Below are 144,179 nucleotides of genomic sequence, written 5' to 3' on the forward strand. Positions count from 1 at the left end.
GTGAGGAGCCACCGGCTGCTCCTCTCTCTCTCGGGGAATCCCTCGCGGATTTTCCATTAGAGCAGTCATGAGACGAGACTCTGCGGCATGCGTTTGACCAAGTGAGAGTAATCGATGGTCAAACGCTCCAGCCAAACGCCACCCCGTCCTTCCCCTACTTCATAATTATGAAGGATAGATTATACCGAGTGACGCAGGACACTCAAACTAAAGAGCAAGTCATGCAGCTTTTGATTCCGAAAAGCCGCCGGGAATTGGTATTCCAGGCGGCTCACTTTAATCCCATGGCTGGACACTTAGGGCAGGATAAAACACTAGCCCAAATAATGGCCTGGTCCTATTGGCCAGGGATTCACGGCGATGTCCATAGGTGGTGTACGGCGTGCCGCGAATGCCAGTTAGTAAATCCAGCGGCCATTCCAAAAGCGCCTTTGCGCCCTCTGCCGTTAATCGAGACCCCGTTCGAAAGAATTGGGATGGATCTCGTTGGGCCATTAGATCGGTCAGCATGAGGGTACCGCTTTATATTAGTTCTGGTGGACTATGCAACGCGATACCCAGAAGCAGTGCCTCTTCGCAATATCTCAGCATGCAGTATTGCAGAGGCGCTCTTCCGCGTTATCTCCCGAGTTGGAATCCCGAAAGAGATTCTGACTGACCAACGCACCGCATTTATGTCACGTACACTAAAGGAACTGTATAGGTTGTTGGGTATTAAGCCGATCCGCACCAGCGTTTATCACCCACAAACGGACGGTTTAGTTGAACGGTTCAATCGCACCCTCAAAAATATAATTAAAAAAATCGTAAGTGAGGACGCACGTAATTGGGATAAGTGGCTCAAACCCTTGTTGTTTTCAGTGCGAGAGGTCCCACAAGCCTCCACAGGGTTCTCCCCATTTGAATTGTTATACGGGCGTAAGCTGCGCGGCATTCTAGATGTGCTGCGGGAAAATTGGGAGGAGGGACTTTCACAAAGTAAAAATGAAATCCAATACGTTATTGACCTGCGCGCAAAACTCCACACACTCGCCCACCTAACCCAGGAGAATTTGCGGCAGGCCCAAGAACGACAAACCCGCCTGTACAACAAGGGTACGCGCCTCAGGGAGTTCGCACCGGGAGATAAAGTACTCGTACTGTTGCCAACATCAAACTCTAAATTAATCGCCAGGTGGCAAGGACCCTTTTAGGTCACACAGCGAGTCGGGGATGTCGACTATGAGGTGAGGCAAACGGACAGGGGTGGGGCGTTACAGGTATACCACCTCAATCTGTTAAAACGTTGGAGTGAGGAGGTCCCCGTGGTGCTGGTGTCGGTGGTTCCTGAGAAGGCGGAGCTGGGGCCGGAGGTTCAAAAGGGAAAATTGGCATCACCCACCGCTCCGGTCCCCTGTGGAGCCCACCTCTCACCGACCCAGCTCGCGGAGGTCGCCCGGTTGCAAACAGAATTTTCTGACGTGTTCTCACCCCTGCCCGGCCGCACCCACCTCATAGAACACCACATTGAGACGCCCTTACAGACTGCCCGAACACAAGAAAAAGGTGGTTCAGGAAGAACTTGAGACCATGCTCGAAATGGGCATTGTTGAGGAGTCCCACAGTGACTGGAGCAGTCCGGTGGTCTTGGTACCCAAGGCCGACGGGTCGGTCCGGTTCTGTGTAGACTATAGAAAAGTCAACGCGGTGTCTAAATTCGACGCGTACCCAATGCCTCGTATTGATGAGTTGCTCGATCGACTAGGCATGGCTTGCTTTTACTCGACACTGGATTTAACAAAGGGTTATTGGCAGATCCCCTTGACTCCATTATCCCGAGAAAAAACGGCCTTTTCCACACCGTTCGGCTTACACCAGTTTGTCACACTTCCTTTTGGGCTGTTTGGGGCGCCCACTACGTTTCAGCGGCTGATGGATAGGGTCCTTCGCCCCCACGCCACCTATGCGGCTGCCTATCTCGACGATATCATTATCTATAGTAATGACTGGCCGAGGCACCTCCAACATCTGAGGGCCGTCCTTAGGTCACTGAGGCGGGCGGGCCTCACAGCCAACCCGATGAAGTGTGCGACTGGGCTGGTGGAAGTACGGTATCTGGGCTTCCACTTGGGCAACGGGCAGGTGCGTCCCCAAATTAACAAGACAGTGGCAATTGCGGCCTGCCCGAGGCCCAAGACCAAAAAGGGGGTGAGACAGTTCCTGGGGCTGGCTGGCTATTATCGTAGGTTTATACCTAATTATTCGGACATCACCAGCCCGCTGACTGATCTCACTAAAAAAGGGGCACCAGATCCGGTCCAGTGGACGGAACAATGCCAGCAGGCTTTTTCTGAGGTAAAGGCTGCACTGTGTGGGGGGCCACTGTTACACTCCCCTGACTTTTCTCTCCCTTTTATATTGCAGACGGACACGTCAGACAGAGGGCTGGGGGCTGTTTTGTCCCAGGAGGTGGAGGGGGAGGATCGCCCAGTGCTGTATATAAGTCGAAAGCTGTCAGTGCGTGAGGGGCGCTACAGCACCATAGAGAAGGAGTGCCTGGCCATCAAGTGGGCGGTCCTTGCCTTCTGTTACTACCTGCTGGGACGCCCTTTCACCCTCTTTTCGGACCACGCGCCCCTCCAGTGGCTCCACCGCATGAAGGATGCCAACACGCTGATCACCCATTGGTATCTGGCACTCCAACCCTTTAACTTCAAGGTGGTCCACAGGCCGGGGGCGCAGATGGTCGTAGCGGACTTCCTCTCCCGTCAAGGGGGGGGGGAGTCAGCTGCGGGCCGGATGGCTGCCCGGCCTGAGTCGGGCGGTGGGGGTATGTGGCAGTGGGGGCGTGGTCAAGCATCGGTCTGTGACCGGAGGGCGGAGTCAGGGAAGGTAAGTGGCAGAATCCCTACCCCTGATGTGAATTAACCTGTGTTTGTGTGTCTTCCCAGGAGCCGCGCCCTATTTAAGGAAGAGAGCGAGAGCAGAGCGGGCTCTCTCCCGACCAGAACACGTGTGTGTGGCATGTGTGTATAAGTATATGGGTAAACGTGTAGAAGCTGAAAAGCTGACAATAAAAGAGTTATTGAGAACTCAGTACTGGCCTGCCGTGCTTCTGTGCCCCACCCACCTAGAACGCTTGCTACAGTATTAAATATACGTAAATTCCTCAAGTGTTACTTCAACAATGTAAGAGTAAATCCAACACGTCAGGTGTTTATTTAAGATTGTAGATATTGAATGAAGAGCGTGTTAAACTATTGCTGTAGGTATTAAGAGAACATTAATACCGGAGGTGTTAATTCAACACTGTGAGAGTAAACCCAACACTTCTAACACACAGCTGACCTGTATATGAATATACCGTCACCATCATCTAAAATGGGATGGATGATCATCTGAACAAGATCCAGTTTCGCAGACCAAGTGAATAGGACAGGAAACCAGACTGAACACCAGGCAGGATATTATAAACATCCAGATCATTTGTAGAGTGTTTATTTACAAATATTTCCAATGCCATTGATAAACAAGGCCAAAGAGAAATAGGCCTATAGCAGTTAGCCTGATCTCCTCCCTTAAAAATGGGACACACCACAGCTGCTTTCCATTTCCATGCTCGAGAGAATTCAGCTGTCTGGAGGGATGGGGTAAAAAGATCTGCAATGGGGGCTGCGATGATGGTGGCCGCGATCTTCAAAAAGAAAAGATCCAACAGGAGCTCATCCAACACCACACCCTCTGAAACAGCCTGTAGGGTGATGCTATATGAGGTGGCAAGAGGCGTGGTGGAGGAGTTCTGGTGAGAAGGTGCAGGTGAGGTGGTGAATGGGTCTATTAAGTTATTATTCAGGTATTGAGTAAACATGAATGCTGAAGGTGTTAATTCATCACTGTGAGAGTAAACCAAATACTTCTAATATCCATTGTATTGAGTAAACATTACTGCCTGATGTGTTAATTCTTCACTAAAGAGAGTAAATCCAGCACCAAGGATATTGATGTACTGCTGTAAGTATCAGGAACCATAAATTCCTAAGGTGTTAATTCATCACTGTGAGAGTAAACCCAACACTTCAGGTGTTTATATATTGGTATTGAGTAAACATTAATTCCTGAGGTGTTCAATCATTATTAAAAAGAGTAAATCCAACACCTAGTATGTTAGTTTATTGCTGTAAGTATTAGAAATCATTAATTCCTAAGGTGTTAATCCATCACTGTAAGAGTAAACCCAACACTTCAGGTGTTTATATACTGGCATTGAGTAAACGTTAATCCCTAAGATGTTAATTCATCACTGTGAGAGTAAACCCGTCAGGTGTTTTATATATTGGTACTGAGTAAAGCATTAATTTCTAAAGTGTTAATGTAAAGCTGTAACAGTAAAGCCAACACTTAGGGTGTTATTTTAGGTATTGAGTCAACATTAATCTGGTGTTCTTAAGGTGTTAATTCAACACTGTGAGAGTAAACCCAACACTTGGATGCTAATTTATTAATGTAAGTATTAGAAATAATTAATTCCTAAGGTGTTCATTCAACACTGTGAGAGAAAGCGCAACACTTCAGGGATTTATATATTGGTATTGAGTCAGCATTAATTCCAAAGGTATTCAATCATCATTAAAAAGAGTAAATCCAACACCTAGTATGTTAAATTATTGCTGTAAGTATTAGAAACCATGAATTCCTAAGCTGTTAATTCAACACTCTGAGAGTAAACCCAACACTTCAGATGTTTATATATATATTGGTATTGAGCCAACATTAATTCACAAGCTGTTAAATCATCATTAACAGAGTAAACCCAGCACTTCAGGTGTTTATATATAGGTACTGAGTAAACATGAATGCCTAAAGTGTTAATTCAACACTGTGAGAATAAACCTAACACTTCAGGTGTTTACATATTGGTATTGAGCAAACATTAATTCCTAAGGTGTTCAAACTTCATTAAAAAGAGGAACATCCAACACCCATTATGCTAATTTATTGCTGTAAGTATTAGAAACCATGAATTCCAAAGGTGTTAATTCAACACTCTGAGAGTAAACCCAACACTTCAGGTGTTTATATATTGTTAATGAGTAAACATTAATTCCTGAGGTGTTCAATCATTATTAAAAGGAGTAAATCCAACACCTAGAATGTTAGTTTATTGCTGTAAGTATTAGAAATCATTAATTCTTAAGGTGTTAATCCATCACTGTAAGAGTAATCCCAACACTCCAGGTGTTTATGTACAGGTACTGAGTCAACATTAATTCCGAAGGTGTTTAATCATGATTAAAAAGAGTAAATCCAACACCTAGTATGTTAATTTATCCCTGTATGTATTAGAAATCATTAATTCTTAAGGTGTTAATTCATCACTGTAAGAGTAAACCCAACACATCAGGTGTTTATATACTGCTATTGAGTAAATGTTAATTCCTAAGGTGTTAATTCATCACTGTGAGATGAAACCCAACACTTCAGGTGTTTATATATTGGTATTGAGTAAACCATTGATTCCTAAAGTGTTAATTTACCACTGCTAGAGTAAAACCAGTACTTCAGGTGTTTATATATAGGTATTGACTAAACATTATTACCTCAGGTGTTAATTCAACACTGTGTGAGTAAACCCAACACTTCAGGTGTTTATTTAGTTACAGAATGAGCATTAATCTGCTACTGATTCCATTTATCCATAAGGTGTTAATTTAATACTGTGAGAGTAAACCCAACACTTCAGGTGTTTATGTATTGGTTATGAGTAAATATTAATTGCTAAAGTGTTAATTTAAAACTGTAAAAATAAAGCCAATACTTAGGGTATTATTTTAGGTATTGAGTAAACATTAATTTGTAAGGTGTTATTTCAGCACTGTGTGAGTAAAGCCAACACTTCAGGTGTTTATTTATATGTAGATAATGAGTAACCTTTAATACCCCAGGTGTTTGTTTGAGTAACTGCAGTGGACATTAATACCTCAGGTGTTAACTCATCACTGTGAGAGTAAACCCAACACTTCAGGTGTTTATTTCTATGTAGGTGTTGAGTAATCATTCATACCTCAGGTGATTGTCTGAGTAACTGCAGTGGACATTAATACCTCAAGTGTTATTTCAGCACTGTATGAGTAAACACACCACTTCAGGTATTTATTTATATGCAGGTATTGAGTAAGCATTAATACCTCAGGTGTTTGTTTGAGTAAACGCAGTGGACATTAATACTTCAGGTATTGTTTCAGCACTGTGAGAGTAAACCCACCACTTCAGGTGTTTATTTATATGTAGGTATTGAGTAATCATTAATACAGCAGGTGTTTGTCTGAGTAACTGCAGTGGACATTAATACTTCAGGTATTGTTTCAGCTCTGTGAGAGTAAACCCAACACTTCAGGTGTTTATTTATATGTAGGTATTGAGTAATCATTAATACATCAGGTGTTTGTCTGAGTAACTGCAGTGGACATTAATAACTCAGGTGCTATTTCAGCACTGTGAGAGTAAACCCACCACTTCAGGTGTTAACTCATCACTGTGAGAGTAAACCCACCACTTCAGGTGTTTATTTCTATGTAGGTGTTGAGTAATCATTAATGCCTCAGGTGTTTGTCTGAGTAACCGCAGTGGACATTAATACCTCAGGTGTTATTTCAGCACTGTGAGAGTAAACCCACCACTTCAGGTGTTTATTTCTATGTAGGTATTGAGCAATCATTAATACCTCAGGTGTTTGTCTGAGTAACCGCAGTGGACATTCATACTTCAGGTGTTAACTCATCACTGTGAGAGTAAACCATACACTTCAGGTGTTTATTTCTATGTAGGCGTTGAGCAATCATTAATACCTCAGGTGTTTGTCTGAGTAACTGCAGTGGACATTCATACTTCAGGTGTTATTTCAGCACTGTGAGAGTAAACCCACCACTTCAGGTGTTAACTCATCACTGTGTGAGTAAACCCGCCACTTCAGGTGTTTATTTATATGTAGGTGTTGAGCAATCATTAATACCTCAGGTGTTTGTCTGAGTAACTGCAGTGGACATTAATACCTCAGGTGTTATTTCAGCACTGTGAGAGTAAACCCACCACTTCAGGTGTTTATTTCTACGTAGGTATTGAGCAATCATTAATACCTCAGGTGTTTGTCTGAGTAACTGCAGTGGACATTCATACTTCAGGTGTTAACTGATCACTGTGAGAGTAAACCCACCACTTCAGGTGTTTATTTCTATGTAGGTATTGAGCAATCATTAATACCTCAGGTGTTTGTCTGAGTAACTGCAGTGGACATTCATACTTCAGGTGTTAAGGCCCGGTCCCACTGGCCGATGGACACAAAACGTATGCAGAAAGGACACAGCGGACGACCAAATTTCGGGGGTGGCTCTATCCGTTTTCATCCGCTCCAGAAATGGACAAAATTGGCGAAAATTTGCGAAAACAGAAAGGAAAAGAACGGACGTGGGTAGTATATAGCGGGGATGTTAAACGCATGTTCATAGGAAGCCTAGCGGATGAAAGCGGATGGAAGTGGATGACAGCTCCGAAGGGGTTACCGGTGATAACTGAGAAGCGGACGCATAGCAGAAAGAGCGGATGCATAGCGGATGAAGGGGATGCATCACGTACGCCTAACGGAAACAAAGGGGATGTTGCGCGGATGTATATCAGATGCAGACCGTTCACTGCGTATGCGGGGGGTATGAATTGCGTCTGCTCCGCGGATATAAAGGGATGCAGCACGCACGCCGTCAGCATAAAGCGGAAAGACGTGCTGGCGCCTACATCGATACATCTCTACTACTAGATGATTTTCTCCCCCTTTTTATACAAAATATCGATTGTCCGCTAGGTGTCCTTCTACATACTCTAGACATACTCCAGACATCCTAAATATACGAGATACATCCCAGATATAAACGCTTTGTCCGTTTTGAATACTTTATATACGAGATACATACACTTACATCCTTTCTATTTCCGTGCTACTAATGATGAATAGACGTTTCATGTACCTTATCTTTCCTCCCTCTTTCCCTTTTCAGCTGCAGCGGATGTGAGTTGCGAGGATGCCCAGAGGATGCAGAGAGGATACAGCAGACGTTTAACTGATGATAACGGACATAGAACGTTTGTTGCTCGTATATGTTGCGGATTTACATCGTACACGGCGGAAAGTTCATCCGTTCTAAAAGTTTTGTGCAGCTCAAAACTTTTTGCGCGGATGAAATCACAGTGGACGGATGCTCGATGGATAGAGCGTATGAAGCACGTATGCAATGAGTACACAACGGATGCATAGCGTTTTCCAACGGATGGCAAAGATTTTTTTACGTTTTACATCCTCTTTGCATCCGTAAGTGCAGTGGGACCGGGCCTTTAACTCATCACTGTGAGAGTAAACCCACCACTTCAGGTGTTTATTTCTATGTAGGTATTGAGCAATCATTAATACCTCAGGTGTTTGTCTGAGTAACCACAGTGGACATTAACACCTCAGGTGTTAACTCATCACTGTGAGAGTAAACCCACCACTTCAGGTGTTTATTTCTATGTAGGTATTGAGCAATCATTAATACCTCAGGTGTTTGTCTGAGTAACCGCAGTGGACATTAACACCTCAGGTGTTAACTCATCACTGTGAGAGTAAACCTACCACTTCAGGTGTTTATTTATATGTAGGTACTGAGTAATCATTAATACCTCAGGTGTTTGTCTGAGTAACCGCAGTGGACATTAACACCTCAGGTGTTAACTCATCACTGTGAGAGTAAACCCACCACTTCAGGTGTTTATTTCTATGTAGGTAGTGAGTAATCATTAATACCTCAGGTGTTTGTCTGAGTAACTGCAGTGGACAGTAACACCTCAGGTGTTAACTCATCACGGTGAGAGTAAACCCACCACTTCAGGTGTTTATTTCTATGTAGGTATTGAGCAATCATTAATACCTCAGGTGTTTGTCTGAGTAACCGCAGTGGACATTCATACTTCAGGTGTTAACTCATCACTGTGAGAGTAAACCCAACACTTCAGGTGTTTATTTCTATGTAGGTACTGAGTAATCATTAATACCTCAGGTGTTTGTCTGAGTAACCGCAGTGGACATTAACACCTCAGGTGTTAACTCATCACTGTTAGAGTAAACCCACCACTTCAGGTGTTTATTTCTATGTAGGTATTGAGCAATCATTAATACCTCAGGTGTTTGTCTGAGTAACTGCAGTGGACATTCATACTTCAGGTGTTAACTCATCACTGTGAGAGTAAACCCACAACTTCAGGTGTTTATTTCTATGTAGGTATTGAGCAATCATTAATACCTCAGGTGTTTGTCTGAGTAACCGCAGTGGACATTCATACTTCAGGTGTTAACTCATCACTGTGAGACTAAACCCACCACTTCAGGTGTTTATTTCTATGTAGGTATTGAGCAATCATTAATACCTCAGGTGTTTGTCTGAGTAACCGCAGTGGACATTAACACCTCAGGTGTTAACTCATCACTGTGAGAGTAAACCCACCACTTCAGGTGTTTATTTCTATGTAGGTATTGAGCAATCATTAATACCTCAGGTGTTTGTCTGAGTAACCGCAGTGGACATTAACACCTCAGGTGTTAACTCATCACTGTGAGAGTAAACCTACCACTTCAGGTGTTTATTTATATGTAGGTACTGAGTAATCATTAATACCTCAGGTGTTTGTCTGAGTAACCGCAGTGGACATTAACACCTCAGGTGTTAACTCATCACTGTGAGAGTAAACCCACCACGTCAGGTGTTTATTTCTATGTAGGTACTGAGTAATCATTAATACCTCAGGTGTTTGTCTGAGTAACTGCAGTGGACAGTAACACCTCAGGTGTTAACTCATCACTGTGAGAGTAAACCCACCACTTCAGGTGTTTATTTCTATGTAGGTATTGAGCAATCATTAATACCTCAGGTGTTTGTCTGAGTAACCGCAGTGGACATTCATACTTCAGGTGTTATTTAAGCACTGTGAGAGTAAACCCACCACTTCAGGTGTTAACTCATCACTGTGTGAGTAAACCCGCCACTTCAGGTGTTTATTTATATGTAGGTGTTGAGCAATCATAAATACCTCAGGTGTTTGTCTGAGTAACTGCAGTGGACATTAATACCTCAGGTGTTATTTCAGCACTGTGAGAGTAAACCCACCACTTCAGGTGTTTATTTCTACGTACGTATTGAGCAATCATTAATACCTCAGGTGTTTGTCTGAGTAACCGCAGTGGACATTAACACCTCAGGTGTTAACTCATCACTGTGAGAGTAAACCCACCACTCCAGGTGTTTATTTCTATGTAGGTATTGAGCAATCATTAATACCTCAGGTGTTTGTCTGAGTAACCGCAGTGGACATTAACACCTCAGGTGTTAACTCATCACTGTGAGAGTAAACCCACCACTCCAGGTGTTTATTTCTATGTAGGTATTGAGCAATCATTAATACCTCAGGTGTTTGTCTGAGTAACCGCAGTGGACATTAACACCTCAGGTGTTAACTCATCACTGTGAGAGTAAACCCACCACTTCAGGTGTTTATTTCTATGTAGGTATTGAGCAATCATTAATACCTCAGGTGTTTGTCTGAGTAACCGCAGTGGACATTCATACTTCAGGTGTTATTTCAGCACTGTGAGAGTAAACCCACCACTTCAGGTGTTAACTCATCACTGTGAGAGTAAACCCACCACTTCAGGTGTTTATTTCTATGTAGGTATTGAGTAATCATTAATACATCAGGTGTTAATTCATCGCTGTGAGAGTAAACTTAGAATCGCCGGTCGGTCCTGAGGAAACCCGCTGCCGGTGTTCATTCACTGGGGGGCGGGCACGGGGGGAAAGTGCACGGGTTTTCTGTGCACGTTGCCATAGTTGCGCCATAATGAAATAAATAATCTCCGGACACGAGCGCGTCTGATGTGCACGGGTTAAAAACACAGATGCGCGCGCGCCACAGAGCCCGCCGTTTCCGTGCAGCTCTTTCATCCGAGCGCGCGCGTGTGTATGCATGTACTGTATATTTATGTGTGTGTGTGTGTGTGTGTGTGTGTGTGTGTATATATATACATACACGTGTGCTTATGCGCGCGCACTCGTGATCTCGTTTCTATTCTCCGGTGGTCGGTGTGTTGTTTTCTTCCTCTTTTTTTTTTTAAGGCTACACGTGTTTCTTTGGCGGCTCGAGCGCGGGGGATGAAGTGAGCAATCCGTGCGCGCGACCAGCAGTACTTTTCCCCCTTCCATATCCCGATTTATTTGTTTATTTATTTGTTTATTTATTTGTTTATTTGGACCAGTTAAGCGCGCAAATTCCCGGCACGCGCGTCGCGAAATCTCCGGTCGCACGCGCGTTCCGTCTCGAGGCGCAGTGAGTGGAGTGAGGGAGCGCGAGCGCGCGCGCGCGAGCAGCAACATCATCATCAGCAGCAGCAGCAGCAACAGCGCCTCGCGCGTTTTTTGTATTTCCTCCCTCCCCTCCCCTCCCCCTCCCCTCGCGCGACTCCTCATTTTTCAAATCTATCTATCTTTCTTTCTATCTATTTATTTATTTATTTCTCTCTAACGGTCGGTCGAGCGCGCGCGTCGTCCGTCAGAGAGCAGCAGCAGCAGCAAAGACACTTCTGCACTGAGGCGGGTTTGTTTGTGTCCCCAATCACCGACTCAACAACAACAACAACAGCGACTCTTCAGAAAGGTAAAACAAATATATCACCTGTCATATGGACTCGGCTTTGTTGTTTATTTTTGTCTGTATTTAACAGTTAAACACTTAAGAGCCGTTTTTTTCTGTCTTCATTAAACCGTGCACTCAGTATTCCTCAACGACTAAAATTTAAATAACAAACACACAAACAAATCAACAACACCGGTAAAATAACGACGTGTGTGTGTGCTACATGAGTCCTCCTGAGGCGCCTGAACCTGTTGAGCTCGATTGCTAACTCCTAAACTACTGAGGGGGGATTTAAAAACGAGTTTTAACAACAATACCTGGGATATATCAGCACATTTTTGTCGTAGAAACACTTTAAAAACATTAGCATAGACTGCTAATTAAACGGCGTCGTGTTCTGTGGTGGTTTGCTAACCTGAGGTGATTTTGGACCGGCTGAAGTCTGAGGTAATGACTGAGTGATGGGGTTTCAAAACACAGGTGGTAGTCAGTTAGACAGGTGTGTGTGTGAGACAGAGAGGTAGATTTGACCAAACTGCTCTAATCTGAACTCTGAAGGTGTTGGAGATGGTTGAAGTTCTAGGCCTGCCTTTACCAGGTGAGTGTCAGGGATTATTTCTAGAACATTCCTAGGTGTTGATTTACCTGAAAATTTGCTGTGTTTTCATTTCATAGTTGACGCGCACAGGGAAAAAACTAATGTTTGGAGGATTTAGAAGTTTGTTTCATCGTGTGTGTGTGTTTTATTTCATGTAAAACTTCTGAAATGGAAGAACTCCTTCATACTGACACTTGGGTGACGGAATTTTCCGGATCTGTTAGTCTATTTTCTGCTCCTGTGGGGAATTTTACACACACCTTTAAGACGTTTACGCACACCTGATTGATTTTACGCACACCTTTAGCACCTTTAAGACGTTTATAATATCAGCTGTGCGTTAACGTTGTACTGAAGTGTATCGTGGTATAAACTGACTCGACGACTCAGTCGCACATCGTTCCTTGTTCCTTTTTGTTTCTCGCAAAAACTTTTTCACATTTGTAGAAAAAAAAAAAGAGTAAAAAAATTTGCATCAGTGAATCCTTATAGGTATCTGTCCCAGATCCCTCCAGAACATTGTTTCTAATCAGCAGGAGACATTTTCGCCTGAACAGATGGAAAAAATAAATAAACAAATCCTCCCAAATATCCATTCTGAGCACATTTACAGGCCTGCATGATGATATATTATTTATTTAGTTAGTTCATTTTCTCTATAATGTGTCTTTATGACTCCATCTTGCATCGGTATTCCTAGAAGAACCGTCCCGGATCTCGGGCTCATGTGGCAGCCCGAGGAACTCAGTAGCACTCTTGAAGGTGTTTTAAAATGGAATTCATCCAAGACGGGCTTTATTGAAATCAGAGCGCCTGGCAATCGTAACTGTGTTAGTTTCCGCTAATGGGAGATCACCAGCTCGGCTCTGGTGTTCACATTCAGCGCCTGATGTACGTTTGGGGGATTTTATCACCGTGTACGATCTTTATACGAGCTAAAATATGCGCCGGTAGGCCCGGGAACAGGTGCCAAACAACACAACTAGGAGATCGATAAGGTGATGAAGCAGTTAGAGAGAGAGAGAGAGAGAGAGAGAGAAGGAAGACGTGGAAGATCTGGAGGTATATATACACACACACACACACACACACACACACGGAGAGAGATTATAATTAAGGATAAATGGGGGCAGGGAGACACAGGCGAACGCCTGGCGCAGGTAATTTGTTTTTATTGAATATATTTATCAACATTAAATGACTTTTATTTTGGGAAAATGAAAGGAACTTCAGCCCGGGCCTGTTTGTGTACATAAATCGCGTGATTCGACACAGCAGAGAGCAGCTGCCGAGCTCACGAGGGCATTTTGTGCGGCGCGCCGTCTCCTTGATGGATTGCGAACGCGGTGCTCTCATCTGGATTGATTATCAATACGCATCATTTGTTTTCTTTATTACACCTTTTCCCTCATTTACCAAGAAAGCCGAAGAATTTAATAAGATCCGTCACACACTTCTGCAGCTCTTTATTATATCGCCGCGCCTCGTGCAATCGTCGGCGTCAGAAAATCCTCCTTTATTAGCGTGTATCGTTCACACACACTCGTTTGGGTTGGACTGCACAGGAAGCACGTGGAGGAAGGACACTGTCGTGTGTGTGTGTGTGTGGGGTCTGTGCAGCGCTGCTCCTGTTCACACGTGTACGCTCGGAGGTGGAATGAATAATGGAGACGCGTTACTGGTGTAAATGTCGTCTGCTCCATGTCCATGTACAGTTTTCATCATACAGTAGTTACGTGATACGGTCCAGAGAGATGCTGTACGTTTCTGATAGACCGTTCCACATGAAGCACACACTCAGTAACCTATTTGTTCAGCACTAGAGAAATCCACACAGATTACTTTGGTTTGTAATGTTATATAACATAATAATATAACGCACAGATATGCGTCTGTTCAACTCAAACTTACTTTCATGGTTTGACATCGCGAGCAGTGCATCACGCTCCAAAATAAAGCCTCTTGTGTCAAATCATCGTAGATGACAACAGAAGAAGAAATTCTGATTGGCTCTGATGTTTTCTACACATCGGTATCCAGTGTCGTTTGAATTTTCTCCAATTTCCAGAAATAACTGTTCAACAACGGCGTGAGGTCTTTCCCGAGTTGAAACCCTCTCGCACGTTTCATCTTCGTGTGTGAACTATGTGTTGCTTTCGGTTGGAGTAGAAAAGCGAAAAATATTATTGTTGTTGTGATTTGTTTTTTTTTTTTTGAATGTAAAATTCTTACTTACGTTTTTTTTCTTTGACGAAGTGCCTTCAGCTGTGAAAGACTTAAACCTTCGTATCTAATTTCCGTGAAGTAAACTATAACGTGTTTATTACTCGATTAAATAAGCCTAGTGAATTTTTGTTTAATTCTGAAATGTTCTGCATATTTTGCAGAGAACATACAGCAGTAAAAACAATCAGTGCAAATAATAAAAATAGTGAGGTTTTTTTTAATCGCTAGATGAAGGAAGGACGCAAGGAACAGTACAGTACATCCTGAAAACATTTATTTATTTATTTATTTATTTATTTGGTGTTTTTGTTTGTTTTTCTGTTTTCTTTTATTTATTGCACTTTCTGAAGGGATATAAATGTCACAGGTCACGCTGTACCAGTCTGTCCTGGTATGTTTTTTATTAAATGTGCAGCTTCTTTTATGCGCAAGTGGACTCTTGTTGTTGTTGTTGTGGTAGTATGGGAAAGCCATACTAATATAACCATAAATAACCATAACTAATGGTTAGAGAGGCAGCTTTGAGACCAAAAGGTTGCTGGTTTGATTCCCTGGCCCAGCAGGACTGGCTGAAGTACCCTTGAGCAAGGCACTGAACCCCCACCTGCTCCGGCGAGTGTGGTGCCGTACCTTGTGTCTGATTAGCCAAAGAAAATCTGATGATGTGATTATTAGATTGGGCGAGAACCCAGCCATGATTATTATTATTATTATTATTATTATTATTATAATTATAATTATTATTATAATTTTTTTTTACATTTTCAGTAAGTTACTTACACACACACACACACACACACACACACATATATATATATATATATATATATATATATTTTTTTTTTAGTGCTATATAGAGCTTTCCATTCCACTCCAACTGAAAAGTTTTGCATGAAAGTCGGCCCGTTGGATCCCCGGGCCGTGGCTCTGTGTGTGTCAGCGTTGATGCCCTTTAGCGACCCTGTCAGTAGCTGTGTATGTCTCTATAAAAACAGCGAGAGCTTGTGGTTTTATCCCTCGCTGCGAAGCCCACAGTCACATCGGTGTTTCATGAGTGATGCCGGGGATTAAATCTGTATCGATCACACATGTGTGCCAACCTTTAGCAGCACCTCTGAAGTTTGTTTAATTGCAGCTGGAGATATCTATAAGAGCCATGGGAGATCACTCAATCTTCTGTGGACCAGCTGCTGACTCAGGACTGCGAAGTTTTAATTACGTTTCCTTAATTAAGACACAGAAAGAGGAGAGACGGGGAAGAAAAACACTCGTTGGAGTGAGTTCTGTTGGAGAGATTCAAACTTGAGGGGCGCCGCGCCGCCCTTTTTTTATATAAACTTTATCCTATATTTTTTTGTCAAGTCAATACAAAAGCACTATAGGTTTCCAAATTATTATTATTATTATTATTATTATTATTATTATTATTACTATTATTATTATTATCATCCCAGAAGAAAATTGTTAGTCAGGAAAGAAAGCAGGGGAGAGAGAGAGAGAGAGTGCTTTTTATTCAGACAAAAACATCATGAAAGCTGCTGAAAAATAAATGTCAGAAAGTGATAAAGTCTCCAGAAGATCAGTGGCTGCTTTGAAAAAAAAAGAAAGTACAGCTCATTTCCTTCTAAAAGTGCACAAATTATGGACGATCAAAAGCAAAATATCACCACAACAAATACTGACTTTGTTTGAACCCACTGATTACTGTTTACCATTCTTTATAGCATTCATTTTAATGTAGAAAAATAATTTAATTATTTCTAAAGGCTCTACAGAATCTCTTTTGTACTGTGCAAAAGTCTTGGCACTCTTTTTTTTTTTTTCATCCAAACTTTGTTATTGATTTCTATTTTATGACTTGTACATTATCGAGTCACAACATTACAAAAAACATTTTGGAGTGCCAAACATTTTTTGTTTTGTTTGTTTTTTCCCCCAGCACATTCCGTAAGAGAGCACTTTCCAGATTAAAGGCTGGTTCTGTAAGATGTTCAGCAAAACCTACAGCTCATTTCTGCATAAAACTGAACTCACTGGACCTGAGACGGATTTTTTTTTTTAAAGCAAAGCGTCGTCTCACACCAAATATTGACTGTGTTTATTCATTTATTATGACTTACTGATGTTGAAACATTTCATTGTAGTATTTTTTCAGCCATTTTTGCTCTACAGCATTTCTTTACATGTAATAAAGACTTTTGCACAGTACTGTAAATATGAAGCTGTTATTTAAAATGTCTCATTGCAATCCAGAAAGTGTTTGTTTTTAAAATATCTGTCAGAATTGATGATTGAAATGGAGTGGATTTGGCAGGCGAGCTTCACCTGACTGACTCTACACCGTTTCTGTTCTGTCAGCCCACAAGTTTAACCAAAATCCGCCGTCTATACTGTACCAGAGCGGGCTGCGATCCGTAATAAATATTACAGAAGGATAATGGTGTGTGTGTGTGTGTGTTTACTACAGTTTCATTGCCATGTTAATATTTGACTCGGACTGTCATATAAATAAAAAGAGTGATCCTTGTTTTTCTTAGAGCAGACACTTGTAAATACACTTTCTTCAAAAAGATGGACAGAATGAAAGTAGCCAGGTTTAGCAGTCGAACACGGACGGAGAGTCAGTGAAGCAGCCCGGAGTGGACAGTAATGTGAAGCTGATGGACAGAAAACGAGAAAATGCCTTAACAGCCTTCACAAAGCTCTACATGATACACACACACACACACACACACACACACACACACACACACACACACACACAGAGGAACTTAACTGACTGGATTCAAGTCATGCCTTATATACAGGATACAGCTCGACAGTGAACGGTGTTTCAGTTAATTAATAAGATCGTGATTATGACATAATAATAATAATAATAATAATAATAATAACGGATTTACTTTGGTGTTCTTTGAAGCTGTGGAGCTCGTTCATGTGTCATCAGCAGCTGAGGTAGAAAATCTAGTTTTGGGTGACATAAAGACCATAAAAGCCCCTGTGTGCCTGGGGCAGGTGTGTGTGTGTGTGTGTGTGTGAGAGAGAGAGAGGGAGAGGATCAGGTACGAGAGCAGATTAGACCGAGAGGAAATGTAGCATTGAGCAAATTCACTGAATTGTCTCCTTTAGTTTTTTTTTTTAATATTTCACCATATTTTGTTTTATTCTTGGATCAGTGTGACCAAACTCAACCTGTGTAGTAAATGAAAAGGGTTTGTCGCAGGTGAGCTAAAGTAAATTTGCCATTTTTCATGTTGGAGGGAAAAAAGTTATGAGATTTAAAAAAAATAATAATAATAATTTTGATCTGAACAGAAAAGCGCGGTTTAATATTATTCAGGGCCGAGTGTGTGGGTTTAGGTAACACGGCGAGTTCACTGATACTGAGAGCGGCTTCATATCTGTCCAGGTGGCATCTTTCTCTCTGTCAATATACATTCTCTCTTTCTTAATATTTTCTTTCTTTCATTCTTTCTCTCTCTTGTTCTTTCTCATTTAAGATTCTTTCATTATTTCACTTAATGTACTTTCTGTCTCTTTCTTAATTTTCTTTCTCTTTTAATATTCTTTCATTCTTTCTCATTTAATATTCTTTCTTAATTTTCTGTCTCTCAATATTCTTTCTTTCTCTTAATATACTTTCTTAATTTTCTTGCTTTCTTAATATTCTTTTGTTCTTTCTTGTTTAATATTCTTTCTTAACATTCTTTCTTTCTCTCTCTTAATATACTTTCTCGCTTTCATAATATTCTTTCTCTCTCAGTATACTTTCTTAATATTCTTTCTCTTTCTGAACATTCCTTTCTCTTAATATATTTTCTTTTTTCTTAATTCCCTCAGTATTCTTTCTTTCTTTCTCTTGTTCTTTCTTTTTCTCTCTTAATACTCTTTGTTCTTTCTCTTTTAATTTTTTTCTTTTCATTTTCTTTGTTTATTTTTACCTCCTGGTTAGCGTCAGTATGGAGTGGATCTTATTCTTGTGTATATATTTGAAGAGCTACGTGTCTGTAATGTAGGATGTCAAACAAAAGCCGTTTGCTTATTTAGGCTTATCTAATGAGTGAGTGCAATAAAATTGTCCTTTTTCGATAAATAATTCTTGTTTTATCACCATCATAGTTTTTCAAAACAATTTAAGATTGTTTTTTTTTGGGGGGGGATGTTTTTGTGTCCCGTTTTGTTCTGTTCTTCCGGTGTCTGTGTTTGTGACGAGCGAAGTTAAGAGTTAAGAAGGCAGCACTGTAAACACACTCCGTATAATTAGTTTTATGTATTTGTATTTGTTGAAACGAATCTATCGGTCGGAGCTCCCCGAAGACGAAACGTTCCGGGCACTCGGATTGTGGCTCGGATTATTCCGAATGCCAGACAGGTGGTGTGAAATTTCTCATAATGCCTTATAAACCTAAAATTGAAGGTTGTCTGGCTTTGCTGAAATTTATCCTATAACCCACCTGGTAATTATGATGTTGGCTATAAATCATTTCCCTGATTCAGAACCCTCAATAATGAAACCGCAAACAAATTCTGTTCACGGAACAAAGCCAAAAAACAGGGGGAGGGTAGGAAAAGCCACTGCAGCTGGATTTGTAATTTGTTTTTCGACAGGACAGTTAAACTCGGCCGAATGAGCAGTGTGTCAGTGTGAAGGATCAAGCTGTAGAACCACGTTCTCCTGCTCCAGAGCATGGATATGAACTGTGAGTCTACAGAGGCTACAAGCCACTGCTGCTCCCTCTGACATTCGGCTCCTGGGATTAACATCTGCTCAGTGAAGTGGCCACCATCCTCGTGTGAGTGAGTGGAAAAAGGGCTCTGCTGTGTGTTTAAATTGTCAGAGCACTGGATCATGCCAACCAGAAGCCTTTCCGAAGCGTTTCCGACAACGATCGGAAGACGTCTTTCCCTCAGAGTTGCTCAAAAACACCTCAGTATTTGGCAGAAAGTTGAAGAAAAGCTGTTGTTTTCACAAGAGGAACATGAGGAATGTTTTTCATCCAAAGTGAAGCACAACACTATTTATTTACCTGGACGGAAGACATTCTCGATTCGGGTTTGTGACAGGCATGTCTGCAAAAAAAAAAATCAATACCACCATGTAGTACTCATCCCTGAGTCCGACCAACATTCCTGACAGATTGTCTGATTGTCTCTGCTCTGTCTGTTTTAAAGGAAAAAAAAAAGATTCATTTTGTTGTCGTGTTTCTGACTCTCAGTTCGTGATTCTAAATTGATAGATGTCTGAATCGATGGATTTGTCCTCCTCAGAAAAGGAACACAGGATAGAGTGAGAGAGAGAGAGAGAGAGAGAGAGAGAGGGGACAACTGAACTTGAAATTGGAATGAATAGACCAGCAGGAACTGAAGGGCATGAAAGACACGGCGGCATTGTTTCAAAGCACACACCTCCATACGGTTACATTCTTTCTGTCAGATTGATCGTAGGTCACTCAGAGCGTCCTTGGGACAGGCGAGCTTTTAACGCTGCTCTGGATGACCTTGAACATGCAGCCAACCTGTAGCGTGACAACGTTAGCAAGACAGCTAAACTGAACAAAGAGCAATAAATAACGAATTGGCTCGTGTTATTTATTTTCTTAATTTTTTAATTACAGCAGATACAGACACAGCACAATTCTGTCAGAAGGACGCATCACATCATGTGTCCAAATTGCAGCACATCTGCTCAGCCGTGTTTGTCAAAGATACCATCATGCCCGTTTTGTCTTCCTTCTTAATAGGCATATCGGGTGAAAAGTCAATCCAAATTGCTCTCATTGACTTCAAAATTGAATGCAGAACAACAGACATTTTACAGAATTAAAATATGTTTATCCGTTCTTGAGATATTACAAATCAAAGATTGAAGAAACGGCTTAAGTTTTAGAAAATGGCCGTAATATTTTGCATGAGGATCACATGGTCCAAAATGGGCCTCGTTAACCAATGAGATCTAAAGTTTTTTTTTTTTTTCTGAATAACTTTTCTATTTTTCAAGATATTTACATGGAAATTGGCAGCACATACGGTAGATGGTTGTATACTGAAAACAAAGTTTGAAAAATTAGTAAAAAACTATTATGCAAATTAGTATTTAATTTATATTAATTATGCTAACTGGGTAAAAACATTAAATCAGTACACTCAATAATAAAAGATTTCTAATCCCCTCTTTGTGCTCTGTCGGCCTTTGTATTTCTCAAAAGTAGGGTCTACTCGTGTTGATATGAAAGAATATAAATGATCATTTCGATTAATATTCACAGCTTTCAAGATGAACCTTGAAAAAACTGCCTGATCCACATCCAATAAACAGTTCACATTAACTGAACTAAAATTCACACTCGCATTTCTGACTTCCAGTTTTTAAAATCTCATTCCGACCACTAAGATCTCAGTATTTTTCATCAGTACAACTCCAGTTATATTCTAAAATAGTTATGTATTTACAGGAATCAGTTTCTCATTTCATCTCATTATCTCTAGCCGCTTTATCCTTCTACAGGGTCGCAGGCAAGCTGGAGCCTATCCCAGCTGACTATGGGCGAAAGGCGGGGTACACCCTGGACAAGTCGCCAGGTCATCACAGGGCTGACACATAGACACAGACAACCATTCACACTCACATTCACACCTACGGTCAATTTAGAGTCACCAGTTAACAGTGATATGTTAGTGCATGTCTTTGGACTGTGGGGGAAACCGGAGCACCTGGAGGAAACCCACGCGGACACGGGGAGAACATGCAAACTCCACACAGAAAGACCCTCGCCGGCCCCGGGGCTCGAACCCAGGACCTTCTTGCTGTGAGGCGACAGCGCTAACCACTACACCACCGTGCCGCCCGGGAATCAGTTTGATTTGAAAAAATAAGTTGGTAAAGCTCTGAAAACTCACTCCAAAGTCTCCCATAAATCATAACATCAAAACTAGCAGAGGGAAAATTTTGCTGAATCCTTCATTAGAAACAGTGAGAGTGAGAGAATGTTGCTATCAAAGTGATCGGACTGATATTCATGAGTAATCCAGTGGGAAACCGATCAGAAGAGAGAAAGAGAGAGAGAGAGCCTGACCGCTTTCCCGTGACTCAAAAAGAAAAGCACCGGCAGTTTCCCGACGTCCCACAAGCAGAGTTTTTACTCTGTTGTACCGACTTCAACCTGCCGTTACTCCCAAAGCACTGAACAGAGCTTAACCAGATACATTTCTTTGGAAAGCAGAGATTATAAGCTTTTTAATGATAGAAAATATTCAAGAGTTAAGCAATGACAGGTTTGGAAACTTAGATGAGTGTCTGCATGGACAATTTTCACAGCACAGCCAGCAAGCGTCTGATACGCCTACTCTTAGCACCCGTTCAACAAAATGCATTATGGCTCTGTGTTATCCGTACTACAATAGCGAGCGCGCTCTCTCATATCGAGCGCTTGGTTTAATTTGTTCAGTCTCAATGGCAGCGGTTCCTTGCCTATTCCGGAGAGGCCCAGGAGCGTGTAGGAGTGAAAATTGCCCTTGCCTCAGGTGATAATGTGCTGCAAGCATTTCTGTTTGACATCAGCGCTCTATACGTAGTCAGTGTTGTTTCTCCGAGTCCCACGAGCTCGTCCTCTGACCCCCAGGGGGCGGTGCCATCGCAGGGTGCCGTCTCACTCCTCCATCTTCGCAGCGACTTTTCTCAGAGAGGTGAGAACCAGCTGTCTGTCACCATCTGCCTCTCTGGAGCCCAGCTGTGCACCACATCACACTCGGCTTCTTTTTTGGGAAGAAAATGAGACTGAGTTAAAAGAACACACGTGTACGATAAAACACGAGACTCCTTCCTTCCTTCCTTCCTTCCTTCCTTCCTTCCTTCCTTCCTTCTTCGTTTCACAAATGCTCCAAGAATGGGTTGTGATTGTTTGAAACAATGACAATAAAACCAAAAAAAAAACGCTCATTAAACCGGATCAGCACACACACACTCGGGAATCTTTCAGAAAGCCGTCTCATGTTATTCCTGTGAATGAAGTAATTTGAAGAATAATGTTGGTTTTAATCTCTCGCAACAGGCAGGAAATTGTGCCGTCAATCATCTCCTTGACTTGCGTCAAGGTCAGCAGTTTTTACAAAACAATCCAGAGGTATTCAGATATTCGACGCGGTGTATATTATCATACAGTATGTTAACCTTTTTTTTTTTTCCGTGGAAATGAGTGTTCGGTAAGTTTGCAAGCAAATTAAATCAGTAGGAATTTACCGCTTAAGGATTTGTGAACCGGAGCCGTAATTGAATTTGGTGCGGCGAAGAGCGAATCCGTTTAAAAGATTTCGCTAACTCTGTAAAGTGGATTACACGCCTCATCTCAGGACTCGCTCCAGTTTATTTGTGTAACAGCATACACAGATTTTGTGCAGACTTCGCATGTTCGAAGCACCCAAGCATGACCCGAGCGCGCTACAAACGTATACGCGACAAGCCCGAGCTTCTGCGCGTGGAGATTATAGAGACAGCGCGTGGCACGATGCTTACTCAACTGTGCTTACAGCACAGATCACGAGCATGCAGTCAAGCATCTCTGTTCCGCTCATAATTTTCCATAATGTAGGGGGAAAAAATAGTTTTAAGGACAAGTTCACATTATAAATCCAGTGCGCTTTTATGGAGAGCAATGCCCTGAAGGGGCCGGACGTGTCTCCTGGGTCTCTTTCACCTGGGAATGATGTTTTACACTCGCTTCCTCTCATTATGCTGCAAGCTTCGGCAGACTTACTTTATTTATTTATTTATTTATTTATTTACCTTCCCTGTCCTTAGATAGTGCACTACATTTGCTGCACTGCATTTTTTTTTCCTCTGCAGTTTAACTTTCTTTGCAAATGACCTTCCACGCTTCACATCTCCCCATTATGTTTGACTTCAGCACTCGAGTCCAACAAAGATAAATCGCCACCATTGTCCACGGATCAGAGAGAGATGCTGTCTGTTTGGCCACTTTAATAGGAACTTGTTATTTGGTCTTAAGATCTCTGTTCTTGGCTGCAGGACTGGAACCCGATGTGGTGTTCTGTTTTCTGTAGCATGCTGAGATGCTTTTCTGCTCACCACGGTTGTAAAGAGTGATTGTGAGTTGCTATAACCTTCTTGGCAAAAAAAAAAAAAAGAAATCTCAAACTTCTCTGGTCATTGAAATCAGCCATATTGTTACCGACATCACTAACATGAACGTATTACAGCATCACATGACTGTTGGCATCATCCCAGGTTTAAAACTGACTAGTTCTTTCCCAAGGCTAACTAGCTATTCAGGAAATCACAGTGTTCAATAATTAGTGGCAGTATATTCGCTAAATAGCTACCGAGTTATCAGCTGCATGGAATAGTGCTAAATTTAGCAATCTGGCTAGTGATATGGCTAAATCGCAAGCTAGCTTGTTAATTAGCCTCGATCACTTTAATCAGGGGAAGAAGTAGTTATTAAAATGTTGAAGATGGTAGAATTAGTTGTCACCTCTTTCTTTCTTTCGTTAGTTAGTTATCAAAAATTGATCTCGTCCGTGGTTGTTTCTTCTTCCATTTTGGTTTTTTGGAGTCTGCCCCCCCAAAAAAAAAAAAAAATTACATACACACCGACCACTTTAATAGGAACTTGTTTTTGATTCTCAGATCCCTGTTCTTGGCTGCAGGAGTGGAACCCGATGTGTTGTTCTGTTCTGCTGTTGCTTTTCCACATCACCATGGTTGTAAAGAGTGAATATGAGTTACTATATCCTTCCTGGCAAAAAAAAAAATCTGAAACCAATCTGTCCATTTTCTGATCTCGGACCTCTCTTATCATCAAGGCGTTTGTTTACTTTCCACCCACAGAACTGTCGCTCACTCACTCGACGATGTTTGTTTTTCACACCATTCTGTGTGAAACTCTAGAGACTGTTGTGTTTGAAAACCCCAGGAGGAGATCAGCAGTTTCTGAAATACTCAAATCAAAAATACTCATCTGGCTCAAACCAACACTCACGCCACAGTGAACGAAAGTCACACTTCACCGTGAGATCACATTTTAATCCATTTCTGATGTTTGAACATGGTGAACGTTAGTTAGCTGAAGCTGTTGATTTGTATCTGTGTGATTTCATGCATCAAGGGATCGGCTGATGGGAGAACCGCATCAAACCGTTTTACAGGTGGATGGGGGTTCCTAATAAAGTGGCCGGTGAGTGTCTGGATGTGTACAGATGCCATGCCAGTTATGACCAATATAACCACAAGTTCCCTGTTCCTGTTATCAATCCATCCAGAGCAAAGGCTTTGTGAACACTCGCTGTTCCCAACACAAGCTTTGACATCTCTGTTTAAGAATAACAAATAATTAAAAACAATATTTTTATATCGGTATAATTGAAACGTTCAGCAGTGAGTTGTGGCGTTGCGCCCGTATTGTGCCATTTACACCAATAATTACACCACCGCACGACTCTGACAGGAATTACTCTCACGTAAATGACAGGTTTACATTCACACACTCGGTCTAATACGTTATCGTTCCTATAGAAACAGCTCAATAACATAATCTAAGCCTTATTTTAAAAAATAAATAAATAAATAGGTGTGTGTGTTTAACTGTATTGAGAGGTTCTGAGTCAGCATGTTCCTGTTATTATTTAATAATTATTCACGGAGCCTGAGGCGGGTAATTGTTTTAGTATAAATACACAGGTGAATATTTCAAACTTCAAAATCTTCATGTAAATGTAATAACGTTGCGGCTCAGACTTGTCACTGATCTACTCCGAGTCGCATAAAATACTTTGTTTTGAAATCGATAAAATAAATCACAATCCCACCTTACCTTTGAATAGTTTTAGACCAAACTGAATTTCTCAACCATTCAGAATCAGAGCACATGATTTTCTTTAATCATCTGCATATTTATACTAGGGCTGTAACAATATGCGTATCGAAATCGAAATCGCGATACGCAGATCCACGATCCGTGTCGCGATACAAGAAGGCAGAATCGCGGTACACCCTTTCAAACTTCTCCTCAGCCCAAAAACAGAGGTGCTTCCAAACTTCAATTTATGAATACTTTACTTTTTATTTAAATTACATTTTAAACTTACTTAAATTACTTTTATTTTTTATATCTATTAGTAAGTCGTTTTTTCGCCCACCTGCGACAATCTTCTGCGAGTCACGCAACGTCCACACTCGCCACTGGCAGAGCATTCATTTCTTTTAAGCGGTCACCATTCTGGTTGCGACGCGGGGAGCGAATCTGTAAACAAGCAGCTCATTGGCTGGCTAGGTGTGCCACAAGCCAATCACAATCACTTGACCAGAAAGGCATGCAGTGTTGCCAGATTGGGCGGGTTTAGGTGCTTTTTGGCTGGTTTTGAACATATTTTGGGGTGGAAAACGTTAGCAATATCTGGCAACACTGAAGGCATGTCTGCTTGGGCGGAAGCCTTCTGCGGCAGTTACATTTTGACACGCGAGCAATGTTTCACCATAAAAATTCCGTAATTTCCATCTGTTTTCCGCGATCACAGAAAATCATTGGCCCTATGAGAGTGAGACAGTGAGAGAGCCACCCCCCCAAAAAAAATCTTAACGGATTTACACGATTTGGAAAAATGACTTTTTCAGAACCGAATAAACAGAGCTTCCGGCTCAACAGTATTATTTTGAGAAATAAAACAGTCTTTGGATATACATTTGTTCATTTTTGCATACATATTACTCATTCTCTGCAGTGGTCTGAATTATTTGTTATTAAATAGTTAATGTAAGTAAGTAAATGTTAATAAGTCAAATTTACTACTTTAAAAATACATTTAAAAAAAATCGTGGGTGTATCGAATCGTGGGTCAAAAATCGGGATACGAATCGAATCGTGAGTTGGGTGTATCGTTACAGCCCTAATTTATACTAATAACTACTTATTAACTGAGTACTTGGTCTTTACGGGAAAATATCAGACTGAGGTCTTGACAGTGCAGTGAGGTCCATGCAAAAAAACCTCAGTCTGATATTTTCCCGTAAAGACTGAGCATACGAGGTTAATAAGGAGTTTATTATCTGGCTTTTTTTAATTTCTAAGATTAAAATAGACGCTCATTATAACGAGGTGTGGTGATGCTTTCAGTCACGTCATGTTTGTAACGTAGTTGAGTCAGAATAAACGGCTAGCAGTTTCAGAACTGAAATTTCTGTTAGCAGTTAGCGGTTTCTGAACACTCTTCACTGCTCATTTCTTGAATAACTCGCTGACTTCTTTGTCTTTTGTCCATTTTTGATTTCCAATTCTTTTTTTTTTTTTTTTTTGCACCATTGAAAGCTGGTGTCTTGGAAAGAAGGTCCGTAATCTATTATATATTCTTCCACAGGCATTACGGGAAAATTCTTCCCACCGAGGAACCAATCAGAGTGCACAATTTTACCGGAAGTAGCTTGTGAGATATCATGACATTTTATAGCAGATGTAAACTAAACATTCTTTTTTTCCCTTTCTTTGAAGCTAATGATACTAAAAAAAAAAGGAAGGATGTTTTGAAAATAAATTCTCTGGCCTGAAAACTCGAGTGTCCTGTAAGAATGCATTTATGTATAAACAAGCACAATGTGTTTTGTTTATAAATTAAAAAATTGTAATTGCAAATCACTGTCAAACAACCTACTTTGTTTATTTCTGTATTTGATAATTTTATTATTACTGAGAAAAAGGGGAAGTTCAGTGTTCTTGGTCATACATATGAATGCGTTCGTGAGTTTACGCGTTTTGTTACTTCGTCTTCATGCCGTCACGTTTCATCCTCGTTAAAATAAACGCAGTGACGGTGCGTTACCACCATGATGAAAACGTTCATGACAGAGCGTCATTTGGCCCGCATCCTGCCGAAGAATTAGCGACTGTTTGAAAGTATCCTGTTTAGTTTATCAGAGCTAATTGCTGTGCCAAAACAAGTGCATTGCCAAGAGGGGTTTAATTCAGTAATTTTTTTTTTCCTCAGATTTTTCATGTGTGGCAAAATTCTCTGCACTCCACTGGAAGATGTTGGAAAACGTTTTCGCTCTAATTACAGGGTAACAAGTTAATGTGTCAGTCCTGTACAGGGTTACTGATGGTGTTTGTTTAATGGTGTTTACTTTTTTTGTGTGTGTGTAATGTGAATTACAAGTTCCAGCCAAATCTTATGTGAGATTCTTGTATGGGTGAACATACGGTTTGTGTGGATGTTGAAAGCTGCTGTCAACAAAAGGAAAATAATTTTTCGTGTGTAATTATCATTCTGTTTCATGGTCAAGGGTCTGAACGGTCTCCAGGTGGATATTTTTAACATGCGGTGATGTTGACGCTTGCGTTTTTTCCAACCATCACTAATTCTTGTTGAGAATGAGTTGGGCGTTAGGAATAGGTGAGCTATGTGGAGGATCTAGAAACCACAGCTAGGTATAGTTCTTCGTCTTCTCCTCCTCTTAGGGCTTAATTAGCATACCCACATCTTTTTTTCTCCCCACAAATTTTCTGCCTGACCTTGAAAATGATCCACCATGAATTTTTAAACACATTCACTAATTACCTTCTAGTCTTGCCTGACTTGGGCATGCATTAAGCATTAAAATACCAAATGTAAAAATATCCCCCACACACACAGGTATCCAGATAGAATGCTGGTGTGCCAGAGGCACCGTTTCGGCACGGTGTCTAGCATAATCAGAGTGAAGCTGTTCATTCTGAGTCGAGGATCGAGAGGGCGATGGCAACTCTGACCTGCTCTAATAGTGTCCACTTGTCTTTAATCTGCTCCCTCTCGTCCCCTCCTTCCCTCTCAGACACCCAGCGGTCTGTAATTACAGGAGGCACAGTGGACTTTTCAGCAAAGCAGCATCGCCCGTGTCTGGGTTAAAGAGAGACGGGGAGGGGGGGACCTCGTTCCCTGCACAGCTGGATGTGAACAGATTGTCAAATTGTCAGCCCTGTCATCGGTTAGTCTTTTCAAATGTCAGTTCCACAGAGGCGCGTCTCGTAAGCTCACAACCGCCTCTGGTTCTTTCTATCCGAGGTGCTGTAGTTCGCCGTTACTTTAGTCATGCCAGACGGAGACCGACAGGTAGGAAAGTACCTCACTCACACATCCAGGGTCATCTCCAGCCATGCCGGCTTTGATATCGAAGACAAAAGGACGGCAGTTACGCCAACAAGAATAAAAAAGGCATTAGTCATCAAGCATTTGCATCGGCGTGTTATTTCCAATCGGCGTGAGCGATACCCTGCAGTACGCCTCTCCAAGCATCATCCATTATCAGCGTGCATCCTCATTGCCCTTTTGTCTGCTCGCTAACGAAGAGCCTGCCTCGTTTATATCAGCCTCCAGTTGCCACAATAACACGCGCCCACTTCACTTCTCTTCTCTTCACTTCGCTTCACTCTTTCCACCTACTCTTCACTTTCCGTTGCTTATGCTAAATAGTTATTAATGCTGGACTCGGAGCAATGCATCAACATGAAGACCTGGCGAAACCTCTGCTCTAATTCAATTTTTTTTTTGGTATTTAATGGACACCTAAAAAAGATAACACTGCATGCACGGCTCGAACAACAGGCCCATTGTTCGACGCACATGATTTTTCTTGGAGGCTCGAGTCACTTGACGCAGCGCTATATTTCTAATTTAGACGTGAGTAATCACTGCTGGACTTGCCGAGCTAATCACAACCTACAAAACAAGGGAAACGGGAGCAGCTCAAATAAAGTGGCCAGCTAACTGAGCCCTCAATTACATGATACCAAAATAGATCTGAGCAGAATTGCATCTTTTTTTTTTAAGAGGATATCGCTGGATTTTATTTGGCTGTTTGAGGAGAACCTGCTCCTCTTGGGACAAACAGATCACGTATCTGAGCTATCACTACTTTGTTCTGCTCATCATTTGTCCGATAAATGGCTCACATGGCTGCTGCTATTGCTCCTGTTTTTTTTTTCTTTCTTTCTTTGTTTATGAACCAGAGTTAAAAATGTCCCATTCTGTCTAAAAGCTTTTTTCACTGCTAATTTAATTTAAGATGTATTTTTGAAGATCTAAACATGCCCCAGTGTGTTTATATCTTTCATGGCGTCATGGCATGCAACACAAGATGCTTTTTAGTTGTCTGATAAATAATGCAAGCGTATATCAGTTCACCCAACAGGCTAACTAGCATGTTCGTGTTTTTAATTGCTCGCTACGTTGCGAGTTTTGTAGCCTTTTAGGCATTAGGACAGTGTCTTGGGCTTTCCGGGAACAGGAAATAGAAACGAGATGCTATGACGCTACGTTTTTCTTTTTCTTATAACAATACTGACCTCTTGAGTATCTGCTGATATGGAAACCCATCTGAACCTTTTAACCTTCAACTTTTTTCACATAAACTCACTTGTATTGTAAATATAATAAATAGATAAAGTATGAGGTATAAGTATAATACAGTCAACCAATAGTGGTGAAAAGATACAGGAAATTGGATCGGTGTAACAAAAGGCAAAGATCGGAATTAAATTTGGAAGAGAGATATTTTTGGAAAACTTGTACATATGAAGACGTTTGAGGTTTTTTTTTCCAATATTTTTAATGTATTTATTTTATATACCTTTTTAATACTTTTTAAAAAATACTTAATACAGCTTATTGTAATATCAGTACAATAAGCTGGCTGAACCATTGAAGGGAGCAACATGCCAGAAAAACTTTAATATTTTGAGTATTAAAAAAGAACACTCATCTCTTCATATGTACACATTTTCCAAAAATACATCTCTTCCAGATTTAATTCCGATCTTTGCCATTTGTTTGACCGATCCAATTTCCAGTATGTTTTCACCAGTATTTTTGTTCATACCAACCCAAAAACGATACCAGGATCAGTGCCAGCTCTAAAGATGACTCATTAACCCATTTTTACTGTGTGTGTGTGTGTGTTTGTGTGAGGCTGCCCAAAAGTGGAACTCCTGATGAGTCCATGAGCAAAATATTTGCAAAACCACAAAAATTGCTGTGAAATAGAATAATATTACAGCACCATGAGTGACCCATCGAATTGATTCATGTTTTTCACTTCAATAAATCACTGCATTGTCTTATGCCATTATTGTGACATTGATAATGAGAGACACATCACAGTTAGGATACATATTCATGCCATGCTTCAGAAACAACACCACCATATTTATCATGGTGTGACTCTGCTGGGTGCCTGGGGGACAGCAGTGAACCAGCGCCTTCCCTTTACAGCACTACTGTAGAGTTACTGTCATCAGACATAAGAACTAATCGCTATCGATCCGAGTTAGGTTTAGATTATCTACAACAAAGGAAAGATGCTATAGAACGATACAATAATTGTTTACATGACCATGCAGAGTAAGAAATCGTTCAGGTTAAAAAAAAAAAAACAATGCAAAGATATGTCACCCGCTATGGGGAAAAAAAAATCTTTTTCGTCAATATTTTCCGTAAGATGTGTGTTGGTGCTGGATAAAAACCTAGCTATCATGCGTAAAAAAAGATACAAGTTTCATTGTGCAGTGGTGAAGTGTTTATGAGATACGTTGCCTTGTTGCCTTGCGGTTATGACCGGGTTCCTTGTGGTGGTAGCCGGATGTAGCTTGTACGTACAGCCATCGTATGGTCGCAAAAGCCATCAAAAATCATGCCTTATGTATGGAACTTCACTTTGTTATAATACGCAGATCAAAAATATACCATCATGTCTTATACACTTGGATTTATTATTGTTTGATAGTGTATTAATTGTAGAGTCTGTGCACAACCAAAATATGACATTAGAGTTCACTTTCACTCCACTGTTTGGCTTGTGAATGAATTTTGCACTTCTCCACACTCTGGATATGGATACTGGTACATAAATGCATGAACCAAACAGGAAGTGGAAGGATTTCATGTTGCATCTGTGGACGGAGCCTGTCGTAGCTGCTCTGTGTAGAGCTTTAGATTCGCATGTTGACTAGTGTGCTGTGTTGGAGTTGTGTTTTTTTTTTCCCCCTCTGACCAGCGGTGGTTTACTTTCCTCCAACCAGTAGGACCCAAACCCTCCACTCGACACTGATGAGTTTGATATTTTGGTATAATTGGCGAGCACTTTAGATCTCTGAATCCGGCTGCGTTGGAAGATTTGAATATTGTGCTCGAGTCAATAGCTGTTGGCTGGATGTTATTGCCAGGTATTGTGGCTGCTCTTAACACACACTTTGCTTCATCAACATTGTACGAGGAGCTTGATGAAACACAGGTGCGAAATGGGTCACGACGTAGAGACGTGCTTTCAAGAATCAAAAGACTATTCCTCATTTGTGTCTATCGAGTCCTTGAATTTGTAAAGAAAATGATTGCTTTTTTAAGAGTCGACTCACTACGTACATGGCCTTGGATACACTGTACACAGTACAACTCCGCTTTAAACAAGCGACATGAGTGTCTTTGATCAATTGTTTTTAAATCTGTACGTAATTTAATTTGTGCTAAATTTCCACAACTCTGAGAGCAGCCGTCTATCCTTCAGGATCGGTTTACACGACACCCCCTCATCCCCGCCTATAACCATGTTAGGTTCCAAACTAAAGTGGTCATTAGGCTTTCGCTCTTTTTTTTTCTTCTTCTTCTACTCCGCCGAGCGATGTCGGTTAGTAAAATGCTAATGCTTTTCGTCCATTTCTGTATTACTTTTCAGACGGACAGCAATGCATCAAAACATAAAGCATTTTGAGGCTCGTTAAGGGGGCATTACGCGGTGAGGGCTGACGGAGCAGCCGCGGCTGAATGGGAAAGCGATGCGGCGGATAAAGCCGCTCCAAGTCGGGGCTTTGTGGTAAAACAATGCGTTCGGTCCATCACAGCATCATTAGAGTCCGAAACAGGAGCATCCCAGCCCTGAGTGTGTGGTGTGTCTGGATGAGATGGTGTGTCCAATCACTCCCGTGGGGCAGGAGGGGCGTAAAAATGAGCGCAGGAGATTTTCACGACTTTATGGAACTTTTATCTCGAGCAATATCCAGCTTTAATAGTGCTACGTTTGGTTTATATTCCACCTCACTTTGATTTAAAAAGCAGATTCTGCTGAACGTAAATGAGTTTCAACTAAAGTCTGAAGACCATCCTGGGGGACGGGTTTCCATTCGGAAATCTACCTACACAGCTTTCTCTCATGATGATGATGATGATGATGATGATTGTGGTTATGAGCACATCCCTCATGTAAGACGACTTCTTTGTTTTCTGTTGTCGAAAGTCACAACCATCATTTCATGTCGCAAATCAGCCTGATGCTACCGGTGAGCCCCATGACAACAATATCATGTGATTCTGGAAGACATTTTGTACAATACTGTATGCATCACGATATATTGGTCTAAACATCTCCTAGCAGGAAATTAACCCTTTGATGCAAAACATATGCGCACCCCTTCTAATGCACAACATGGGTCAAAAATGACCCGCATTCATTTTCCAGGTTACTTCATGCTGACTGAGTTTTTCTTTGCTCTATCTTTTGAAATCAATTTATTTTATGATTGAATATTCCAAGTATTCTTTAAATATCTTGTTTTTAATTACCACAAATCATGAATTTAATTTTTTCTTTCCTACTTTATGAACAAAAATACTTTTTATATTACTACACATGGGTCATCCAAGTGTGATTTAAAATTAAATGTCTTAATACTATAATAATAATAATTTGTTTCAAGTAATTACTTTAGCAGTGAATGGGGCCAGTTATTTATTTATTAACTATGTAGTTAGCTAAGCCAACTACAATAAAATTAGCTAACTAAAGTAGAATATGTCAACAGCTCGGTAGCTAATAGTAATTACTTGTAACTTTCTGACAAGTAATCTACTCACTCTCAAGGGAACCTAAACATCATCAATTTTTTTCTAAGGTAATGTTAGAACAATTGAAAAACATTCCTTCCATGTATTAGATGGGCAAAGGGTGCTGTGCTGAGCTGTGAAATGTCTGACACAAGCACAATTCACAGTTCCCACCAAACGCTGGAGTAAATGCGTGCGGGTCGGTTCTGACCCATGTGTGTAAACTTGATGTAGAATTGCAAAAGCTGTGCTTGTTCATAACTTAAGAAAGGAAAAATAAAAATGATGATTTGTGCTTAACAAAACCAAGATATTTACTGCATATTTGGAAAAGTAAATGACAAAATGAATTTATTTCAAAAGTATATCATAGAAACACTCAGCCATACATGAAATAACCTGGAAAATGAATGCAGGTCGTTTTTGACCCATGTTGTTCATTAGAAGGGTAGTGATACAAAAAGGGTTTTTATTTAAAAAGTAAGAAAGGAAAAAATAAAATAAGGCTGTATGATGATCAAAAACAAGTTAATTGAGGAATACCTTGAATACTGAATGATGGAATTAATTTATTGCAAAGACATAGAAGATAAAAACTCAGCCGGGTCACTTTTGGCCCATGTTTTGCATCAAAGGGTTAAGAAAGAAAGCAGTCACAATGAAGATACTTTATTTAATGAAAAGTAAGGAAGAAATAAAATATTTAAAGTATCCCAGAAAAAAACATACTGTGATGGTAATTTATCGTGATATGGATGATATATCGCCACTAACTGCCACTTTTGATGGACTGTAGATCAGGTTTTGGGGCACGATGATGATCCTGAACTGTTTCAAACAAAATGGTACTAAACTGAACTTTTCCTTGCTGCCGAGGTGACACCTTATTATCTTTTGTACCTTTTTAATTACATTTTAGAGCAAAGCTTTAAAAATGCATGATACACACCTTTTTAGGTACAAGATGCATCACAGAAAGGTACAGCAGGATATCGTATCGGTAGCACAGAACAGAGAAGGTAGCTAAAGGACCAGGAGTCAATAACGTACTCGTGTGTGTGTGTGAGATGGCTGTATACGTTTATAATGTTATTCAGTTGGATGATGTGGTAGGCGGTAGGCATGTTAGATATGTTTTGAATTTAGATATTTATAGTATCGCAGAAAAAAAACATACTGTGTCAATTTATTATGATGTTAATAATATATGTGGCAGATCACAGAATCCAGGGACACGTGTCTGCCCGGGGGCATTTTTAGTTATTGACAGATTCAGAAAGTACAGTTTCTAAGCTTTCCAATGATGCCTTCCATGTGGAGATCTGACAATATTTGAAGAATGTGTGGCCTTTTGAAAGTGTATACTTCTTAAAACAGAAAAGGGAGAAAATCGCCCTCAAAGTTTTCCATCTCAGCTACTCTGGGTGTAGGGCGGGCACATAATGGTGCTCATTTGCATGACATTAAGGAAAGCCCTACCCCCTACGAGCTAGCACGATACTACTTTCATGTAAACAAAGATCACCACGTCAGTTTTCCTTCCATGCAAAGTATGCCCAACACAATTATGAAGTACAAAGATAAGTCCTAAAGTATACTTTAACGTTTTGTGGTTGAAAAATTACTCACACCGGAAGAAAGAAAGATAGCACGATGATGACACAACTAACACAACACTAGTTTCATGTAAAGCCTCGGTCACAACCGGCCGTACAGTACGCGCTCCTACAGCCGGTCTACACGCAAAAAACGCAAGAAACACACGGAGAGCGCGCATGAAACGCACGAGAGCGCGCGTGTGAAAAGCAAGAGAGCGCGCGTGTGATGCACTGATTTTCGAGCCGCAGACCGGCCGCAGAGGTTCTTTGTCATGTCAAACAAACTCTACGGGCGCTTACGTTTTTTTTCAGGTTGCAAGACAAACTTACGGCCAACGCGCGTCTTTCTCCGTGAACAAAAAAAACCCGCAGTGATTTGGGAAACGCCAAAAAATCGTACGTCCGGTTGTGACCTAGGCTTAACCAAACCACAACACTCTCCGTTACATGCAAAAATAACCACACAGCCTTAGATTAATAAACTTACCCCATCAGAAAGAGAAACGGCGCCTTGCACACACCAGTGCCTCCGATGGAATGTAATCCTAGAACGGTCCATGTATCATCCAATCATTCAAGTATTCCATTCAATCTGGAAAACGAGGTTGCGTTTTTTTTTTGCTAGAAATGGTGATCTCCGATGTAAATACCGAAGTGTCTGCTTCACGGTGTTTGCTCCTCTGCGCTCTGTTTAGCTTCCTCATTCCATAGTGAAATCACACATCTCTATGCAGGTTAAGTTGCCACGTGCTCAACTCGGATCATACAGCTGATTCGCGAAAAAAACAAAACAAATGACTTGAATCTTCATGTGAATGGCCCATATGGTAATTTACCCACACCCCCAGCAGGCTACTGTCCTGACAAAAACAAGACAATTTGCAACAAAAAATGTATGCTTTTCCAACAAAACAATCTATTATCTGAAATAGTGATTGCATTCTTCAAGATCTCAACTTGCACATGATGGAAAAAACCAAAAATCACAAATTTCGAAAAAAAATGCTTCTTTTGCGATTATCTCGGATTCGTTTCGGCCGACATGTGTCCCTGGATTCTGTGGTCTGCCACATTTTTGCTCATTCCTCTTGGCATATCCTTGCAAGCTCTGTCAGGTTGGATGGGGAGCATCGGTACACAGCCATTTTCAGCTCCTTCCACAGATGTTCAATTGGATTCAGGTCTGGGCTCTGGCTGGGCCACTCAAGGACATTCTCAGACTTTCTCCGAAGACACTCATTTGTTCTCTTGGCTGTGTGCTTCGGGTCGTTGTCATATTAGAGGGTAAACCTTCGCCCCAGTCTGAGGTCCAGAGCGCTCTGGAGCAGGTTTTCTTCAAGGATCTCGGTGTACTTAGCTGCATTCATCCTTCCCTCTATCAGTACTAGTTGCCCCATTCCAGCTGCTGAAAAACATCCCCACATCATGATGCTGCCACCGCCATGCTTCACTGTAGGGATGGCATTAGCCAGGTGATGAGCGGTGCCTGGTTTCCTCCAGACGTGACGCTTGGTATTCAGGCCAAAAAGTTAAATTTTGGTTTCATCAGACCAGAGAATCTTGTTTCTCATGGTTTGAGAGTCCTCTAGGTGCTTTTTGGCAAACTCCAAGCGGGCTGTCGTGCCTTTTACTAAGGAGTGGCTTCCGTCTGGCCACTCTACCATAAAGGCCTGATTTGTGGAGTGCTGCTTGGATGGTTGATCTTCTGAAAGGTTCTCCCATCCCGACAAGGATACGCTGGAGTTCTGTCAGAGTGACCCTCGGGTTCCTGCTCACCTCCCTGGCCAAGGCCCATCTTCCCTGATCGCTCAGTTTGGCCAGGCGGCCAGGTCTAGGAAGATTCTTGGTGGTTCCAAACTTTTTCCATTTATGAATGGTGACCACTGTGCTCTTTGGGACCTGTAAAGCTGCAGCAATTTTTCTGTACCCTTCTCCAGATCTATGCCTTGACACAATCCTGTTTCTGAGGTCTGCAGATAATTCCTTTGATCCCATGGCTTGGAGTTTGCTCTGATATGCACTGTCAACTGTGGGACAATACAGGGAGTGCAGAATTATTAGGCAAATGAGTATGTTGACCACATTACCCCCTCTATGCATGTTGGCCTACTCCAAGCTGCATAGGCTTGAAAGCCTCCTACCAATTAAGCATACCAGGTGATGTGCATCTCTGTAATGAAAAGGGGTGTGGTCTAATGACATCAACACCCTATATCAGGTGTGCAAAATTATTAGGCAAAATGGCAAAATGGGTCAGAAGAGGGATTTGACGGACTCAGAAAAGTCAAAAATAGTGACATATATTGCAAAGGGATGGAGCACTCTTAAAATTGCCCAGCTTTTGAAGCGTGACCATCGAACAATCAAGCGCTTCATTCAAAATAGTCAACAGGGTCGCAAGAAGCGCGTTGAAAAAAAAAGGCGCAAACTAACTGCCCGTGAACTGAGGAAAGTCAAGCGTGAAGCTGCCAAGATGCCACTCGCCACCAGTTTTGCCATATTTCAGAGCTGCAACATCACTGGAGTGTCAAAAAGCACAAGGTGTGCAATACTCAGGGACACGGCCAAGGTAACAAAGGCTGAAAAACGACCACCACTGAACAAGACACACAAGATGAAACGTCAAGACTGGGCCAAGAAGTATCACAAGACTGATTTTTCTAAGGTCTTATGGACAGATGAAATGAGAGTGAGTCTTGATGGGCCAGATGGATGGGCTCGTGGCTGGATCAGCAAAGGGCAGAGAGCTCCAGTCCGACTCAGACGCCAGCAAGGTGGAGGTGGGGTACTGGTATGGGCTGGTATCATCAAAGATGAGCTTGTGGGACCTTTTCGGGTTGAGGATGGCGTCAAGCTCAACTCCCAGTCCTATTGTCAGTTTTTGGAAGACACCTTCTTCAAGCAGTGGTACAGGAAGAAGTCAGCATCCTTCAAGAAAAACATGATTTTCATGCAGGACAATGCTCCATCACACGCATCCAAGTACTCCACAGCATGGCTGGCCAGAAAGGGTCTAAAGGAAGAAAGATTAATGACGTGGCCTCCTTGTTCACCTGATCTGAACCCCATAGAAAACCTGTGGTCCCTCATCAAATGTGAGATCTACAAGGAGGGGAAACAGTACACATCTCTGAACAGTGTCTGGGAGGCTGTGGTTGCTGCTGCACGCAATGTTGATCGCAAACAGATCAAAACACTGACCGAATCCATGGATGGCAGGCTTTTGAGTGTCCTTGTAAAGAAAGGCAGCTATATTAGTCACTGATTTGTTTTTTTTTTTTTTGAATGCCAGCATTGTATATTAGTGAATGTTGAGTTGTTATATTGGTTTCCCTGGTGAAAATAAATGAGTGAAATGGGTATATGTTTGTTTTTTGTTAAGTTGCCTAATAATTATGCACAGTTATAGTCACCTGCACACACGGATATCCTCCTAAGATAGCTAAAACTAAGAAAGCCCTACTCCAACTTCCAAAAATACTCAGCTTTGATATTTATGAGTCTTTTGGGTTCATCAAGAACATAGTTGTTTTTCAATAATAAAACTAATCCTCAAAAATACAACTTGCCTAATAATTCTGCACTCCCTGTATAGGCAGCTGTTGGCAATCCCCAATCACGTCCAATCAATTGAATTTACTGCAGGTGGACTCCAATTAAGTTGAAGCATCAAGCAGTATCAGCGGAAACAAAATGCACCTCGGCTCACTTTTTTGTGTGTGTGTGTGTGTGTGTGTGTGTGTCAAGTCAAGTCAAGTTTATTTGTATAGCGCTTTTAACAATAAACATTGTCGCAAAGCAGCTTTACAGAATGTGAACGACTTAAAACATGAGCTAATTTTATCCCTAATCTAGCCTGTGTGTGTGTGTTTGTGTAGTTTGATGTCTGTTTTTGTTTGAGTGTTTTTGTTCACTGGTGGTGGTGTAGCTCCGGATCCAGTTTTGGGCGTCGGTTCCCTCCAGGCCTTGGTTCGCCGTGGGTGATGCCTGTGCTCCTAGCTACGGACTGCAGTGAGCTCGTTGCTCATTTTAACATCGTGGTTGTCCAGCGCTCTGTGCTTTAGTGCTTGGCGTGGTGTTCAAAGCGATGTTGCTCGGTGGCGTTGCGGCGGCTGTGCAGGCAGTTTGGGACATACCAGCGCTCTGCATGGCGGTGCTTCTGTGCTCACTTTGTGGATCCATGGCGTGGTGTTCTGAGTGACGTTGCCCGGCGGCAGCACAGCGGCTGTGCTGGCGGTGTGGGACTTGTTTTCGTGCGCCTTTTGGTGGGACTGTGGCTGCTACACCATTGGAATGACATCCTGGCCTCTATTTAATGGACTTTTTTTAAAATAAATAAATAAATTTGTTTATTTATTTGTTCCCTATAATTGTAAAGCGACCTTGGGTTTTGAGAAAGGCACTATATAAATTGAACTTATTATTTTGGGTGTCATATCAAAGGGTGTGCACACTCGTGTACATATGATATTTTACATTTTGATTTTTAATAAATTAGCATGAATGGCTAAAAACCCGCTTTCACTTTGCCATTATGGGCTATTTTTTGGAGAATTTGGTGACAGAAAATGAACCCAGTCTATTGTAGAATAAATCTGTAACATAATAAAATGTGGAGAAGATGAAAGGGGTGTGCAGACTTTCCGGCTTGACTGTACTTGATATGTTTATGTCTGTATTGTGATATGGTATAGTGATACTTTTCCTTGCAGCCGAGGTGACACTGTTTTACCTTTTAAGGTACAAGATGCATCACAGAAAGGTACAACAAGATATCGTATCAGTAGCACAGAACAGAGAGAGTCGCAAAAGGACCAAGAGTCAATAACGTACTCGTGTGTGTGTGTGTGTGTGTGTGTGTGTGTGTGTGTGTGTGTGTGTGTGAGATGGATTTATACGTTTATAACATTATTCAGTTGGGTGATGTGGTAGGCGGTAGGCATGTTTAGATATGATCTGAATGGAATTTAATACAGATTCTTGAGCGCAACGTTCATGCACAATGTGTTAACTGGCTGTAGTAAGGGAGTCCAACCCCCAGTGTATCGAGCGTGTAGGTGCAGGACATGGGCTCAATGTCTGGAAAATGATGCACCCCGTTAACCTCGTGCTAAAGCGATCCATGGCTTCCTCTTGGCTTTGGTTTGCCCCGATGGTGTTTGGCGTTCGTCTCGACATCGATGGTCTGCTTAACTAATTGGTGTGTTTCCTTGATTGATCAGCATTAAATACAAAATTCCCTCACGACCTCCAGCAGTTTTTAAAGAACTCCGTGTAATCAGCCATCCCGTTTGAGACCATCGATTTCAGATCGCTTTTCCTTTGGACTTACGGTATTACTTGTGTGAGTGGATTCTAAGACTGTGTTTTCCTTGTTGACTGATGTTTAGGTTTTGAGAGAAACCCAGTGTGTGTGTGTGTGTGTGTTTTCTAAAGAGTTCTTTCAGGCCAGTGCTGCAGAGCTGTGCATAATTTTGTGTGTGTGTATGTGTGTGTGTGTGTGTGTGTGTGTTCCCCTTTACCCAACTGCCTGGAGGTGCCTTGGCTGAGCCTTTAAGCCTTTCCTTAGATGTATTTCTTCCATTTTTTTTTTATCATTCTTTAAGCCCTTAGGTGGGGTCATCATCACTAGCGCGAGCGTCAACTCTGTGTGCTTTGTAGTGACAGCATGCCTCTCATTTCCCCTCATCTCAACTTTTTCCAAGCCAATATGTCTCCTCTCCTTGACTTTGCTTCCAAAATGATCCAGCTACAGTGAGTAATGGTGGGCTTGTCCTCAAAGGAGAGATCTGAGCAGGCTTTTGTGGACAGCTCTGCGCCTCTGCTCAACCGCCTCCTCGCCAGATTAGATTAGATTCGAAGCTCAGGAGCACAATATTTTGTTTATTGGCAAGTATTGCCTCAAATCTGGCCAATATGGCTCCCGTTCCCATGCTTTCAGAGCCAACACATGTCCCTTGATTCAGTTTAAGAGCTTGTTTGTCAGCTGCTTCCTTTCACCAAGGGAACACCAGTCACCATTAGCGTCCCTCGTGTAAGCCCCGTGTTAAAGAGCACAGCGCGTTCGGGGAAGTCGTCATAAAAGCGAGACTCCGGCAAAATCTCACTCATCCACATGCTTTATAGCCTTTCATAAAACTGTCATCGCGCACCCTGCTGTCCTCTGTGGCCCCTTCTCTTTAATTTGCTGCAAACTTACAGCGTTTGTTTCGGAAGCATTCAACGAAGCCATCAAGGACACTCCACTAACCTCTCATGCGAGGACACTTTGATTAGGGCACTCAAAAAGATTTAAACCTTTACAATTTTTCATATATCCAGAAGTGCACGTTAGAGCTTTGATTTTTTTTATTTATTAAAATTTTTCCAGGAGCTCACAAAAGAGCAGTGAATTACAGAGAATCAAGGATAAACGATGAAGTCGCCTTTTCAATCGTTTCCTTCGCAACGTTCCGTCATGTTTCAGTTGAAATTGAGTTTGAATCGAAGCCCTGCGGTGAAATCAGTCATTTACAGGCCAAAATATCGATCAGCAAGATAAGATTGCCTACGTTTTATTAAAGAAAGGATAGTTCTTTTTTTTTAAGAGAGATTTTTCTTTCTTTTCTTTCTTTCTTTATTTATTCGGTCGTGCTGGGACACCAGTCACAAAACAATGTGCGATTTGCTCACTCTCTGCCTCAGGAATCTGTTATTGCTCTGCAGGATGGGAATTCGTTCCAGGAATCGATAAACCATCATGGGATTTGTTTGCTGCTGACCAGTTTAACGTGAAATTTAAGTGTGCAACACACCAGTTTTGATCGCTGTCATGTCGTCAAGCCTTGTAGGGCTTTTTAGCACTGATGGAAAAGTCCAGAACTCCTAGAGCTGTTTGTACTGACCTTTTAAAATGTCCCGAGTTTGCAGGGAGTTCTCTTTGCTAATCTGTTTGTTCTGGAAATAGACATTAGTAAAGTTTTACCCCCCCCCCCGAAAAAAAAAAAGACTCCTGTATTCAGGATATGAGTTGTTGTCATTTTAGTGCTTAAAAAAAACAAAACTGGAAGAATTAATTATTAGTAATCTGCATACAAAATCAAGCACATGAGATGATGTGGTTAATGTAGGAAAGCTGCGAAAGCAAAAGAAAGGATTCAGACCTCAAGTAGATTCGTTCATGTCAAATTAAAATTTTTAAAGAATTTTAAAGAACTCTGGATCAGAGTTTAACAGGTTAATTAAGAGGCTTTAATCCCAGAACCTTGTTTTGGATTTACTGTAATCACATTTTAGCAAATGAATATACTCAGATTTAGTGACATTCTCAATGGAATAATCAGTAAACCAAATACAATGAGATTCAACCTTGGATATATTCGCTTAAATCAAGCTTCAGATTTTCTTTTCCTAATAGAAAGTGTTGCGAATTTTACAAAATGATCTGGGAATGGTTGTCTGTGTCTATGTGTCCGCCCTGTGATGACCTGGCGACTTGTCCAGGGTGTACCCCGCCTTTCGCCCGTAGTCAGCTGGGATAGGCTCCAGCTTGCCTGCGACCCTGTAGAAGGATAAAGCGGCTAGAGATAATGAGATGAGATGAGATGAGATCTGGGAATTGGATATAAAAATTTAAAGCTCAATCAAATCAAAATGCAGGACGTCGAGAATTATGTTTTTACTATAAATACACAGGTGACTAAAATTGTGTGCTTTGATTGGCTGGTTGAGAAATCCAGGCTATTTAACAGTTATTCCACGAAATTGAGTCGTATGTGAGCCGATAGCTGACGAGACGCGTAGCACTGAGATTGAGTGGAGTAACTGTTGTATTTATCCACATTCACTGGATTTTGAAAAACAGAGCATTTTTTTTTTTTTGCAAATGCGATTAAAAAAAAATAATAATAAAATGTCCAAAATAATTTCTGCATAGAATGTAAACAAACTGGCAAAATGACAGGAGTAATTTGTGAAAAATGCGATGATGATGATTCTTGAAAAATAGAAAAAGGTAAGTTCTTACCATCAAATACTTTCATTCCATATTTTGTTGCTCTGTATTTTTTGGGGGGTTTTCTTCTTTTTCTTCTAAAAACTATATTTTAGCTATTTCTGTTTTGTTTCAATACTGAGCAATTTTTGTGGCTTTGTTTTCAAGTACTTTTTATTTCGTCCTCGGTTGGTTCAGCAACGCGCGCCGCCATTTTTGTTTTCTCTACTCACGGTATATGAGCTGATATCTTAGTAGCAGAGTAGCCAATCAGAGTGCACGATTGCTCATAACCAGTGAATGTGGATAGAATATTTATCGATGATCGTCTCGAGCGACTCTGCAACAATGGCGGCCGATCGCTTCGTCACTGTAAGTAAGGAAGAATTACAAATGATGATAGAAACGCTGTTCCTAAAATCACTAAAGATGGTGTGAAGTTTGGTCTAAAACTATTCAAAGGGAAGGTGGAGTTGGGATTTATTTTATCTGTTTCAAAACAAAGTATTTTCTGTGACTCGGCGGAAATAATGGACAAGTCTGCGCCGCGAAGTTATACGATGTTTTTTTTTTTAATAATCGTGTGTATTTATGCTCAGGCTCAGTGAATATCAGTGAATAATTGTTCATTAATAATCATGTATTTAGTTTGTTGTAACCTTTCAGAATATTACAGAATGCCATGCAGTGTTTATGGTCAGGACCGTCCAGCTGTGACAGTGACGATATTTTCTACATTTTATAGATTTGACATTTCACACTCAGGGTACCAGCCTGCGCCGTCATGCTGTTTCCTGTTTATCCAGGGCCAGAGATCTTTTTTTTTTCCCCTCACCAGGGTCACGGCCTGTACAAGCATATTTGTAACGAGACAGTGCGAAACATGACACGGCGTGATGAATAGATATGTAGATCGTGTCTCTGTGCCCTATTCAGACCTCAATCTAATTGGATGCCCTTGTAACAGAGGCTTTGTGCCATTACTCATGTATTTGCCACACCGACCGAGCGAGACTTCCAGATGGCACAAAGGATCTCGGTCCTGACAATGCGTCCTGCCACGCCAATTCCACACCACCGCCGAATCCATTTCGCGAAAGAGCCAAGTTTGACCGTGAACTCGTCTCAGATTGGATCTGTTCCCTTTTTGAATGCATCACACTCAAAGACGGGGGGAGCAAAGCGATTCCGCACGGAGGCTCGAGTGCATATCCGTCACAGGTTGTGTAGAAGTGCAAGAAATCAGTTGTTAAAAAGAACTACTTTTTTTCCCTCCCCTGTTCTAAAGATCCACGGCAGGATTTGCTCAGCGTAATGAATAAAAATGAAAAAGTAAGTTTGTCCTCTCCGTCAATAAATGTCTTCTAGAGAACACTAATAAGCCGGGGATGTGATGGAGCACCCGCAGTGGCGAGAAAAGTCAGATTGATTCATCAATCTGATGAGAATCTGACTGATAAAGCGCTCGGGTGATCAATAGAGGCGATTCAGAAATATCGAGTTCTCTAGTAGCACCTGTTCGTCTTATCGTTCTTCAGAACAAAGATCTCCTGAATATCATGAGCCGTATTACTTTTAAACATTCAGCAGATCTCATACACACTCACCGGACACTTTATTAGGCACACCCATCCACCTGCTATTTTATGCAGTTGTTTACAGGGCTTTCCTCAGGAAAAAAAAAAAACCCAGCGGTGCTACTGAAGCGGAGCTCAGCCCATAAGGCCCGGCCGCGAGGGGGGTCCCGGGGGCACACTCCCCCTGAAAAATTTTGTCATTAGATTCTTCAAATGGTGCCTTCTGCTGGCATCTGGGGCTGATTTAGGCACAATTCAACATTATTACATTTGCTGTTTTTTACCTTGTGAAATATCCAAGGGGCAAAATTTTAAAGGGTAAAATTAGATTTGAGATGAAAACACTGGAAACACTCAATTCAGAGAAATATTTTAATTTTATTCCACAAAAAAAAAAGCATAATATTGAACGATATAGCAGCTGAAATTAGAATGATAGCAACACGGCTGTCAGCTACAGACCTGCAACCCAACAGGCAAAAGTCACACACAAAAGCCTGCCGTATAATACCAGGAACAGAATCAAGGTCAAATCATGCAACAGCGCCATCTAGCGCCCAGTACCTACAACATGGTTTTATGTATGTTTGCGAATGGCAGTCAGTGCACGCAGCGAAACACTTTCACTTCTGGGTCGAGTACCAGGATAATCTAGACCTATAGATTACAATATCTTCCTATTTCTGTAGTTATTACTCATTTTCAGAGGGGAATAGGAGAGATTTCAATGCGGAAAGTACTCTACATTGTTCAACTTACAGTATTGATTGATTTTTTTTTTTTGATGTGCACGTGACAGCACGGCGCCAACTTCGCACAGCGTAGCAGAGCACCATGTATCTGCACTTTGGGGAAAGCCCTGCTCCAATCAGCCGATCCCTTGATGCATAACATCATGGAGATACAAATCAAGAGCTTCACTTAAAGGAGAACTGAAGTCATTTTTAAACTTGCTTTATTTCTTAATTAACGTGTTATTCAGTGACGTTTTCGGTTTTAGTAACCTTATATCGTGACTCGTATTGGCAACTAATTGCAATTAAATATTATACTTATCGGCCTATTCGGTTTTTAGCCGTGTTGAATTTATTTCGTTTGGTCCACGGCAGGCGTCGCTTATCCATGCGATCTTCACGAGACTTGTGCGAGACTTTGAAATGTGAAGAAGTGTCAGCCAGGTGTCAGTGCTGCCATTCTGAAAACTGTTTTCCAAACGAAATATTGCACAAAAACGAGTTTAAATGACGATTATTGCTTACTTTTTTCAAGCTTTCCTGATTGCTATCAAAACAAACAAAACTTCCGGCTTGATTACATCAGCATTCGAAAGAGGGCGCGCGCGGCTTTTGGCAATGTTGGCAGATGTTGGTGACTTTGATTTCCGCTGGACGTTTTACTTTCGTCCTACGATGTCTCGTACAGGTCTCAACGAATCTCGTTTACGGCCGTTGCTTTGACATATGGACTGATATATTACTGTACAGAGCATATTTCAAACACTCAGAACTTGCTATAGCAGTGACCAAACAGCGATCAAACATGCATTCCTATATTTAATAAAATTAGATAAATAGAATGTTGATAATAAAAAAAAAAAAAATGCCTTCAGTTCTCCTTTAATCAATGTTCACAATGTTGAAACATCAGAATGGGAAAAAGTGTGATCTCAGAGTGTGACTTTCTTTCTTTCGCTGTGGTATGGGTGTTGGTTTGAGTCAGATGGAGCATGAAGGTTTGAGTATTTCAGAAACTGCTGATCTCCTCCTGGGGTTTTCACACACAACAGTCTCTAGAGTTTACACAGAATAGTGTGAAAACCAAAAAAACAAACACTGAGTGAGTGAGCGACGGCTCTGTGGGTGGAAACAAACACCTTGTTGATAAAAGGTCAGAGATCAGAACATGGACAGATTGGTTCGAGTTTTTTTGCCAGGAAGGATATACGGTAGTAACTCGTATAATCACTCTTTACAACCGTGGTGAGCAGAAAAGCATCTCGGCAGAAAAGCAACAGCAAAAGAACACATTGGGTTCCACTCCTGCAGCCAAGAACAGGGATCTTAGAATCAAGAACAAGTTCCTTTTAAAGTGGCCGGTGTGTGTCATACTTTTTTTTTTAAGGAAGTTTAAATGTGCTAACCCAGTGTGGTATTGTCATACAGGTTGATTTCTATCTTCTGAAAAAAAGCATAAAGAGTAAATGAAGAAACTCCAGCATGTTATTGCTCTTTGAGGTGTCAGAAACCAAAAATGTTAAATTTAATTGGCTAAATATTTGGTGTATTGGTAATAAAGCCGCCCAAGAGGCTCTCTGGAAAATATCTGGGGGGAAAAAAAATCATTCTAATTAAGTTTAATGAAAACTCAGATTAGCGTTTTCTCATCATACATGGCGGTGTTTAATAATGATTCTCTTTGCACTTGTTTTTAAGTAAAATGTCGAGGGGGGGGACCCCTCAACTGGTCTACAAAGTGTTCCAAGCTTGTATGATTTAGAAATGTATAATCTATGAGTGGAAGTGGCCAAGTGAAGCAACATATGCCAAGTGTTGCTTTAATGATAACAGACATAGACTTTCTATTCCCGGAGGGAAAATCCTGAGAGCTGTGAGGTTGGCGAGCAGGTGGACTGTCTGACCCTCGGCAAGGCTTCAAAACCCTCCACATCACACACCAACATGACGAGGAGAAGGGAAGGGGGGGGGAAATCATGTTCCAGTAATGATGCAAGTGGCAAGTAAGAACTCTTCAAACCTGTAGCGAGAAAGTCCACAGCGTTGGGTGTTGATTTACACTTTACAGGTCAAAGCCAGACAGCCGGAAAAGAGTCCGTGCTGTGATTATTAAAAAAAAAGCATCTCGGAGATAAACATAAAATGGTAAACATCCTGTGTGTTTAGTCATGTGAATTCGTCTCGGCTTTATTGTCAACAGCTAATTAATTCGGAAGTAATTTAATAATTAAGGATTTGTCACTGCTCTTAATTCGCTTCGGTTTGTTTGAACAGCTTTAACAGTTTCGAATGAAAAGAAGTCATTGTGTCCTACCACGGTTTGAGTCTTGATAACGTTAATTTAATTTCCTAATCAAGCAATTGACCTCCAGAGGGTGTGCGTTAGTGTATAGCATGATGAGGAACACATTTGAGATAAATATTTATAAATATTACAAATGTTATAAAATATAATGTGCGATAATTAATTAATTTAGCATGAGTCATATAATCAGTTTGGTTGTCTCATCTCATTATCTCTAGCTGCTTTATCCTGTTCTACAGGGTCGCGGGCAAGCTGGAGCCTATCCCAGCTGACTACAAGTCGCCAGGTCATCACAGGGCTGCACATAGACACAGACAACCATTCACACTCACATTCACACCTACGGTCAATTTAGAGTCACCAGTTAACCTAACCTGCATGTCTTTGGACTGTGGGGGAAACCGGAGCACCCAGAGGAAACCCACATGGACACGGTGAGAACATGCAAACTCCGCACAGAAAGGCCCTCGCCAGCTGCTGGGCTCGAACCCGGACCTTCTTGCTGTGAGGCGACCGCACTAACCACTACACCACCGTGCCGCCCAGTTTGGTTGTAAAGCAACATAATGAACAAAGATAAACATAATGAGATTCCTCAGTAGCTTAAGTTCAGCGTATTTGTTGGTTTAAAACCTGGTGTGTTCATACAGAATTCAGAGGGGTGTTTGTGTGTTATATCGGACTGTACAGTGCACCTCAGCCAATCAGATTTTCAACCCAAAACCATTTGCTTTGGAAGAGAACATTCTTACACTCATAACTGTCGTTTTGGTACTGAAATAGAAATAGAAATCTTTTTTTTTTTTAAATTCTATCCACATTCACTGTATATGAGCAATCGTGTGCTCTGATTGGCGACTACTACTAAGCTATCAGCTCATATACAGTGAGTAGAAAAACAAAATGGCGGAGCGTGTTGCTGAACCAACTGAGGACGCAATAAAAACTCTATTCGAAAACAAAACCCCCAAAAATACCAAGAAAAAAAAGCAACAAAATATGGAATCCGGTATTTGATGGTGAGAGTGCCCCCCCCCAAGAATCATCGTGGAAATTATTTTGTTGGACGTTTTGTATAAAGTTTTATTTTTTTTAATTATTTATCGAATTTGCAAAAAAAATGCTCTGTTTCTCAAAATCCAGTGAATGTGGATAGAATAAAACAGTTATTCCACTCAATCTCGTCATACACGGATTATAGACAACTCGGTGCTACGTGCCTTATCGGCTATCAGCTCATGTACGACTCTATTTTGTGGAATAACTGTTAAATATCTACTAATTAAAATGAAGCATTTTTATTCCCGCATTCCAGATTTAAGAATCTGAGGTTAGTATCAGTGTTCACTTGTACATGTCTATGGATCTAACATGTAAAGAGAACTTGCTGTCTGCACCTTTAAGATCGGCAAAAACTAATGGGGCGTGTCACCACAAAATGAGTCCAGTGTCATAAAAGTTTATTCTGGAAGACAGTGATTTTGAAATGAGTGCGTCAAAACCCCCCAGCAGTTTGCTCAAAAACGTGTCCGTCACCAAAGAATTATACTGTAAAACTTCATATAAATATGACTTTATAGGTCAAATAAATGTGCTCATAATCCTTACAGCTGACTTTCACTAATTTCTCTGGATTGGCTGCACCAAATTTCATAAATGACTCTTTAGTCTCTGTTTCACAATTATTCATCAAAGTTGAAGTGAATATCGGTGAATAATAACCAAGACGAAGTGGAGGATAATTGTTTTCATTAGTGCTGTCAAGCGATTAAAATATTTAATCGCGATTAATGTCGCGACAGTCATAGTTAACTCGCGATTAATCGCAATTTAATCGCACATTTTTGTCACATAAAAGACCATTGTAATTCTCTTATCAGCATAAAAAAGTGAATGGGCTTGCTTTGTACCAATGTTTTTTTTTTTATTATTACAAAGCATAACACATCTTGTCACAGCAACTGCAAAGTAAAACCTAAGCCGAGCACCGGCGCGGGGCTAGCAAAAGAACCATGAGTGAAATGAGCTACTGTTTGAGTTAGTCTACAACTTTTAATCAGAGAGACAGGTTACACAGTGACGGTAGGCTTGACATGCTTGATTATAATATAAAGTACACTATTATATTAAGTTTAAGTTGTTCGTTGATAAATATTGCATTGAATCTGATCTTTACTGTTTCAGCTCACTTAACACATTTTGTACTTTTACACTTTCTGCCTGTTGATGCGTCGCGCTGTCCAATCAGAGGCGGCCAAATTTGCATATTACAGAAAGGATTTCTGGGATAGCATTGAGTTTACAGTTCAGAGGGATCTGGCTTCTTTAGACGCTGTCTTCTTAAAACTGAATAAATATTTAAAAAGAGCCAAATGAGCCAGTCTTTTGAACGGCTCTTTTCAAAGAACGGATCACAAAGGTGCGGATCCCATCAAACAGCCATAAATCCCATCTCGACTAGCGCGCCCTGCCCGCGCTGGTTCTCGGGGGGGGGGCAGAGGACTCTGGCTGTGCGGGGCGTGGCATTATAGTCTAGCTGCTATCGTTTTGTCTCTGTTCCAAGTTCCTGGCAGTTTCAAAAGCTTATGAAAAACCTACATCATGTCACAGAGCGTTAATCTCGCGATAAAAAAATTATCACCGTTAAAATTGAGTCAAGTTAACGCGTTAATAACGCGACATTTTTGACAGCACTAGTTTTCATATATGTAAATACACAGATTTATTAAATCATAAAATTGATTTCAAACTTTAAAAGTGGCATGTAAGTGTAATAGTGCAGACTTGTCACTTATCTACTCCGAGTCACATAAAATACTTTTTTGAAATCGATAAAATAAATGACAACCCCACCTTACCTTTAAATAGTTTTAGACCAAACTTCGGAGCATCTTTAGTGCTCTTATTTTAGGAACAGCATTTTCTTTCATCATTTGTAATTCTTCCGTGCTTACGAAGAATGATGACGTGATTGGCTGCCATTTTGCCGAGTCACTCGAGGTGATTATCGAGAAATAGTCTGAATTTCTCGACCGATCAGTGTGCACGATTTCCTATAATCACCTCCGTATTTATACTAAAGATAATTAATTACCTCCACCAACTGTGTTGGAGGAGGTTAATGTTTGTTTGTTCCCAGTGTAACTCAAAAAGTAGTGAATGGATTTGGGTGAAATTTGGAGGAAAGGTGAGCCATGGGCCAAGGAACAATTGTTTAGGTTTTGATGTAAACCCAGATATGTATGTGGATAACTCGAAAAGTCGTGAATGGATTTGGATGAAATTTGGTGAACAGCTTTAGTATTATCCTCGGTTCAAGTGCTTTTTGATTTTGATGTTGATAATGTGTGGCTTGGTGGAGGAATGGACTCTCTACCATGTGAGGGCCCTTCTCATTGTAGATTTAAAAGATCCAATACTTTTGGCCAACATGACCCATTTTGTGTTGTCTGGTAAGACATGTTTCCTTTTGTATCCTGTACGAACCTTAAGAACCAGCTGTCTGATTTCAGAGCAATTTTTTTTTTCTTCTCCCATCTCAGCTTCCCTCATCCGTGCTGCCAAATGGATAAAAACCATCCGAGCCTTTCGCGCAAAAAATAAATACAGGTTTCAGTGAAGAAAATGAAGCATCAGGGCTGCTTCACTATACAAAGACTTCAAGTATCTCTGTAGTTTAGATCATTATACTTCAATTTTATACCAAGTTCGTTAAAGCTAATAACTTGTTCAACATTCCTGACCTCGTTAATAGGTCATTAAGAAATGAAACTAAGCACTAATAGCCTGGGTTATTTTGAATTTTTGTTTGTTTGTTTGTTTGTTTGTTTTGTAATGCCATAGCATCTTGTGTATTTCTGGCCACACCCTGTTCTTTTTCCCCACATCGGTGATAGATGAGGAGTGTGATAGACGACATGTTGCACACAATCTCACAAGCCTGTAACGTTTTGATGAAGCATTTTGATCTGAAGAGTTTGATAGATAATCGTCACTGAGCACTCAGGTTTATAGGTGACATTTCAACAAGATACAGTATTTATACAAGTACAATACCAAATTCATTAAAACTATCAGTATTTTATTGTATCCTCATTAGTAAAAAGTTGATTAAGTTCATCATGGTTCATGTCGTGAAATAGTTCTGAGTGTCTGAGAGTTTAAGATAAATTACAGTGCTAACTCGTTCTTCATGGCTAAAAGCATCTCCGTCTTTAAAACTCTGAATATAGACACACGCATTGTTAAACAAAATCTCCAACACGGGAAACGTTCTGTAAGGACAGAGAGGAATATTTAATATTTGGATGGACAGTAGCTGCGTTAATACAGTTTGAAATGGTGAACTAAAAAAAATGTACTCATGAATTAAAAAAAAATAGTATCGCAAAAAAAGTCTTTAAGCTGACATGAGGTGTTTTTTCAGAGGATTCGATAAAGCAATGTTTAAATAAAATTGAAACGGAAGCACATTTGTCATATTTGTCACATGACCTGAAGAGCAAATGGAAATGCTGCCTTTTGAGAGAGAGAGAGAGAGAGAGAGATGCGTAAGAGCTATCACGAGAGTTAATCACATAACATCAATTGTGTTTTGTCAAGTTTTTAAATCACTTTTATTTTGTAAAAAAAAAAGGCAATTGCGCCCCCCCCCCAAAAAAAAAATGTTTTTGAAATCAACTTTCTTAAATAGACAGTGGAAAGCAAAACATGAAAACATGGCCATCAATAAACCCTTCTTCAGGAACTTCTGCTCTAAACATTATAATTTAATACTGTGGATTTCATGAATAATTAACTATATATATATATATATATATATATATATATATATATATATATATATATATATATATATATAAATAAATAAGCAAGTAATATTTGATCTGTTTATTTAAAAATTGGAACGAGTGGTGAAGGAACTGACAGAGGATTTGTATGCTGTTTTATGAAATGGATGTTCGTGTCCAGCGTTAACGCAGGGTGTACTCTGTTAATTGAAAACGTGTTTTGCGGTCTCAGCTGTCTAATTACTGGAGCAAAACCTTAGCTAATCTACTGCTACTACTTCAGATGGAGAGATTCCTCACTTAAAAAGGTTTGTTTGTGTGTGTGTGTGTGTGTGTGTGTGTGTGAGGATTTGATTACTGAGAAGGTTTGCCTTTTTCCAGAAGATGCACTGATTCCTGACACGTACATCATTACTGGAGGATGTTCATATTTCAGCAGAACGTAAATAAAATCATTTATTAATTAATTAATTTATTTATAATTATGTACACCCTGAAATGTATGAAAAAAACCCCAGAATTTTTCGAAAGAAGTGTAATGAGATTACACACATCTGTAAAATTTTCTGCATAAATTTGCATATGTAATGAATTCACATAATTTTGAATCAAACACTTAAGACCAAAAATATGTCACAATTCTGTGGAGAACTGCAAACCAACATTAATGCACTTTCAGTTTGATTAGTTTTTCAGCTGTTTTTTTTGTTATGAATATGATGGGTTTTGATAAATTAAATTTTAATTAATGCATTCAAAAAAAATTACAGCCATGTGTATAAGTAAATAAATAAATGAATAAATACATAAATACACTCATTCTTAAGCATTTCACAGATATCTTTGTATTAACAGTGTTGCTTATGACATTTTAGCTCTTGTATCTTTATATACTGTGTTTTGTTGTTCATGTTTTATAAGATCATTTTTATTCTTTAAATGAATATATTTTTGTCCTTCACAAGTAAAAGTTCAATATGGGAAAGAATTTTTTTTTTAAGTCTTAGCTGTAATGGTTATAGATCTGCAAGAAACAAAGCGAGTTAGTTTTTTTAAAATTAATTAATTTATTTATTTATTTACTCACTCTGTTTAATAATTGCACAGTGCTAGGAAAAACATTTGTGGATTTATTTATTTATTTATTTATTTTTGGGTCTTATCTATGATGGTTACAGTTCCCCAACTAACAAAGTCTCATCTCATCTCATTATCTCTAGCTGCTTTATCCTTCTACAGGGTCGCAGGCAAGCTGGAGCCTATCCCAGCTGACTACGGGCGAAAGGCGGGGTACACCCTGGACAAGTCGCCAGGTCATCACAGGGCTGACACATAGACACAGACAACCATTCACACTCACATTCACACCTACGGTCAATTTAGAGTCACCAGTTAACCTAACCTGCATGTCTTTGGACTGTGGGGGAAACCGGAGCACCCGGAGGAAACCCACGCGGACACGGGGAGAACATGCAAACTCCACACAGAAAGGCCCTCGCCAGCCACGGGGCTCGAACCCGGACCTTCTTGCTGTGAGGCGACCGCGCTAACCACTACACCACCATGCTGCCTGACTAAAAAAGTGTGTTTATTTATTTATTTACTCTGTTTAATTGTGCAGTGATGGAAAAGACGTTTGCTGGTGTTTTTTTTTTTTAGTTATGATGGTTATAGCTTCCCCAAGAAACTCGGTTGGTTGGTTAGTTAGTTAATTAATTAATTTTAATGCTCTGCTGGAAAAGACTTTTTTTTTTGTCTTAGTTATGCTAAGAAAGTTTATGTATTTATATATATATATATATATATATATATATATATATATATATATATATATTTATTTTAATACTCTTTTTAATAACTGTGCAATGCTAGAATAGACTTTTTTTTTGGTCTTAGTTGTGATGGTTATAGTTCCCCAAGAAACGAAGTAAGTTTGTTTGCTTATTAATTTATTTACTCACTCTGTTTAATAATTGTGCAGTGCTCGAAAAGACGTTTGCTATTTTTAAATTTTTTTTGTCTGAGCTATGATGGTTATAGTTCCCCAAATAACAAAGCATTAAAGGAACAGTCCACCGTATTTCCAGAATGAAATATGCTCTTATCTGAATTGAGACGAGCTGCTCCGTACCTATCCGAGCTTTGCGCGACCTCCCAGTCAGTCAGACGCAGTCAGACGTGCTGTCACTCCTGTTAGCAATGTAGCTAGGCTCAGTATGGCCAACGGTATTTTTTGGGGTTGTAGTTAGATGTGACCAAACTCTTCCGCGTTTTTCCTGTTTACATAGGTTTATATGACCAGTGATATGAAACAAGTTCAGTTAAAAAAAATGAAACGTAGCGATTTTCTATGCTATGGAAAGTCCGCACTATAATGACAGGCGTACTAACACCTTCTGCGCGCTTCGGCAGCGCATTGATACGGAGCTCAGATATCAATGCGCTGCCGAAGCACGCAGAAGGTGTTAGTACGCCTGTCATTATAGTGCGGACTTTCCATAGCATAGAAAATCGCCACGTTTCAATTTGTGTAACTGAACTTGTTTCATGTCACTGGTCATATAAACCTATGTAAACAGGAAAAACGCGGAAGAGTTTGGTCGCATCTAACTACAGCCCCAAAAAATACCATTGGCCATACTGAGCCTAGCTACATTGCTAACAGGAGTGACAGCGCGTCTGACTGCGTCTGACTAACTGGGAGGTCGCGCAAAGCTCGGATAGGTATGGAGCAGCTCGTCTCAATTCAGGTAAGAGCATATTTCATTATGGAAATACGGTGGACTGTTCCTTTAACTCTGTTTAATTGCACTGTGCTGGAAAAGACGTTTGCTAGGTGTTTTTTTTTTTTGGTCTTAGCTGTGATGGTAATAGTTCTCCAAGTAACAAAGTATTTATTTAATTTTTTTTAATCCTCTTTATTTTCGCTAGCCTTTCACATCAGCGGTATCTCATACGGCTGTCTCTCATCAGTTTCCCAAGATGTCCTTCGTCTCCTTTCTTATGTTTGTTTCTCGGACTTCCGTGTAATTTCATGTCGATTTCACGATCTATCCATCTCGGTTGAAACCATCGCCGGTGAGATCAGATTCTGAGCAGAGAACCGCAGAGGCTTTGTCTCAGAGAACAGTGTTGTCGGACGGGAGACTGACAGGAGACTGGAAAGAGTGTGCCTCGGTGAAAATCCTGACTTTTTTCTTCCCTTCTGTGTTCGACTGTGATTCAGAAACTGCCACAAAGCTGGAACAGTGAGATACACATCGACACAGTCTGGGATCAGGAAGAGAATAGGCCTGCAGATAAAACATTGGTTCAGGGCCAGAGAAGAACAAAACACGCTGGATCACAAATGAAACCTTGCCTTCCACTTGCGTAAGGTGCCCCCCCCCCTTTTATTATTTTTTTTATTTTACCGAAACATCCAGTGTTGTAATGATAAAGGTCGCAGACGGTGCCTTGCGAGGACGGCTGAATTGGCCCAGGAAAGATTTTCTTTCTTTTTTCAGAGGAGTTCTTCGTTTTGTTTCACCATCATACAGATTTCTCATCTTGTGGAACTTTAAAAATAAAAACATTACGATTAATAAGAGGTGAAACAAAGACTCAAAGGGAAATCCACCGTAGCATTTTAATTTAAACACAAGCCCATGCTATTGGGGAATACTTGTTTTCTCTTTTGTTATTAAATTGACAAATTAGGGACTCTGAGATAATCTCCCGGATAGCCTGGCAATCCCACCAGCGCGCACTGTAATGAATACAATCTCCTCTGTTTACCATGACAGCAATTGCATGGCATGGTCGTAGTTCCCGCTCGAGATAACGAGCGTGTGACTGTACTCCAGGCCCATGTGGCAGCGTGTTTAATTAAAATAATTGTATCTTTGTGTCACAGAGCTGGGATTAGTGTTCGTGTTCTGTGTCAATCTAATTATTACACTCATTTCAAACTGTCTGCATTTCCTCCCTCCGTAATTCTGACATCTTCACGGGATGGTTCTGTGTCAGGTTTCAGCGCTGTTTGCATGCAGGTCATGATATTTCTTTATTTTTGTTCTTTGTAATGCTAATTAGTGAGTCGGCCATATTGGTTATGGTCGAGTAGAGGTGAAGGCTTGCTTTGTGATGATAAAGATTTTTTTTTTTTTTTACATTTTTAGACAAATGGTGAATAGATCAGTTCTTCCAACATTTCTTTGTCAGTTTATTTTTAAAAATATGATTGATATGAACTTGGTGCCAGAATGAGTGAGAGATGAGAAGTGTACCAATACACACCTGTTGTGATTTGATTTGGTTCACAATACGGAGTTTGAGATTCCAGTTAAATTAATATCTCAAAATATTTTGAACAAAATGTGAATGAAGAATAGTTATGACTGAAAAGATACCTTTTTTTACAACCCTGATTCCAAAAAAGTTGGGACAAAGTACAAATTGTAAATAAAACGGAATGCAATAATTTACAAATCTCAAAAACTGATATTGTATTCACAATAGAACATAGACAACATATCAAATGTCGAAAGTGAGACATTTTGAAATTTCATGCCAAATATTGGCTCATTTGAAATTTCATGACAGCAACACATCTCAAGAAAGTTGGGACAGGGGCAATAAGAGGCTGGAAAAGTTAAAGGTACAAAAAAGGAACAGCTGGAGGACCAAATTGCAACTCATTAGGTCAATTGGCAATAGGTCATTAACATGACTGGGTATAAAAAGAGCATCTTGGAGTGGCAGCGGCTCTTAGAAGTAAAGATGCGAAGAGGATCACCAATCCCCCTAAGCCCATGTTTACTAGGGCTGGGTATCACCAGATACCTCACGATACGATACTATGGCGATATTTTGCCCACGATAACGATAATATCACGGTACAGCGATTCTGCGATAATCGATATATTGCAAGAAATTTCAACCACATCACGATATCTGTGTCACTGAAGAAAATCAGAATTTATTGACCACTGTAAAATTACATTTCACATACATAACTACACACTCTTGCCAGACATATATTTGTCTCTATTCCACTGCTGGCAAAACCAAGAGTTGCTTCACTACAACATACAGAAAATTCCCATTTCTGTGCTCGTATTCTCAACTTTTCTGTAAGCATGGACACATCAGTGCTGCTTAACAAGCAGAATCAAATTGTTTTATGAAAACTTAAAACTTGCACTGCAGACTGCACATGCATTTCAGTGCTAACACTAATATCAATTTGTTCTTTGTAAACTTGAGAACATATACCGGAGAACATTTAACTTGTGCTTATTTTGCAGGAACAACACACTGTCTGAAACACATTGAAAAGTGCAGTGGGCATCTTAATTTAATTGGAGCGAAACAGGTTTTGCAAAGTGCATTCTCTTTGTCCGGCTCACTGTTTTTTTTTCTCCTTTCCTTTGGAATCCAAAGTGCCTCCAAACATCTGCCTTAAAGTTCGGCGGCGTCTCTAGGTTTACGTTAACATCCATGCTTGCCTGTTTTTTTTCCTCACTGCAACCGCCGGGGAAAAAAGAGAAGACGAAGAGTGCCTTGCAGTGAGGTAGCGGCACAGCGACACCTCGCGGAGCGGAGGTGCAGAAGTCGTACTGGATTTACAACCCGTCTGAAACATGATTTATTATTTGAAAAAATATCGATATTCAAATTTTGAGTATCGATATTGAATCGGAAGACAAAGTATCGCGATATATCGCCGTATCGATATTTTTGCACAACCCTAATGTTTACATTAGACCGTATCAGCAGATCATCAGATTAACGTTTTTAAAACGATTAGTGTGCACACAGCAACACCAATACACGATTTGCGTGCACACAGCAACACCAATACACGGATACGCTCGGCTCCACAGGCATCCTGCGCTCCAAATCACTCCGCCCTGAACAGCGAGTGCCCTCTGGAGGGTGCGCACTCCGGCCCTGCGCAGCTCACACAGCGCGCGAGTGAAGTGCACGAGCCACAATTCGGGACTGAGCCGCTGTGTGTGTGATCCCAGCGCATATCACTTACCACTTGCAAGTGGAAGGATGGCAAGCCTAAAGACAATCATAACTACACAATGGGCAGTATTTGCATCAGTATTTGCAGTATTTTCATACTTTTATACTCTTTAATGGAAGGTGATACAAGGCGGAAGTCCACGCCGTTTTTCAGCAGTCGCGTCACATGACCAACGCCAGCGAATCAGGAAGGTGGATGTCACACTGACGTTGTCCAATGACGACGCCAGCTAGAGCTCAGCACAGCGTATCCGCGTATCTCAATGTTTACACAGCACCGGAGCTGACACGATCTGGATTGAATACGTGGACGCTGGCGGATTCCCGTTTCCCGGCGTTTCCAGGCGGTTTAATGTAAACGGACAGTGCATCCGCGAAGAAAACGAGACAGATACGGTCTAATGTAAACTTGGCCTAATTCTGCGCCAACAAATAGTGGAGCAATATCAGAAAGGAGTTCGACAGTGTAAAATTGCAAAGAGTTTGAACATATCATCATCTACAGTGCATAATATCATCAAAAGATTCAGAGAATCTGGAAGAATCTCTGCGCGTAAGGGTCAAGGCCGGAAAACCATACTGGGTGCCTGTGATCTTCGGGCCCTTAGACGGCACTGCATCACATACAGGCATGCTTCTGTATTGGAAATCACAAAATGGGCTCAGGAATATTTCCAGAGAACATTATCTATGAACACAATTCAGCGTGCCATCCGCCGTTGCCAGCTAAAACTCTATAGTTCAAAGAAGAAGCCGTATCTAAACACGATCCAGAAGCTCAGACGTCTTCTCTGGGCCAAGGCTCATTTAAAATGGACTGTGGCAAAGTGGAAAACTGTTCTGTGGTCAGACGAATCAAAATTTGAAGTTCTTTATGGAAATCAGGGACGCCGTGTCATTCGGACTAAAGAGGAGAAGGACGACCTGAGTTGTTATCAGCGCTCAGTTCAGAAGCCTGCATCTCTGATGGTATGGGGTTGCATTTGTGCGTGTGGCATAGGCAGCTTACACATCTGGAAAGACACCATCAATGCTGAAAGGTATATCCAGGTTCTAGAGCAACATATGCTCCCATCCAGACGACGTCTCTTTCAGGGAAGACCTTGCATTTTCCAACGTGACAATGCCAAACCACATACTGCATCAATTACAGCATCATGGCTGCATAGAAGAAGGGTCCGGGTACTGAACTGGCCAGCCTGCAGTCCAGATCTTTCACCCATAGAAAACATTTGGCGCATCATAAAACGGAAGATACGACAAAAAAGACCTAAGACAGTTGAGCAACTAGAATCCTAGATTAGACAAGAATGGGTTAACATTCCTATCCCTAAACTTGAGCAACTTGTCTCCTCAGTCCCCAGACGTTTACAGACTGTTGTAAAGAGAAAAGGGGATGTCTCACAGTGGGAAACATGGCCTTGTCCCAACTTTTTTGAGATGTGTTGTTGTCATGAAATTTAAAATCACCTCATTTTTCTCTTTAAATGATACATTTTCTCAGTTTAAACATTTGATATGTCATCTATGTTCTATTCTGAATAAAATATGGAATTTTGAAACTTCCACATCATTGCATTCCGTTTTTATTTACAATTTGTACTTTGTCCCAACTTTTTTGGAATTGGGGTTGTATTTCTGAATCATAAACAATGCCAGTGTGCATTTTTGTCTCTAAATCAGAAAATGCTACCAATATAAGTTTAGTGTCACAACCAAAATGTATTGCAGGTTTACCACATCTTAAAAATAAGTCCATGTTGACTGAATAAACAGTATTGAACATGTTGACTTGAAAAATAATGAGCTCCGTAGCAGAACTAGAGCTCCAAAGTGGCTAAAATTACTGTTTTCCACAGCATCTGGTGTTTGAATGCTACTGAAGAGCTGTCTTTATCATTATAATGTCGTCACGTACCCGTATAAGCCGTGTTAGTCGTTGCAATCCGGCGCTATCAGACTTCCAGTGCACATTTCGCATGCTTTCCACAAAAGAACATGATCATGTGATCACATCACATAACCAGCGTGCTGTCTATATATTTTAACTCTACGGTTTGGTGTTCAAGCAGTGCAACTGCGTTACAGGTGTGATTTATAGAAAGATGATTTCATTGAGACACATTTTTGCTTCGTGATGCATCAGGGCACGATGTATCGTTACAACCATAGTGCGAGAGTTTGTGTCAGGTCATGTGACCAATCTAACGCAAGATATCTGTATACATATTAGAGATGCATATCATCGTGTGAACAGACTGCTTTTCAGATACACATATATAACGAATAAAATAAATATAAATATACTTAAATGTACATTTGGGCAATATGAAGACATATCCTCAACAATATGGTGATAAATTACACCATATTTCATGATACACTTTCTGGAGATATCACATGTATCATGATATTTTTTTTCCAAATTAAAAGTATATGCATCAATATTTATGTACATCAGTGTCATTTAAAAAGTAATTTTATTAGAATTTATTCATTTTTTTCTTTTTCATCTTCATGATTTATTGTTGACTCCTTGAACTTGCTAATCTTTTTTTCCAAAAATAAAAAATGAAAATACAGTATGACCGCTTTGACAGCTTGTTAGCAAAGACAGTATCATAGAAATGTCTTAAAGTATCGTGATATGATGTTTTTGTCACATTGCCCAGCCCTGCTGAATCTAGTTTTAGACAGTTGTCTGTTGTGTGAATCAACTCTAAGAGGAATAAAGCATAAAATGAGCGATCATCCGTGCTCAGTATAGATTTATTTATTTATTTATTTATTTATTTTTAATACAGATCCTTTTCTTGCAGTAGTATGTTTATGTAACACACGTGCGGTATTATCTAGACTGTTGTTCTGATTGGTGATGAGGCTTTGTTGTGAATCCTGGCCCACAGCTGTGCACTCGCTGCCAGCACTGATGGCACGGATGACCCTGATGTCAGACATGAAATATCCATTTTCATTTTACCTTCAGTGAGGGTCCTCGCAGTCCAGCACTCTGTGCACGTGGAGGGGATGGGAGCCTGTGTCGGGAAGGGGAGGGCAGGACGACCAAGATCATGAATTTTCTTGAATGTTCGTTTCAGTGATGCGTGATATGGATCACTATATGCAGCGCTACAAAGAAAAGAGTTGTGCCACATTTTAAAAATATATGACAAAGATCATTTTATTCAATGTCTGCAAAATAAAATGGAAAAAAAAACTGAATGGGATTAAAATAATACATTTGATAGAAATTCTCAGAGATGACAGTTTCAGATTCATGACATGAGGTTCATAATTTGATTTTCCCCATGATATTTAAAAAAAAAAATTAAATGAAGAAAATTTTATTACCAAAAAAAGCAACCTTTATTTTCCAATTCTTTAAACAAAAAAAAGTTTAATTTCTTAATAACTGATAATTATTTCCCACATTTGTAAAGGTTGGAGTAAAATATAATTACATTCACAGAAATATATTCCTTTGATTAAAAATTAAAGTCAATACGTATTCGTTTTCTTAAACTTTTATGAACATTTGTACTCCCTCCATTTGCTTCTCTTTCCTTTATCTTTCAGCCGTCTGTAAAAAAGAGAGCGAGTTCTGATTTCTTGTTAAATCTGTTTGTACACAATCACACAACAGCTATTTCACATTTTAGATCTGTTTTTTTTTTTTTTAATGCTTTCGGGGCTGTGTTACTTCCGCCTACATTGAAGTCACATGCATTCCAATTATTGTGCACCCTCTACAGTCTAAATAATGCAGTTACGGCGAGGGGAAAAAAAAACTTTTGAGATTATGCCGCCTGACAATTTATATATATAATGTGTGGCAGATCACAGAATCCAGGGACACATGTCGGCCCGGGGTCATTTTGAGTTATTGACAGATTCAGAAAGTACAGTTTCTAAGCTTTCCAATGATGCCTTCCATGTGGAGATCTGACAATATTTGAAGAATGTGTGGCCTTTTGAAAGTGTATACTTCTTAAAACAGAAAAGGGAGAAAATCGCCCTCAAAGTTTTCCATCTCAGCTACTCTGGGTGTAGGGCGGACACATAATGGTGCTCATTTGCATGACATTAAGGAAAGCCCTACCCCCTACTAGCTAGCACGATGCTACTTTCATGTAAACAAAGATCACCACGTCAGTTTTCCTTCCATGCAAAGTATGCCCAACACAATTATGAAGTACAAAAATAAGTCCTAAAGTATACTTTAACGTTTTGTGGTTGAAAAATTACTCACACCGTAAGAAAGAAAGATAGCACGATGATGACACAACTAACAACACTAGTTTCATGTAAAGCCTCGGTCACAACCGGCCGTACGGTACGTGCTCCTACAGCCGGTCTACATGCAAAAAACGCAAGAAACACACGGAGAGTGCACATGAAACGCACGAGAGCGCGTGTGTGAAAAGCACGAGAGCGCGCGTGTGATGCACTGATTTTCGAGCCGCAGACCGGCCGCAGAGGTTCTCTGTCATGTCAAACAAACTCTACGGGCGCTTACGTTTTTTTCAGGTTGCAAGACAAACTTACGGCCAACGCGCGTCTTTCTCTGTGAACAAAAAAAAAAACGCAGCGATTTGGGAAACACCAAAAATCACACGGCCAAAAAATCGTACATCCGGTTGTGACCTAGGCTTAACCAAACCACAACACTCTCCGTTACATGCAAAAATAACCACACAGCCTTAGATTAATAAACTTACCCCATCAGAAAGAGAAACGGCGCCTTGCACACACCAATGCCTCCGATGGAATGTAATCCTAGAACGGTCCGTGTATCATCCGATCATTCCAGTATTCCATTCAATCTGGAAAACGAGGTTGCGGTTTTTTTTGCTAGAAATGGTGATCTCCGATGTAAATACCGTGTGTCTGTTTGCTTCGCGGTGTTTGCTCCTCTGCTCTCTGTTTAGTAACTCATTCCATAGTGAAATCACACGCCTGTATGCAGGTTAAGTAGCCATGCGCTCAACTCGGATCATACAGCTGATTCGCGGAAAAAAACAACAACAAATTACTTAAATCATCATGTGAATGGCCCATATGGTAATTTACCCACACCCCCCAGCAGGCTACAGTCCTGACAAAAATGAGAGAATTTGCAACAAAAAATGTATGCTTTTCCAACAAAACAATCTATTATCTGAAATACTGATTGCATTCTTCAAGATCTCAACTTGCACATGATGGAAAAAAACAAAAATCACAAATTTCGAAAAAAAAATGCTTCTTTTGCGATTATCTCGGATTCGTTTCGGCCGACATGTTTCCCTGGATTCGGTGAGGGGTCACATATATATATATTTAAATAGGACCATGAGGACGATAATCAATATGCTCTCCAGCATCATTTTAAATAAGCCTCGTTTTATAGCGGTCTTCCACGTAGCGTAGGAGGAGGCCGGTGTTTGTTGGCTTGACGTACATTTTAGTTTCGATATGACAGAACTTACTGAGAAGTCATTAGCTGAGACAGGGAAACATGCCATCTTTCTCAATGATTTAGGATGTCCATAATTTTCAAGGCTTCCACTTTATTAGGTATTATTACTATGGTGTCATCAACATACCTCCAATAATATTCTGCCATTTGTTGAAGAGAATTCTCAATTGAGCACATAAACACGGTGGTTAGCAGAGGCCCGAGTGGGGAACCCATAGCGACGCCATCAGTCTATTCATATAGTGTTCCGTTAAACTGGAGCAGCCGATGCTATACAAAGAACATCGACGAGGTTCGCTCTGCTCAATTGTAGGCCGTACGTGTCATTGAACCAGTTTCATAAAATATGAAGGTTATTACATCTATTTCTTGACATATTGTCCTGGTTTATTATTATTATACCCCCTCTCCGAAGGAGGGAAGGGGGTAAACTGGTTTACCTCTGTCCATCCGTCCGTATCTCTGTATTTCTGTACGTCCGAAACACTCTTTTTCTCAGCAACCACAAATCATAGCTACTTGGTACCAAACTTCAGCTTGGGGTTCTATACAGTGTATACCGTTTTCAGGCCTGTCGCACATCAACTTCCTGTTTACCGACTGAATGTTTATGAAATGCATAGCATGGATTTGCAAAATTTTTGTAACACTTTTCTCAGCAACTATAAATCACAACTGCGTGATATTTGGTACCAAACTTCAGCTTGGGGTTCTATACCGTGTATACTGTTTTCAGGTCTTTCGCACATCAACTTCCTGTTTACCGACTGAATGTATTTACGAAACATATAGGGTGGATTTTGACACTATTTCAAGAAGCAAAATGCTATTTTAAAATGACAGTTTACCAGGATGCTATTTGAAACCCCTGGGGAGAGACACTGCTCTTTACTTGTTTCAGGGTTCATTATTTGTTGATGTTAACATTCATAATAAGCGTCCTATTCCTTCAATTGGTTGCGTTCTGAAATCAGCGAGAGCGGGGGGATATGCAAGTGAGCAGTAGCTCACAGCTGATCTTGTTCTATCGGCAGATGATGTTGCTTCTTTTTAGAAATAAATGCTTAAAATTAACAAAATGGTTGGCCAATAGAACAAGACCATCTTAAGCTTGAAAATGAAATTGGGGGAAAACATCTAACATAGGTTTAATAATCTTAGATTTGTTTTCCTGTAATCTTCTAAAAGGAAAGAAAAATATTATTTGACAATATTCAAGATACTTGCGAAGACGTTGGTGTAAAAAAAAAAAAAAATCCCAATCCCAGCATTATCTCGGAAAAATGTATCGTCATAAATGATCACAATATCAATAAAATATTGTCATGTTGCCAAGCCCTAGAGGCTGTATGTTCGATCATGTTTGATGCTCACTGGAGTTTGTAACCACAACCTTTTTGTAGAACATAATTACAGTTGATAGAGTAATGGTGTCCTCTCTCCTTAAACATGTGTACGGTATTTTATTTTATATGAAACTGGCATTAATATTCGTACTGTTCTCTGTAAAACACCATTTCATGCAGTGTATTCGTCACCATAAACCGCAGAGTTAAACAGCATCGAAAGGTTTAATTTAATTCTTCATCGACGGCGAGAGCAATAGCCGTGCCTCTACGCCTCTCTTTTAGAGTCACGAAGATTGATTTCAGCATTTAAGTTCTCTACAATATGCACCGTGTTTTCTAGCACTTGATCACGTCACCTGATTTACGGTTATTTATAGAGATGCGAATCAGATGTTTCATTTTTGACACGATGTCAATATCAGAGCCGAGACAGACTCAGAACTGACCTTTCTGTTTCTTTTTTATGTCGTAATAACAGCAAAGGCTGTTGCCTTGAGGATCTTTTTTGATCAGATAATAAGATGGGAAATAATTATTCTATTTAGTCTACTTTGCACACAAAAGATGATCTGTTTTTGGCACACATTCATGGCGTGTTTTGGAAAATGTGTGAAATCCAATTTACGACGACAAATTTTTTTTGTGTGTTGTTGAAAAGCCATTTGATTTTATCTTTTGTTTTAAGGTGAAGACTTTTGTTGTTGTTTTTTGCTTTGTGTAACAATCACAGTGCCATCAAGACGCAGGCTGTTATATAGTGTTGATGTACTCCAAGTTGCTTGTTTATTTGTTAACCAAATAACCAAGTTGACCAAATTAACTGGTTTATTTGTGATATTGAGAGTGATTGGTGGTGGCACGATGGTAGCATTGGGTGCGTTCCATTCATTTGTGTGTGTGTGGAGGCTCTGGATCTGAACTTTTGACTCTCTGGCTAAAATAATTTGATTAATGATGATGATTTTTTAGTAACTGTGTATGCAGCGTTGGACAAAATTAAGAGATCACTGCAAAATGATCAGTTTCTCTGGTTTTACCATTTATAGCTGTGTGTTTGAGGAACATAAACATTTTTGTTTTATTCCATAAACTCCTGACATTTCCCCCAAATTCCACATCAAAATATTTCACTTGGAGCATTTAATTGCAGAAAATGACAAATGGTCAAAATAACATCTCATTATCTCTAGCCGCTTTATCCTGTTCTACAGGGTCGCAGGCGAGCTGGAGCCTATCCCAGCTGACTACGGGCGAAAGGCGGGGTACACCCTGGACAAGTCGCCAGGTCATCACAGGGCTGACACATAGACACAGACAACCATTCACACTCACATTCACACCTACGGTCAATTTAGAGTCACCAGTTAACCTAACCTGCATGTCTTTGGACTGTGGGGGAAACCGGAGCACCCGGAGGAAACCCACGCGGACATGGGGAGAACATGCAAACTCCGCACAGAAAGGCCCTCGCCGGCCACGGGGCTCGAACCCCTACCTTCTTGCTGTGAGGCGACAGCGCTAACCACTACACCACCATGCCGCCTGGTCAAAATAACAAAGATGAAATATTTCCAGACCTTGAACACTGCATAGAACTCGAGCTCATATTCTGTTTTATTGAACACCACAATACTCATGTTTGAATGTGGGATGAGTTCAGAAATCAGTATTTGGTGGAATAACCTTGACATTTAATCACAGCTTTCATGCGTCTTGGCATGCTCACAATCAGTCGTTCATATTGCGCTTGGGTGATGTTATGCCACTCCTGGCGCTGCTACCTTCTCTGGGCCCGAGCTCTTTTATGATGTACTGAGATGAAGTGGAAAACTGTCTCAAGGTCTGACAAATCAAAAGTAGAAGTTCTTTTTAGAAATCATGGACCCCACGTCCTCCAGGCAAAAGAGGAGAGGGACCATCCGGCTTGTTATCAGTGCACAGTTCAAAAGCCAGCGTCTATAATTGTATGAGGGGGCATTAGTGCACATGACATGGGGAGCTTGTACATCTTGGAAGGCATCATTAATGCTGAATGATATAAACACGTTTCAGAGCAATATGCTGCCATCCAGACTAAATCTTTTTCAGCGAAGGCCTTCCTTCTTTCAGCAAGACAACGCCAAACCGCTTTCTGCACATATTAAAACTGCAGGGCTCCAGAGTAAAAGAGTCTGGGTGCTAAACTGGCCTGCTGCAGTCCAGACCTATCTCCCATTTAAAACGTTTAAAGCGCAAAATATGACAAAGGAGACCCCGAACTGAAATTGTACTGTATATCAGGCAAGAATTGGACAACATTTCTCTTTCAAAACTACAGCAATTGATCTCCTCATTTCCCAGACGTTTAGAGTGTTGTTAAAAGTAGAGGTGATGCAACACAGTGGTAAACACGCCCCCAACTTTATTGAAACGGGTTGCTGACATCAAGTTCAAAACAAGCATATATTTTAAAAAAAAAATCTCAGTTTCAGCATTTGATATGTTGTCTTTGTACGATTTTCAATGAAATACAGGGTTTACACAGCATCCCAACTCTTTTGGAATTGGGGTTGTATAACAGTATTCTTTGCGATACTTTTTCAGCTTTCAGATTTCCATTTTCTAAAAGAATGACAGTAAATGCCACACAGCACCGTTGCAGGAATTCGAGGGCTTCATTATTCTTTTTCAGGAAGAATGCCAGAACATTGTCTGAAGCACTTACGTTAAGAGGAATCACTCATGTCCACCATTTTACCAACACAACACATAATAAACGTGTATTGTCTTATTTTTGCTTGGCAATATGAGTAACATAGTGGCTTGTATAACCATTCCAACATTTAAAAAAAAATCAATTTATACTACCATATACAGGGACTGACACACTGCTCATCAAGATACATAAGCATTCATTCTTGTTTTATTGTACTGATATGCAAAAGCCATGTTAGGAGTCGTGCAATACAACATTAAAAGGGATAATAAAGGTTTTCACGGTTCAAGGTGGCTGACATAACTAGCTCACGTCTTCTCCTCATTTTGTTTCACAACATGGCAGCTTGGCTGACAATGTGGAGGAGGAGTTGTTGCCTCAAAAATCCAGTTACTGCATCTAGAACTGCTGGATTTTTCCACAAGACACAGCAGTTGTTTGCAAATTACACAAAGGCAACACTGGCACATTGAGGAAACATGACAAATTTATCTTGCGCCCCAAAGAGTGTGCCGAATTACAGATAATACAAAGAGCATGTGGGCATGACAGCACTGCAGCCGCAAAGCAAACATTAATAAAAGGTTCGTCACAACTGATGAGAAAACAGGGGAGTGCTGGAAAGACTTCACTGAGGCCGGGGTGTTTTTACCTGATAAAACCAGGTCATGGAATTTCCAGAATATCATGGAATTTTCAAAAGTCCTTTCCAGCCATGGAAAGTCAGGGGATTTAATCATATTTTGGGTCAAGTCATGGAATGTCAGGGAATTTTGTTTTGAGCATGCTGAAATTTTAGTTATTTTATTTTCCATGGAGTATCTCATGAGGTTTAGACCGCGTGAGGTTTTATTTCATGAGGTTTAGGCCTTGTGGTTAGCATGTCTGCCTTTCGACCAGGAGATTTCGAGTTCTACTCGCGGTTGGGTCATACCGGTACCAAAGACCATCATAAAAATGGTACCTAGTACCATCTGGCAAAGCATGCTGCAATACAGATGTGAGTGGGGAGTCAAAATCTTGCAGTTATCAGAGGACCAGCCCCCCACTGTAACCCGAGCTGTATAGGCAAGAAGCCGAGGGCTATCTAAACGGAGCTCAGCGCCGCACCCATACACCTTAAAGAGTTGGTTAGTACTGGGACAGGAGACTGTCTGGGAAGACCAGATTCTGGTGCGAGACGGACTCTTCACTTGATTTCATGAGGTTTCATCAGTGAAAACTAATTTTTGTACTGAATTAGGAAGTAAAGCTCACAGAATGATGGGTTTTAAATACCGTGGCTGTTTTTTTTTTTTTTTTTTGGTCTGCTGAGCATGTAGGCCGCTGTTTTCTGTTCATTATAGGTCATGGAAATTCAGCTTTTTAGTCGGGGGGGAAATGTTGATATTTGACTTGGAGTGGGAACCTTGTAAACCATCAAAACACGTCAAACGAAGGACCGCTCAAACCATTAAACAGTTGATCCTCGTTATGTATATTTTTAACACCATCGTTCCTACACAGAATGTTGGGAGAAGTGCAAAGAAACACCCTAAACAGTAAAACACAAATAATGGGGTTTTATTTTAAAAATGTTAAATAAAATACTGAATTCTTCAGTAGAGATGAGGGACATTTTTAACGCCGCCAATTGCGTTGGAGGAGGTTATGTTTTCACCTCCGTTTATTATGTTGATTTGTCCATTTGTTTTTTTTGTTTGTTTGTTTGTTTGTTTTGGTGCTCTAGGGTTGTCATTTCTTGACCAATCTTCATCAAAATGCGCAGGACAACTCACTAGGGTCACGCCAAGACATCAGTAGTTTTTGGTGGGTCAAGGTCAAATCTTGTAAAAACATTTAATCGGCCATAACTGATGTTTCTTTGTGATGTTCGCAGGTATTGTGCTCTGCACAGCTTTTTGTTTGTTTGTTCTCAATGTAACCCAAAAAGTAGTGAACGGATTTTGATGAAATTTGGGGGAAACCTGATCCATAAGGAACAACTGATTCTAGATTTTGATACAAATCCGGATATGTATGTGGAGCCAAGGCTTTTTTTGTTTGTTTGTTCCCAGTGTAACTCAAAAAGTCGTGAATAGATTTGGATGAAATTTGGTGGACAGCTTTAGCATTATCCTTGGTTCAAGTGATTTTGATTTGATTTTGATGTTATGTGGCTTGGTGGAGGTATAGACTCTACCGGGTGCCCTTCTAGTTACCTCTGCCACCTTTGTTAGACGGAGGTTATGTTTTCACCTCTGTTTGTTTGCTTGCTTGTTTGCTCCCAACGTAACTCACAAAGTAGTGAAAAGATTTGGATGAAATTTGGTGGACATCTTTAGTATTATCCTTGGTTCAAGTGATTTTGATGTCATGTGGCTTGGTGGAGGTATACACTCTACCAAGTGCCCTTGCAGTTACCTCTGCCAACTTTGTGGGAGGAGGTTATGTTTTTACCTCTATTTGTTTGCTTGCCTGTTCCCAATGTAACTCTCAAAGTAGTGAACGGATCTGGTGGACAGCTTTAGTGTTTTCTTCGGGTCAAGTGATTTGATTTTGATGTTGATATGTGGCTTGGTGGAGATATACACTCTACTGAGTGCCCTTCGAGTCCAAATATACAGTGATATTTCACTACTAGAAAGAATTGGTTTGACAGGATGGTTTCTTGTAGAGCTGAATTTTCATCAGCACGGAAACTTAGTTTTCTTGCTCTGTTCACTAGCAACTTGCAAAATAGTCTTAAAAACCAACATGACAAATAATCGTGATCATATCATAGCCTGAAAAAATCTCGTTATGATTTTTGCTCAGCTCAATTAGCAAATTAAGTCTCGTTTAATGTTTTTAATTGATTCAGCTGTACTTGTGGTGGTATTGTGTGGAAGTGATGCGACCTGACCTAAAGAATCCTCCTGCCAATGATCCTTGTCATAACAGAGATAAGATTACATGCTTCTCTACCATCTCGGTGAACTCGTTCCTTAATTGTATACGTTTTTTTTTTAGCTTGCTCAGTTGATATTCCAAGCAGTTTTGATATTTTGATCCATGGATCTCGATCATGGCTCCTGGTTGGTTTGGTGAACATCATTTTCTTTGTAATGCATGTGGAGCTGAGAAGACATCTATGAGCAGTATATTTAAGGGATTGTGCATCAATGAAGCTGCTCACAGTTTGAGTCCCAACAATCGCGAAGCTATAATCTGCATCAGTACCTTCGTTTTCCTCTTGGATATTATTTCGCTTCCAACCACTTCTCAAACACCAGGTCCAACACATTTCAAGCTTCCTCTTGTGTTCCTCATTCAGGTACCATGATTGTGTCCTGTACAATTACCTTGAACGCACAAAACTTTATAGAACGCGCACACAGACTAAGTGAGAGAATGAAGGGACACTTTACAGAAAATAAATGCCAAGGCTGCACACAAACAAACAAGTAGAACCAGGGACGACAGCTCTCATCTCCTCTCATCTAAATCCACAGCTCTGGGTTTTGTTCCCGTGACCTCGGATGTTTTCATTAATGGTTTGTTTTTCTTAGTGCCAAATGACGCATCTCCTTTTCAGGATTCAACTCAAAAGTTGTCACGGCATGATGGCGAGAAAGAGCCGTTGTGGAATTGTTAGATTCCTGCAAAGATACAAAGAGAGCAAAGCTGTAACCCCAGCGAATTATTTTAAGTGCACTGCGCAGAAGAGCCCAGAATCCAGAGATGGTTCTGCTCGAATATTTCTCCAAACTACGAACCACGTGGGTATGATGAAATCCGATCACGGCATTGTCAAGAAAATCTCCAGACTGTATAAGAAACAAGGGGATACCAAAAATTAAAACTGAGACGATAGAAGGAAAAGAGGAGTGACCAAAAAAAGGCGAAAAGCAGAAAAATTGTGGGTTTTATACTTTTTTAATATTTTTATTTTGTATAATACTTTTTGTATGTCACACAGTCCCCTGTGTGTGTGTGTGTGTGTGTGTGTGTGTGTGTGTGTGTGTGTGTGTGTGTGTTCCATATGTTGTTTCAAAGTTTTGGTGTCTTCAGTATTGTTCTGCAGTGTAGAAAATGGTAATACAAAAAAAAAAAAAAATCAGATCAGTGTATTAATACAAATGACTTATACTGTAAAAAAAAAAAACTCCAGATAAGAGATTAAAAGGCACAGTTAAAAAAAAAAAAGTTAACAATTACAACCCCAATTCCAAAAAAGTTGGGACGCTGTGTAAACTGTAAATAAAGACAGAATGCGATAATTTACAAATCATGGAAATGCTATATTTAATTGAAAATAGTACAAAGACAACATATATATTGAAACTGAGAAATTTTTTTTTGAGAAATTATGCTCATTTTGAATTTGATGTCAGCAACATTTTTCAGAAAAGTTGGGACAGGGGTGTGTTTACCGCTGTGTTGCATCATCTCTACTGTTAACAACACTCTGTAAACATTTGGAAACTGAGGAGACCAGTTGCTGTAGTTTTGAAAGAGAAATGTTGTCCCATTCTTGCCTGATATACAATTTCAGATGCTCAACAGTTCAGGGTCTCCTTTGTCATACTTTGCGCTTCATAATGTGCCAAATGTTTTAAAAGGGAGACAGGTCTTGACTGCAGCAGGCCAGTTTAGCACCCGGACTCTTGTACTACGGATCCATGTAGTTTTAATATGTGCAGAAAGCAGTTTGCCGTTGTCTTGCTGAAAGAAGGAAGGCCTTCCCTGAAAAAGATTTAGTCTGGATGGCAGCATATGTGACCCCTCACCGAATCCAGGGACACATGTCGGCCGAAACGAATCCGAGATAATCGCAAAAGAAGCATATTTTTTTTCGAAATTTATGATTTTTGTTTTTTTCCATCATGTGCAAGTTGAGATCTTGAAGAATGCAATCAGTATTTCAGATAATAGATTGTTTTGTTGGAAAAGCATACATTTTTTGTTGCAAATTGTCTCGTTTTTGTCAGGACTGTAGCCTGCTGGGGGGTGTGGGTAAATTACCATATGGGCCATTCACATGATGATTTAAGTCTTTTTTTTTTTTCCGCGAATCAGCTGTATGATCTGAGTTGAGCGCATGGCTACTTAACCTGCATACAGGCGTGTGATTTCACTATGGAATGAGTTACTAAACAGAGCGCAGAGGAGCTGACACACATCGGAGATAACCATTTCTAGCAAAAAAAACCGCAACCTCGTTTTCCAGATTGAATGGAATACTTGAATGATTGGATGATACACGGACCGTTCTGGGATTATATTCCATCGGAGGCATTGGTGTGTGCAAGGCGCCGTTTCTCTTTCTGATGGGGTAAGTTTATTAATCTAAGGCTGTGTGGTTATTTTTGCATGTAACGGAGAGTGTTGTGGTTTGGTTAAGCCTAGGTCACAACCGGACGTACGATTTTTTGGCCGTGTGATTTTTGGCGTTTCCCAAATCGCTGCGTTTTTTTTTTGTTCATGGAGAAAGACGCGCGTTGGCCGTAAGTTTGTCTTGCAACCTGAAAAAAACGTAAGCGCCCGTAGAGTTTGTTTGACATGACAAAGAACCTCTGCGGCCGGTCTGCGGCTCGAAAATCAGCGCATCACACGCGCGCTCTCGTGCTTTTCACACGCGCGCTCTCGTGCGTTTCATGCGCACTCTCCGTGTGTTTCTTGCGTTTTTTGCATGTAGACCGGCCGTAGGAGCGCGGTACGGCCGGTTGTGACCGAGGCTTTACATGAAACTAGTGTTGTGTTAGTTGTGTCATCATCGTGCTATCTTTCTTTCTTATGGTGTGAGTAATTTTTCAACCACAAAACGTTAAAGTATACTTTAGGACTTATTTTTGTACTTCATAATTGTGTTGGGCATACTTTGCATGGAAGGAAAATTGACGTGGTGATCTTTGTTTACATGAAAGTAGCATCGTGCTAGCTCGTAGGGGGTAGGGCTTTCCTTAATGTCATGCAAACGAGCACCATTATGTGCCCGCCCTGCACCCAGAGTAGCTGAGATGGAAAACTTTGAGGGCGATTTTCTCCCTTTTCTGTTTTAAGAAGTATACACTTTCAAAAGGCCACACATTCTTCAAATATTGTCAGATCTCCACATGGAAGGCATCATTGGAAAGCTTAGAAACTGTACTTTCTGAATCTGTCAATAACTTAAAATGCCCCCGGGCAGACATGTGTCCCTGGAGTCTGTGATCTGCCACATATTGCTCTGAAATGTGTTTATAGGGTCATTCCATGTCAATTCACACAAATGCCCAAAACCTCCCCAGTGACACCGCTTCAATTTGCCTTATTTTTATTTTCTTAGTGCCTTATGATGTCAAATGAAAGAATCCAAAATTTTAGCTTCCTAGCTCGAACATTTTTTGAGTTATGGCCCTTCAAAGTTTGGATGCCACGCCCACTTTTGGGGTCTGGGAATTGAGCACTTAATTTGCACGCATTTTTGGAGGCCCATATTTTTTGTTCTAAGGGGAATATAGACCTGTAAATTGCTATATCTATGTATTCTGGCCCTGTCTATCAGATTCTGCACCTAAAAATAGCACAGGTTTACTAACTTTAGAGATATTAACCCCTTAAAAGTGGATTTTTTAATGACAATAATTTTTTTTGACATTTTGGGGGTCCATATCTTGGAAAGTTTTTATGTTGATGGGGTTTCAACTGATTTATCATCATATTTGGGAACTCTACTGTGTACTTAGAGAGTTTCAGGTCACTCAGAGCTTTGGTGGGGGTACAGGAGGGCCCCAAATATGGCTTCGGGACAAAATTACCGTTTGGTACGTCCTACTTCAGGCCATTAGTTGGCCATGTGGGCACATGATGACTGGAATGAACCTTTAACCCTATCAACAGACACCTTTTATCAAACTTTTAAGCCAATAAAAACTTTGATTATCCAGCTCCTTCAATATAAACTAAGCATTTGTATATGGTACTGTTTTTGCATATTTTCTGAAAAATCCTACGTCCGGAAAGTAGGTCAACTGTTGTTTTAACTGCCAATTCATGTTTAAGGTAGTAAAAGCACACCCATATAGTTATATTGACAATTACAAGGGATAAACCCTTTCCCAGCTGTTTCACAATGCTGCTTTTTTTTTTACATTTGACACCTTTCCCTGTATCCAACCAAACTCTGACCACTGTACACTTAATAGTTAAATGCATCTTTCAAACAGGAAAGGGAAAGATGCAAACAAGGGGATGATCCCAAGAAAAACATCCTGGTTGCTTTACTATATTTGTTATGACATCCGATCTGGAAGTTAAACCTAGACTCATCAGGGTTTTTTTTTTCAAGAAAAGGGGAAGGGGCCCCTAGCCACTCATGTGGGGAAAATTAGCATATCAATTAGTAAAAAGGGGAAATTTTTATATATAAGATTATTTTATTATAATCATTATAAACATGAAGGGGGCAAGGGTATTCATGAGGAACTCTATATATTTTTGATACATACCTTTCTTCTATACAATTGTTTTTAAAGTATTGATCATAAAGACATCTAAATGTTAACAGTTTTATGCTATGTGTTCATTACTTACAATAATTGGTTGTTTCAATATCAAAGTCTTGAGCATATGGCAGTTCATATCAGCCTGGGCAATATATTGCTTGTGTGTATGACAACTGGTATGTGGCAAACATTGTCGACCGTTCTGATGAACACAATGATGTACAGTATATTGTCATTTCATGAAACGGTCAAACACGACTCTGTCTTGGCCTGCTGAAAACCCCCAAAATCCACCATGCTGGGTGCCATTTCAAGACATTATATGTCGTGTAAATGCGCCAGAGATTCAAGGTCGTAGTGCTCGGCATTATAAACTTGTTGCAGTTGATGTAGAAAGAATTGAGATGCTTCTTCCAAAGTACATTCATGCTTAACTGTCAGTGTCAGTCAACAAGCCTGGTTATGTTTTTATATTGAATTGAATCGTTTTGTATTGTGCCTACATGTATTTTACAGCAGTAAATGGCGTCCATGCCTCATTAAAATTGTCTTATCTGATCACATGACTAATTTATTCTTAAGTAAGTGTAGTTTAAGTTGTGTGTGTGTACAGTGTGCAAAGGGTTAATAAATGTAAACTGTCAGTTTATATATTCAAATATATGTGTTCAGTGATATTATCCTTGTTTTAATCTTACTATTTTATAATTTGAATGTGTTTTAGTACCTTTTGATTTGAATTGGCAGTTAAAACAACAGTTAACCTACTTTCCGGACTTTTCGGATTTTTCAGAAAATATGCAAAAATAGTACCATATACAAATGCTTAGTTTATATTGAAGGAGTTGGATAATCAAAGTTTTTATTGGCTTAAAAGTTTGATAAAAGGTGTCTGTTGATAGGGTTAAATGTTCATTCCAGTCATCATGTGCCCACATGGCCAACTAACGGCCTGAAGTAGGACGTACCAAACGGTTATTTTGTCCCGAAGCCATATTTGGGGCCCTCCTGTACCCCCACCAAAGCTCTGAGTGCCATGAAACTCTCTAAGTACACAGTAGAGTTCCCAAATATGATGATAAATCAGTTTAAACCCTATCAACACAAAAAAACTTTCCATGATATGGACCCCTGAAATGTAAAAAAAAATTGTCATTAAAAAAATCCACTTTTAAGGGGTTAATATCTCTAAAGTAAATATCTCTAAATATCAGGCAAATTGAAGGTGTCACTGGGGAGAGTGTATGAATTGACATGGAATGACCCTATATCATTCAGTATTAATGATGCCTTCCCAGATGTACAAGCTCCCCATGTCATGTGCACTAATGCACGCTCATACCATCACAGACGCTGAATGCTTTTGAGCTGTGCACTGATAACAAACCGGATGGTCCCTCTCCTCTTTAGCCTGGAGGACGTGGGGTCCATGATTTCTAAAAACAATTTCTACTTTTGATTCATTAGACAGTTTTCCACTTCACCTCAGTCCATCGTAAAAGAGCTCGGGTCCAGAGAAGGGGGCGGTGTTTCTGGATATTGTTTATATCTGGTTTTAACTTGCATTTGTGGATGCAGTAATGAAGTGTTTTTTCACAGATGATGGTTTTCTGAAGTGTTCCTGAGCCCATACAGTGATTTTCACTACAGACACGTGTCTGCTTTTAATGCAGTGTCTCCTGAGGGCCTGAAGATCACAGGCATCCAATGTCAGTTTTCAGCCTTGTCTCTCGCATACAGAGATTTCTCCAGATTCTCTGAATCTTTTAATGATATTATGGACCATAGATGATGTGATCCACAAATTCTTTGCAGTTTTAGATTGAGGAACGTTATTCTTAAATTGTTGCACTGTTTGCCCTCGCAGTCTTTCACAGAGCGGTGAACCCCGCCCCATCTTTACTTCTGAGAGACTCTGCCCCTCTGGGATGCTCTTTTTATACACAATCATCTTACTGACCTGCTGACAATTAATCAAATTAGGTTTTTAGCATTACACAACTTTTTCAGTCTTTTGTTGCCCCTGTCCCAACTTTTCTGAAACATGTTGCTGGCATCAAATTCAGAATGAGCAGAAATTTTTCGAAAAACAATACAATTTCTCAGTTCCAACATGTGATATGTTGTCTTTGTACTATTTTCAATGAAATGTAGGGTTTCCATGATTTGCAAATCTTCTCATTCTGTTTTTATTTAGGTTTTACACTGTGTCCCAACTTTTTTAGAATTGGGGTTGTATTTTTTAAATTGTAGTTATTTGTTTGTTTTACTTGAGCTCCTCGTATAATTCTGCCGACTTAGTAGTATACTTATTAAAGTACACTAAGGACACTGACACACTCGTTATTTTCACCATGACCATTGGTGATCACGTGTCAAAAAGAGCGTGGACTGTTACAATTACGAGGCTACTCAAGTCCGTAAACAATCACTTGAATAACAAAAATACGATTAGACTGGTATATACACTCGGCGGCCACTTTAATAGGAACTTGTTCTTGATCCTTAGATCCCTGTTCTTGGCTGCAGGAGTTCAAAGTGTTTATTGTCATATGCACAGTAAGGACGTGTCCTCTTGCACAATGAAATTCTTAGTTAGCTGTCCACCATGAATGCCAAATACAAATAAATAAATAGGCGGAAGAAATAATACAAAGTAAAGGCAATGTAGTGCAAAAAAAAACAAAAAAAAAAAAACAGTATAGCACAAACTAAAGGTAGTGCAAAATTGGCAGTATAATACAAAAATAAGGCAATGATCGGACGTAGCAGCAAAAAAAGGGCAGTAATGTGCAAATATGTGCAAACAGAGATGAGGTAGTCCATGGTTATAGACTCCTGTCAGCTGTTCAGGAGTCTGATGGCGGTGGGAAAGAACGAGTTCTCTAGTCTGACAGTCTTACATTTCACACTTCTGTCCCTCCGGCCTGAGGGTGAAAGTGTGAACAGTCCGTGCTGGGGGTGGGTGGGGTCTTTGAGGATGGAGGCAGCTCTCCTGTGGACTCTGCGGTGGTCAGTGCTCTGCAGAGAGGGCAGTGGAGTTTTGGTGGTCCTCTCCGCAGTCTTCACCACCCTCTGCAGGCATTTGCGGTCCATAGCTGTAGCACTGCCGTACCACACAGTGATGCAGTTGGTCAGGATGCTCTCAATCACGCAGTTGTAGAAGTTGCTGAGGATCTTGGGCGACATACCAAACTTCCTCAGCCTCCTCAGAAAGTACAGTCGCTGTTGAGCCTTCCTCAGTGGAACCCAATGTGTTGTTCTGCTGCTGTTTTTCTGCTGAGATGCTTTTCTGCTCACCATGGTTGTAAAGAGTGATGAAATGAGTGACTATATCCTTCCTGAACTAATCTGTCCATGTTCTGATCTCTGACCCTCTCTTATCAACAAGGCGTTTGTTTCCACCCACAGAACACTCACTCACTCACTCACTCACTCACTCACTCACTCACTCACTCACTCACTCACTCAGTGTTTGTTTTCTGTTTTCCGCACCATTCTGTGTAAACTCTAGAGACTGGTGTGTGTGTGTGTGTGTGTGTGTGTGTGTGTGTGTGTGTGTGTGAGTGAAAACCCCAGGAGGAGATCAGCAGTTTCTGAAAAGCTCAAACCTTCATGCTCCATCTGGCTCAAACCAACACCCATGCCACACTTTGATATCACAGTTTTTTCCCATTCTAATGTTTGAAGTTTTCTAACTGAGCTTTTGTTCAATTTGTTGAAATCAGGACAAAATCGTCACCACAATTTTGCCACAAGATACAGCATTTGATATCGTGACCGTAATATCCAAGCGGTTGCGTGATGCTGCTGCTTTTTTATTCCTTGTTAAAGTATAAAGTGGCTGGAGATGAGATGAGATGAAGTATAAAGGTGGTTTAAGGATTGAACTGCCATGCTCCATGCAGAAATGAATGCTGAAAGATAAATATAACATAAACACTACAAAGAAACGCAAACAGAACCGAAAGTGCCCTCAAGGCCATCTCATCCCATTATTTTACAGCTCGTTATTGCGCAGCATAACCTTAATCTCGATTTATTTGTGTAATAGTAAATTTGTGTGTGTGTGTGTTTCTTTTTTTCTTTAACTCTGATTTTCAGATCTCCTCAGGAACAGCAGCTGTTGTCACACAAGCGGTTATATAACCACATCGAGCACTCTCGGTACTAAGTGCAAAACAGCTGTGTGTGTGTGTGTGTGTGTGTGTGTGTGTTTACGGTCAAGACTGCTGTGTGAGACTCAGGAGTTGAGGGCCACCTGAGGGAAAACATGCTGAGAAACATTCCTGTTGTAGCAGTTTTCTCTTTTCTAAGATGTAAATTTGAAGAAAAGATGACAGAAAGGGTTGTGATTTATTGTGGCTTAGCTGTCACTGCTGTGTCTCTTGAACATAATATCGACAACACCAGGATCATTTTCATTTATATCATACAGGAGCCTATATTCTTTTGCGGATGGGGAAGGTGTTGGTTTGGAATGAAATGAAATTAAATGAAGATTCACCACAGATATTTATTTTATTGAGGTGTTTGATCACCATTTCTCCGATTTCGATGAATGTCTAATAATCTGTAATTAGAATTACGCCGTGGTTATTTTTACACACGCACCTGCCCGGAGTTTCGTAAACAGTACCACGGCCAGATCACTGAGGGGATTGAACTAGTTTTGTTGGAACTTTATTGATGTAACTCTTGTATAATTACTTTAAAAATTTTGATTTTCGACACAAATTCAACTCGTTCTGTCGGATTTGACTTGTCTGGACCAAACATTTTAGTTGTCCCAGACAGTCGGATTACCGCTAATGTCGAGCCTTGACCGTCTCGAGAGATTAAGCAGAAAAACAATAGATAGTAACAAAAACACACCCAGCAACAGCTGTTCTCCTGCAAGTGGAAACACCTGGACGTGGATGCTGTGATCACTCAAGTAGTAATCACTCTGTACAACTGTGCTGAGCAGAAAAGCATCTCAAAACACACAACACACCAGACTTTCAGGCAGGTTTCACTCCGGTCACCTACAGTGGGTGCAGGCTCATAGAAAAGATTGGAAAAACACCAGGTGATGGTCAACTGTCCGGTTTCGCTCTCCCTATGCTTACTGTAGTCTTGGATTTTAATTTTTTTTTCCCCTGGCAGAAATGAATCAGTGATAATAGAACCGATATCGAATGCTGTTGTATAATAGGTATAAAGTATGCAGTGATTTTGACACATGGAAATTTGCTTAGGACATTTTGCAGCTAATTTTGGACAATCAATCTCCTACCGCTGTTTCCCGGTAAATATCAGCAAAATTCTGCAAATTCATCTATTTTTCAACACAAATTGGTCTTCACATCAACAAAGCTTGATGCCAGATACTACATACATATGTTATTTCCCAGCTGGGAGGTCCGTATGGTGAAATACCGTGACCGAGGTCTTGAAAGTACTGAGCGAGGCCCTCTGGGCCGAGGTCAGTATTCAAGGCCGAGGTCACGGTATTTCACCATACGGACCGACCTTAAGCTGGTAAATAATATATTTATTTTTTTCTCTACCAAATTCTAACAGAAAACGAGAGCGCCCGAAAGGGAAAACCGAGCCGAGCCGCCATTTTGAATCCCCATTCACGGCTGTAATGCAAATGGCTTCCTCCTCGGTATACAAGTGCACTTCCATGGCAGGAAAAAAAAAAACCTACATTTTGCCACCTATGTAGTCCCCTATTTATACAAATAGGAGTCATTCAGGATTCAGCCGTGTTTTTGCTCGGCGTTAGCAACAGTTACAGGTTTTTAGCTTTCTCCTGAAATGTTTTCTTTTATTTCTCCTTCCTCAGGGTAGTAAAACTCACTTTCGCTGTGAACACTGTCGTTATCGCTATCCATGCTGTAAAATTAATGCTATTCTCCTGAGAAATGCTGGCAAAAATTTATAAGATTTTTGATAATCTTATCAATAAATCTTATAAAAAAAAGATAAATGTTGACAAAAAATGCTACTATGTTTGTTGTTGCTGTGAACGAGCAAGTCGCCAGAGGTCCATAACCGGGGTCCGTAACTGGGGTCCGTATCATAGGATACAGACCCGCTCGCCAGCCAATCAGAGCGCAGGATTTGATGGAAACCGGACCGCGAAAAAAAAAATTACTATTATTATCCATACAGGACACTTTTTTTGATGGAATAAAACCATGTGTTCTATTCCCTTCTTGTGGGTTTATTGATGGCATGCAATATTGTTATCATGTTGCTTACCCTGCATGTATTACGCCACTCTCCCCAATGGAGAATGAGCGTGCAATATTGTTATAATATTGCATGTTGTCAAGACAACACATCACATGATGGAGCTCAAGCGAAGATCCAATGACACAATTTTTCTGTTGCGCATGTGCACAATCGTTTCTTTGTCGGCCAGGAGAGAGAGAAGACGGGGTGAATTCAGTGCTCAGTTTAAGCACTAAATAAATAAACTGAAACTAAAGACGTGCTGAATGCCGGAAAGGCTACCAAAACTTCATTATATATTCTTCACGCATATACAAGAGAAAAACATACCAACAGAAATCGAAAAACTGGAAAAGAGACATCGGAGATGTAAAACTTCCGCGCTAGCGAGTGACCGTTTTTTACACAAACATGGGTGCGAGGTTTGATTCATTAACAGTGGAAGATTTAGAGAGAATTCTGAAAGAGATAGACATGCTGAACTCCTGAAAGGCTACCAAAACTTTCCTGGATATTCTTCACGCATATTTACAAGAGAAAAACAGACCAACGGACATTGAAAAACTGGAAAAGAGAGCAATAGTGGAAATATTGTCAAAGTTCTACTTGGAGGTGAGGAAAAGTTACAGAGGATTTTACAAGAGGACTTCACTCGTGGATTTCACTCAGCAAAGCGCTTTTGTTCTGAACGACTGCAATGGAACAATAAACTACGACCAAAAGTAACTATGAACTTGAATTGTCTATCTGGATATAGCTTGTATACAATTTGGGTGGTTGTTCAGGCTTTTTGGATTTGTACCATTTTTATTGTTAGAACTTTGTACATGTACACTGGATTGACAGAACATTAAATTACATTCGATCAGAATCAGCATTCAATATTGGTAAGTTACTGCCCTGTTCTTAACTTTTTGTAAAATCTATAATTGTTCCATCGAATGTGTATGTACACTACTGTTCAAAAGTTTGGGGTCACCCAGACAATTTTGTGTTTTCCATGAAAAGTCACACTTTAATTTACCACCATAAGTTGTAAAATGAATCGAAAATATAGTCGAGACATTTTTCTGGCCATTTTGAGCATTTAATCGACCCCACAAATGTGATGCTCCAGAAACTCAATCTGCTCAAGTTCAAGTTCAAGTGTACTTTATTGTCAAAAATCTATGTAACAGGGTTAGCACAGAAGTTTGAAATTGCTCAAAGGAAGGTCAGTTTTATAGCTTCTCTAAAGAGCTCAACTGTTTTCAGCTGTGCTAACATGATTGTACAAGGGTTTTCTAATCATCCATTAGCCTTCTGAGGCAATGAGCAAACACATTGTACCATTAGAACACTGGAGTGAGAGTTGCTGGAAATGGGCCTCTATACACCTATGGAGATATTGCACCAAAAACCAGACATTTGCAGCTAGAATAGTCATTTACCACATTAGCAATGTATAGAGTGGATTTCTGATTAGTTTAAAGTGATCTTCATTGAAAAGAACAGTGCTTTTCTTTCAAAAATAAGGACATTTCAAAGTGACCCCAAACTTTTGAACGGTAGTGTATAATCCATCCATCCGTTATCTGTAGTCTCTTTATCCTGTTCGACAGGGTCACGGGCGAGCTGGAGCCTATCCTAGCTGACTACGGGCGAAAGGCGGGGTACACCCTGGACAAGTCGCCAGGTCATCACAGGGCTGACACATAGACACAGACAACCATTCACACTCACATTCACACCTACGCTCAATTTAGAGTCACCAGTTAACCTAACCTGCATGTCTTTGGACTGTGGGGGAAACCGGAGCACCCGGAGGAAACCCACGCGGACACGGGGAGAACATGCAAACTCCACACAGAAATGCCCTCGCCGGCCCTGGGGCTCGAACCCGGACCTTCTTGCTGTGAGGTGACAGCACTAACCACTACACTGTATGTATAATAATAATAATAATAATGTCTGGCTTTTTTTTGTGGTCTATCAGATATATTCCATTCAGCTACTTGTCTTCGACTTGTTCAGCTAGCTAGCTGAATGGAATATATCTGATAGACCACGAAAAAAAGCCAGACAATATTTAAATAATCTCTCAATTTTTGACGAGAGATCAGCAGAGATCAGTGGACCGAACAGACTAACTATATTAAATTGAGCAAAATTAAAATATACTTCCATAAAGTGCACTTCACGGTGTTGTCTTCATTGACTAGCCATGGATAAGCTTTTTGCCATCTCTGTTGGAATTATCTGAGTTGGGGAATTTTTTTTTTTTCCCCCCTGGGTATCATTCGTCTCTTTCTCTTCTCAATTTTCTTTGCTTCTCTTTTTGAAAAATTTCACTCCCGATTGCTGTTTTGGTGCTGGTGCCCATTTTTCAGCCATAGCATCACACAAGAAACAGACGGGGAAATAAAAATCATGAGGAAACCCAAGATGGCACCTTTCCATGGGGGAAGCCATGACCTGATGGTTAGAGAAGCAGCTTTGGGACCAAAAGATTGCCAGTTCGATTCCCTGGACCAGCAGGAATGGCCAAACTGCCCTTGAGCAAGGCACCGAACTCCCATCTGCTCCCCTCTGGGTACGTCGTACATCACTCTGGAAAAGAGCGTCTGCTTAGTGCCTCTAATGTAATATATAATTATAACACACATTCTTATTGGCTTTCCTTGGTGAATCAGAGCTGGGCAGAAATTCAAGATGGCTCCCGTTTTATAACGTGCCCTTCTATTGGCTTTTTGCTTGACCAATCGGAGGTATCGACAGAACTGTGAAGAGTGTCTCAGATATCTAAGATGTCCGCCGTAGTGGCTTTTCAGTGCGAAAGCTACAGCTTTCATCTGCATTTTAATCAGTGTCTGGGTAAAGTTTACCCTTCAATAACATAAAATAATAACGCAGCACTCCAATTTGTAGGATTTATTTTTCCATTTTGGACATTTGTCATAATTAAGGTGTTTTGTTGTTTTTGTTTTTTTGGACAAATCTAAATCATCTCTGACTATGTCCGAGGACCGACGCAAATCTGAATCACTGAGTATGAAACAGAGTATTTTAATAATATGTAATGCATACATTTTATATCTTTCACAAACACACACGCATGGTTATGGGAAAGAAATAAGCGAGAAAGGACAAATGGAGGATAAACGCAGGATGACTCGCCTCTATACCGTCGGAGATGAAAGCGCGTATCAGCCTGTATGTTGGAACATAATTGAAGTTCCAAATTGAAAATCTGAGACGCTCTCATTCAGAGAGCGAGAGAGGGACGCGATTTCCATCTTGTGCTATGCAGGGCTTTATTGATTGATCATTTTCAGGCTTTAACTTCAGAAAAACGCCTCCGAAGCATCACTGACTGATTTTTAAAATACCACAAGGCAAGGACGGTGACTAGACTGAAGACTTGGCGTGCGTGGAATCCGTACACAATCTGGAACGCTAACCGTTTATAACAAGCACTAATTATGTTTAATTGGCTCATTAGCATGAAATAATTCTCATTAATTAGCTCATTTAATGTTAACGGAACTCGTTTATTTTCATGTCTTAATAGCGTGCAGCAATATTGAAAACGCAACGCTTTACCGTGCTCTTGGTTTAACTTTATTGTTGTGAAGCCCAGGAATTGTTATTCAGCTCCAGCTTTGCGTCTTTGTCGTGCGTATTAACAACAATTACCAGATTGTGAAGAGACCCACATGGAGGACGGTGTCCTTCGGTAGTTATTTGTCATTGCTGATTATTCTCACAGAACATTTTGCTCTTCGACTGGCTGTGAAGTTAACAGGAAGGCTGCGTTGCTATAGTCCATGTTGGTGGAGATGAATGTGAAATGGAAGCAAGCAGTACTTCAGCTAATCTGGCGTTTATTATTCGGTAGGGGCAAAGAAAAACTGTTATACTTGTTGAAGAGAAGTTTTATTGATTTTAAAGTGAGGAGAGAAATGAGAGAGAGAGAGAGAGAGAGAGAGAGAGAAGGAAAAAAGTGTAGAATGTAGGCAAAGAAAAGTAAACTGTATGGAGTTGAGTTGATTTTTTATTTCATTAAATTAATTCAAATATCAAATACTTGAAGTGCTATTCCTTTTCAATCCACAAGAGGGCAAGCAGCATAAACATCATCACATCCAAAAGCTTACGGTATGATAAACTTATTTCTAAAAAAATAATTTATACACCATAAACCAATGCAGGACAAAAAACAAATTGCATAATCTACCAGGTGACCGCTTTTTATTACAACCGTAATAAAGAAATTTGTTTCTGTGCTTCTGTTTTGATTCCGTCACACAGGCTAGCTTGTTAATTTTTTTTTCTCCTTGAACACAACATACGGTGGTTAGCCTGAAGTTTGCGTTCACATATTTTATTGACAAATCAGGACACACCATGTCTTGGTTGCAAGATGCTCATAGCTACTTGTTCCAAATATCACCACCTGCTGGCGGATGGTGGAATTGCTTTTATTTGTCAGATTAATTTCTGTGCACGATATTAAAGAAAATATATTGCAAATAAATAAATTGAGCTAAAAGGCAGTCTTTGTCGGTCCTTTATTTTATTAAAAAAAAGCGCTGCATGTTGTGTTCTTAACGATATAACCACTAAAGTGATAAATATAGACGGGATTAGTTTTTGTCGAGGAGGCTGCCTGTAGAATCAGACCAGGTGGGTGGAGCACAGAAGCATGGCAGGCCAGAACTGAGTTCTCAAAAACCACTTTATTTTTAGCTTTTCAGCTTTGCAACCATTCACTCTCCCAGGCACCTACGCACGCACACCAGTGTCCTGGTTGGGGGAGAGCTCCCTTCCTCTGCTCTCCCTCTCTTATAGGGCGCGGTCACTGGCGAAGACACACAAACACAGGTTAATTCCCATCAGGTGCAGTGATTCCACCACTTACCTTCCTTGACTCCGCCCTCCATTCACAGACTGACACTTGACCATGCCTCCGCTGCCACACTGCCATAACTCCATCATGCGTGATGTCATTTTCCGCGAGCACAGCGGCGGTGTACAAGTGCATGCGATATTAGACTACGGTATAATATTCTGGTCGAGTGTATTATGGGCTCAGTCAATTTGTTTGCATTTCTCCACAAAAATTATGGCAATGCAGGATTAGAAAAGAAATCAAAATAAAGTAGTGGCAAGTTTATTGCCTGTTTTATTTAATAAAATATTTACCTGCTTATCTTCCATCTGTTTGATGCGTGACACGGTGTGCTGTCGGTGTTTTGCGGTGAAACAAAGTCTGGATCACACCTGGCTTCAGTTTGCATTTCTGCTTCATGTCTCGCTTCTTCCCAGTGATTTTTTTTTTTTTTTCGGACAAGTCCTCCACAAATCTACAATCTTCTGTAAAATGCTTTCTGCACAATTTGCTGCTTTTTCCAGGAGTAAAGTTTTCTTGCTTTACTTGATGAAGCCACTCAGACAAACGTCTCGGATCCAGGACGGAATAAAGAAGACGTGCGGAATTTTATGTCACGCAGCTCCACCCTCGTTTTCATTTCCTGATACAGCCATCAAACGTATCTGACTAACCCAGTACGGCCACGCCCAGGGAAACGACCCAAATGGCTGATGTTACAACTTTAACATGTTTTTTTTTTTTTTAAGCTAAAGTCCACTTAATTTTTTTTTCATCGAGAACATCTTGTATACGGGTCCGTCTCAGAAACTGGTCTCTCATTTGGGACATTATGGTCAAAAAATAAAATTTCTAATTTTACCTTTTTTTTTGCATTTACCTAACACTCAATGTTTCTTTTGTCATGTTTAATAAGAATAAAGATAGCATCTTGCTTTATCCGGCCTCCACTGTGGAAAATTTTTTTGATTACAATTCAAATGCTTTTGTAAAATTGATTTCCATATAAAATAACTCCATCATGAAGAATTAAAGCTCCTCCTTCACAGATGAGTGAAAATATTGAATAAATTTCCTCTTTTTGATTGCTTGGGTTAAAAACTCCAAGTTATGATGACTGAATTGATTATTCACTTAAATATGAATAATATGATACAGTTTGGGTATTTGATACGGCGAAATAGGACACAATGGAAAAATCAACACACCGGAAAGATGAGAATAACGGCGGTGGTAAAAGAACAGCGACTGTACTGGCTGAAGGTCGCGCGGGTCTCTGCTGCGGCGCGCGAGCAACGGGACATCACTACCGCACCGGACGGAGCGCGAGGCGGGGGCGGGGCAAAATGACTGGCCGTAGATTCGATCAAAAGTTCGATCTAAATTGACCATGGTTGCAAAATATTGGCCAAAAATACGCAAACACTATGAAATATGAAAGTAAGATGAAAAAGAAAGGTTCTATTGCCTTATACTGCAAGACTAAAACAAAATAAAACTGTAAAAACTCACCTTTTCAGCGATAACGTCCGAACAGATCACCCGTGTAACAGAAAGACCGCAAATGGAAGCACGATCAACTTCTAACTGTTGGAGTGGAAAATTCCATTCTACACATGCACATTGTTAACGTGTGTCCTTCCCCGCACACAAATAACACGCTACGGTAAAAAATAGACCACAACTCATTTTATAGCTCAGAAATTCATACAAGACCAGCTACCATCGTAACATATTCTGTAAGAAACATATTCTATACCTAACTTTCAGCTTTCGTTTTAAAAAACAAAATCGCAGATTTATAACTAAATTTTTATACGGCGTAGTGATTTTAAGTTCCTACTTTTGGTGAGGTCGTGACCTCGACCCTGAGGCTTTCCGTTTAGATAAAAACACACGATCGTATTGGGTTTGCGGAAAATGGAGTTACAACGGTGATTAAATATTTTGCATGATGTTTTATTACGGTTATGATTCTTCTGTGAGCGCACCAATCCTTAGGTGTATAAAGTTACAACTTAAAATACAATTAGTGATAATTGTAGACTTTTCAGTGGACTACAACCTTTTTAAGGGTCGTACTGTACAGCTCAGACTCCAAAACAACCCATGCACACACTCCGGTGGTTGATATAATACGGATAGGTCACGGATTACAGAAATATAATAAAAAAGGATACAAAATACGAAGTGGTGACGGATTTTAATCCGGATGCTAATAATTTACGGATCGGTCACGGACGTTTCAGTATATTACAGATTGGTTACCGATTTCATACGGATGATGCATCACGGATAAAACATTAAGTCGTCTAAAACAGTTAAATGTTTGGACTGCCAAAGTTCACAATTAAAATATCTTACCTGCATTTACATGCTTACTTTATGAATTTACTATTGATATTTCATGGAAAATAATCGTATATCTGTGAATAGAATATCCGTGCGTTATATTATGTTTTTATTTTCCGTGAATCCGTATTACGTGACTACATGACGCAGTAGGATGTACAAAGATACCCGGGTCAAAATAGCACGTACTCAGATGATGTTACATGTAAACAATGACCTGATTGGTCAGATGTTTTATCAGATCAGGTCCAGGTCTGGAAAAAAATGGCTCCAGAAGCAATCTCAGCGATACGGATAAACTCAGGCCTGGGCTACAGGGCTCGTTATCGGTCTGGTGTGAGCACCGACCACATAAACTGCAGGGGACGGATTTATTTATAGTTATCCTTATAGTTCTAGTTATTGGTATTGTGGGACTGGGCCTGAAGTGTGTTTCCTGTTGTCCACTATTAACACGAGTGACAGTTCTACCTCACTGTACCTGATAAAATTACACTGGATGCCACTTTTTAATCTCGTCAGTTAGGTTTCTGAGCTTAAAAAAAAAAAACTAGAGCTTTATCTTTGAGCAAACAGACGAAGCTTTCTCTTCTCCTCATCACTCGTCATCGGTTGACGTCACTCTGAAAAGTTCTCAACTTTTTTTAATCCTGAAAGTTCTTCATTTCACTTCAGAAATAGCCAAATGCAGCATTTTTTTAAAGAGCAGCGCCCTTTCAGGCTCGTTGCTGCTTCGAAGAACCTCATTATGCAGTAAAGATCTGAGCCACAATCCTTTTCTACACATTTGAAAGGACAAGTGTTTCACATTTTTTATCGACTTTGAAAACGACGTAAAATATCGAGGTAGAGCGAGAGGGAGAGAGAGAGATATGTGTGGATGGGTGGTCAAGGAAGAAGAAGAAGAAACGTATTAAAAAAAAACCCACACACACACCACGTTATTATTTCAGGATTATCTCCATGGAGTAGTCGTTTTATTTCTCCATGCCAAGACACGAGCGCACGGGCCACGTTCACACACACGGCTCTGGAATATCACTCCCCACACGGCTCTTTATTCCGTCAGAACATGTAGAGACATGGGGGATATCGATCATAACATGACTTTAAACTGCATGCGTTTATTCACGTCAGGGTCTCCCCTCCACCGTGTTGAGCTTCAGATGCTTTCTTGAGGATCTGAAACGACTGAAGGTTTTCCGAACTTAACATTCCAGTGTTATATGTAGGGTGGTGGAGGGGTGGGGTAACACAGCAATAAGAGAGCACGTTGACATTTACAGCGTTTGGCAGACATCTTTATCCAGAGTGTCATACACTTAATGTGCTTTATAGTCTCCATCAAAAACACATCCTCATGCGAGCACAAATAGGTCATGATCTAAAATTACTCTCAATTAAGGAGTACAGCAATAAAAGTAAGGCATCCTGAAACACATTAAATTCACTAAGATCCCTGTTCTTGGCTACAGGGCTGGAACCCAATGTGTTGTTCTGCTGAGATGCTGTTCTGCTCACCCTGGTTGTAAAGAGTGATTATATGAGTTATTATATCTTTCCTGGCAAAAAAAAAAAAAATCTCAAACCAATCTGTCCATTTTCTGATCTCGGACCCTCTCTTATCATCAAGGCGTTTGTTTACTTTCCACCCACAAAACTCACTCACTCACTCACTCACTCACTCACTCAATGATTGTTTTTTGTTTTCCACACCATTCTGTGTGAAACTCTAGAGACTGTTCTTTGTGTGTGAAAACCCCAGGAGGAGATCAGCAGTTTCTGAAATACTCAAACCAAAAATACTCATCTGGCTCAAACCAACACCCACGCCACAGTGAACGAAAGTCACACTTCTCTGTGAGATAAGTTTTTATTTTTTTCCCCTATTCTGATGTTTAAAGTGCATATCACGGGTAAATTCAGGAGCAAGATCAATGTAATTCTCCTATTTTATATTAAACTTTGGTCAAATATCTGTAACATTTTGCATTTTGTGCAATTTTTTTTTTACCTTGCGCAATACCAGAAAAATTCAGTTGAAATCAAGCCATTTGAGGCGAATTAGTCCACCTCTGAAAAAACTTGGCATTTGGATTTCCCGGCAGACATTGATTTTCGTGACGTCGTATGCGGGACGCCTCCTTCTGAATCCTACGTCAACGCTGGTTTGTTTATGAGAAAACGACCTGGTGTTTTTTTGCAAATTTCTTCAACGTTATCGCGTAATTATTAAAATGGTTAACAGATGTATCGTAGGAGGGTGTAGCAGCACCAATCTTGATGGGATTAGTACTCATCGTTTTCCAAAAGACCGGACAATGAGAAAGAAATGGGAGCGCTTGGTCTACACAGGCTGTGCACTGAAACCGTGCAAAGCTCTCGCAGCCTTCCGCAGGTAACGTCACGAATCTGGCTCCAGACTCCCTTGGGATTTTTCCAGATGCGTTTTGTTATTTTATTTTTTTCTGCTGTAGACAGATGGCCTTGTGCAAAATTGCCCTTCTGGATGAGTGTGTAAAGGGACATACTTTCATATAAAAACAAAAAAACAAAATTGGTCCAGAATATGCACTTTAAACATTGTGAACGTTAGTTAGCTGAAGCTCTTGATTTGTCTCTGTGTGATTTTATGCATCAAGGGATCGACTGATTAGAGAACCGCATCAAACTGTATAAAATTAATGACAATGAAAGTTGACGATTTCATGCCAGTTTGATCTATTTTCAAGGTCAATCATTGGGTCGACTTTTACAACCCCAATTCCGAAAAAGTTGGGACAAAGTACAAATTGTAAATAAACATGGAATGCAATAATTTACAAATCTCAAAAACTGATATTGTATTCACAATAGAACATAGACAACATATCAAATGTCGAAAGTGAGACATTTTGAAATTTCATGCCAAATATTGGCTCATTTGAAATTTCATGACAGCAACACATCTCAAAAAAGTTGGGACGGGGCAATAAGAGGCTGGAAAAGTTAAAGGTACAAAAAAGGAACAGCTGGAGGACCAAATTGCAACTCATTAGGTCAATTGGCAATAGGTCATTAACATGACTGGGTATAAAAAGAGCATCTTGGAGTGGCAGCGGCTCTCAGAAGTAAAGATGGGAAGAGGATCACCAATCCCCCTAATTCTGCGCCGACAAATAGTGGAGCAATATCAGAAAGGAGTTCGACAGTGTAAAATTGCAAAGAGTTTGAACATATCATCATCTACAGTGCATAATATCATCAAAAGATTCAGAGAATCTGGAAGAATCTCTGTGCGTAAGGGTCAAGGCTGGAAAACCATACTGGGTGCCCGTGATCTTCAGGCCCTTAGACGGCACTGCATCACATACAGGCATGCTTCTGTATTGGAAATCACAAAATGGGCTCAGGAATATTTCCAGAGAACATTATCTGTGAACACAATTCACCGTGCCATCCGCTGTTGCTAGCTAAAACTCTATAGTTCAAAGAAGAAGCCGTATCTAAACATGATCCAGAAGCGCAGACGTCTTCTCTGGGCCAAGGCTCATTTAAAATGGACTGTGGCAAAGTGGAAAACTGTTCTGTGGTCAGACGAATCAAAATGTGAAGTTCTTTATGGAAATCAGGGACGCCGTGTCATTCGGACTAAAGAGGAGAAGGACGACCCAAGTTGTTATCAGCGCTCAGTTCAGAAGCCTGCATCTCTGATGGTATGGGGTTGCATTAGTGCATGTGGCATGGGCAGCTTACACATCTGGAAAGACACCATCAATGCTGAAAGGTATATCCAGGTTCTAGAGCAACATATGCTCCCATCCAGACGACGTCTCTTTCAGGGAAGACCTTGCATTTTCCAACATGACAATGCCAAATCACATACTGCATCAATTACAGCATCATGGCTGCGTAGAAGAAGGGTCCGGGTACTGAACTGGCCAGCCTGCAGTCCAGATCTTTCACCCATAGAAAACATTTGGCGCATCATAAAACGGAAGATACGACAAAAAAGACCTAAGACAGTTGAGCAACTAGAATCCTACATTAGACAAGAACGGGTTAACATTCCTATCCCTAAACTTGAGCAACTTGTCTCCTCAGTCCCCAGACGTTTACAGACTGTTGTAAAGAGAAAAGGGGATGTCTCACAGTGGGAAACATGGCCTTGTCCCAACTTTTTTGAGATGTGGTGTTGTCATGAAATTTGAAATCACCTATTTTTTCTCTTTAAATGATACATTTTCTCAGTTTTAACATTTGATACGTCATCTATGTTCTATTCTGAATAAAATATGGAATTTTGAAACTTCCACATCATTGCATTCCGTTTTTATTTACAATTTGTACTTTGTCCCAACTTTTTTGGAATTGGGGTTGTAATATACATCTTAAATTATTAAATATTCAATAATTATTGTGAAGGATGAGACTATCTTAAAAATTCCAGAGGGGCTTCAAAAAGGAACTGGCAACCCGAAGAAGATCTGCTTCAAGATTATTATTGTGGATCACTCAGAATGCACGGTCTTGCATCTATATTTTAAAAATTTTCCAAACGAGGACGTTCTGCCTTTTTCACATCAAGATGGCGACGTTGCGTACACTTTGGGTTTTTGCCTCCGCCTCTTTTCCAAACAAGCCCGGCTCCAAAAGTGATCGACAGGGTTGAGTTCGCAGTGTATGAGAGGACGAGCACGATGATGTTGACAGCAATGTGAACATGAAACCTGAAACTTTCGAAGCTGATCCAGTTTGATTAGAGTGTATAAATGAGGTAATGAGAGCCGGACAGACTCGAGCATAAGTGCCGCTGCATCACTCTCTTTCGGTAGAGACGAAGCAAGGGCTAAATTCCATTGCACCGATATCAACAGGTAGGCGAACAGCATTGTGGGTAATATAGGAAGTGATAATGTAGGAAATGTCAAATTATATTTTGTTAGGTATTTCTACGCAAAAATTTCCAGGATGGATTTTTACAAAGAAATACGAAGCACATTTCTGATCGAGGACATTCTTCCTGGAATACAAGTTGAAGAATTGTTTACTGTTGACATGGCGTGGTGTCCGTTGTCCACAATTCAGTTAAATCGTATCTCCTCTGTCAATTCGCTACGATTTCCGTCCTGATTTTTTTGTTTGAAAGAACATCATGCCGCACAAAACTTGGCCTTTGTTTTATCAAAATTTTTGCCAATGAGTTACTAATTAGGCCAAATTAACTAAATTTCCAGGCCTCTCACTAGAATTGTATCTTCTCTCGCAGTTCTCATCCGATTCCGGTTCTGATCAGTGCTTTGGGTCGATCTTCCCTTGAGGAACAAAACTAGGTCATTTGTTTGTTGACTTTCCTGTTGTAAACAACAACTTTATTTTCAGTTAAATCATGTCTCCTGCCTCCTTCAGTTCTCAATGGATTTCAGTTCTGATTGTTTTATTTGAAAGAACTCAACCTTCTGCACAACACTCGGCCGTTGTATTGCCATTTTTTTACTCACAAATTAGTAATCAGCTCAACTTCACACATTCTCTTCTGAGTAGAATTGTATCTCCTCTCTCATTTTTCATGCAAATTCAGTTCTGGTCGATGTTCTGGTCGATGGATCGATCTTCCTTCGGGGAACAAAATTTAGTCCTTTGTTGATGTTCCTGTTGCATACCTGCCAACCTGTACGCATCTTGCGTAGCCGCTGCGAATTTTTACCTCATTGTACGACTGTACGTTTTCACATTAAAAAGTACGCATATCGTCCGAACTCGCATTTCAGTCAAGTTCTCGCTGAAGTTGATACCGCTGATCTGTGAGAAAACTCAAAGCCAGAATGGAACGCTTTGCCCAATCCCCCCGCCCCTCTTCCAGAGCGTGTGGCTCTGCCCTCTTCAGCCCCTCCCCTTCCTCCTTCGCGTCTCTGACTTGAGTGCAGCGGTGCAGCCAGGTGGCTAGAGCGAGTCGGGGATTGAAACGTCGGTTAGAGACGTCGTTTTTATATTTGTAACAGAAACGGTTGTGTTTCACGTGTACTCAAGAGCTTCCTAGACGTTATTTTGTGCATTTACAGCACCAACAGTACAGGCTAGTTCTTCATTTAACTTCGAAGCCGTCACTCGAGGTTGCATATTCGATGCGGTAACCAACGAAACCTGATTACAATTCCTCTCGCGCTCTCATTGAATCACTATGATAAGTACCACTTTATTGATGTGCTCAACAAAACGTAGCGTGCTGTATATCTTAAGGGCAGTCGGTAACTTCTGTCGGTGGTAGCCTAGAATGTTTGCAGATGATGTGAAGCCGAAAATTGGTCATCCCTCTTATGAAAAAACCTGCGTGGTACTGCAGTATCAAATGCTTTTTTATACAGTATTACTGCAGTAAATGCAATATTTCGAATGCAAATGCAATAGTTTGCACATGAAAAAGGCATCCTACAAAATGCTGCAGTGTACTGTGTAATGCAATATTTTTACTGTATAATGCAATATACTTCCAACATGTTAAAAAATGCAAAAGTCTAAACCTATTGCATGGGAAATTTGTGCAGACCATGTTTTGTGTTGAAAGTGCCTTTTTTACATACTGTATTAATTTAATGTGTTATTTATTTTGAAAGAGTGGCTCTGGTTTAATTTCATTTCATTTGCACATGTATTTAATGTTTGTTGTGCTTTTCGGGTTGGGGTGAGGTTGACGGGGGGGGGGTACTCATGAAATTGTAAAATTGTACTCATAAAATTTTTTCAAGGTTGTCAGGTATGCTGTTGTAAACAGTTTGCCGTGGAGGTTGGTCCTCTCTCTCTCACATCGTCACATTTCAGTTCTGTTTGTTTTGGTCATCATGGTTGTTTTGATGGCAGGCCAGATGATCTCCTACCGTACACCCTTGACGTTCTGCTTTAATGTTGCTTCAATAAATTATGACACTTTTGAGATTTTAATTAAATTAAATGGTTTGTTTCCTTCCTGTTTGCAAATCGAAAAATGACGTTATGTTATTTGTTATTTGTTTTTTTTAACATGTTTCTGACAACTTATTGTTTATCCTGTTTGGAAATGTGAAGTGTTCGATAGTTTCGTTATCATTCTGATCGAGAGAGAACCCTCTCTGTAGGATGTGTAGCGCTGATGCTGATGTTCAAGCTGTCTCATTAATATTCAAACGCATTCGAATACTAAATATTTATACAATTCCTTTAAAAAAACCACGTTTTAAAAGACTTTGACAGCTCTCGAAAGCAAACAGTCATGTTCATTGTCTAAGTGAATTGCAGCAGTTGATACAGACTTCCTCGTAGCTTTATCATAACATAAGACAAATAAACCCCGTTACCGAAATGGAAATGCACACCGCTGGGCTCTTACTGCAACCTTTAAGGAAGATTGCTTCCGACAGACAGGAAATTATCAGCGATATATCTCTATCCTTATATCAGCTCCGGATGACGAAATGCCTCCGAGCACGTCGGGTAGCTGATGTGATTTACGCAGCACAAATGCGCAGAAAACACATAAAATGATGGTCATTAATCTCCGACTGAAATTGAGTCACCTGCTTGTTAAAAATACGGGTGAACAAATATTCATGTTCGCATGGTCTTGTATCTATAATACTTCAGAATGTTTCACAATGCTGTGTTCGGTTTTCAGCAGCTCGCGGATTCACAAGGAGTTGTGAGTTTGTGTGGTCGCGGAAATTGTTCGTAACCATGTCAACTCGCTCTCGCGTCTGTTTACCCCACCACAAGCCCCCCTCAGGATACTTCCTCTTTTTTTTTTTTGTAAGTTTCTGTTGTCGCCAGCGATTGTCAAGCGCTCTGCATGGGTTTGGCGTCGGCACACGGAGAATCAAAACCCACCGGTGTCTGATCGATGGTCTTTTGTCAGGAGACACGCATGTGTTCGGTTGGCGTTTGCATTTGAATAGATTCACTTGACAAGACTCTGTTTAGAAAGCATCTCAGATTACAGTCTTGTGCGAACGTGTGGTAGCGCTTTTCCCATCTGACTGGAGCGAGTAAAGTTTTCTTTTCACAGGCAGATCAGCTGTCAGCATGTCGTGTTTATACAATACAACACTGAGCTAAAGCCTAATTAATTAGAGGCACTAGAAGAGTGGTTGTTTTGATAAACAGTAATTACTGTGAGGTCTGGCAGAAAGAGAACGAGTGCAGACAGACTGCAGCACCGGCACTGCGCCGGACTTCTCTTCCAGTACACAGGGTTTTCAATCACACAGGTGAGTTTCCCCTCTGTGTGCAGCTCCTTGTGACCGCGAGTTGGCCTAGTGGTTAGCGTGTCCGCCTCTCGATTGGGAGATCGTGGTCGGGTCGTACCAAAGACCATCATAAAAATGTTACCTACTGCCGTCTGGCAGGGCACGCTGCAATACAGATGTGAGTGCAGAGTCAAACTCTTGCAGTTACCAGAGGACCCGCCCCCCGCTGTAACCCTAGCTACGTGAGCGGCTGAGGGCTACAGAAACTGAAATCGGCGCCGCCATATAGTGGCTTTCGTACAGCTCCTCGTATATTAGATTCACTGTGAGGAATGGGCAGACTGAGATGCAGACGGATGGGAGGACTGTGAGACATGGACAGGCGGACTGAGACGCAGGCAGACTGAGAAGGGAGGACCGTGAGAAGCAATTTGAGACAGGAGGACTGTCAGACACAGGCAGGCGGATGGTGAGACACGGACAGTAGGGTGCATCAGTTGCCCCCTAAAAATGAAAAGTTCCTCTGATCATGATGCATTTTTGTTTTTATGTTCCTTTTGGTAAGAAAACACACTGGGTGAAATATTTTGACAAAATTCAAAAGTTTAATGGTGGCACCAGGAGCTCAAAGTTATGGAAAAAGCTGCTATTTTATGACTTTTATGACAAAATTTCGATCACTTTTCATGAAACATTATGGCACCTTATAGAGTATACCAAATATCTTAGATACACATGTTTAGTACATATTCTAAATATATTATCAAGCACAGTTTGAGTTTTAGCTCTTCATTGAATCATTGTTCAACTACTTTTAAACAATACAAATGTATTATGAATCACATTAATGCTTCTCAATCCCTCGCAAAGGTTCTTAACATGATCTCTGTTAAATGGAGTCCAACATTGTGATTTAAACCTTACGCGAAAACATAAAATAAGCGTTTTTTGGCAAAAAATTAACCTCATGGTGCCACCATTAGGCTTTTGAATATGGTCAAAAAATTTTACAGGATGTCTTTATTGGTGAAAAGGAACACCCAAACAAAAAGGCATCAGATTTTATGAAAGTGAGGGCAACTGATGCACCCTAACGGACAGACTGGGATGGGTGAACTGTAAGACCCGGGCAGGCGGATGGGCGTACTGAGACACAGGCAGACTGAGACGGGAGGACTGCAAGACACAGACAGACTGGAGGACTATGGGAAATGGGCAGACGGGTGGACTGAGAGACAGACAGACTGAGATGGGTGGACTGTGAGAGACCGGTGGATAGACCGGGACGGGTGGACTGTGAGACACAGGCAGGCGGACAGGCAGACACAGGCAGGTGGACTGAGACGGGAGGACTGCTAGATACACACAGATGGGAGGACTATGGGACATGGGCAGGCGGATGGGCGGACTGTGAGACTGGCAGACTGACTGAGACGGGCGGACTGTGAGAGACTGGTGGACAGACTGGGACGGGCGGACTGTGAGAGACTGGTGGACAGACTGGGACGGGCGGACTGTGAGAGACTGGTGGACAGACTGAGACGGGCGGACTGTGAGAGACTGGTGGACAGACTGGGACGGGCGGACTGTGAGACGCAGACAGACTGAGACTTGCGGACTGTGAGACTGGCAGACAAATGGACACAAACAGGTTTGTAACTTTTTGTTGTGTTGTGATACTTTTATGATTAGTTATGCGGTCAGGCTTATTTGCTGTGTGTGTGTGTGTGCGTGCTCGATATATTTCTTGAATTTCCTTGACTTTACCAGCCATGATGGTTTCTCTTCTCTGCTCCTGATTTTTTTTTAATGCTTCAATTGTCGAGACCTGAATTTCAAAAAGGTGAAATGCACACAGACCTCGCAGTGAAAAAGCTCGATAACATCGATTTAGTCATGCTTTTTTTTTTTCCTTCCAGACCTAAACCTGCTATGAATTCTTCGTGTTCTGCTGAACCTGACTGGACTCAGTAAACCGACTGTAGGTTATTTTCTCACGCGTGTGATGACTGCACGAGTCTTGATGCCATTGAAACCGCGATGATTTTGGTTTAGAATCAGGATTGCGATTCATATCATGTTACAAAGTACAGTTACACCTCGATCTCAAAACACTGACGGTTTGAGTCTGCAGAAGCATCGCTACAAGGCAGGAGATAGCTTTAGACCCGTGACATTTAAGATGGTTCCCTGAAGTTGGACACTAAATCCAAGAAAATGTCAAATCTCAAAATGTAGAAGACCACTGACAGGTAATGTATGATGCTATACCAGATCACCCACCCTCCCCTGTCCAAACCTTCTTGTTCTTAATTAAACAAAAGAAGGCAAGAGATTCGGGATAAAATCACCTGATTTATAATTTATACAATTATAAAGGAGGCCATCAATGACGGTGTAGCTCACTCCGCTCCGTCTAGTCCAGAAGGAACGATCTAAAGTGGGCCACGTTGCGCAATAAGTGTTGCAAGTTATATACACTATATACAAGCTATATGTAGAAGCAATATCCACCCTAAGAATACCGACCTATTTACCAGAAAGAATCCAAAACGCCAAGGAATTGATCGAGAAGAAGTGATTTTTGTTGAACTGCTTTTGAATTAAGGATTAATTAGTCCGTAACTTCATTAATAATTGTAACGAAGCAAATCTGGGTAGAAGTTGTATGCACCCTAGGTCCCCCTACCTTCATGCCAGAAAGAATCAAAATCGGTGAAGAATTGATGAAGTGATTTTCGTGAAATGTGGACGACGCCGGACGGACAACAGACGACACATGATGGGACAAGTTCATCGCCTGTTGGCTGGATGAGCTAATAATCAAGTAACATTTGATTCAATTGGACTAGAATAATTCAGTAATATAAAATGAAATATACCATGAGATATCTACATATAAATACGTGTGGCAATGACTTGAAATTTAAACTGGTACGGTGGTGTAGTGGTTAGCACTGTCGTCTCACAGCAAGAAGGTTCTGGGTTTGGGCCCAGTGGCTGACGGGGGAGCCTTTCTGTATGGAGCTCGCATGTTCTCCCCGTGTCTGCGTGGGTTTCCTCTGGTGCTCCCTACAGTCCAAGGACATGTGGTTAGGTTAACATGGAGCAGCCTTGGGCTGAGGGTTGGGCTGACGTGCCCTTGAGCAAGCCACCTAACCCCCGACTGCTGTAGTATAGCTGCCCACTGCTCTGGGTGTGTGTGTTCACTGCTTCAGATGAGTTAAATGCAGAGGACGAATGTCACTGTGCTTGAGTGTCCATGTGACAAAAGCAGCTTCTTCTTCTTATCAAGAGTCTCGGGAATTGTGGATATCGGTAAATTATTCCAAGTTTTTACTCTGTGAGTGAAACAAGTGGTGTTTTAGCTCTTTTTTTTTTCCCCAAACACCGATGTTCAAAAGTGAAGATCGTTGTCTGGTGTAGAAACCTGAGCACTCCTCTGGCTTATAGACTGAAGCACACAACTCCTATAAAGTCCAGAAAGTACTTTATTCTTCTTCCATATGTCTTCTTTAGTCCTTGGTGATATATGGGGCAGTTTGTTTATTTATAGTATATAAATAAGAGCGAGTGATGGTCCTCGAGCGATATTCAGGCTATATTACCAGAACAATAAGCTGTAGGAGCCTGAAGGCAAGGGGTAATAATCTCCTGCTTTGCTCAGGGCCTCTCTTTTCTTATTCATGCAGAGTGTTTGACACACAAGCCGCCTAATTTAGACGCGACTCCGTACATTCAAACCTCTCTCTGTCTCTCACACACACACACACACACACACACACACACACACACACACACACACACACACACACACAAACTGTCCGTTACCTACACACACGGAGCCAAACTTGATTTCACGTATGATTGTGCTCTGTGTACACACACCAAAGCTCTCTTGCTATTGAATGCACATATTGGACATATTACACACCATGCACACTCTCTCTCTCTCTCTCTCGCTCTCTCTCTCTCGCTCTCTCTCTCTTGCACACACTCTCCCACCTAACTAACAAATGAACAGTTTATTCATAAATTTTTCATTTTTAACTCGGCATCTTAACAAAACAGCTTGACGGAAATCAGGATGTCGACGGCGATCCCTAAGGAACAATCCAGAGGCAACAACGACGAGGTAAAAACTCCCCAAGGTGACACCAGGAAGAAATCTCGACTCAAAAGGGAACCCATTCTCTTCTGGGAGGCGCCGGGTAGTTGGGCTTGAACGTCTAAAACAATTCCCTTTAGCCCAAACATAGTCCATCAACCTGGACATGTTTGGCGTCTGAAGTTTGCTTCTTTACTTTGAGAGCTTACGAGAGCGACAAGGCTAATTATAGTTAATAAGTACTCGAAGATTATAGCTGTCAGTTTAGCATCACGCCATCTGAAGCATTAATCCCTCCCCCTTGCTTTGTTTAACGCAAAGGGTTTTGTGAAAAAGCAAAATAAATGTTCATCAAAAAAAGTAAAATATGCAAATTCGAACTGCATCATCACACAGTATTGCATTTTCAGACTTTAGGCCACGCCTCCAACCTGAATCTGATATCAAACGCTGTAGTAAAGAAGGAAGTAATGGAGTTGCGACTTTGGAAAAACTATTTGAGCAATTGCTTTGGATAAAAACGCACATGCACATAGAACGTTACAAAACAACACACATGGGAGAAGGCAGTGGCCAAATACATTTTGATTTATAAATAAAATATATATTTTTTTATATTTCAGGGAGGAAAAAAAAAAAAACAAAACTAAAAGGTTTTAAACCATCATTCAGCTGCTGCCCGCCCATGCACACGCGAGCGCACGCACACACACACACACACACACACACACACATGGAAAATGACACATGGTACAAAACATTAAGCCTTTATCCTCTGCATTTTACGCCTTGCAGCTGTAATTAAAGTTTAATCAAACTCTTTGACCTCGTTTTGCAGCTTACCTTTCAAAACTCAACCACTGAGACAAATACGAGGCACGTCGTCTCAGTGTATACACTCATAGACAAAGTGCACTGTTTCACATCCTCCGAATGATTATCACAATTATCCTGTATTAAACCAGAGCGGTTTCTGCAAAACTACACACGGAAAAATAAACTGTGTTTTCAGACTCATGTTGAGTCTGAAAACTCGTGATGTCCTGATGACGGGGTGTGAAAACGGAAAACGCTGTTGATCCTGGGCATGCTGGTCCTGCAATTACGATTCGATAACTTTTTGAATATCTCGTTACAATGGCACCTGTCAAGGTGTGGGATGTACTCAGCAGCAACTGAGTAGTTTGTTCTCGAAATCGATGTGTTGGAAGCAGGAAAAATGGTCAAGCATAAGGGTCTGATACACCTTTTCCACCAAATCAGTGCCAGGGCTGGTTCGGGGCCAGTGCTGGTGCTGGTTCACAACTCGTTCAACTTGCAAGCCAGCTGAGAACCAGTTTGCTTTTCCATAGCTCGCAGTGCTAAGGGAAGCCACGTCATTACGTCGCTCTATACGTCAGTTATGTCGTTGTATACATCAGTTACCTCGCTGTATACGTCAGTTACGTCGCTACGTTTACATAAACCTTGGCGCGAATATCGAAGCAAAAACACGGAAGAAGTAGCAGCAGCAACAACAACAATAATAATAATGGATGACTTTGCGTTTGTACAGCTGCTGCTTCTCGTCGCTTATAAATGGCGATCTTTCGCGGTCTTGTTATTGTTGTTGGTCTTAACAACTCCGCCCCCCCGCTGACGTAAGCGGTTCTTTCCTCTGGCCCAGCAGAGAGTTGGTGCTAGCCTGGAACCGGTTTTTCTAGCCCCAGAGCCAGTTCTTTGTCAGTGGAAACAGAAAACCCGGTTCCAAACTAAGCACTGGCCCCGAACCAGCCCTGGAACTGCTTTGGTGGAAAAGGGGCAACAGTGACTTTGACAAGGGCCAAATTGTGATGGCTAGATGACTGGGTCTGAGCATCTCCAAAACAGCAGGTCAGGTGGGGTGTTGCTGGTATGCAGTGGTTGGTACCTCCCAAAGGTGGTCCCAGGAAGGACAACTGGTGAACTGGAGACAGGGTCATGGATGCCCAAGGCTCAATGATCTGTGGGTGCTGGCATTCATGGAGATGTTACTGTGAAATTTTCCATCTACAATTTATACTACTAAAAGAAGGCTGGCTGGCTGTTCAACTGTGCAAATCGACATGGCTGGACACATGTACTCCATGCTTTGCACATGGATTCGTGACACCCCAGACGGGCCCAAGACAACATTTTCGAGTTTCCAAAACACAGGATTAGTGCTAATCCAACATGTTATTCATCTCCCATAGGCTACATGCTCACGCTAACACACTGTGCTAATCCAAGACATTATCATTTCCCATAGGCTACATGCTCAAGCTAACACACTGCGCACAGCCTCGGTGGGAAATCCCTTCCCTGACTCACCTGAGAATTTCAATTGTACGGGACAGTGTTGTAGTCGAGTCATGAAACCTCGAATCCAGCCTCGAGTCCCCAGTGTTCAAGTCCGAGTTAAGTCCAAGTCATTTCAGAAAATTTCAAGTTGTGTCCGAGTCAAGTCCACTACTGGTCCGAGTCGAGTCCGAGAACAAGACTCCAACCGCACCATTTGACGGTGGCTATTGCTGCCTTTATGTGAAACTGTCTCTGCTACTGTGTTGGACTAACGTGACTGCTCAACTGCCCCATTTTAATTTAAGTTTAATCGCTCAGTAGGGTTGGGCGGTATTACGGTAAGAAGGTATCCCGAGGTATCCAAAAGTACCAACGGTATCGGTCTCATTACCGTCATTTTAAAAAAATATATAATATCTAAATAAATATGGAGTACATGAGGTCATAATATAAAATAATAAATCGAAGATCATCCCGAATAACTGTGTGATCGTATTTTCACTAATTCTATCAATTTCCTAAAGAAGTTCTCATCGCGTGCAGGGTTGTTTATGTCGTTACCATGGCAACCCTGCGTGACATTTGGAGTCTGACAGAAAGCTTCGCAAGAGACTGAGACCGGGGGTGTCATGGCTCAGATGGCTAAGGCACCGTACCATAAATCCGGGGACCCGGGTTCGATTCCGACCCGAGGTTATTTCCCAATCCTGTCTCTCTCTCCCCCGCTCATTTCCTGTCTCTCTATACTGTCCTATCTTAAAAAAAAAAAAAAGAGACTGAGACCGTGGTTGAAAGATGGCAAGTCAAGATAATGAGTTAGTGGCAAAAAAAAAATACAACATCGGCAGTGTGGCAGTATTTTGGTTTCAAACCAAACGAAAAATCTAATATGTCCCCTAAGGCACAACATAGCCTGGGGTACTCCACTTCCACGAGATCTCTCCAATGAGTTGTGTTTTGAGTAGGTTACATGAGTAACAACAAGGTAAAATAATATAACGTATGACATTTGGGATGTGGGTAATAAACGTTTGAAATGTCATCTACTGAAGAAACGGAAGAAAACATCGTAGCGTAAACTGTTCGGTTTCTGGTGGGAATTAGCAATGCGCTTGCTATCTTTGTTGGGTGTGTTAAACCGTATGGATTTAAGTGGAGTAATTGTAAGGAGTTATGTGATCAAGACAACGTTTTAAGCAAGGTAAGGCCATTTGATTATTAATTTCCCCGCCATGGCATGACGTGGGCCCATATGATTTTGCCTTGTGCAGCTATCACGCATTTGAATTAGGTTCGCCTCATTTGCGCTGAAGAATATGGTTTATCGCGCAGTCTAAACGGACTTGGGTGTTGGTTGATTCTTTTTCTTTTTTTTATTTCCCATGCTTGAAAGGGTATGATCCTGCTCATCGTGTACTTTTTTTTGATGGAGTAGGTGAAATAGTGCTGCAAATGGCGTTTCAACGCAGACATGTGTAAACGACAGTTGAATGCTATTTTCAAGATGAAGGAAGAGTTGCGTGATGCTTTGAAATATCTCTTAATCCATTCATCAATGCACAAAATTCGCTTTGCTGCTTAATCCATACCACAATGCACACAATTCGCTATGCTGCTTTTAAATAGTACATTTGAGGCATAGGCGCACGTTACACAGTAGGCTGAAACAAAATATTATTTTTTTCTCGGTAATACCGTATACCCCGGGAAAACACAGAGACAGTTTAAAGGTATCAAAATTTGGATACCGCCCAACCCTATCGCTCAGCAAGCCCTGCCCACTATCAACAGAGCAATGAACACAGCATGTCACTTCCTTCTCTGGGTGGAGTCTTGCCAAATGATGATTGAGGTTTGAGGTTGTTTCCGTTGTCTCCTTGATAGTTCTTCTACATATGGAACAAATAGCAGTGCATTTTTTCCCACTGCACAAGAAGTCTGTATAAGCAAAGTGGACTATCCTAGGGGCGTCTCGCCAGGCATTTTAGCGCCATTAACGTTAGTTTGTTCCTGAACATGGCATATAAACAGGTGAATGTGCATTCTCTTGCTCAAAATTATTATAAAAATTAATGTAGCTATAAATATCTTATGCCAAATTATTATGGCATGTTATAAAAAATAAAGAAAATCCGAGTCCTCGTCTCCAGTTTACGAGCCCGAATGCAGTTATTGCACGAGTCCGAGTCCTCAGTGCTCAAATCCAAGTCAAGTCACGAGTCCTTAAAATTAGGGCACGAATCCTGGACTCGAGTACTACAAGCCTGGTACGGGACCTCACAATCAGCGCTCCTCACCAGAGACTTCTGCTACAGCTTAGTGAACGTCACTAAGGAGACACGGGCAGTGATTTACATCATTCTGACAGAACACAGTGAAAACAGGTATATCACGTGTTCACTTAATTCTCCACTGAGCCATTCAGAGGAAACCGGGTTCACAGACAATAACTACTTGTATCCCTTAATAGCAGCGGCCTCTTTCAGTAGGACAGTGCTCCCTGACACACTGCAGAAACTACAGGAATGGTTTGAGGAACATGACAAAGAGCTCAACGTGTTGACTTGGTCTCCAAATTCCCCAGATCTCAGTCCGATCGAGGGTCTGTGGGATGTGCTGGACAAACAAGTCCCATCCATGGAGGAGGCTCCACTTCACAACTTATAGGACTTAAAGGATCTGCTGCGAAGATCTTGGTGCCAGATACCACAGCACACCTTCAGAGGTCTTGTAGAGTGGTGTTTTGGTGGCACAAGAGGGACCAACACAATATTCAGCAGGTGATTTTAATGTTATTGCGGATGGGTGTACATGAGACACACTTTCAGACACACTCAGTCCCACTCATGAATACGGTCTCACTCTATGTTCTCTCTCTCTCTCTCTCTCTCTCTCTGTGCATTGGTTTTGAGAGCACTCTGGGGTGAGAAAGCAGGATTGCTCATCCTCCACTTGTTTATCCTGTAATCCTCTCAGGGTTTCTGTTGCATTGATAAATTTTGTGTTTCCACCAGCTTTGTGTCTCGCTGCTCAATAGCGGAGCAGACAGCCTGGGACTCCACCTGCACTGTGAGCCATCACAGCGTCGGATCAATGCACACACACACACACAGAGCTTTTATGTTTAACGCCTCTGAGACACACAAACGTCCCTCAACTGCTGCTGTGGAGCGCATTTCTAATACTCGGCCACTTAATGCCATTCAAATACAGCGGGGATGTCGAAACAAATTTGGCACAATCGTACAACTCTGAATCTCATCTCATCTTAGTTATCACGTGCCACGTTACCTTACACATACTCATTTGGCAAACACTTTTATCTGAAACGACCGAGAATCCTACTCAAGCATAGAGCTGGGCATTTGGGAAGTGGTGTCCTTGGCCAGCTTAGGGATTTAGGGACTTGCAAACTTCCACTCACCAGTAGAGAGCTTTGGATGAGCTCCTTAGTGTTTATAGACAACAATACTCCTGCCTTGGTTTCCTGAAGGCAATGTTCATGTAAATTTCACACATATATGCTGTGCATATATGTTTTTAGCCCTCCGGAGGCACAGTTACCACTGGTGAGGGGAATAAAGTAATATACAGTGGTGGAGAATAAGTATTCAGGCACTTTTTTTTTATTTAATATACTGTATTTCCAGATTCTCATGCAATGCCTTGACCTTCAAATGTGTAAAGGTTGCATAAAAATGAACTAAGGTCTCGAGGTAAACACTGCAAATAAATGTTCTCGTGCAAGACGTTGCGAAGGTGAAGGAGCTTCCAAAAGTTCTCAGTATTATTTAAAAACAAACTGGAACTGAAAATGCTTCCAAGCCACAGCAAAGACCTTGAACATCCCTGTCAGTACAGTGGGTAGAAAGTTCAAGTCAGGCAAACCAATCATATCCGGACAGGTACACGACGCAAGATTTCATAACACTCTCTCGGACTAAGGATAAGGAAGATACAAGAGAGGCCAGCAGCCACTCGAAAAAAGTTGCAGGTTGACCTGAAAGCAGCAGGAACAGCAGTTACACAGAAAACAATCAGCAATAAACTGAATCGTAGTCCTCTTTGTTCTTACACCTCACGCAAAACTTCTCCGCTCAATATGAGCACAGAGATGCACGTCTTAAACCATTTGGACAAATCCAATTTCCAGCGGTCTCAAAAGTAGCCGGTCACCGGCGGCAAATCGCCGGCTATGGCTTGTTATGCCGCCGGCTATTGTCAGTCGAGTCACAAAATTTAATATTAAATATTTCTGACAGCAAAAAAAGTTGTGAACGTAAATTACATCCACTATGTCATGTATGTCTGTTGCCGCGTCAACTGTGTTTACATCCTCAACATGAGTGCAGGCATTACTGCCGCCTGTGTTGCCAGATTGCGCGTTTTCCCGCCCAATTTGGGTGGTTTTAAGTGCATTTTGGCGGGTTTTGAACATATTTTGGGCTGTAAAACGTCAGCAGTATCTGGCAACATATTTTTTTTACTTAATACAAGAAATTAATGGATGCCAACATTTTTGCCAAAATGGTATTTTATTTTCCATTGTTTAGGCAGCTTCAGCATCATACTGTGAGATTCTGTTCAAATTGTTTTTTTCTTCTATGAAGCCTGAGCCATTTATTTTATTAGTTTATAATTATTGTTTAATTTAGTCTTCAGGAGAGACTGCCTGCACACAGTACTAGTATTAATAGTGTTTTTTTCTTACATGAAAGCTGAGGCATTTATATTATATTTTAAGGTAACTTCATGTTGTGCTGTGAGGTTCTATGCACTTTAACTTTTGAACCAACAGGTGCATTTGGATAAGTAAAGCCTATTTTTCTGCATTTTTGTAGTCCTGGTAATCTTTTATATTGGTAAAGTTGTTTATAGGACCATTTCTCAGTGTCTGTTTTTTTAATCAATAGTTTTTCAGTAATAACTTAATATTTAACATATCACTCAATTTTAAACAACCCCCACGCCTCCCCCATAGTCTCCAAAATTTCTGTGGGAGACACTGGCGTGCGTAACAACGCTAATCAAGCTTAAGCTAGACGACCCGCCTCAAATACCCGTCCCAGGTAAATGTTATCCCAATTTTAGATGGCCTGTTCCAAACCATCCCGCCCCATGAAAAATTCGTACTTGCATATCTATCTATCTATCTATCTATCTATCTATCTATCTATCTATCTATCTATCTATCTATCTATCTATCTATCTATCTATCTATCTATATCCCTGCACGCTTTGCGTGCATTATGTCTGCTGCTGGCAGACATTTTACCATTTTGCACCCTGCTGTAAATTATTTGTACCCTGCTATTCTCCCAAACTTTGAAGCCCCTGAATTTCCTTTGAAACAAGACTGCAGATCAGACAAAACAAAAAGAGAACAGATTGGCACTAATTCGGGATGCCATGTTTGGAGAGAGCAGGGTTGTACGTATGATCCTGAGAACACCAAGAACACCAAACTTGCAGTGAAGCACGGTGGTGGGAGCATCATGATATGGTTCTGCTGCTCTGCAAACAGATTTTTTTCTTTTTCTTTTTTACATGTCACTGAAGGAAACATGAACCAAGCGATGTCAAAAGTCCTTCCTTTGGCAGGACCTGATCTTCCCAGGCAGTCTCCTGTCCGAGTACTAACCAGGCCCTTAAGGTGCATTGGGTGGCACTGATCTCTGCTTTTACAGCCCTCAGCCTCTCGCCTATACAGCTAGGGTTACAGTGGCAGGCTAGTCCTCTGGTAACCGCAAGAGTTCGACTCCCCACTTGCATTTGTATTGCAGCATGCCTTGCCAGATGGCAGTAGGTACTGTTTTTATGATCTTTGGTATGACCTGACCATGAATAGAACTTGCGAGCTCCCGGTCGAGAGGCGAATATGCTACCCACTAGGCCAACTCACGGTGGTAACTAAGCGATGTACCAGTACATAGTATGGGAGAATTTAACCTCATCAGCCAAATGAATCCAGGGAGAAGATGAACGTTTCAACAAGACAACGGCTACAAATATCCAGCCACAATAACTCCGCTGGTTTCTAAAAAGGATGTGATCGTGCTTGAATGGTGGGTCCATCAAAGGGAGCCTTGTCATCTTGGGGAGATGATTGAAGAGGAGTTCTCAAGAGGAATGGAGCAAAACTGAACCGCAATGCTGCTGCTAAAACCTAATTACTTCTTATACCGTCTGTGAGCTGTATTTACCAATAACAGCCTTGCAGCAAAGTTCTGATGTTAATTTGTGGTATCCAAATACTTTTTCCTCATCATTTTTTTTTAAATTAATCTTTGTTTATTGTTCATACAAGTCAAAAGACTTTAGATGAGCGTCAGAATACTTATTTTCACCAACTTTTAAACAGCGTGAAAAAGGGAAGACGAGAAAATGGCTGTTTTTAGATCAAACCCTTTCATCTTTCCCTGTGTCTACGTTTGCATCTTTGCTCAGGGGTCAACAAATCATAAATTCATTATCTTGCTCATCAGGCAAGTGAGAGCTCCACTTAAGTTTTGGCTGCCTGAACAGGGTTGGCAAATGTAATTTAACCACAAACTCTGACAAGCTAGTTATCTAATATCATGTTTGAATGCAGACTAATAAAAATAAACGAGTGCTCACATTTCTGGGGACAGAACGATTGTGGTGTTTTTTGTTTTTTTTTTGCTCAGTGCTATGAGCAGGGTTTGCAGTTTTGCATTGTTCTGTTCAGTGAGTAGTACTGAAGCAGCTGGAACGTGTTTAAATATAACACAGAACATATCAAGTAAAAACTGCCTTGTTAACCTCAGTATGCTGTTTTTTCTTTCTCTGGTTGGCTCAAAGGAGAAGAGGGTCAAAAACACTTTCTCAGAATCCGATGATGTAACGAATAATTACGGCTATTCAACATGCTTATCCAACTACCAAAAAAACCCCACAAAACAAAAATAGATTAGACACGCAATGTCGTGAGTTGTCCTCCTCTGAGGATAAAAATCTGATCATACAGTGGTGCTTGAAAGTTTGTGAACCCTTTAGAATTTTCTATATATGACCTAAAGCATCAGATTTTCACACAAGTCCTAAAAGTAGATAAAGAGAACCCAGTTAAACAAATGAGACAAAAATGTTATACTTGGTAATTTATTTATTGAGGAAAATGATCCAATATTACATATCTGTGAGTGGCAAAAGTATGTGAACCTCTAGGATTAGCAGTTAATTTGAAGGTGAAATTAGAGTCAGGTGTTTTCAATCAATGGGATGACAATCAGGTGTGAGTGGGCACCCTGTTTTATTTAAAGAACAGGGATCTATCAAATTCTGAGCTTCACAACACATGTTTGTGGAAGTGTATCATGGCACGAACAAAGGAGATTTCTGAGGATCTCAGAAAAAGCGTTGTTGATGACCATCAGGCTGGAAAAGGTTACAAAACCATCTCTAAAGAGTTTGGACTCCACCAATCCACAGTCAGACAGATTGTGTACAAATGGAGGGAATTCAAGACCACTGTTACCCTCCCCAGGAGTGGTCGACCAACAAAGATCACTCCAAGAGCAAGGCGTGTAATAGTCAGCGAGGTCACAAAGGACCCCAGGGTAACTTCTAATCAACTGAAGGCCTCTCTCACATTGGCTAATGTTAATGTTCACGAGTCCACCATCAGGAGAACACTGAACAACAATGGTGTGCATGGCAGGGTTGCAAGGAGAAAGCCACTGCTCTCCAAAAAGAACATTGCTGCTCATCTGCAGTTTGCTAAAGATCACGTGGACAAGCCAGAAGGCTACTGGAAAAATGTTTTGTGGACGGATGAGACCAAAATAGAACTTTTTGGTTTAAATGAGAAGCGTTATGTTTGGAGAAAGGAAAACACTGCATTCCAGCATAAGAGCCTTATCCCATCTGTGAAACATGGTGGTGGTAGTATCATGGTTTGGGCCTGTTTTGCTGCATCTGGGCCAGGACGGCTTGCCATCATTGATGGAACAATGAATTCTGAATTATGCCAGCGAATTCTAAAGGAAAATGTCAGGACATCTGTCCATGAACTGAATCTCAAGAGAAGGTGGGTCATGCAGCAAGACAACGACCCTAAGCAAACAAGTCGTTCTACCAAAGAATGGTTAAAGAAAAATAAAGCTAATGCTTTGGAATGGCCAAGTCAAAGTCCTGACCTTAATCCAATGGAAATGTTGTGGAAGGACCTGAAGCGAGCAGTTCATGTGAGGAAACCCACCAACATCCCAGAGTTGAAGCTGTTCTGTACGGAGGAACGGGCTAAAATTCCTCCAAGCCGGTGTGCAGGACTGATCAACACCGAAAAAACAAACCGGGGCTTTGTCACACTACCATACATAAAAGGAGTCACAGAATGCATCCAACGATCCATGAGGAAATACCACATCAACACCCCGGTCAAACCATACAAGAACCTCCGACAGCTGCTAGTTCACCCCAAAGACAAAATACAACTGGACAATAAATGCAACATCATCTATGAAATCCCTTGCCGTTCATGTAATAAAGTCTATATTGGTGAAACGGGCAGATGCTTCCATACTCGAAGGAAAGAACACCAAATAGAGTGTGAAAAAGAAACAACAAAAAGACTCACAAGATCCGAAAAAGAAAAAGCAAACCAAGAAAACCTAAAATCAGCCATTTCAGACCACTGCAAACGGCAAAATCACATAATGAATTGGGAAGAGGCCAGAGTCATTCGCGCTGAAGAAAATAGATACCAGCGTTGGATTTTAGAGGCAGTGGAGATACGTAAGCGGGCGCAGAGGACGATGAACCGGGATGAGGGAGCGTACGCGCTGTCGTACACCTGGAGCGCCGTCCTGGAGGAGCGACCTGACAGCAGGAGGCGTGAACTACCTGTCAAATTGGGCGGGACGTTCACTCCTCCGTAACGCAACATCAGCTGATAAGGCACGTCACCACTCGACATCTGGTGACTGTTTCTGAAGAAGGCGGGAGATTCTCGCGGAAACTGTTATCGAGGTAACAAGCTTAAAAAAAAAAAAATCCTTGTCTAAGAAATGAACTTAAAATATCAGTTACCGCAAACGTTTAGTTGCAGTTATTGCTGCACAAGGGAGTCACACCAGATACTGAAAGCAAAGGTTCACATACTTTTGCCACTCACAGATGTGTAATATTGGATCATTTTCCTCAATAAATAAATGACCAAGTATAATATTTTTGTCTCATTTGTTTAACTGGGTTCTCTTTATCTACTTTTAGGACTTGTGTGAAAATCTGATGATGTTTTAGGTCATATTTATGCAGAAATATAGAAAATTCTAAAGAGTTCACAAACTTTCAAGCACCACTGTAATCTGACTGATTACTAGATCAGAGACAGAATAAAAGTCTTCATGTACACACCTAACTGAGTGAACTGATTGACCCTAATCACACGTCTGTCTGCGAGTTTATAATCACTTTACCTGATTATTTTTGTCTAAATCAGAGATGTCAAACTTAAACGCTGTTCAGGCCACATCAATATGATTGTGAGTCTCTGAAGGACCATAATCTAAGGTTTTTGACTTATTTTTTTTATTGATTTACACCACTAAGCAGCTCTGAAAGTAGAATTGGATGTTTCTAGGAATAAAAGGGCCTGTTCATCTGTGTGACTTATTTGGTGAGAACATGTGGAACAAACTCAAAAGGTTCAAACCCAGAACTTTCGTGCTGACCCAGAGCCCGCCCAGGAAGCGTAGCCTGAACCCAGATCACGCCCAGGAAGTGCAGCCAGGCCCTCGATCACACCCATGAAGCACGGCCTGGACCCAGGTCCCACACAGGAAATGCAACTGGGACACACATTGTACCTAGGAAGCAGAACCGGGACTAGGGCTATGCGATATGGGAAAAAATGAATATCCCGATACATTTTCTCCATTTCACGATATACGATATATATCTCGATATATTTAAATCTCCCCTAAAGGACCCCATGAAATCTAACTTTTACTCTTTGCTGTTTTCACTACAATCCCTGCAGATTAAATAACATTCTTGGTTAACTTTACAGGTGGTTTTCAACAACACATTTTAAATTTTCATGTTGGTGATTTAATCACAATTGGGTTGAAATAAGACTATTTTTATTCAACAAAGATGTGGCACAAACTGCAAAAACAATCTTGAAAATTGCAACAAAGGGGCAACACAATACAGAGCTGCTCAGAGCTCAAATCAATAAAGTGCAAGCTCAACACTGAGAAAGACATTTAGCCTAAATAAGAAAAGTGCTCTTTCATTAAATTAAAAAAAAAAAATAGATCTCCAAGCTATTAACCTGACTACTGAGAACCACTGGAACATTCACAATAGAGAGAGAGATTGAGGGAGAGAAGAGAGAGATCTGCAAAACATAATTTTCCTCTTTGCACACTTTTGAACTGAATGTTTTCTGGCTCCGCCTCTCAGATGTGTATAATTCCGGTATTGCCTTCTCTGTAAAATGTCTGCGACCAGGCAACTCATATTTGGGATCGAGTGTGTTTAGTAATTTTTGGAAGCCTGGTTTTTCCACTATACTAACTGGGATCATGTCTTTGGCAATGACGTTAGTGATTGCATCCCTTATAGCTCTCCTAGCCTGGGTCCGCCCATCCTAAGCGTGACGCAACACGAGGGCCTGTTGCGAGCTTATAGCTCGTAGAGCTTTGAAGTCGCGTTAGCCAGACTATAGCTCTCCATCTCTGACTCGTTCTCTTTGGAGAACGAGGCCGCTATGGTCATTTGTTTAGCTTGTGGGGGTTTTAGCTCATGGGCAAGTAGTTCGGAGTTTAAGAGACTCTTCATACTGTACCAGGTGAGTTTCAGGTGATGGAACATATTTGTAGTGCTGCTGCCTTTCGTGATGACAGGTTTTTTCTTTTTTTTTGCACACTTTACAAACTGGCATTTGCTGTTACACGTCCTCCTCGCGATATCCAAAAAATGCCAGTTGACTGACCCCTTACTAGTTCTTTTAGGAAGTAATTTGTTGCTGAAATTGACAGAGCTTACACGGTAGCCTATGCAACACCAGCGATTGCACGAACTGAGTCAGCGCTGTAAACCGGAACCAGGAAATCATCCCGCTGGCAGTGTTGCCAGATACTGCTAACGTTTTCCAGCTCAAAATATGTTCAAAACCTGCCAAAATGCACTTAAAACCGCCCAATCTGGCAACACAACCGAAACTAGAAAATCTTCCCGGAAGTTCCTTTCAGCACCGAGATGTCACCCGGGATTGGTTGGCGAGTGCGTGACGTTATTGTTTTCTTTACCCTTAGGCAGCCTCTCACGTTACTGCCTGAGGGACAGAGAGAAAACCACTGGAAAAGGTTTTAAACAAACACAAGTCGGAAGATGACCATAAAATACTCGATAGTTACGATATAATAATTTTATGTATCGCACACAGAGTTTTCGCGATATATCGAGTATATTCGATATATCGCACAGCCCTAACCGGGACCCAGATACCATCCAGGAAGCGCAGCCGGGACACACACATCACTCCCAGGAAGCGCAACTGGGACACACATCCCACCCAGGAAGCACAGTCAGGATGTAGATTCCACCCAGGAAGCACAGCCTAGACCCAGATCCCACCTAGGAAGCACAGCTGGGACGCATATCGTACCCAGGAAGCGCAATCGGGACCCTGATCCCACCCTGGAAGCGCAGCCGGGACCCAGATCCCACCTCGGAAGCACAGCTGGGATGCACATCGGGACCCAGAGCCCACCCAGGAAGCGCAACCGGGAGACACACCACACCCAGGAAGCGCAACTGGGACGCACATCGTACCCAGGAAGCAGAACCGGGCCACAGATTGCACCCAGGAAGTGCAGCCAATCGCAATCTTGCCCACGGATCCCTACCTTGCATCATAAGGATTTGAACACACAATCTCCAGGGGATAAAACAAACACTTTTCTGTTACTCCACTCAGAAGCTTCTCATTGAAGATGTTTATTCATGTTGGTTAACATGACACGCAGGCACCCCCCCCCCCCCCCCACACACACACACACACACACAGAGTGCAGCTGAATGTAAACACTGTGTGTCAAATAACATTGTTTTGCACAGTAATTGCACCCTAATGATGTTCGTAAAAGGTCAACAAAGATATCATTACTGTTTCTGTAATTAGAAATCGTGGGTAGATCTGGTTTTTTTTTTTTTTTTTAATGTTAGCATGTAATCGGACCTTGATTTGAACACATGGTCCAAGTCTTTGCACACACGTGCCAGGATGCATGTTGTTTCATGTAATGTTTGAAAAGATTAGAATATAATTGCGATGTTGGATTGATGGATTGCCAGGTAGAAGTCGGATAATGAGGTACGTGACCTCGTTCTCTTTACTACGGACATTTGGAGGACGTTCTGCTGCGAGTGACATCGTTTATGACTTAACAACTTCATGCTAACACTAAATCCCGCACGTCACATGCACCTATAGTTAAAAAAAATGATGTAACATGAACGCAGAGCTTCAACAGAGTGTTTAGGGTGAGGATAAACAGCTCTTTTGGAATCGACGGTCAGATTTCATTTATTTCTGAAAGGGAGAATATATGCGCATGGAAACCCAACCCCAGTATGGACAGCATCAGCGTTTCTCCACTCGATAAATATGGTTAAGTTTAAATATTCAGTTCGGGGTGTTTTTATATTCAACTTTTCTTGCAGACATGGACTTTACAATATTATGTATATATTCTTTGACACCCCCCCCCATCATGCATTTTTTATCTCCTTTTCTGCTTTACCTCTCAAATCATATGCGCATATTACATTAGTCTTTGTATCCCTTTCCACCCAGCGAGGCATTGTTATTGGCTAGTTAGAAATTCTGTTTGTTTGTTTGTCCACTGATTCCTACATGCATTCTGTACAAGACCTTTCTGAAGCATGCCGTTATTCTATTTTGGAGAATTTTTGCATCTTTTAACCTCCCCGAAACGGTAACAGTCTTAATCAGGAGTAATTTTTTCCCTATCTCTGTTTAAATCCTCCCACCTAATCCATGTACGTATGAGCGAGTGTTGACTCTTTTACTGTCCCTGCAGGGATGGAGCATCTTCTGTGTGGGCGAAGAATGAAAACATGTTTATTCTGTCATCCATAGATCATTTTGGTGCTCAGAAGGGTGAAGGTTGTTTAAAAAAAATAATAAATAAAAAAAAAAAGATAAAATTTCACAACTGAATGTTGATTATATTTGAAGAGCTGAATGCGGAAAAAATTCCTTTTGGTAATTGGGGTGAAGGTTGAACTTGGGTCTGGGTATTTAGGAGGATAGGAGCTTCAGTAATGCACAGATTATTGAACACAAGTAGATGGAGAAGGAATGAAATGAATAGACAAACAAGCAAATTAAATAAATAAATAAATACTTAATTTGAAGTTCAACGGGCTGAATATTTGAAATTTCTTGCAAACGGTCATGTATTAGCAGTTTAAACCGCATATGAAGTGCATATTTTTTCCACGCATTTCAATAAACAGGCTGTTGAAATATACAACTGCAAAGTTTGAGACGATAATAATAACTAGATAGAGACTGTGACTAAAGTCACAGTAATTTGTGCTAGCTGATCTTTGTTAATCAAAGGTCATTTTGCTGAATAAAATCAAAAATACTGATTGAAAAAGTCATGAAAATTGACAGAGTTATATGTGATTTGAAAAAAAAAATCCTGTGTTTCATGGGTCATTCTGGTTCAGTGATCCAGATCAGCACCAAAAGTCATAGTAACATAATTCAGCCCAGAGGTATTCTTCATGTGATGGTTGGTTGAAAACTGAAGGAGAAATAGTGTCCTAAAAATGTTATGAGAATAATAATAATAATAATAATAATAATAATAAGACCTAGATAGAGACTGTGACTAAAGTCACAGTAATTTGCACTAGCTCTTACAAACCAGGACGTCTGGTCACTGAACCCTGTAGATCCGGAACGGTAAAAGATAGAGAATGACGCTTAGTGAGGAAAAAATCCCATTTTTCATGGACCATTCTGGTTCAGTGATCCAGATCAGCACCAAAAGTCATAGCAACATAATTCAGCCCAGAGGAATTCTTCATGTGAAATTTGATGATGGTTAGTTCACAACTGAAGGAGAAATAGTGTCCTAAAAAAAATGTTAGGATAATAAGAAAAATAAAGGAGAAAGATCCTGAGTGAGGGTAACAATTTGCGTGAGCGCAAATTAAAAACTAAGGTATTTATGAGGCAAAGAAGTTTCATGGGTTTGCAAAAAAAATTCAGTTTGTGACTCGCGGCCAAAACATATCATCATGCCTTCATGCGCTCGAGCCTGACGCATCTGGTATAAGGAACTTAGAAGGACCTTGCTTTCAGAAACACTTTGCGAAGTATTATCACGGTTATCTCAGTTGCTACTGTGATGTTTGTTTTTTGACTTGTTTAATGATTCTGGTTTATCACTCTGTTTCAGTTTCATTTATTTCTCTTTGTTACTCTCACCTTGCCTCGCATTTCGGTTTCCTTTTTTTTTTTAATAGATGTCTGTATATATATGCACGATTGAAAACAAAAACCTTCCTGCAATTCCATCTGCATACCGCCACTTGTCATACAACACCGCCGTGACGTCATGTTGGTTGCAAACTTACTATCATATATCGTGTTTCAGCATGGCGGACGGTAAACGCAAGATAGGAGGAGGTCAATATTGTGTCTTGTATTGTAGCACCAAATAATTAAGTTATTCCATGAAATTGAGGCGTATATGAGCTGATAACCGATGAGGCGCATAGCACAGAGTTGTCTATAATCCATGTACGACGAGATTGAGTAGAATAACTGTTTTATTCGATCCACATTCATTGGATTTTGAGAAATGGAGCATTTTTTTTTTTCAAATTCGATAAATAACCATACAAAACGTCCGACCAAATAATTTCTGCTTAGAATGTAAACAACCCACCGAAATGACAGGAGCAATTTGTGAAAAATGCAATGGTAATTTTTGAAAAAAAAAGAAAGATGTGTTCTTGCAAGGTCCTGGGTTCGAGCCCCGGGGCCGGCGAGGGCCTTTCTGTGCGGAGTTTGCATGTTCTCCCCGTGTCCGCGTGGGTTTCCTCCGGGTGCTCCGGTTTCCCCCACAGTCCAAAGACATGCAGGTTAGGTTAACTGGTGACTCTAAATTGAGCGTAGGTGTGAATGTGAGTGTGAATGGTTGTCTGTGTCTATGTGTCAGCCCTGTGATGACCTGGCGACTTGTCCAGGGTGTACCCCGCCTTTCGCCCGTAGTCAGCTGAGATAGGCTTCAGCTCGCCTGCGACCCTGTAGAAGGATAAAGCGGCTAGAGATAATGAGATGAGATGAGATGTGTTCTTGCCTTTAAATACTTTTATTCCATATTTTCCTGCTTTATTTTGTATTTTTCAGGGTTTTGTTTTCGAGTAGAGTTTTTATTTCGTCCTTGGTTGGTTCAGCAACACGCTCCGCCATTTTGTTTTTTCTCTACTCGCGGTATATGAGCTGATATCCTAGTTGTAGAGTAGCCAATCAGAGCGCGCGATTGTTCATCCCCAGTGAATGTGGATGGAATAGTGTGAGCTGTATGAACACAAGTTTTACTCCTGGTATAAAGACACATCAGATCCTATCTGATTTTGGTTCCGAGACCAAACTGGGTCAAATTTGTGCAGCGGCATCGTCTGGACTTTCACAAACCTCTGAGCAAATATACTGCGCCATCCTCAGTGCATTTTGAAAACCACTGTTATGAAAGAAGGTGTTCTATTCCAACCAGAGACTCTGTCATGATAAAACTACCAGAAATCGTCAGTGAACGCCAAAAAAGACAAGTTAGTTTCTACACCACAATGTTATTTTATGTCAACATGATTTATTGTTCTTACTGTCCATTTCACGGACCGTCGTCACAAGTCAAACTATCAAGACCTGTTTCTGTAGAGATGGAATAATGAATAAACATTCAGGCTCGCGTATTTATTATTCATTATGCAACAAAACTAGCGACTGCTTCGTAAAGAGCCTCATCAGTACCACTGAAGGTCAAACGAAAGGCGAAGTTTCGTTTTGTGTTTCATGCTGTGATGCCAGTGTTTCAGTAAAACCATCAGTATCGGATCGTTCATCCATGTTGTCGTGTTGGTCTTCGACATCAGCGAGTGTTTCGTCTTCGTATGGTGCACGCTGGCTGGTAAAAACATCGTAGTCTGCTTCTGCGTCATTTGAATGACCTTGAGCTCTAGAGACTGGTGAGTCACTCCAATCAGAATCATCTTTTTCATCGTTATTAAAGGGCTGATGGTGTACGTTCTACAGACAACCATAAACAAAGCTTCGAAACATGAGCACTTCGCAACAAACGTGACGTCATCAAAGTGCATCCTGGAATAAAACTCGGCCCAGTCCTCCAGATATGGTTTTTAGATGGAGCTGGAGATTTTGACTGAAATTTAAGAGGGTTTATTTATTTATGTTTAATATGTTTTTTTTTTTCTACGTACAAGTATGTACTGAAATTTAAGAGGGGTTTTTTAACTGATTTTTTTTTTCTATGTACAAAAACATACCAACATTTAAGAGGGTGTTTTTTTTTTCCCCACGGATTTTTTTTTCTTTCTACATACTGAAATTTAAGAGGTTTTTTTTATGGATTTTTTTTTTCCCTACATAGAAGTATGTGCTGAAATTTAAGATGTTTTTTTTTTTTGCTTGCTTTTTTTCAGATTTGTTTTTCTATGTACATGTACAGTGGTGCTTGAAAGTTTGTGAACCCTTTAGAATTTTCTATATTTCTGCATAAATATGACCTAAAACATCATCAGATTTTCACACAAGTCCTAAAAGTAGATAAAGAGAACCCAGTTAAACAAATGAGACAAAAATATTATACTTGGTCATTTATTTATTGAGGAAAATGATCCAATATTACAGATCTGTGAGTGGCAAAAGTATGTGAACCTTTGCTTTCAGTATCTGGTGTGACCCCCTTGTGCAGCAACAACTGCAACTAAATGTTTGCGGTAACTGTTGATCAGTCCTGCACACCGGCTTGGAGGAATTTTAGCCCGTTCCTCCGTACAGAACAGCTTCAACTCTGGGATGTTGGTGGGTTTCCTCACATGAACTGCTCGCTTCAGGTCCTTCCACAACATTTCGATTGGATTAAGGTCAGGACTTTGACTTGGCCATTCCAAAACATTAACTTTATTCTTCTTTAACCATTCTTTGGTAGAATGACTTGTGTGCTTAGGGTCGTTGTCTTGCTGCATGACCCACCTTCTCTTGAGATTCAGTTCATGGACAGATGTCCTGACATTTTCCTTTAGAATTCGCTGGTATAATTCAGAATTCATTGTTCCATCAATGATGGCAAGCTGTCCTGGCCCAGATGCAGCAAAACAGGCCCAAACCATGATACTACCACCACCATGTTTCACAGATGGGATCAGGTTCTTATGCTGGAATGCAGTGTTTTCCTTTCTCCAAACATAACGCTTCTCATTTAAACCAAAAAGTTCTATTTTGGTCTCATCCGTCCACAGAACATTTTTCCAGTAGCTTTCTGGCTTGTCCACACAATCTTTAGCAAACTGCAGACGAGCAGCAGTGTTCTTTTTGGAGAGCAGTGGCTTTCTCCTTGCAACCCTGCCATGCACATCATTGTTGCTCAGTGTTCTCCTGATGGTGGACTCATGAACATTAACATTAGCCAATGTGAGAGAGGCCTTCAGTTGATTAGAAGTTACCCTGGGGTCCTTTGTGACCTCTCCGACTATTACACGCCTTGCTCTTGGAGTGATCTTTGTTGGTCGACCACTCCTGGAGAGGGTAACAGTGGTCTTGAATTTCCTCCATTTGTACACAATCTGTCTGACTGTGGATTGGTCGAGTCCAAACTCTTTAGAGATGGTTTTGTAACCTTTTCCAGCCTGATGAGCATCAACAATGCTTTTTCTGAGGTCCTCAGAAATCTCCTTTGTTCGTGCTATGATACACTTCCACAAACATGTTGTGAAGATCAGACTTTGATAGATCCCTGTTCTTTAAATAAAACAGGGTGCCCACTCACACCTGATTGTCATCCCACTGATTGAAAACACCTGACTCTAATTTCACCTTCAAATTAACTGCTGATCCTAGAGGTTCACATACTTTTGCCACTCACAGATCTGTAATATTGGATCATTTTCCTCAATAAATAAATGGCCAAGTATAATATTTTTGTCTCGTTTGTTTAACTGGGTTCTCTTTATCTACTTTTAGGACTTGTGTGAAAATCTGATGATGTTTTAGGTCATATTTATGCAAAAATATAGAAAATTCTAAAGGGTTCACAAACTTTCAAGCACCACTGTATATACTGAAATTTGAGGGGTTTTTTTTACGGATTTTTTCTCCTTTTTCTACGTACAAGTACTTACTGAAATGTAAGAGGGTTTATGTATTAATTAATTAATAAATTTATTTATATATTTATTTATTTTTAATAATATGGATTTTTTTTTCTACATACAAGTATGTACTGAAATTTAAGAGGGTTTTTTAACTAATTTTTTTTTTTCTATGTACAAAAACGTACCAAAATTTAAGAGGGTGGGGGTTTTTTCCACAGATTTTTTTTTCTTGCTACGTACTGAAATTTAAGAGGTTTTTTTTAATGGATTTTTTTTTTTCTACGTTCAAGTATGTCCTGAAATTTAAGAGGTTTTTTTTAAGCAGATTTTTTTCCTATGTACAAGTATGGACTGAAATTTGAGGGCTTTTTTCAGAATTTTTTTTTTTTTTTACATACAAGCACATACTGAAATTTAAGAGGTTTTTTCACAGTTTTTTTTTTTTTTCTCTACGTACAAGTATGCACTGAAATTTGAGGGTTTTTTAAATGGATTTTTTTTTCTTTTTCTACGTACAAGTACTTACTGAAATTTAAGAGGGTTTGGGGGTTTTTTCACGGATTTTTTTTTTTTTCTCTATGTACAAGTATGTCCTGGGGCGGCACGGTGGTGTAGTGGTTAGCACTGTCGCCTCACAGCAAGAAGGTCCGGGTTCAAGCCCCGTGGCCGGCGAGGGCCTTTCTGTGTGGAGTTTGCATGTTCTCCTCGTGTCCGTGTGGGTTTCCTCCGGGTGCTCCGGTTTCCCCCACAGTCCAAAGACATGCAGGTTAGGTTAACTGGTGACTCTAAATTGAGCGTAGGTGTGAATGTGAGTGTGAATGGTTGTCTGTGTCTATGTGTCAGCCCTGTGATGACCTGGCGACTTGTCCAGGGTGTACCCCGCCTTTCGCCCGTAGTCAGCTGGGATAGGATCCAGCTTGCCTGCAACCCTGTAGAACAGGATAAAGCGGCTACAGATGATGAGGTGAGATAACAAGTATGTCCTGAAATTTGAGGGGGTTTTAACGGATGTTTTTTTTTTCTCTTTTTCCTACATAGAAGTACGTACTGAAGTTTAAGAGTTTTTTTTTTCATGGATGTTTTTTGTACGTACAGGTATGTACTGAAATTTAAGAAGTTTTTTGAGTGATTTTTTTTTCTACGTACAAGTGTTTTATTTGTTTATTGCACAGTAGGTGAAAACAAAAAAAATTGCTTCGTATGCACTTTTAAGGATGTTTTTAAAATGTTGAGATACATATACAAATGGGCAAATTAAAACTAACACGATTGTTGAATGATTGTGAATGTTTATATGCAAATGTATGCAAATAATATGCTAATAATGTCATGCAATAAGTCATATTTTGATCTTAATCCCAGTTTAATGAAATATAACTCGCAGATAAATCTTAGCTGAGTCGTGAATATTTAAGTATCTTTTCTATTGAATAAACAAGGTCCCCAGTCATGTTTTTAACCAGTCGATTTATTATTTTTAAATTATTAATTGTTATTAATTGGTTAAAGGGATAGTTCAGGATTTTTGACATGAATCTGTATGGGATCCCCATCAATAGTGTCGTGCAAACACACTGACTTACCCCTGACAGCATCCTGTGAGTCCAGTTCTTGTCCAGTTTTGGTCCAGACGAAAGTAGTCCGGCAAGTTTGTTGGGGTCACGAAAGTAAAACGTTTTTCGTCTCAAAACAGTATGTGTTCAAAAGAGTGATATATTTGCATCACAAAACCGTTGCCAAATAAAAAGTCAGACCTCGAAATCGCTTGGCACTATTTTCTCTCCCTCGGTATCACTGCGTGCTGTCATGTTGACATCTGCGCAGGAATCAACACCTTTCCCATTGTTTGGCAGTGATTAGGAGTTCAGATCAGCAGCGCTAACAAGCTAATTTGAGAGCAAGAACAGCGACAAATTTATCACCTTCTATAACCTATACAATAATATATTTGTGAAAATGGTGCGCACTTGCGACTATCCAGGCTGTAGCAACAAAGATGTGGCTGAATCTCCGCACACATTTCACCGTCGTAGTCAGACATGTTGTCGCTAACTTTGCTAGCAGTAAACAATGTAGTGATGTGTCGGTCGCGAACGATCCGGTTCAAAGAGCCGGCTCTTTGAAGTGAACGACGGGAGCCGGCTCTTCGGTGGGAGCCGAGTTGGGGAGCCGAATTAGTTTTTTGTCCTTGGGTGCCTCAGAGAGAGAGAGAGAGAGAGAGAGACAGAGTTCAGCTCAGCTGAAGGATGATTGTCTATTTGACAACCATGATCATTGTTTTGTTGCCGTGAATTCCTAAAGCTCATGATATAAATTGTCGCTCATAAATTGACAGGTTCAGTCGGCAACCGCCTTGGCATGGCCAGATTAATCTGCGGTATACAACGAGACAGCAGTCATTATAACAGGAGCAGATTTGCTGTTCCAGCGGCTTCTCATTACTGGTGGAGCAGAGTGCGGCACTTTTTTCTCTTTTTACATGCGCTCAAGGTGCCACATATTTTGTTGCACATTGTTCTGTGTTTGTTAAAATAATTTCCAACTTTGCTTCATAATTTCTTAGGCCTGATTTATACTTCATAATTTATTTCGTGGCATTTTGTTCAAGGTCGAGTGTGAAATAAAGCCATAAAGGATAAACAGTTGATGTCTTCTGTGTATTTTATATTGGTAATATAACACAGTTTTGCATTATGTTTGTGAGAAAATAATTTATTAATTGGTAAGTAAGTTTTATTTCTATAGCTAGAACATTGTTACACTGCTATACTTTACAAAGCTTTACAATGGCTACAAAAACTAAAAAATAAAATGGAAAACATCCTATTGATAAAATATAAATAATAATGTAATTAATTAACTAGTTAATTGCAGCAATTAAATCAAAAATAAAATCTCAGGAGCCGTTTGGGAGCCGAAAGAGCCGGCTCCTTCTAGTAAGAAGAGCCAAAAGAGCCGGCTCCCGAAAAAGAGCCGAAATTCCCATCACTAAAACAATGAATGAAACAGCCGTGGCTGTCACCTGGCGGCAGCGCGCAGTGATAAGAAGGGAGAGAAAATAGTGCCAAGCGATTACGAGGTCTGACTTTTTATTTGGCAACGGTTTTGTGAAGCAAATATATCACTCTTTTGAACACATACTGTTTTGAGACGAAAAATGTTTTACTTTCGTGACCCCAACAAACTTGCCGGACTACTTTCGTCTGGACCAAAACTGGACAAGAACTGGACTCACAGGATGCTGTCAGGGGTAAGTCAGTGTGTTTGCACGACACTATTGATGGGGATGCCATACAGATTCATGTCAAAAATCCCGAACTATCCTTTTAAGCTCTTGATAAAATTCAAAATCGGAGGAAATTGGGTGTGCAAAAAAAAATAAATAAATAAATAAAATAAAGTGGATACACTGAATGACCTGGGTTATAATGTCAACTAAATACGGTGCATGTTTTCGACGGGTTTGAAATGATAATATGAAATGATGCGACGCAATTATCGTAAACCTTCCTGTGTACAGCTTGCGTACAAATAGTTTAGGGGATAGACAGTCTCAGAGTCGCTGCAGTTAAAGGTCCCATGGCATGAAATTTTCACTTTCTGAGGTTTTTTAACGTTAAAATGAGTTCCTCTGACCTTCTTAAGTCACCCCAGTGGCTAGAAATTTCATAATGTGTAAACCAAACTATGCCCAACATTTGAGAATGGCGCGTCAAAACGGCACGTTGATAAGCTCTTCCCTTTACTACGTCAGCAAGGGAGATGATCCCCACGCCCCCCCCTCTGGATTCCCACCCACTGTATGAATTGCCCGCCCAGTTGTAGTGAGGAGACCATAGAGGACACAACATGGCACCACCTAAGCGAGCGAAACATGGAAGTTGCGCTGTACATGGATGTGACAACACAGAAAAGAGTCTGTTTTTACTACCGATGGGAGAGCCCCTGAAGACGCAGTGGCTTAATTTTATTTACTCCAATAATACGCCGTCGAGTCTACCTAAGACGGTGTATGTTTGTCGGAAGCATTTTCCTGATGAATGTTTCCACAACTTGGGACAGTACAGGGCAGGTTTTGCACATCAACTGTCACTGAAGCCTGGGTCCGTACCAAGCATCCCTGCCGCATCAGCAACAAACAGCGAACAAGTAAGTGTATAACTGTTAAGTCGTTTTGCCATGTTTTAAAATCGGTGCCACGTTAGCCTTGCAATGGCTACATTAGCTGTGCAGCTAACCGCTTCCTGCAGTTAGCCAGGTACTCTGCGCTACAAAACCAAAAAGCATGCAGCATGCTCTGTTATAATAGCCAATCAAAACAGTTTTTACAAAGACACCCACATTCTTTTTTTTAAGTCACTCGTTCATTTTATTGTTTGTTTGTTCAGTAAAAACCCAAACATTTGTTGAATTTATTTTATTTCCTCGCGTCGCACCTTAATGATGTCAGCGCACGGTATTTTTCCCTTCGCGGTTTGTTCCTTCTCTCTCGCCATAGTAAGACACCCACATCCGCTTGTTCTGACCCACTGGAGGTAGCGTCACAGTGCTGTTAGCCAATCAGAGGTAACACGTTTACATGTCATGAATATTAATGATAAGACCCGCCCCCACCCTCTACCCTTCCCCGCCTCCATGCTTCTCATTAGCAAAATGACGCACTGGGAAAAGCGCTGAAATGGGGCTTTCTTCCAGGAGGCTATATCTACGTGCCGAGGGTTCATTTCGAGAAAGGCTGCGGATATAACATCTGGAAACCTCCACGAGCCCGTTTAAAGCATCAACAAACCACCATGCCATGGGACCTTTAAGTGTGAATAATGACACAAAATACATGTGAAAATATCTTAATTATAGGAAAACATATCTCTTGTGAGATGAATAAATTATTCCCGTACTCCTTTACTACAACTCTATTTCAACATGTCTGATTCCAGAAAAGTTTAAAGGATTATTATTATTATTATTATTAGCATTATCCAAAACAAAGTTTGGCTCTTACAATGCTAAAAAATATCAAGAAAACAAAGACACGCTACATAAAATAAAGGATATGGTAAAAATTTTAAAGAAAAATATATAACAGAAGAATTATCTGCAAATAGATTACGAATATTTCACATTTGATATTTACGTTGAGAAACCGGTTTAATAATCGTAAATGTGTTGATTTTATGATCAAAGGAAACATGAGCTAGATTCCAGATGTTGATAAGTTTGTGTAGTGCGTTATTGAGCGCGGTTCCAGCTCGAGGATGGAACTGCGTGTCTGTTTTCCCCCGAAGGAATGAGCGAGATAATCCAATCATCAGCGTGTGAAGCATGGGTGATCTCTCTTCCTGGATTTATTCTGCATGTTCACACGAGCGAGCGCAGAACGCAGTAAAGATGTTAACGATTGTTAAAGACCGATCAAACTGTACTCGCCTGCTGTTACAACCATCGCTTAACTCCGGTGTTAATTACGAGCAGCGAAGTGAGGCACAGATTGTCTCCACATTCAGCTCTGACCTCACTCTGACTGACTGAGCGTACAGTAATAACGATTAAAAAAAAAAAAAAAGAGTGGACACACTACACCCAATTCACCCCCAGGAAAGTTAGTTAGAGGAAGAGTCATTACACACTTCCATCTCTTCCTCTTCCTCAGATTGATTGTCCAGCACCAACCAAGCTTCAGTGTGTGATGTGTTCAGTTTTTTACTCGTAATAAAGGAGAAAGGTCAGGCGAGAACGGCGACGCCTCGGTTTTTCTTCCCCCATCACTGCCTTCACTGATTGATGCAGTATTTTTACTGTTCGAGTCAAGACCGGGTTTGAACAGCAGAAGATGAAAATAAAAGGATAGAGGAGTGAGAGGTGAAAAAACAACGTGTTTCATTTTCAGTTAAATATTTGGATTATACTTTGTGGCATCTGAGAAAAACCTGGCAGAAGAAAGCGTTTGTTTTAGCCGACACTGATACCTTGGACAAATAACGCTATACAGCACATGACCAATATTTCCACACGCTCAGTGCCTCGTGTTACTTCAGGTGTCTTTCTTTCTTTCTTTCTTTCTTTCTTTCTTTTTAATTATAAAGTGACCTTGAAAGTGACTTTGAAAGTCCTCGTGTGTGTGTGTGTGGTGTGTGTGGTGTGTGTGTGTGTGTGAGAGACTGAATTCCATGATAGTGAAATATAATACTGATGTCACTGCCTCTCTCTGCCTCTTTCTCTGCCTCTCTCTCTCACCATCTTTGCCTCTCTCTGTCTCCATCTGTCTCTCGCCATCTATCGCTCTCTCTGCCTCTCTCTGTCTCCATCTCTATCTCTCTGTCTCTATCTCTCTCTGTCTCCATCTCTATCTCTCTGTCCCCATCTCTCTCTCACCATCTAACTCTCTGTCTCACTCTCGCAATCTCTATCTCTGTCTCCATCGCTATCTCCTCTGTCTCCATCGCTATCTCTCTCTGTCTCCATCTCTTTCTCTCTGTCTCACTCTTGCCATCTCTCTCTTGCCATCTATCTCTCTACCTCTCTGTCTGTCTCCATCTCTGTCTCTCTCTCTTGCCATCTATCTCTCTGCATCTCTCTCTCTGCCTCTCTGTCTCCATATCTCTCTCTCGCCAGCTCTATCTCTCTCTCTGTCTGTCTCTATCTCTCTCTGTCTCCATCTCTCTCTCTCTGCCTCTGTCTCCATATCTCTCTCGCCAGCTCTCTCTCTCTCTCTCTCTCTCTCTGCCTCTGTCTCCATCTCTATCTTTCTCTGTCTCCATCTCTCTCTATCTCTCTGTCTCCATCTCTCTCTCGCCGCCTCTCTGTCTCCATCTCTCCCTCTATCTCTCTGTCTTCATCTCTGTCTCTCTCTCTGTCTCAATTTCTGTCTCTCTCTCTCTCGCCTCTCTCTTTCTCTGTCTCACTCTCACCATCTATCTCTCTGCCGCTCTCTCTCGCCATCTATCTCTCTGCCTCTCTCTCTGTCTCCATCTCTCTCTCTCTCTGCCTCTCTCTGTCTCCATATCTTCTCTTGCCATCTCTCACTCTCGCCATCTCTATCTCTGTCTCCATCGCTATCTCCTCTGTCTCCATCGCTATCTCTCTCTGTCTCCATCTCTCTCTCTCTGCCTCTCTCTGTCTCCATCTCTTTCTCTCTGTCTCACTCTTGCCATCTCTCTCTCTTGCCATCTATCTCTCTACCTCTCTGTCTGTCTCCATCTCTGTCTCTCTCTCTTGCCATCTATCTCTCTGCATCTCTCTCTCTGCCTCTCTGTCTCCATATCTCTCTCTTGCCAGCTCTGTCTCTCTCTCTCTGTCTGTCTCCATCTCTATCTCTCTCTGTCTCCATCTCTCTCTCTTGCCATCTGTCTCTCTGCCTCTCTCTCTCTGTCTCCATCTCTCTCTCTGCCTCTCTCTGTCTTATCTCTCTCTGCCTCTCTGTCTTCATATCTCTCTCACCAGCTCTATCTCTCTCTCTGTCTCTGTCTGTCTCCATCTCTGTCTCCATCTCTCCATCTCTGTCTCCATCTGTCTCTCTTGCCATCTGTCTCTCTGCCCCTCTCTCTGTCTCCATCTCTATCTCTCTCTGTCTCCATCTCTCTCTCTCTGCCTTTGTCTCCATATCTCTCTCACCAGCTCTCTCTCTCTCTCTCTGCCTCTGTCTCCATCTCTATCTTTCTCTGTCTCCATCTCTCTCTATCTCTCTGTCTCCATCTCTCTCTCGCCACCTCTCTGTCTCCATCTCTCCCTCTATCTCTCTGTCTTCATCTCTGTCTCTCTCTCTGTCTCAATTTCTGTCTCTCTCTCTCTCGCCTCTCTCTTTCTCTGTCTCACTCTCACCATCTATCTCTCTGTCTCTCGCCATCTATCTCTCTGCCTCTCTCTCTGTCTCCATCTCTCTCTCTCTCTGCCTCTCTCTGTCTCCATATCTTCTCTTGCCATCTCTCACTCTCGCCATCTCTATCTCTGTCTCCATCGCTATCTCCTCTGTCTCCATCGCTATCTCTCTCTGTCTCCATCTCTCTCTCTCTGCCTCTCTCTGTCTCCATCTCTTTCTCTCTGTCTCACTCTTGCCATCTCTCTCTCTTGCCATCTATCTCTCTACCTCTCTGTCTGTCTCCATCTCTGTCTCTCTCTCTTGCCATCTATCTCTCTGCATCTCTCTCTCTGCCTCTCTGTCTCCATATCTCTCTCTTGCCAGCTCTGTCTCTCTCTCTGTCTGTCTCCATCTCTATCTCTCTCTGTCTCCATCTCTCTCTCTTGCCATCTGTCTCTCTGCCTCTCTCTCTCTGTCTCCATCTCTCTCTCTGCCTCTGTCTTCATATCTCTCTCGCCTGCTCTATCTCTCTCTCTCTGCCTCTCTCTGTCTCATCTCTCTCTGCCTCTCTGTCTTCATATCTCTCTCACCAGCTCTATCTCTCTCTCTGTCTCTGTCTGTCTCCATCTCTGTCTTTCTCTGTCTCCATCTCTCCATCTCTGTCTCCATCTGTCTCTCTTGCCATCTGTCTCTCTGCCCCTCTCTCTGTCTCCATCTCTATCTCTCTCTGTCTCCATCTCTCTCTCTCTCTCTCTCTGCCTTTGTCTCCATATCTCTCTCACCAGCTCTATCTCTCTCTCTCTGCCTCTGTCTCCATCTCTATCTTTCTCTGTCTCCATCTCTCTCTATCTCTCTGTCTCCATCTCTCTCTCTCGCCGCCTCTCTGTCTCCATCTCTCCCTCTATCTCTCTGTCTCCATCTCTGTCTCTCTCTCTCTGTCTCAATCTCTGTCTCTCTCTCTCTCGCCTCTCTCTTTCTCTGTCTCACTCTTGCCATCTATCTCTCTGCCTCTCTCTCTCTCTCGCCATTTATCTCTCTGCCTCTCTCTCTGTCTCCATCTCTCTCTCTCTCTGCCTCTCTCTGTCTCCATATCTTCTCTTGCCATCTCTCTCTCTCGCCATCTCTATCTCTCTCTGCCTCTCTTGCCATCTCTCTCTCTCTCTCTCTCTCTCTCTTTTTTATTGGTAATTGATATTTTTATGCATCATCTTGCAAAGATGCTGCTTGGGGAAAAAAAACAACCCACAAGCGTCTTGTAAAGAGTGCAAAATAGGAAAGTTTTACAAATGAATTTAATGTGCAGAAAAACACAAGATAATTTATCAGAAGATAAGTATTGCACACACACTCCCCGGCCACTTTAATAAGAACTTGTTGATTCTAAGATCCCTGTTCTTGGCTGCAGGACTGGAACCCAATGTGTTCTTCTGCTGTCGCTTTTCTGCTGACATGCTTTTCTGCACACCACGGTTGTAAAGAGTGATTATATGAGTTACTATATCCTTCCTGGCAAAAAAGAAATCCTGAACCAATCTGTCCATTTTCCTCTGACCCTCTCTCATCAACAAGGTGTTTGTTTCCACCCACAGAACTGTCGCTCACTTAACTCAGTGTTTGTTTGTTTTGTTTTTTTCGCACCATTCTGTGTAAACTCTAGAGACTGTTGTGTGTGAAAACCCCAGGAGGAGATCAGCAGTTTCTGAAATACTCAAACCAACACCCATACCACACTGAAAGAAAGTCACACTTCACTGTGAGATCACAATTGTTCCCATTTTGATGTTTGAACATTGTGAACATTAATTAGCTGAAGCTCTTGATTTGTATCTGTATGATTTTATGCATCGTGCTGCTGTCGAGGGATCGGCTGATTAGCCTGTGAATGTATTGTCATATTGCTGAGCCTTAATGGTTGTAACTCTATTGACTATATGGCTGTAATGTTTTTTTTCTCGTCCATTTCTGCATTTCAAGCATGATCACACTTTTTCATAAGTCTCTACCAACATCTAGATTTACGTAAACATAAATTGTTTATGTATCTCCAATGAAGTGAGAGTTTCAGCTTCTAATTCTTGGTACAATGTAATGGTGTGGTTTTGAGCTCCCAAGTGGCGCAAGAGAAACGCGTTCACCACGTCATTGGGATCGCAAGGCCTAATGGTTAGAGAAGCAGCTTTTGGGACCAAAAGGTTGCTGGTTCAATTCCCTGGACCAGCAGGAATGGCTGAAGTGCCCTTGAGCAAGGCACCTAACCCCCTAACTGCGCCCCAGGCTGCTCTGGGTACGTTGTACGTCACTCTGAATAAGAGCGTCTGCTAAATGCTAGTAATGTAATAATGAAAGCTTGAATCCCAATGATGCTGAAAGAGCAAACTGCAAAGCTGGCTGTGTGTAGAGGAGGGGCATATTCTGTCTTCCTTGTTAATCACAGTGACACTAGCCAATCGTGTGGAAGAGCACATTAGTTTAGGAATTCGCAGGTGAACAAGCTGTAGAGAAAAATGAGGAAAACATGGAACGTATTGCTCATATACCGCTGAGGTCAATGGGGCAGTTGGTGCCGGTTCAGGGAAGGGCACTGGGGCAGCAGTGGTGCTGTTGGTCTGTTTGTTTTTTCACTGCACAATACTGAGCGCTTTTCTGTCATTCCAACTCTAAATTGGACCGACTGAAAATAAACCTTTGCACCGATGCTCGCTTATGTAAAAAGAGATCAGAGCGAATGTGGATAAGAGGTTTTGCACCTTTTGAGCTCCGATAAACCTTTGAAACCACTGTACGTGTGATGGGGGAGTGAGAGAGAGAGAGACAGAGAGAGAGAGAACTCTGTGACTTCTTTCTGGAATAAATAATGAGAACAAGAGAAAGTTATTACTTCACACTACCTGTGTGTGTATGTGGCTAAACCCACCCCCACCCCCTGCTCACATGTTCTTCATTTCTGCCCACCTACGTGTCCTAGGGGATTTCAGTCCTGATGTATAGGTCAAGCACATGGACCATTGAGACAAACTGAACTTTGAATCAACTTTGGAAACAAAAGAGCAGTATGGCAGTCCCTGAGATGTTCTTTTGCTCGAAGGAAAGTGATTTAAAAGCAGAGTATGTTTAAAACGAGAGTTGTGCAAAGGGAAATACCAGACATGTTGAGAAGTGAAATCGGCTAGAATGGTGGTGGTTTTTAACCCTCTGGGGTCGAGAGCTTCTCCAGTGAAGCTCGACAGGTTTAGAATGAGTAGGTCATGTATTTATATAAATATCGTAGAGTTTTTATCATATAAGCATGATAAACATAGTGACAAACTTTATACTTTACACTTTCCTATGTGCCCACTGCCAAATAATATTATAGTTTTTAAATGACCTAAATTTGATGAAACGTAAAACTCATCACCTTCCTCAGTCACACCGGAGTCGGAGCGCTGAGCGCGCAATTACGTATCCAGAAAAGACTATTCACATGGTAACGGCACGATAATCACTTTCACTCTTTCGGTTTCAGTTGGTTTCTCTTTCGTGGTGGGAACGCCCACCGTAAACAGGATAAAATCTGTCAGACATAGTTCAGGCCATTGGGAGGTAAAGCTTGTTGCGAGATGGTATGCAGATTTTATGCGCTTCGGATGATTCAGGACAGCGATTGAATTTCAGGACAGCGAATCAATTCATGATTCAGGACAGTGATTCAGTTCAGTCTAGAGAACTGCATCACTGATAATGAGCGGTGCCTTTTTATTTATTTATTTATTTAAACCTCAACTTGATCCAGCCACAGATCAACTCGAGTAAGTGTAAATATTTCTTCTATTTCTGATGAGCAGATTGGTTGACATGTGTGCACTGTAGTGCAGACACAGGAAAAAAGACTGAGCAGTTTTTTCCAGAGTGCCAGGTACGCGAGGGAGGTGGATGTGAGTACAGAAGTTTTCAGTTTAATAACAAAGTGCAGGATATAAGTGAAGCAGTTTATACACAGGCGAACAATTCAAAATGGCAGGCGAGATCAGAGACGTGAAAACAGGCAAAGGGTCGATCGAGGCGCAAACAGTACATCAAAGGCTAAGTGAGAACAATAATGAGAAATGGGCACAAGAAACCAGGAAAACAAGAACACGGGTAGAAAGGCTCGGTAATGCGTACTTGCGTAATGTAATACTTCCTGATGCACATGCATCAGCACAGTCCTTAAACAGGCAAACTCATAGTTCCTTAATTGAGCTCGGGTGCGCTTTGTTCACGGCGTGCGCACAGCCTGAGGCACACCTTCAGGTACACGCACCACAGCACACAGGACTGACAGAACCCCCTCCCAGAGAGCTCCCTCCGGGAGCGAAAATCCATCATACTCTGCTCCGGTGGGGGTTCGGGCTCAGGCTCAGGACATGACTTGGGTTCTTGGCTAGGAATGGGCTTGAACTTGGGACTTGACTTGGGTTCTGGGCCGGAATCATGCTCAGACTCCGGACCTGACTTGGATCTTGGACTAGCCTCGGATCCAGGACTGAAGGTGGCCTCAAGCTCTGGGTTGGATTCGAGCTCTGGAGATGAGTTGAACTTTGGGCTGGATTCAAGCTCTGGAGATGAGTAGAGCTTCGACAACAACTCTGGCTCCAGCTCAGGAGATGACTCGAGCTGGAGTTCAGGAACTGGTTTGGACACAGGGCTGGAAGTGTGCTTGAGCTCCAAAGATGACATGCTCTGGAGACGGTCCGAGCTCTGGACTGGAGTCTTGCTCAAGCTCTGGAGAAGACTCAGATAGGAGTTCAGGAACTGTTTCGGGCTCAGAGCAGGAAGCGAGCTTCAACTCAGGCTCCAGGCTGTATTCGGGCTCAGGAGAGGACTCGGGCTCTGGGGATGACTCAAGTTCTGGACTTGGCTCTCTTTCAAACTCTGGACTTGGCTCAGGTACAGGCTTGAGCTCTGTCAGTGCATTGCTATGGTCCTGGTTAGGACCTGGTGATGGGACAACGCAGACGTCTTTATGGCTGGCTGAGGCAGAGGTTGTTCCGATGGCCTCTGACACAGGTTCAGGAACAGGCTCAGGTTCTGGCCTTAACTCTGGTATCAGCACTGAAGCTGGCGCAGGTGCCAACTCTGGCTCTGACGCTGGCTCTGGAGTAGGCTCTGATGCAGGCTCTGACGCTGGCTCTGGAGTAGGCACTGACGATGACTCTGGCACTGGAGCTGACTGTGGCACTGGTCCTGGAGCTGACATGGACTCTGGCTCCAGTTCTGGAACAGACACTGACTCTGGCTCCGACTCTGGCACTGGTTCTAGAGCAGACACTGGTGCTGAAATGGGTTCAGGCATGGGTTCTGATACAGCCACTGGTTCAGGCATCAATTCAGGTGCTAGTTCTGGCTGAGAACTCAGCTCAGGGGAGACAGCCTCTAAGAGGGGCTCAGGAACAACAGCTTCCTCTGCTGTCTCTACATCAGCCACCGGAGGGAGCTCTGGAGGAACAGTCTCCTCAGCTGAGTCGGCCACTGGAGGGAGCTCTGGAGCGATGGCCTCTGCTGAGTTGGCCACTGGAATGGTTGCCCCTCCCCAAAAGTTTTCATGGGGTTCCTCCTTTTCTAATGATTCAAAAATGAACTTGAGCATGGCAAATAAAGTCTGTGAGCTTCGAAGACACGGGTGCTCGACATGAATCAGGTAGTCCACCCATCTGTGTGCTCATCCAGTAGTGAATGTTAGGATGAGGCTTACCCAGATGGGTTAGGGTGGCTTGGGCTTTTGGAGGTCATCATAGAAGACGCCACACTGGATCCGGAATCCACACGGGTGATACTCTCTATCGTAGGGTGTACGGTAGGAGTGTAAGCATCAGTATGCCACCGGAAAAATGAAGCTAGCGGAAGAGACAGGGAAACCCGGAAGTAGCGTGGAATCGTGTACTGAAAAATGTCTGCTACATCCATTGTAAGGTGAAGCATTCTGTCAGGTACGCGAGGGAGGTGGATGTAAGTGCAGAAGTTTTCAGTTTAATAGCAAAGTGCAGAATATATTTATAGTGAAACAATCTATACACAGGCGAGCAATCCAAGATGGCTGGCTAGATCAGAGACGTGAAAACAGGCAAAGGGTCGGTCGAGGCACAAACAGTACATCAAAGGCTAAGCGAGAACAATAACGAGAAACAGGCACAAGAATCAAGAAACCAGGAAAACAAGAACACGGGTAGAAAGGCTCGGTATTGCGTACTTGAGTAGCGTAATACTTCCCGATGCACATGCATCAGCACAGTCCTTAAATAGGCAAACATAGTTCCGTAACTGAGCTCAGGTGTTCACGGTGCGCGTGCTGGAATCCACTTGGCACGCACACAGCCTGAGGCACGTCTTCAGGTGCACGCACCACAGCGCTCAGGACTGACACGGAGTTAAAAGTATTTTCCTCAAAAATAGTTATTTTTGCTCTGTTTTGAGTTTAGAGTGTAAAATTTGGAGTTGGAGTGGGAGCAAAATTAGAGTAATTGTGTAACAGAGTATCAGAGTTGGTTGCGGCTCTGAACTGAGTAAAATAGTACAAGAGTTAATTTCAAAACTCACTGAATCGAGCCAAATACCAGATAAATGAAGATGCTGTAAAAATCAGTTTTAGAACTGTGTTGGAATGTGTGAAAAAAACGACCTTACCCAGTTGGGACTTGATCGGATGAGATTAAGAGTTGGCAGTGGGAGGGTTTTTTACTCTTCTCATTGAATGGAATGGAAACGTTTAATCTTCTCATTGAATACCCCTCCCACTGCCAACACTTTACCCCAAAACAATAGGGTATATTTTTTTTTTGATGGCCAGTTAATTGTCCAAATCAATGAAGCAGACGTAAGCTTTTGTGCTTGATCCATTCCTAAGACTGAACAGAATCACCTCAAGTGACCAAAAGAGTTCGACACAATGGGTAAGGTAATGTTTTTTCACACATTCCAACAGTCCTAAAACTGCTTTTTACAACATCTTCATTTATCTGTCTTTATTTTTTTAAGTACAATTATGACATATAGACTACAGAGATATTGTAGCTGAACTTGTGCTGAGTACACAAAAGTCATATCTTCTGATTCTTCTGGCTGCTCCTGATTAGGGGTCGCCACAGTGGATCTTTCGTCTCCATTGCTCCCTGTCTTCTGCATCCTTCTACCACACCTACCACTTTCTTGTCCTCTCTCACCACATCCATGTATCTCCTCTTTGGCCTTCCTCGTTTTCGTTTGCCTGGCAGCTCCATCCTCAACATTCTCCTTCCAACATGCTCTGCGTCTCTTCTCAGGATGTGCCCATGCCATCTCAGTCTCATCTCTCTTAGCTTCATTCCCAAGCTCTCCACATGTGCTGTCCCTCTGATGTGCTCGTTCCTTATCCTGTCCAACCTCCTGTCGCAAACCTTAACATCCTCAACTCTGCCACCTCCAACTTTGCCTCCTGTCTCTTCGTTAAGGGTACGGTCTCCAATCCATACATCACAGCTGGTCTCACTACTGTCTTATACATCTTACCTTTCACTTTTGCTGGGACTTTCCGATCACAAATGACTCCCAAAATCCTTCTCCAACTGCTCCACCCTGCCTGCACTCTCTTTCTCACCTCACTATTGCAGCCCCCATTTTCCTGCACAGTTGACCCCAGGTACTTGAGTTCACCAACTTTCTTTACGTCGACTCCTTGCATCTTCACTACACTCTCATCCCCATTCTCATTGATGCACATGTATTCTGTTTTGCAGTATTTTCAAAGTCATATGACTTTGAAAATACTGCTTAGATTTGTTAAAACTGACGACAAAATCAGAGCATACCACAATCATTAGAGTACCAGAAAATAGCTTCAGACCCCAGAAGGTTAATTTGTGCTAGCAGTGGTAGTGCAAATTGTTACTCTCATTCAGTATCTTTCTTTATTATTATTATTATTATTATTATATGTAAAGAAATGCTGTTGACCAAAATAAATAAATAAATAAATAAATAAATCCCAAAAAGTTGGGACAAAGTACAAATTGTAAATAAAAACGGAATGCAATGATGTGGAAGTTTCAAAATTCCATATTTTATTCAGAATAGAACATAGAGGACATATCAAATGTTTAAACTGAGAAAATGTATCATTTAAAGAGAAAAAATTAGGTGATTTTAAATTTCATGACAACAACACATCTCAAAAAAGTTGGGACAAGGCCATGTTTACCACTGTGAGACATCCCCTTTTCTCTTTACAACAGTCTGTAAACGTCTGGGGACTGAGGAGACAAGTTGCTCAAGTTTAGGGATAGGAATGTTAACCCATTCTTGTCTAATGTAGGATTCTAGTTGCTCAACTGTCTTAGGTCTTTTTTGTCGCATCTTCCGTTTTATGATGCGCCAAATGTATTCTATGGGTGAAAGATCTGGACTGCAGGCTGGCCAGTTCAGTACCCGGACCCTTCTTCTACGCAGCCATAATGCTGTAATTGATGCAGTATGTGGTTTGGCATTGTCATGTTGGAAAATGCAAGGTCTTCCCTGAAAGAGACGTCGTCTGGATGGGAGCATATGTTGCTCTAGAACCTGGATATACCTTTCAGCATTGATGGTGTCTTTCCAGATGTGTAAGCTGCCCATGCCACACGCACTAATGCAACCCCATACCATCAGAGATGCAGGCTTCTGAACTGAGCGCTGATAACAACTTGGGTCATCCTTCTCCTCTTTAGTCTGAATGACACGGCGTCCCTGATTTCCATAAAGAACTTCAAATTTTGATTCGTCTGACCACAGAACAGTTTTCCACTTTGCCACAGTCCATTTTAAATGAGCCTTGGCCCAGAGAAGACGTCTGCGCTTCTGGATCATGTTTAGATACGGCTTCTTCTTTGAACTATAGAGTTTTAGCTGGCAACGGCGGATGGCACGGTGAATTGTGTTCACAGATAATGTTCTCTGGAAATATTCCTGAGCCCATTTTGTGATTTCCAATACAGAAGCATGCCTGTATGTGATGCAGTGCCGTCTAAGGGCCCGAAGATCACGGGCACCCAGTATGGTTTTCCGGCCTTGACCCTTATGCACAGAGATTCTTCCAGATTCTCTGAATCTTTTGATGATATTATGCACTGTAGATGATGATGTTCAAACTCTTTGCAATTTTACACTGTCAAACTCCTTTCTGATATTGCTCCACTATTTGTCGGCGCAGAATTAGGGGGATTGGTGATCCTCTTCCCATCTTTACTCCTGAGAGCCGCTGCCACTCCAAGATGCTCTTTTTATACCCAGTCATGTTAATGACCTATTGCCAATTGACCTAATGAGTTGCAATTTGGTCCTCCAGCTGTTCCTTTTTTGTACCTTTAACTTTTCCAGCCTCTTATTGCCCCTGTCCCAACTTTTTTGAGATGTGTTGCTGTCATGAAATTTCAAATAAGCCAATATTTGGCATGAAATTTCAAAATGTCTCACTTTCGACATTTGATATGTTGTCTATGTTCTATTGTGAATACAATATCAGTTTTTGAGATTTGTAAATTATTGCATTCCGTTTTTATTTACAATTTGTACTTTGTCCCAACTTTTTTGGAATCGGGGTTTTTATATATATATATATCTGTCTCAGGTCCAGTGAGTGCAGTTTTATGCGGAAATGATCTGTAGGTTTTACTGAGCATCTTACAGAACCAGCCACAGATCTTCTGGACACTTTGACTGTCACACTCACTTCTTCATTTAGCACCAAAACCCAGCAGCCTTCATTATGTTTTCTTTTTAATCTGGAAATTGTTCTCTTATGGAATGTGCTGGAAAACAAACGTTTGGACTGTAAAATGTTTTTGTAATGTTTTGAATCAATAATGTCGAAATCATAAAATAGAAATCGATAAAATTTGTATGAAAAAAAATAGCAGGACTAAGACTTTTGAATAGTGCTGTATGTTTTGCTGTGTATTTGTAAAAAGACGAACCTTTCTTTTGCTACGAAACGTAATTATCAGGTGACGTGACCTGATTCTGTTTTCAACGGACACCTGATGCCGTCAAGGTCGTCACCGGAGTGCTGGGAAAATGGAGTATTCTTTAGTGTTTCGGACAAAAGGACAAAAAAGCCCTGTCTGTCTATCGTGAGTAAATAATTGTTTTTTTTTTGGTAAATTGTAATTGTTGCCGTATGCAAATAAGTAACTGAGGTGTGTCTGTTCAGCTGATTTGGAATGTAATAGGTTTATGGGAAATGAGGATAAAGATTTGTTTGTGTGCTGGATACAGTGAGAATCGCAAACAGTGTAAATCCAACAAACATTCACCCAGTCGGGCGGACACACGGGCAAACCAGAAACATAATTCTCATTCCGAGAACATAATCACTGAGAGGTGATTGGATAGTTATGATTTATTATTGTTTTTTTTTTTTTTGTATTTGTATATTAATAAGTGTTTCGTGTTCTCGTGCCCAGGGTAACGACACTGTGTTCACATCCTGTATGTAGCATCAAGCAAAAATAAACAAAGACTGCATCATTGTAATGACGCCATTGAAACGAATATCTGGGAGTAGGAAAAGCATCAACGACTGTTTCCGATTTTTCACTTGTCCTGACTATAACCTTTTTATTACAATCAATCAGCAACTTTATTAATGTGTGTAACTTATAGCTGGCCACAAGTAGCCTACTAATCAGGGACACGAGCTTTATATAAGTGAATGTGAATTAAATCTGAAATATATACTTCTATCAGTAATCTTAAATCTTAAACGCATACGATAAAACAAAGAAAGTCAGTCCTAACTGTTATTCTCGACAAAAACAAACAAAATAATGATAACGGGTTGTTTTACAATCAGGGTACAAAGTTTGTGTCACAGGGGTCCAAAATTCAAATTGATTCAAACTGGTTCTTGTACCAGTTTTTAAGTGAAGGACAAGTTAAAGAACAGATTTCAGGTAATTTTTTTGACGTGTGTCTGGTAGTTTTGTGTAATCTGCTATAATATAAAGAAGATTAAGCGTAGCTTTAAGCAGGGCTGGGAGAAACAAATGAAGTGATTCTCGGAGAGGACTTTTTTTTTTTTTTGACAATTCAGAATCCACTACTTCCATAGTGCTTTTAAATATAAGGCTGTAAGCTTTGTGTTAGTTGTCTCTAATATTTATGTCCCAATATCTTGACCACATTTTAGGATGAAAATAATCATGTTAGATATGTTATTTTATATTGAAAAATTAGCCGTCTCGGAGAGGACATTTTTTTGACACAATTACAGACTAATTTGATCAAAATAGTCTGAAAACTTACTGGCGTTCAACGTTAAAACTTAAATATGTTTCCAATGATATGGAACCAAATATTTGTTTTATGGTATAAAGAATGATGTAAGTGCATCCCTTTTGGAGCTACCTGTGGTCAAAAAAAGCACTTTTTCTAAATGACATGAGTAATTTTGCTAAATATGACATATATTGCCATACATTCACCAAAAATAACGTTATCACCAATTTTTTTTTTGCATGGTAAATAGAGCCATCACAGGGCTACAATAAACAACCAAGTTTATTTCGTCAAGCCTTTTGATATTGAAGATAATAAGTGTTAAATGTGATTTTTATCTTGCGTACCCTGATTGTAAAACAACCTGATTAGAATGGAATGTAAATAAATAGATATGAAGGAAATATTAAAGATATACTCAATTCTTTAATCTTAAATACTATACAATAAAATCTAAATTAGATATTAAAATGTTTTTAATGTATCTTTATTGTAGGTAAAACTCATCAAAACTTCAAATCTAAATCTCAGTATTAAATTCTATATTAATACGCTGTTTGTTATATATTCTAGGTCGTGGTATCTTTATTCCTATATATTTACGAGTTCAGTGAAAGGAAAGTGATTAATAAAGTTTATCTAAAAGCAGGTATAGTTATGATCATCTTTCTGCTTTAATGATGAGAAAACAGAAACGATCCAAAGCCCCGTTATGGTGTGTGTGTGTGTGTTCTCACCCATTACCTGATCTGCAGGTTTAAGAGTTTTAGACTCACCCACATTCAAAGCTTCTGCAGGAAATAAAGTTAAATCCTGATTAATCCAGCCAAACCTGAAGTATAAATTAATTTAAAGAAAACGAGTTGGATGTGATCAGCGGGACAGAATCACGCCGTGAATGAAAACAAACCGTGAGTGAGTTCGGCGCCGTCGTAAAATTCCCCCGAAATATTTTACCACATTTGTGACGGTTAATGTGAACCATAGAAAAGAAAAATACAATGAAAGTCTGAATGAAATGAAATGAAGATTCACTACGGATATTTATTTTATTCAGGTGTTTGATCACCATTTCTCCAATTTTGATGAGTTTAATAATCAATAATTACATAATATGACAAGGGTATTTTTACACACACACACCTGCTGTACTCGGCTTCCCTGGAATTTCGGAAACAATAACACGGCCGGATCACTGAGGGGATTGAACTGGTTTTGTTGGAACTTTATTGAATAATTACTATAAAAATGCTGATTTTCAACAAATATTCAACTCTTCCCGTCGCACAGGCAGATGGGGATTTGACTTGTCTGGACCAAACATTTAGTTGTCCCAGACAGTCAGACTACCATTAATGTGGAGCCATTGTGTGCGTGTGTGTGTGTGTGTGTGTGTGTGTGTGTGTGTGTGTGTGTGTGTGTGTGTGTGTGTGTTCCTGGACTCTCAGTAATCAGTGGAAGAGCACTGCCATGATCAGTATGCTCACCAAGGTGCCATTATTTTTCTCCTATTCTCTCTCGCCTCACCTCCAGCTGTGTGTGTGTGCGTGATATCTACCCTACCTGTGTGTCAGCCTCATCTCTGGTTGTCCCTCTGTAATGCCTGCGGTATCAGGCATCCTAAAAGCTCTAGGAGCAAGAACCCAAGCAAACATGTCATCATGACCTTTGACCCTGAAATGGGTGCAAAAGATTGTTTACGATGGACTGTAGGAGCAGAAATGATCCTATCATTAGGCTGTGTGTGCGTGTGTGTGTTGTTAACTGAATGCTGATGGAGGTCATGATGCTCACAGTGAATGTGGGTAGAGAGAAAATGAACCTACAAACAAACATGTTTTCCTGCGTACGCTGTAGATTAATTCGAAACAGAAAAAAAATGAACAGAGTAAAAAAGTCAACTTTTTTTTCCCTTCCTTATTCAGTTAAAGTGTGGAAACCAATCCCCATGGATGAATCCTAAATGCAAAGGCATGATCACATGACTGTTTATCTCGTTCAGTGACTAGTGCGCTATCATTAATCGCCAGGAAACGGTCGCAGTAACGCATCCTGACTCTCGCGTTCCGCCTCGTCCTCGATCAGACGCGTTTTTAAAGCACTGGTCCCGCATGTTGTGCTCAGAGTCCAATCTTTTCCACACTTACAGGATGAATAATCGTTTGAAATGATGTCACTCCTCACCTGGTCTCTGCCCCGCCCGTCAACAGGGAACTGTGTGAAGGATTGGAGCGGAGCGTTCTGAGGTCTGCTGCGAGTCTGTCGTTCATCACAGTGGAGAAGAAACCTGAGAGTAAAGCAGTGTTTAATTTTCACTCGGTGATTAGTGCAGCTCATGAATCTTCTCATCTCCTTCCACATGAACTCAGCGTTATTTACATCAGAGCTCTGATACAGTCACCGCCATTATTACTGAAGAATGGGCTGAGGGACACACACACACACACACACACACACACACACACACAGTATGTTTCTCTCGCTCTCTCTGTTTCTGTCTGTCTTTCTTTCTCTATCCCTACCTGTCTCTCTCCATCTATCTCTTTTTGTCTTTGTCTGTCTTTCTTTTCCTATTTATCTCTTTTTTGTCTGTCTAGCTATCTTTCTCTTTTTTGCCTGTCTTTTTGTCTGTCTTTGTCTGTCTTTCTCTTCCTGTTTATCTCTTTTTGTCTGTCTTTCTCTTCCTATTTCTGTTTTTTGTCTGTCTGTCTGTCTGTATGTATGTATGTCTTTCTCTTCCTGTTTGTCTGTCTTTCTCTTCCTGTTTATCTCTTTTTGTCTGTCTTTCTGTCTGTCTTTCTCTTCTTGTTTATCTCTTTTTTGTCTGTCGGTCTTTCTCTTCCTGTTTATCTCTTTTTGTCTGTCTAGTTGTCTTTCTCTTTTTTGCCTGTCTTTTTGTCTGTCTTTGTCTGTCTTTCTCTTCCTGTTTATCTCTTTTTGTCTGTCTTTCTGTCTCTTTTCCTGTTTCTCTTTTTGTCTGTCTCTCTTTTTTGTCTGTCTGTCTGTCTCTGTCTTCCTGTTTGTCTGTCTTTCTGTCTTTCTCTTCCTGTTTATCTCTTTTTGTCTGTCTTTCTTTCTCTTCCTGTTTCTGTTTTTGTCTGTCTTTCTGTCTGAATCTTCATCTTGTGGTCACTCTGTCTTTCTTTTCCTGTCAATCTATCAGTCTCTCTCACTCTTTCTTTCTCCCTCTCTCTCTATCTCTTTCTCTCCCTATCTATTTGTCTTTCTTTCTCGGGCTTTCTCTCCCTGTGTCTGTCTGTCTCTTTGTCTATATTTCTACCTCTTGCACTCTCTCTCTCTCTCTCTCTCTCTCTCTATGTGTGTGTTTGTCTCTTTTTCTTTCTCTCTCCCTATCTGTTTTTTGATCTTGATCTCTCTC

This window comes from Neoarius graeffei, chromosome 7 (assembly GCF_027579695.1).
Source record: "Neoarius graeffei isolate fNeoGra1 chromosome 7, fNeoGra1.pri, whole genome shotgun sequence".
In the NCBI taxonomy this organism is placed as follows: domain Eukaryota; kingdom Metazoa; phylum Chordata; class Actinopteri; order Siluriformes; family Ariidae; genus Neoarius; species Neoarius graeffei.